We start from the raw sequence: 144,179 nt of genomic DNA on the forward strand, positions 1-144,179 counted from the left end.
AACTTGGTCTTTTACCAAATAGGGCTATTTTCTCTATACCACCCCTATCTTGTCACAACACAACTGATTGGCTCAAATGCATTAAGAAGGGAAGAAATTCCACAAATTAACTCTTAACAAGGCACACCTGTTAATTGAAATGCATTCCAGGTGACTACCTCATGAAGCTGGTTGAGAGAATGCTAAGAGTGGTGCACAAAGAGAAAGCAACTGCATCATTTCTCGTCACCCTTTTATGAACCATTGAGCTTTTTTTACAACTACATGCACTTTGTGGAAGACTATTTCACCGAGTTTGGACCCTCTTACTTATCGGTGTTAGGCTAAAATCTCTTTAAAGTGATCAGTTCAAGAACACCTTCAAATGTCAGGCCGTGGCTGCCTCGCTCTTGTGAAACACCGCTCTTCTGTGTGGTGCTAAAGTTAAATGATTTCAGAGCCGAAGTATAGGGACTGCGCACAGCGGGGAAATGAGATGGTTTTCTATACTGACATATAGGCGTTTTCAGCACTGGACAGCGCTCGCGAGTGTTGTCGAGTTTATCATTGCGCATCCCCCACCATGCTCACTCATCAGCGAGGAAAGCGGCTGTGCGGATTAAATTATCTATTTGGTTCTCTGATTAGTGGATAAACCACCTGACATTGCGTTCTCTATCAGGCCCGTAGGTCATCGGGCTCGATGGCAATTTTATATAGTTACCCCTGATGTTTCTCTTTTCCCCTTTTGAAGCCATTGGAATAGGGGAGAACAGACCCTAATGTAGGACCGTGTCTTCTGGACCTGTCTGGCCATATAGTTTCGGACATTATTCATTCTCAAGTGACTGAACGTCTTGAGTGAGGATGATTAAAGGGGGCTCTCGGTCGACCACCTCGCTTCCACCGGAGCCGGTGGAAATAATCCGGAGCAAGGCGCACTACCGTCGGGTTAGACTCAATGTTGGGGGTCTCCTCCACGAAGTTCTATGGAGAACGCTGGACAGGTTGCCGCGAACAAGGCTGGGCAAACTACGAGACTGTAACACCCACGAGTCTCTCATGGAGATATGCGACGACTACAGTTTGGATGATAATGAGTACTTTTTTGACAGACACCCCGGGGCTTTCACGTCCATTCTGAATTTCTACCGCACGGGAAAACTGCACATGATGGAGGAGATGTGTGCCCTGTCGTTTAGTCAGGAGCTGGACTTCTGGGGTATAGATGAGATCTACCTGGAGTCCTGCTGTCAGGCCAGGTACCACCAGAAGAAGGAACAAATGAACGAGGAGCTCAAAAGAGAGGCCGAAACTATGAGGGGCAGGGAAGGCGAGGATTTTGATACCACATGTTGTTCTGAGAAACAAAAGAAACTGTGGGATCTCCTGGAGAAGCCGAGTTCATCGTTAGCTGCTAAGGTAAGCAAAGTCAGGTATACCTCTTCAAGTTTGTCTGAACTTTTCCCTGCATGGTCTTACTGCTCTGTCATGGGATTGCATGTCATCTTGCTGTAAGTGGATCGCCAGTTAATGTAACTTCACCTAGGTCCTCCTAGATAAACATTATTGGGGGCTTACCGCCACTTTGAATAGTTCAATTTAGTCATTTGCATTATACTCAACAAATAATAAAAAGGTGTTACATTTTCTTTATGACATTTGTTTATGACACGTCATTTGCTGAAATTGTTCATATTTAAACAATAACATGGCCTGTCCTTGAAAGTGGGAGTTGTTCTAAAGAGGTAAGTCATCACTAAATATAAGCATAACTTTAAGTTTATAGACTTGTAAGTGCTATGACTCACAGTTTGAGTGTGTTTGTGAGGAAGCATGTCATTGTAGGTTGACTTCACTGAAGTTGACATAAACCATCATGTGGCCTCTGATGCCTGGCTGGCTCCCTTTATCTCGGATCCAGTGCTTTTAATCTGCCATGTTCAATGGCTCTGGAGAGCTCCTGGAAAGCACTATTCCACTTCTCCTGTACCAATGAATGAATGTAGCCTGTCACTGAGAGGTCGCCTGTCAATACCAATAGAGAGGTGAAGGTGTCAACAGAGCATTAGCTACATCGTGACAGACTGATCTGATACTATGCAATGCAGCTGATTTTGCCCTCATATTGAATACTTAGAAAACTGAGTTTTGTCTGGAGACAAGTGGGCAATACTGGGAAGTGGGAAGGCACAGGTACAAAGACCAGTTCGTGATCAGTGTGTGATTGAACACATGCATTTTGTAATTATCTTGTCCCTCTCTGTCATTTTCAAACTCCAACAGTCTCTTTGATGTTAAACCCAGTGTGATTCCTATAAAGGAAACGACCTATAAAGGTCTCTTGAACACGTCGGTTGTTCATATTTGTATAGGTAAATCGAGAGAGGAAGGAGAGAGAGCAATATCTCTTACTGGAGGTATGCATCTCAGAGCACTGGAGAAAATAGATGCAAGAATCAAAACCACTTCATAAATGTAACTCTTCAACTATTTATAGTGAGTTTATAGTGAGTTTATCAAGTATTTAAACTGATTCTGGTCCCACCCTCTTGTCTTTGGATTTCATAATGAGTGTCTGTTGTTGGCAAATTATTCCTGATGACATTTTCAGTGTTTGGTTCCACCCACCCACCCACCCACCCACCCACTCCCCTCTCTCTCTCTCTCTCTCTCTCTCTCTCTCTCTCTCTCTCTCTCTCTCTCTCTCTCTCTCTCTCAATCTCTCTCTCTCTCTCTCTCTCTCTCTCTCAATCTCTCTCTCTCTCTCTCTCTCAATCTCTCTCTCTCTCAATCTCTCTCTCTCTCTCTCTCTCTCTCAATCTCTCTCTCTCTCTCTCTCTCTCTCTCTCTCTCTCTCTCTCTCTCTCTCTCTCTCTCTCTCTCTCTCTCGCTCTGCCTCATTTCCAGCTTTGCATTTTCTCTCATCATTTCTCTCATTTATGAGCTCATTGATCACGCTGCTGCAATAAGGCCTTTTCACTAGGCTGGATCAATGTCATATTCAGTCACGTTAACAGCATTTTAAGTGAAGTGTTTCCACTACTGTTTGACTATGGCAATAATTAATTAGCATGATTAATAACAGGCCAATAACATGTTCTGAATGCTACATCTGTAAATAGATTGAGTAATAATTGGGAGAGTGGGGGTCAATATTACACAGGTATCATGATATAGCTGGCTTGGTAAATGTGAGTGTTGTGTTGTTTTCTTGTTGTTGACCTTTTTCTGCTTACTTGTAACCAAGACAGCATTACGTTTTTATGAAGATGTTGTAGGGTTCATGGATCATGCCCACTCTGATTTCTACCTTCAGTATTTTTCACCTGCTCTGCCTACTATTATATAATACAGTGAAGTCCAAGAGTATTTTGGCAGTGGTACATGTTGTGTTGTTTTGGCTCTGTACTCCATTACTTAATATTTGATAAATGAATAAATGATACACTGACTATGATACACACAATGAGACACAATTATACACTGTCCCCCCATTTTAGGTAACCAAAAGTATTTGAACAAATTCAGTTGTATGTGTGTTAAAGTAGTCAAACCTTTAGTATTTCCCATATTCCTAACACACAATGACTTCATCAAGCTTGTGACTCTATTAACTTGTTGGCTGCATTTGCAGTTTGTTTTGGTTGTGTTTCAGTTTATTTTGTGTCCAATAGAAAGGAATAGTAAATAATCTATTGTGTCATTTTGAAGTAACTTTTATTGAAAATAAGAATAGAATATGTTTCTAAACATTAAATATTGTGGATGCTACCATGATTATGAATAACCCTGAATGAATCATGAATAATGATGAGCGAGAAAGTTAGAGGCACTAAAGATCATACGCCCAAGACATGCTAACCTCTCGCCATTACCAATAACAGGGGAGGTTAGCATTTTGGGGTGGTGTGATATTTATACGTATGAAGGTAGTAGTACAGAGTTACTATGTTTTTCTTGTCTAGTCAACAGGATTCAGATTCATCTCAGTGCATTTGGCTCATGCTGCACAGCAGGATTAGTGCTGTCTGAGGACATGGATATCTCTAAGGGGCTCAGAAACTTCTTAATGGAGGGGTGGGGGCAGGAGGGGGATGCGGAGATGAGGCAGCGGGAGTAATTGGTTCACTTGACAAATAGGGCCTGTGTCCCATGTTTTCCCTCCGTAACAGGGGAGAGGGGATAACAGTGTCATGCTGAGGTCTAATGGCAGGTGACTGATGCAGCCTTGTTTTCCCTCCGTAACGGGGGAGAGGGGGATAACAGTGTCATGCTGAGGTCTAATGGCAGGTGATGGACGCAGCCTTGTTTTCCCCCCGTAACGGGGGAGAGGGGGATAACAGTGTCATGCTGAGGTCTAATGGCAGGTGATGGACGCAGCCTTGTTTTCCCTCCGTAACGGGGGAGAGGGGGATAACAGTGTCATGCTGAGGTCTAATGGCAGGTGATGGACGCAGCCTTGTTTTCCCTCCGTAACGGGGGAGAGGGGGATAACAGTGTCATGCTGAGGTCTAATGGCAGGTGATGGACGCAGCCTTGTTTTCCCTCCGTAACGGGGGAGAGGGGGATAACAGTGTCATGCTGAGGTCTAATGGCAGGTGATGGACGCAGCCTTGTTTTCCCTCCGTAACGGGGGAGAGGGGGATAACAGTGTCATGCTGAGATCTAATGGCAGGTGACTGATGCAGCCTTGTTTTCCCTCCGTAACGGGGGAGAGGGGGATAACAGTGTCATGCTGAGGTCTAATGGCAGGTGACTGATGCAGCCTTGTTTTCCCTCCGTAACGGGGGAGAGGGGGATAACAGTGTCATGCTGAGGTCTAATGGCAGGTGACGGATGCAGCATTGTTTTCCCTCCGTAATGGGGGAGAGGGGGATAACAGTGTCATGCTGAGGTCTAATGGCAGGTGACTGATGCAGCCTTGTTTTCCCTCCGTAACGGGGGAGAGGGGGATAACAGTGTCATGCTGAGGTCTAATGGCAGGTGACAGATGCAGCCTTGTTTTCCCTCCGTAACGGGGGAGAGGGGGATAACAGTGTCATGCTGAGGTCTAATGGCAGGTGACTGATGCAGCCTTGTTTTCCCTCCGTAACGGGGGAGAGGGGGATAACAGTGTCATGCTGAGGTCTAATGGCAGGTGACTGATGCAGCATTGTTTTCCCTCCGTAACGGGGGAGAGGGGGATAACAGTGTCATGCTGAGGTCTAATGGCAGGTGACAGATGCAGCCTTGTTTTCCCTCCGTAACGGGGGAGAGGGGGATAACAGTGTCATGCTGAGGTCTAATGGCAGGTGACTGATGCAGCCTTGTTTTCCCTCCGTAACGGGGGAGAGGGGGATAACAGTGTCATGCTGAGGTTTAATGGCAGGTGACTGATGCAGCCTTGTTTTCCCTCCGTAACGGGGGAGAGGGGGATAACAGTGTCATGCTGAGGTCTAATGGCAGGTGACGGATGCAGCCTTGTTTTCCCATGCTTAATTGAAGGGTGGCATCGTTAAAATAAGTTGTTCCTAAACACAGATTCCACGTAATTTATTTTTCAGTGCAGATACATTTTAAATTGCACATGAATTACTCTTGACTTTGTGTCAGGTGATGGGTTAAGGGAAGGTGCGATTCTCAGTATCTATAACTAAAGACGTCACCCTGGCTGTGCCTGGTCCTTTGGCGTTTTAACCTCCACAAAATACACATATGAACATGGGCTCTGAGACAAGACATTCCTCATAGTCAGACCTGCTGTACAATGAAGGACACTGTGTATGCACAAGCCTCCCCACTGGTCACAGACGTCGATTCAACATCTATTCCATGTTGGTTCAATGTAACTTCATTGAAATGACGTGGGAAAAACATTGATTCAACTACTGTATTTTTGATACGCTCTCATGTGGTTGTAGACTCTCAGGGGTCTCCATGTCAACATATTTTGGGTTTTTCCTTCGGGATAATTCACCCAAAAAATATAGAATCTCTGGGAAACAAAACGTTTGAGATCATTAATTCATCCATTATAGATGAGTCTCCTTTCATACCTACAGTATGTCTGCAAAGCGTGTACTGTGTGTATTCACTGAGAGGAAATGGAAAGCAGCTTGTGAATGGAAGACCTGGCTGATGCTGCACTAAAGCCTGTCTCAGCATGTTTCTGCCTCATAGACCACAGTTCACTCTCAGTGCCCTCAGCACCATGGCCATACAATATGACAGGCTCACAGTGCATCAGAGGGTTGTAGCCTGTACACTTCCATCTTACCTTACATTGGAACACTGTTTAAAGAGAAGATCACACACAGACAGGATCAGATTACAAAGCTACTATCAATGATAGTACTAGTTTGATTCAATATTTCATTGATTGTCCTACGGCAACATTATTTTCCCTATACAACGTCAGGAGATGTCTGCGTGTGGGGTGATAAAAAATACCAGGGGCAAGCAGATTGTTGAGTCACCTGGTCGTGGCTATCGGTTGTGATTTGATGGTGATATTTCCATATGTCCACTCTGCCCTGTTCCACTGACATCCCTGATTCTCCATCTCCACATACAATCACAGCACTCTCCCCAGTCCAACCTCCAACCTCCCCATACCCTGAAAGTCAAGCAATGGAACCTAAAACTACTGCAGTTTGGACCCAGAATTGGACTTTAGCTATGCAAAAAGGATGCTAGTATGGTATTAAATAAATGGCTTGGAAAATCAGTCGTCAGACATTTTAATCAGAGTATATGCTGCACCCCCGTCCCCCCTCCCCCATCTGATGATCACGCAGGTGAAGAAGCCGGATATGCAGGTCCTGGGCTGGCGTGGTTACATGTGGTCTGCAGTTGTGTGGCTAGTTGGACGTACTGACAAATTCTCTAAAACTACATTGGAGGCGGCTTATGGTACAGAAATGAACGTTCACTTCTCTGGTAACACTCTGGTGGACATTCCTGCAGTCAGCATGCCAATTGCACCCTCCCTCAAAACTTCAGACATCTGTGGCATTATGTTGTGTAACAAAACTGTGGCCTTTTATTGTCCCCAGCACAAGGTGCACCTGTGTAATGATCCTGCTGTTTAATCAGATTCTTGATATGCCAAACCTGTCAGGTGGGTGGATTATCTTGGCAAAGGATATATTATGACTAACAGGGATATAAACAAATGTGTGTACAAAATTTGAGAGAAATATGTAACGGCTTTCTTTAGGTGAAGTAGAGGTGGACCAAAATGCAGCGTGGTGGTTATTCATGTTCTTTAATTTATAAAGACACTACACATGAGATAACTAACAAAAACAACAAACGTGAGAAAACCTCAAACACTCCTATCTGTTGCAAACACAAAGACAGGAACAATCACCCACAAACACACAGTGAAACCCAGGCTACCTAAATATGGTTCCCAATCAGAGACAATGACTAACACCTGCCTCTGATTGAGAACCATATCAGGCCAGACATAGAAATAGACAAACAAGACATCCAACATAGAATGCCCACTCAGATCACACCCTGACCAACCAAAACATAGAAACATACAAAGCAAACTATGGTCAGGGTGTGACAAAATAAGCTTTTTGTGCAAATGAAACATTTCTGGGATCTTTTATTTCAGCTCATGAAACATGGGCCAGTGCTTTACATGTTGTGTTTATATTTTTGTTCAGTATGAATGCTAATGTATAGATTTACTACCACAGTATATTTCTGTTGGACTTTCCTCATACAGGACTGAGCATCCCTGAACCCTGACCTTCACAGTAAACTCTTGGCTATACTCTTGAATGGGTTTGTGCTAGTTACAGTCACCCACTGCTATTTACGGTCACCTGCTCTAGGTTCAATCTCCTATTTTCCAGAAACATGTTTTTTACTCAACCCCCATCTCTGTCTCTGGTTGAGTGATGATGATTAGGCCTACATTATGGCCAGGTTGACAGGTCCTCTGTAAATAATGAATGAGGGACTCCAGCAGCCTACAGTACAGCGGCCCTGTTCACATCTCCTCACGTTTGACCTCTCACTTCTTAAATGTCACCATTGGAACTTATCTGCAGTAGTTGACTTTTCTACCCACAAAAGTTTTATTAATCGTATGTACAGGATACACATGGTTTACACCTTCCAAAGAAATGCTTACTTGCAGGTTCCTTCTCAACAAAGCAACAACAATAAGAAATAATAAAAGATAAGAATATGAACATACAGTAAACGGTTCAGTAGAATATAGTTTTAGGATAAGTATATTACAGGAATCTCAATTTCTAGTCCAATATTTACACGTCTTTTGGGGAAGGGGGATTGGGGGGCATCAGAGTCAGAATCAGAGCAGGCTGTCAGTCCGGTTTAAGTGTTCAGCAGTCTGATGGCTTGTAGATTGTGGCTTGTAGACCTAATGCTCTGATCTGCCCGATGGTAAGGGAGTGAACAGCTCGTGGCTAGGGTGTGTGGTCCTTGATGATGACGCAGGCCTTCCTCAGGCACTGTTTCGAGTAGATGTCGTGGATGGGTGGGAGGACGGTCCCAGTGATGTACTGGGCTGTCTCCACCACCTGCTGGAGGGCCTTGCGGTCGTGGACAGAGCAATTCCCGTACCAGGCTGTGAGGCAACTGGCCAGGATGCTCTCAGTATTTGGAGAGGACCCAGGGTGGCATGTCGAATTTTAGCCGTCTTAGGAAGTAGAGACGCTGTTGCACCCTCTTGACAAGAGTGGTGGTGTTGTTGGTCCATGACAAGTCCTCAGTGATGTGGACGCTGAGGAACTTTAAACTGCTGACTCTCTCTACTGCAATCCCTTTGATGTGGATCGGAGCATGTTTCCTCCTCTGCTTCCTGAAGTCAACAATCAGCTCCTTTGTTTTGCTGATGTTGAGGGAGAGGTTGTTGTCCTGGCATCACAATGCCAGTTCACTTACCTCCTCCCTATAGGCTGACTCGTCGTTGTTGGTTATCAGTCCTACAACCGTGGTGTCATCAGCACACTTGAGGAAGGAGTTGGGGTCGTGCAAAGTCACACAGTCGTAGGTAAACAGGGAGTACAGCAGAGGGCTGAGGACACGCTCCTGGGGTACACTGGCTGTGTGTGAGTAACGGCTTGGAGCTGCTACATACTGTAAGGTATTCAGGCGGTCTTAGAACACACTCTGCATTATAAGAGGGTTGGTCAGTGTGTGTGTGTGTTTGTGTGTAGTCGTGGTAGTAGTGTTACTCTGATACGGTAGGCTTAGTGGCTCCCTCCATTAGGCAATAAGCTTATGTAGATCACCTCTCTGGGTGGATACCCTCCAGTGCCAGTAGTACAGTGTTGCCTAGTTCCGCTCCAAACCAAGTCGGTCAAACTGACCTTGGCAGACTACTGTGGAAGCACAGAAAGCAGATGTCTCTGTCACTTACCCTATGGTCAAATGAGATTACCTTGTTAATTGGATGTTATTATTTATACCTGTCCAGACCTTACAATATTTAGCAAGCAGAGACTTATTAAGCTATTTTAAACCCATTACTTAATTTACTACATTCAGATGCCTATGGTGTATTACTGTAGCGGTACAAAAATATCCGTCCCATTGAGGATGGATCTGTTCCATTTATAGAGGATCAATCCAGCTATGATGACAGGTATCTACAGTCAGTCAGTTGTTGTCGGCTAATTTGGATGTCCTCATTAAAATGTGAAAGAAACCCCACATTTGTAAGGGAAGCCTTCCCAGTCCAAAGGTATTACAGAACATCAGCCTGTGTCTAGCCTATATCCTGCTGATACAAGGTAAACCCTTGCCTAACAGTCAATTAGTCCTTTTCTCTTCTGATCTCAGTTCCATATTAGGAAGGACTTTTGGCTCATTATCAGAAAGTGCATTTAGGAAAGTAATAACCTATATACGTAATTAACTTACAATATGCTATGATAGTGAGTGGTTATGTTAGCTTTTCCATAGAGATAAGATACATGTTATCATATTATCCTCTGCATGTTGTTTGTATTGTTCTCTATGTAAATGTTTGTCTGTTTCCACCAAGAACCGCATTATCCTTAGAACCTCTCCAATGCTTTCTCCAGATGGTGTTGCAAGGATTTAAAGTGAATCTTCTTTGAAATCCGAAGCAAAGACATTTACATATTTTGTCTGCTATCACACCTTACCAATATTCTTAGAGGAATGTGCAGCCTTGGTGAAAGTGCTTTGTGGTTCTTGTTGGTTACTCTCTCATTGTGTCAGTAATCCCCTATATGCCCCTAAAGCAGGGTACCCCAACTGGTGGCCCCGCGGGTGATTTGATTTGGCCACCAATGTTTTCTGAGCAACAAAAAAACAAGTATTTTTTTTGTTTGTTGCAATTTGTTATTGTTCAACAAAAAGACTGTAAAAAAGCTCCAAGTATTCCCGCGCATAATAGAGAGATATTTGTAATCGTATACGAATGTAAGCAAGGTCTGAAATGATTATGTTTCAGTCAAATATTATATCTATTTGGGCTTCTTGTGGTCAATTTGCAGTCTTCAAATGATTTGTATTTATGTTCCGGCACCCTGAAAAAAATATGGCTTGTGGCTGAATCTAGTTGATGATCCCTGCTCTCTTAACCTTTGAGAAAACAAAGGCATAGCTCAAAGAAATAAACAGACAATTAGACAACTTTTTTGATTTAGCCTGTTACTGACATATCTTTAAGCCTGGTCTATTTTTAGTTTAGATTTGAAATCCACGACCACAGAGAGACATCCAGCACACAGCCTTCAGAGATGCTCCTCTTCACATCTTGCTCACAAACCAGCATTTACATTATCGATTCTTCACGTCTTTGATATCATTTGATCAATGTGTGTCAGGACATGGCTGGAGAAGGAGAGGAGCCTGTAATCGATGGAGAAAATCTCCTCCATCAGTGTGCTGCTGAAAAGAGGATTACATTGTTTGTGTTGTTGCCAGTGTTTCCCATATGTGCCATATTTTCTAAGCCTGGTAGATTTTTTAAAGCCTTCAAAGACTGTCTCTTTGCAATCACAGTAAACTACTGAGGCAGCAAGAAACATATATTCATTATCAGATGCATTCAGTATGAGATATTATGAGATATTCCCTTATTAACTTGCCTCTGAAATCAACCTTGTGGCTATTTGGCAGAATAGGGTCCTGGAGAAACGTGTTGTTAATGTGTTGAAATTGAGGTCATACCTTTGGGCTACGGTTCCCTCTCCATAGAGATTATGAGTGGTGAAGAAGGTGGTTCCCTGGGACACTATTCAGGGTATGTGACCTATAAATAACTTCCTTCATTGATGGAGGTCATCTATTACCTGCATGGACAGCAGCTCCTGCCTGGCTCACTATGCTCCTCAGGGGCAGCCTTTGAGTTGACCTGAGCATGTGACTAACCATACAAAGCTGTTTTATTTGTTTTGGGATGTATTTTTTGATTGCTTGATGTTTTTTTTATTAATTCACTGATACTACGGCCCATACACTGTAAAACCACGTTTTTTCTATAACACTTTTCAAAGCTTCAAGGCATTTAGAATTTAAATGAAAACGCGTCACGGTGTTAAGATTGTAAACACCAGAACATGTTTATTCGCTGTAACACTTTAAACAGATGAACACGTTTATTCAGCATAAGGCATTTAGGTTTTAAACACTACTGCATGTATTTGCATATTTCCCAGCCTGCCTTCCAAGTGAATGTGAGAGATACCCACCCATGTCTGTGTTGTTAGTGACAGAGACATGGTTCTTGCATTCAGATCCAACATTCAAATCTAATGTTGCTGAAACCTTCAGCAAGTGACTGTGTAAGTGGATGTGTATCAATTAAAAGTTAACCATTTCTAATGGCATGTCATTCATTTCATAAAACGTTTGTTATAGGCTAGTTACTTTATACTCTGAAATTCGTGGCTCATGAGCCACATTAGACCTGTGAATTACAATTCTGTGGTTTGTGAAGTGATTAGTAATTCATATCATAATCCAGTCAGAAGGAGGATATCCAACAATTTGAATATTTGACCAACCCACAACCTGCACTCATAATGATTGCAATGATGAAAGACTTAATAAACAAGACTACCTAAAACATCTAAACTGGAATAACCATCTCAGTATCAGGTCCAATAAATCCAACCCCTTACAGATTAGATTAGTTTAGAAACATGTCAATTATTTATCTTTGTTTAGTATAAAATCAAGTAATCAATCAATGTGTATGAGGGCGACGGGTAGTCTAGCGGTTAAGAGCGTTGGGCCAGTAACTGAAAGGTCGCTGGTTTGAATCCCCAAGCCGATTGAGGGGGGGGAATCTGTCGGTGTGCTCTTGAGTATGGCAGAAGCATTTGCTAAATGACAAAAATTTTAATGTAGGAATCACGGATATAAAAAAAATAATCTACCTGCAATAAAGCATGCTGGGAAATATGATAATGTGGCACCTCCCATGTCTTGTTCACTCTGAGAGACAATGGGTTATAAATGTTTTTATAGTGTAAATCAATAATCAATGCACTTGATACACATGCATTGCAATGGTCTCAGGATCAACCACCACAAAGAAAGGTTAAATGCTAGTGTTGGTCAATATGAAAGATGCATCTCTCAGACCATATCTATACAGTATACCCAGGGGCAACAGGCTTGGCTGTGCGTGGGGTGCTGCAGGTGAATTAAACATCTGTACCCCATTTCTGGTCTGTTAGAGCACTGAGAGTGAGCAATAAGAAATTACATGAATAATTAAATGAAACAACAACATCGAACAGAGTAGAAATTATACCATGACATTCAAGAGGGCCTCTATTGGGTCCACACGCTTTTGAAACAAAAATATGGGCCTAATTGTAAAGATGTCATTTAACGTTAAAAATGTATTACTTATTAATGTGGCATGAACCTGTCGTGGTTGTGTTCATGCCTGCGCAACAGCAAACGCAAACCTGTAGTGTATTCAATGTTTCAAAAGGCTTCTAAAGTTGATAATTTTCACTTAAAATGTCCATTAATTATAATCCACATAATAATTCACATTTCCTGTTTATTTTCCGGATTATTTTCCTGCTGTGAGAAACTATTCAAATTAAGATAGCATACCTATACCTGCGCACGTTCACCCACTCCAAAATAATTCTAGCATCCCCGAACAGCACCCGCCATTTGATGAATGGAACACCAGAAAGTGTAGTGACATTCAGCTATTGTCATTAGGCCTGAATTAATTGATGCGTCTTTATGACAAATGAACCTTTTTTGTTAAAAAGAAAGTCGGGACAACTGAAAAGGGGTTGAAATACGGGATTGTCCCAGGATGACAAGTGCACCCACATGGAATATACATTTTAAAAAACATAACAGAGAGGTGGGGGTGTTTCTTCATTATTATGTAACACTGTAGCAGTTCAAAATTGCATTTGAAACAAATTGGAGAATGTTTAAATTAGCAATAAAGTATTTTGAGCCCCACCATAAATCCCACTAACATCGGAACAAAACAAACAAACTGACTGAGGAAGAAGACTTTCGTAATAGATCCAGTGTTATGGTGATTTTGCATGATTGCGCATGTTTGTATATTTACCTCATATCTATGAAATGGTTTGTATAAATTACTGCATTGTATTTCTTGTGTTATTTCATCTCAGTTGTCGGTGACATGTTATATCATTATCTCTGGTAATACGTGCTAAAATGCTGATTAAGTTATTTTCACCTAAGTAATCAGAGCAGAGAGAGGGAGAGAATGAGAAACAGGGAAGGAGAGAGAAAGACGAGAATGAATGATGTAGAGTAAGGGAGAGAGAAAGCTGAGATGGAGAGACGAGAGAGAGAGACGAGAGAGAGAGAGAGAGAGAGAGAGAGAGAGAGAGAGAGAGAGAGAGAGAGAGAGAGAGAGAGTGTGTGTGAGAGAGAGAGAGGGAGAGAGGTGATATGGAGAGACGAAAGAGAGAGCTGAGATAGAGAGAGAGAGAGAGAGAGAGAGAGAGAGAGAGAGAGAGAGAGGTGATATGGAGAAACGAGAGAGAGAGCTGAGATGGAGAGACGAGAGAGCGTGAGAGAGGGGAAGATAGCATGTGCGTCAGTGCTCTTTGTCTGTCACTGTGCATAGCGGTGTCAGGCCAGTGGGAGATATATGGCAATTGAATCAGCAAGGCAGCGGAGAGGCTGTGTGCCATGGATTTTATAGGCATTCAGAAAGTACCTCAGCCAGACACTGTCACCCAGCATCGACCCCTCAAAAACATCTCTTTCAACACAGATCATAGGACAGTCTCTCACACATCTTGTCAGCATACTCCACATCTCACACATGTTCACATGATCATTGGTACACACACACACACACACACACACACACACACACACACACACACACACACACACACACACACACACACACACACACACACACACACACACACACACACACACACACACACACACACACACACACACACACACACACACACACACACACACACACACACACATCCATTCCTAGTCTATTCTTATGTCCTAGTAGTCATAAAGCATCTGCGGTGTCAATAATTTATATAACACAAACCCCAGCATGCTAATGTACTGTAATTCTAGTGTGGCCATCCATCGTCAAGTCATGCTGAGCCAGTGGTCCAGCGGTCCATGCACGTTACTTTGCCTTTCAGCCTTTCTCTATCTCTCTGTCTGTCCAGGGTGTGTCCTGACTGTCCTCACCTGACCCAACTTGCCTTTCATCTTAATGCAATTGTCATCGATTTTCTCCGCAGAAACAATTTGCTTGTCAACCCATACTGGGTGAAAATATATGGGACCTGGCGGGAGCTGTAGAACTCTGTTGATGGCTTCACCTTGACAGAGCACATAAAACTGTCATCCTCAGCCCAGACGGATACCCAGTTAATCCTTAAGAGTCTAAGCCAGAGGGGAGGAACTGTTTGGAATTGTTTTAAGATGGGCATATCAAGGATCATTTAGCAATATGATTTGGAATGGAAACACTTTACTTGACTGACAGCACTATAACACGTTATGACACGGTCATAACCATGTCATAATAAGTCATAATAGCTGACATAACTTGTCATAAGCTTTTATAATATGGTCTAAACGCTGTCATGACACATATACTGTATTTAGACCTGTTGTGACATATATTGCATTATTTTATGGCTGGTTATGACACCTACATAACAGTGTCAAAACCCACAAAACCTACCACACAAGGCAAAACATACCATTACACCATAGCCTATGTGTTAACAGTATTTTTACGTCATATATACAGTACCAGTCGAAAGTTTGGACACACCTACTCATACATGCGTTTTTATTTATTTTTACTATTTTCTACATTGTAGAATGATAGTGAAGACATCGAAACTATTAAATAACACCAAAAAAGTGTTAAACAAATCTAAATCTATTTTATATTTGAGATTCTTCAAAGTAGCCACCCTTTGCCTTGACAGCTTTGCACACTCTTGGCATTCTCTCAACCAGCTTCACTTTGAATGCTTTACCAACAGTCTTAAAGGAATTCTCACATATGCTGAACACTTGTTGGCTGCTTTTCCTTCACTCTGTGGTCCAACTCATCCCAAACCATCTCAATTGGGTTGAGGTAGGGTTATTGTGGAGGCCACGTCATCTGATGCAGTACTCCATCACTCTCCTTCTTGGTCAAATAGCCCTTACACAGCTTGGAGGTGTTTTGGGTCATTGTCCTGTTGAAAAACAAATGACAGTCCCACTGAGCGCAAACCAGATGGGATGGCAAATCGCTGCAGAATACTGTGGTAGCCATGTTGGTTAAGTGTGCCTTGAATACTAAATAAATCACAGACAGTGTCACCAGCAAAGAACCCCCACCCATCACACCTCCTCCTCCATGCTTCACGGTGGGAACCACACATGCGCAGATCATCATTCACCTATTCTGCATCTCACAAAGACACGGTGGTTGGAACCAAAAATCTCCAATTTGGACTCATCAGACCAAAGGACAGATTTCCACCAGTCTAATGTTCATTGCTCATGTTTCTTGGCCCAAGCAAGTCTCTTCTTATTATTGGTGTCCTTTAGTAGTGGTTTCTTTGCAGGAATTTGACCATGAAGGCCTGATTCAAGCAGTCTTCTCTGAACAGTTGATGTTGAGATGTGTCTGTTACTTCAACTCTGTGAAGCATTTATTTGGGCTGCAATTTCTGAGGCTGGTAACTCTAATGAACTTATCCTCTGCAGCAGAGGTAACTCTGGGTCTTCCTTTCCTGTGGCAGTTCTCATGAGAGACAGTTTTATAGCGCTTGATAGTTTTTGCGACTGCACATGAAGAAACTTTCTTCAAATGTTTCATATTGACTGACATTCATGCCTTAATGTCACGATGGATTTATTTGAGCTGTTCTTGCCATAATATGGACCAAATAGGCTATCTTCTGTATACCACCCGTACCTTGTCACAACACAGCTGATTGGCTCAAAAGCATTAAGAAGGAAAAAAATCCACAAATGAACTTTTAACAATTAATTAATTGTTAATTGAAATGCATTCCAGGTGACTACCTCATGAAGCTGGTTGAGAGAATGCCACGACTGTCATCAAGGCAAAGAGTGGCTATTTGAAGAATCTCAAATATAAAATATATTTTGATTTGTTTAACACTTTTTTGGTTACATGATTCCATATGTGTTGTTTAATAGTTGTGATGTCTTCACTATTATTCTACAATGTAGAAAATAGTAAAAACAAAGGAAAAACCCTGGAATGACTAGGTGTGTCCAAATGTTTGACTGGTACTGTATATTGTTTAAATTGACCATATTAAATTATCCTTGTAATTGCGCACCGTTTGATGTCAGACATGCACCTACCCCAATGCTCTGCTGTTGATGACTGGGACGAATGCAGGAGCAGATTTCAGGAGCAGGACAAGACACCATCTTTTTGACTGATGAATGATATAAGGGCATGCACGTGATAGGCCTATCTGGTTTACAGTTTATGATTATGATGATCGTAATGCTTCTTGACAGTATCATAAAGTATATTTTCTTAGTCCAAGCAAAGTGACACATGGAGGGTCATAATGCAGTATGCCATTGGAAGGGAGGACAGTAGCAGGTGACCGAACTGTTGTTTTTAGCCATTTCAATTTCAGTATTTGTGTTTATTATGGATACCCACTATCTGCTGCCAAGGCAGTTGCTACTCTTCCTGGGGTCCAGCAAAATTAAGTCAGTTTACACAATTTTTAAACATTACAATACATTCACAGATTTCACAACACACTGTGTTCCATCAGGCCTCTACTCCACCACTATCACATATCTACAGTACTAAATCCATGTGTATTTAAGTGTATAGTGTCATTCTGTTACATATTTTTGGTTAATTCTGTTACAGATAAGAGTGTATTTACAAGTTATTTAAAATATGATTTAAAAAAATCATGACTGTGAAGATTTCATTACAATAACAACAAAGGATTTAAGAAACAAACTTTCAAACGAAAGGAATTTCAGATGACCGTCCTACCCATGTTAGATTACGGATACATAATTTATAGTTTGGCAGGTAAGGGTGCTCTCGATCGGCTAGATGTTCTTTACCATTCGGCCATCAGATTTGCCACCAATGCTCCTTATAGGACACATCACTGCACTCTATACTCCTCTGTAAACTGGTCATCTCTGCATACCCGTCGCAAGACTCACTGGTTGATGCTTATTTATAAAACCCTCTTAGGACTTACTTCCCCCTATCTGAGATACCGACTGCAGCCATCATCTTCCACATACAACACTCGTTCTGCCAGTCACATTCTGTTAAAGGTCCCCAAAGCACACACATCCCTGGGTTACTCCTCTTTTCAGACTGGAACCAGCTGCAAAAAACACTAAACCTGAACAGTTTTATCTCCATCTCCTCATTCAAAGACTTAATCGTGGACATTCTTACTGACACTTATGGCTGCTTCACGTGGTGTATTGTTGCCTCTACCTTCTTGCCCTTTGTGCTGTTGTCTGTGCCAATAATGTTTGTACCTTGCTGTGCTTCTACCTTGTTGTGTTGCTACTGTGTTGATGTCATGTGTTGCTGCCATGCTTTGTTGTTGACTTAGGTCTCTCTTTATGTAGTGTTGTGGTGTATCTCTTGTTGTGATGTGTATTGTCAAATATTTGTATTTTTTTATCCCAGCCCCGATCCCCGCAGGAGGCCTTTTGCCTTTTGGTTGAATAATGTAAATAAGAATTTGTTCTTAACGGACTTGCCTAGTTATGTCACGTTTGTTGAAAGGATCGGACCAAGGCGCAGAGTGGTATGCGTACATTCACTTTATTAAAAGAATGAACACCAAACAAACAAAATAACAAAAGACCATAGAAACACTATACACTATAGTCAAGATCCCACACTAGAAAGTGGGAAAAAGGCCTGCCTAAATATGATCCCCAATCAGAGACAACGATAAACAGCTGTCTCTGATTGGGAACCATATCAGGCCAACATAGATATACAAAAACCCTAGACATACAAAAACTAGAGTACCCACCCTAGTCACACCCTGACCTAACCAAAATATATAGAAAACAGAGATATCTAAGGTCAGTGCGTGGCAAGTTAAATAAAGGTGAAATAAAAAAATGAAAAAATATGACCGTGTAATGTAACTGGGTGTCAAGTACCAAAAACCAAAAACAGATAGTCAAAAATAAATCAAAAGGAAGGTTGTTTTAAAGTATCTGTCCTATATCTGTGCCAATTGAACTGATATGTTGCAGTAGTGCTCTAACAATTGAATGAGTATAGTGGACTGATTAGAGTGGTTGAAGACTTAAACCTTTACTGCAGTATTTCCCAAACCAGTCCTGAGCACACCAAGGGGTGGACAAGGATATCCCTGCCGGCCAAACCCTCCCTAACCCGGACGACGCTGGGACAATTGTGTGCCGCCCCATGGGCCTCCCAGTAGTGGCGGGCTGCAACAGAGCCTGGGCTCTAACAGAATCTCTGGTGGCACAGCTAGCACTGCGCAGTGCCTTAGACCACTGTGCCATCCGGGAGGCCCAGAGTGGCCTTTTATTGTCCCCAGCACAAGGTTCCCCTGTGTAATGATCATGCTGTTTAATCAGCTTCTTGATATGCTACACCTTTTAGGTGGATGGATTATCTTGGCAAAAGAGAAATGCTCCCTAGCAGGAATGTATACATATTTGTGTACAACATTTTAGAGAAATATGCTTTTTGTGCATATGAAACATGGGACCAACATTGTGCATGTTGCGTTTGTATTTTTGTGCAGTGTAAATACATGTAACAGAATTACTGCCCATCGTTGGCACTAGCTGCCAGCACTGTAAATCTGCAACAGTTTACTAACCACTGTGCTTCCACTAATGGACGGTACATTCTAGAAAAACAGCATGTTGCTGTAGTCAGGTTTTACAGTAATAGGCTGTAAATGTAAGTTTCAGTAAAGGTCTTGTAAATCTGCAGTGATTTACTGGCTTCTGTGCTGCCAATATTTTACTGTAAATTGACAGTAACCTACTGTGCTGCCAGTAATTGACTGTAAAAATTACAGGAAGTTGTTTTGACAGTGTACAGTAAGTGAATGGAATACATGTCATTTAACCTAATTGTTATCAGCCTGTGATAGTAGAACAAAGGGATGGCTGAATAATTTTTATTTGCTCACAACAACTACACACCAGACTTGGGACAATCATAGTTTTAAATATGTTTTGTGGAAAGTAACACTTTTTTTGTCGGAACAAATAGTTATGTTGGCGGTGACAACAACTATTTGAATACAGATCTGAAAAAATGTCTACTTTTCAAAAATATTTCAATACAGATCTCAGAAAGGGACTACTTAAAAAAAAAATTGAATATAGATCTAATAAAGCAACTACTTTAAAAAAAAACATGTGAATACCAATCTCAGGAAGTGATTACTTTTCAAAAACTATTGGATTTCCTGCCTTCAACTAAAAGGCTCTGCATGACCAATCTGCCGTCTACAGTGGCTGTACAGCATTTACAGCGATGCGGCCACCGCAGAAGGCAGAGCATTCATACTTATGCGCTTCGCAGAGCACAGCTGTAGTGAAGGAAGATGTCAAGGAAGTGAGTTGATGTTTATACAGGACCTCCCGCACCCACCTACTGTCAACCAATCATGTCAATGTGGAGCTTTACGGAGCCTTACGGAGCTATATACGGAGCCCTCTGTATTCTTACCAATTTATGTGGTGAATGGTGATGGGGTGCGGAGCTCAATTTGGCCTCTGCAAGCCTCCGGAGGCTCCGGCTTGCATCGAATTGCATCGTCCGGAATCGCATTCACAGAGCAAGCATGAATTGGCTTTCTATCTGCATGTTGCAGATAGAAATATTATGAATAGAGCACACACAATGTCCTATAATATTTCAATCTATCTGACAATAGATCATATTTGATTTACATAATAGGGTGAATCTAGGCCCTCAAAAAATACCTTATGAAATATGTATAGTACATTTGGGAAATGTTTGAAAAAGGTTTTACACTAAGCAGTGTGTTAATTTAACCAGTGTCTACATGGGTCCACAGACTGCACACTTTCGTTGTTGATTCAACACTCTCAGTGTTGATTCGTATTAATAATAATAATTGTATGCTCGCTTCAAAATACCTTTACACAGGTCAACATTCAGAAAGCCGTGGGGCCAGACGGATTACCAGGACGTGTACTTAAAGTATGTGTGGACCAACTGGCAAGTGTCTTCACTGACATTTTCAACCTTTCCCTGACTGAGTCTGTAATACCTGCATGTTTCAAACAGACCACCATAGTCCCTGTGCCCAAGAAAGTGAAGGTAACCTGCCTAAATGATTACCGCCCCATAGCACTCACGTCAGTAGCCATGAAGTGCATTGAAAGGCTGGTCATGGCTTACATCAACACCATCATGCCAGAAACCCTAGACCCACTTCAATTCGCATACAGATCCACCGATTACACAATCTCAATCACACTCCACACTGCCCTTTCCCACCAGGACAAAAGGAACACCTATGTGACATTGCTATTCATTGACTACAGCTCAGCGCTCAACACCATAGAGCCCACAAAGCTCATCACTAATCTAAGGACCCTGGGACTAAACAGCTCCCTCTGCAATTGGATCCTGGACTTCCTGACTGGCCACCCCCAGGTGGTAAGGCCAGGCAACAACACATCTGCCACGCTGATCCTCAACACTGAGGCCACTCAGGGCTCCGTGCTTAGTCCCCTCCTGTACACAAATCAAATCAAATCAAATGTATTTATATAGCCCTTCGTACATCCGCTGATATCTCAAAGTGCTATACACCCACGACTGTGTGGCCAAGCACTACTCCAACACCATCATTAAGTTTGCTGACGACACAACAGTAGTAGGCCTGATCATCGACAACTATGAGACAGCCTATAGGGAGGAGGTCAGAGACCTGGCAGTGTGGTGCCAGGACAACAACCTCTGTCTTAGTGTGAGCAAGACAAAGGAGCTGATTGTGGACTACAGGAAAAGAAGACCGAACAGGCCCCCATTAACATTGATGGGGCTGTAGTGGAACAGGTCCAGAGCTTCAAGTTTCTTGATGTCCACTTCACCAACAAACTATTGTGGTCCAAACACACCAAAACAGTTGTGAAGAGGGCATGACAGCACCTATTCCCCCTCAGGAGACTGAAAAGATTTGGCATGGGTCCTCAGATCCTCAAAAGGTTCTACAGCTGCACCATCGAGAGTATTGGTTGCATCACTGCCTGGTACGGCAACTGCCCGGCCTCCGACTGCAAGGCACTACAGAGAGTAGTGTAAACGGCCCAGTGCATCACTGGCTCAGTACCATACCAGGCTATGATCAACCCAGTACATCACTAACGGCCCAGTACATCACTCTACAGGCCCTGCCATCCAGGACCTATATACTAGGCATTGTCAGAGGAAGGCCCAAAAAGTGTCAAAGACTCCAGCTATAGACTGTTCTCTCTTCTACTGCACAGCAAGTGGTACCGGAGGCCAAGTCTAGGTCCGAAAGGCTCCTTAACAGCTTTTACCACCAACCACAAGACTGCTGAACAATTCATTAAATGGCCACCTGGACTATTTACATTGACCCCCCCTCTTTGCTTTTCACTGCTGCTACTCGCTGTTTATTATCTAAGCATAGTCACTTTACAAATTACCTTGACTAGCCTGTACCCCGCACATTGACTCGGTAACGGTTCCCCCTGTATATAGCCTCGTTATTGTTATGTCATTTTTGTGTGTTACTTTTCATATCGATTTTTTTACTTTACTCGTTGAGTGAGGTCTTAGTGCCAGCATCGGTTTGTGTTGGTAAATAGATGGCTACGAATAGTATAGATGAAAACTCTCTTGGTAGATAGTGTGGTCTACAGCTTATCATGAAGAACAATACCTCAGGCGAGCAATACCACAGACGCCTTTAATATTAGACATTGCGCACCAGCTGTTCTTGACAAATAGTCAAACACCCTCACCCCTCGTCTTAATAGACGTAGTTGTTGTGTCCTGCCGATGCATGGAAAACCCAGCCAGCTCTGTGTCATCGTTCAGCCATGACTCTGTGAAACATTCGATTTTACAGTTTTGAGTCTCCCGTTGGTAGGATAATCTCCAACGGAGATCATCCAGTTTATATTCCAGTGGTTGCATGTTGGCCAATAGAACAGAGGCGGGTTACCCACTCGCTGCCAAATTCTCAGAAGTCCCCCGCCCCCTGTATTTCTGTCTTTTCTCTACGCGAATGATGGGGATTTGGGCCTAGTCTTGGGAAAGCAGTATATCCTTCACGTCGGAAGGATATAAAAAAGAAAAAATCTTTGTCCAGTTAGAGGTGAGTAATCGCTGTTCTGATATCTAGAAGCTCTTTTCGGTCATAAGAGACGGGAGCAGCAAAATGATGTACAAAATAAGTTACAAACAATCCGAAAAAACAAACAAAATAGCACAGTTTGTTAGGAGCCCGTAAAACGGCAGCCATCCCCTCCGGCGCCATTATTATCAAGGACAGATACTGTGCTCCAGTGGATGACCACTGAGCAGAATGTTATTTTAGAATAACAGTACTCTGCCTCTTTCTGTTCTGTTCTGTTCTGTGCTGCGGATGGGGAAGATCACATGGTGTGTTGTGGCAGACAAGGCTGAATGGATGCATATTGAAATCACACAATATTTCTCCCCTTGCTTTTCCCTTTTTACCCCTCTTCTGTCCTGCTGTTCCTCCCTGCTTTCACCCAGAGAGGTGTGGCAGCCATATTGGGGATAGTGTTGCAGTGCTTGCCAGCCTGGCAGCTGTAATTACATGAAACTGATAACAACCCAACACCGGTAATCTCCATGGAGGAGTAATAAACAAAAATGTTAAATTAACACAAGATCGTGGTTGTTACCACATCGACAAAGTCAAAATTGGATATATTGTTACAATTCATAAAAACAAAAATGTGCTTTTTGGTCTTAATTGAAGATTGGGGTTAGGCATATGGTTTTCAGTGTGGTTAAGGTTAGGGTCAATGTTAGGGTTAGGTTTAAAATCATATTTTAAGTAGATAAATTGTAGAAATAGGCACGGGTTAGCCATTTGTGACTGTGGTAACTAGCGACGAACCAAGATAGTAGACTTAGCATAAAGCTGCAGGGAGTCATGTTTCTGGTGCAGACACTTTAGATTAAATAAAGCTTTATTGTGGACTGATTTTTGTATCATCCATTGTGCTGTTAGACTCCAGTTGCTTTTAGACTATAACAACTGACTATAGCAATTCTCTCATACTTTCAGTAATTTCTCATACTCTCCTAGCTATGTATAGGCACAATATAAATATAAATTCGCCAGTTTTCATTTACGTTCTGTCAAATTCAGTTGGCAGCAATATACAGTAGATTTTTGTTGTTGATGCTTTTTCCCTTTCACTAAGCAGTGTTCCTAAAGTGCAAATGGAAAGCCAACCAGAGTTAGGTAGAGCAGAACAGCATTTACAGCCGCACCTGACTGAGTCAGTGAGTGAGTGAGAGAACAAAGCAGGCGTAAAGACAGATGGGTGAGAGGGAAACCTCCTGCTATCCAGATGGGTCTCTCTCTATGGCCTCTGCTCTTAGACATTTTGAACACATGCAGAAGACAGAACAGTCAGTGGGTTCAGGTATATCCCTCATTCCCAAACGAATGGAAAAGATAAGCACATAATGAAACCATGGAGTTATATCAAACTTATCTTTCCATTTAGTATTGAGGCATGTGTACAAAACATTAGGAACACCTGCTCTTTCCATGACATAGACAGACCAGGTGAATCCAGGTGAAAGCTATGATCCAAAAGATGTAAGTGCCTTTGAACAGGTTATGGTAGTATGTGCCAGGCTCACCAGTTTGAGTGTGTCAAGAACTGCAATGCTGCTGGGTTTTTATTGCTCAAACAGTTTCCGTGTGTATCAAGAATCCATCGAACTTGACAAAACTGTGGGAAGCATTGAAGTCAACATGGGCCAGCAAACCCATGGCATGGTTTCGACACCTTGTAGAGTTCATGCCCCAACGAATTGAGTCTGTTCTGAGGGCATAGGGGAGTGCAACTCAATATTAGGAAGGTGTTCCTAATGCTTTGTACACTAAGTGTATATGGAACTACAAGCAAATGGCCTGGGATATGGACTTATGATAAGACACATTTTTGTGTTAAAAAAATTACTAATAATAATAATAATTAACACTGAGAGTGTTAAACCAATACTCAAAGTGTGGAGTCTGGACCCAAATAGACACCGGAAAAGTTTTAAATGAACACACTGCTTAGTGTAAAACCTCATTCAAATATATCTCAGAGTGCCTTCTGGGAAACTGTAAAGTTACCACCCATGACTGTATTTAAGATACTTTTCAAAATGCATTTGGTGAACTAACCCACTCACTTGACTTGTATTGATTATCATTTTTATGATAAAAAAATATAAATAATAGCTACTAGCTCTGACTTTAATGATAACTACTTTATTGTGTGAAGAAGTACTTACTATGACTGTGATATGTGGTTGTCCCACCTAGCTATCTTAAGATGAATGCACAAACTGTAAGTTACTCTGGATAAGAGCGTCTGCTAAATGTAAAACATGTAAAATGTCATACATTTTTACATTTCGCCAATTGAATTTGTATTTATTTGTATTTATTACGGATCCACATTAGCTGCCGCCAAAGGCAGCAGCTACTCTTCCTGGGGTTCAGCTGAAGTAAGGCAGTTATACCATTTAAAAAACATTACAATACATTCACAGATTTCACAACACACTGTGTGCACTCAGGCCACCCCTACTACATATTTACAATATAAAATCCATGTGTACGTGTGTATAGTGCGTATGTTATCGTGTATGTGCATGCATGTGTCTGTGCCTATGTTTGTGTTGCTTCACAGTCCCTGCTGTTCCATAGTGGTTATATTTATCTGTATTTTTTTATCTAATTGTACTGCTGGCATCAGTTACTTGATGTGGAATAGAGTTCCATGTAGTCATGGCTCTATGTAGTACTGTACGCCTCCCATAGTCTGTTCAGCACTTGGGGACTGTGAAGAGACCTCTTGTGCTATGTCTTGTGGGTTATGCATGGGTGTCCGAGCTGTGTGCCAGTAGTTTAGACAGACAGCTCGGTGCATTCAACATGTCAATACCTCTCACAAATACAAGTAGTGATGAAGTCAATCTCTCCTCCACTTTGAGCCAGGAGATGTTGGCAGGCATATTATTAATGTTAGCTCTCTGTGCACATAGAAGGTCCTTTTTTTATGGCACTTGACCACACGACTGAACAGTAGTCCAGGTGCGACAAAAGTAGGGCCTGTAGGACCAGCCTTGTTGATATTGTTGTTATGAAGGTAGAGCAGCGCTTTATGATGGACAGACTTCTCCCCATCTTAGCTACTGTTGTATCAATATGTTTTGACCATGACAGTTTACAATCCAGGGTTACTCCAAGCAGTTTAGTCACCTCAACTTCCACATGATTTATTACAAGATTTAGTTGAGGTTTAGGGTTTAGTGAATGATTTGTCCCAAATACAATGCTTTTGGATTTAGAAAAGTTTAGGACTAACTTATTCCTTGCCACCCACTCTGTAACTAATTGCAGCTCTTTGAGGGCTAGGCCCCTTTTTTTCTCAATTTCCGCCTGAATGACGTGCCCAAAGTAAACTACCTGTTGCTCAGGCCCTGAAGCCAGGATATGCATATAATTGTTACCATTGGAAAGGAACCACTTTGAAGTTTGTAGAAATGTTAAAATAATGTAAGAGAATATAACACAATAGATATGGTAGGAGAAAATCCAAAGATAAACCAACTTTTTTGAGAGAGAGACCATGCTCTTACAATGGCAAGTAGAAGGGTGTTCTCAATTCTAACGCCCAGGATGCAATTCCTATGGTCAGCAGTCTATGTTCAAGGTTTCAGGCGTGTAACTTCCAAAACGAATAAGAAAGATCTGTTTTAGTACAGGGAAACTTGGAAATTACTGTTTGCAAACGCCACGAAGAAAGAACCTGCTAAAATCGGTTTCCTATTGAACATACTTCTTTCCGTAAGAAATATTATGAGTTTGATTACATTTTAGGGTATCTGATGAGTAAATAGAAACGTATTTTGACTTGTTGAAACAAAGTTTAGTGGTAGATTTTTGGATTCCTTTCTCTGCATGTTGAACGAGTGGATTACTCAAATCGATGACGCCAACTAAACAGACTTTTTGGGATATAAAGAAGGATTTTATCTAACAAAATGGCAATACATGTTAAAGTTTGGACCCTTTGGATGACAAATCAGAGGAAGATTTTCAAAAACGAAGTGAATATTTAATCACTATTTGTGAATATATTGTAATGGACACCTATGATGTGTGTAAAATACTTTTTTGAAGGTTGATTATAATGAGCTAAGCTATTTGCCATCTATGTGTGGCGCCATGTTTGTTGACATAATACAGTGCATTCTGGGTGTCACATAATCTGCCAGACCAAAGATGTTATAATGAGGAGAAGGAATGGTTCACTCATTTTTTGGTTAAACTTTCAGAAATAAATGAAGGGAAGTGGATGATCATATACGACACACACCCTTCAACATGCATACTATAAACTCATCTAGTCTCCTCTTATTATCTTTGGTTGATGCGGAAAAAAACAAGCATGGCGGCGCGCATTATTACTCAATTATTTCGATCAATGGTGAGCTCACCCGTGATGTGATTCATTATAAATAATAATTGTCATTAGCTAATTCATATTGTAGTTTCTATCGTCCTCAGTCATTTTCCATCCATGTTAGCAGACCCCGGGTGCTTGTCATTGTTGATAGACAACAATAATTTTTTCACCTCTTCCACACTTACTTTACGGAATTAAAAATTACAATGCTTGTCTTTCATGATTTGGTCAGATATACTTGGATATGTAGTGCCGGCATTTGTTGCTGGCATGTCATGCCTAAATTTGCTCATCTTTCCGATGAAAAAATCATTAAAGTAGTTGGCAATATCAGTCAGTTTTGTGATGAATGAGCCATCTGATTCAATGAACGATGGAGCTGAGATTGCTTTTTTTCCCCAAAATGTAATTTAATGTGCTCCAAAGCTTTTTTACTATCATTCTTTATGTCATTTATCTTTGTTTCATAGTTTATTTTCTTTTTTTAAATTCAGTTTAGTCACATGATTTCTCAATTTGCAATACGTTTGCCAATCGTTTGCCAGCCAGACTTATTTGCCATTCACTCATTTTGCCTCATTCCTCTCAACCATACAATTTTTATCCACAGGGATTTATCAGTTCTACAGTAATTTTCTTAATAGGTGGATGCTTATTAGTAACTGGAATAAGCAATTTCATAATGTGTCAAGTGCAGCATCTGTTTGCTCCTCATTGCACACCACGGACCATCAAATATTCTTTACATCAACAACAAATTAGTCACTACAAAACGTATTGTAAGACCTCTAGGCCCAGCCTTTGGTTACTATATTGTGATCACTACATCCAATGGATCTGGATACTGATGTCAAGCAAATTTCTGCAGCATTAGTAAAGATGTGATCAATGCATGTTGATGATTTCATTCCTGTGCAATTCTTTACTACCCTGGTAGGTTGACTGATAACCTGAACCAGGTTGCAGGCACTGGTTACAGTTTGAAGCTTTTTCTTGAGTGGGCAGCTTGATCAAAGCCAGTCAATATTAAAATCACCCAGAAAATATACCTCTGTTGATATCACACACATTATCAAGCATTTCACACGTGTTATCCAGATACTGACTGTTAGCACTTGGTGGTCTATAGCAGCTTCCTAAAAGAATGGGCTTTAGGTGAGGCAGATGAACCTGTAGCCATATTACTTCAACAGTATTTAACATGAGATCCTGTCTAAGCTTTACAGAATATGATTGTCATCTGTTACTAGAAAATGATTGATTTCAGGAACCTTGTTTCTTAAGCTACATATGTTAACGTGGGCTATTTTGAGTACTTTTCTGGGATGCTTACTTGTTTTCATTGCTTTACTGCAAAGCTTAGCAGAAGTAGATATGCTCATGTTATTTATGTTAGTGCAGAGTGAGCTGCACACAGTGGACTTCCTGCTAGGGCACACTGCCTCAGTGCTAACAGTATACATCTGGTTCATAGGCACATGATTGCTGCATACAGTAGCTGTAGGATCAGCAGAGGCATTCAGGGCAGTTAGAGGGACATAAATAGGTTACTTACATTATGTCTACCAACACCCTTCGTATAATGTACATTTGCTGAAGGATTATGACAATTTAGCGTCACAATGGTAGGGATTAACTGAGCTGGGCTTGGGTCATTGATAAGTCATTGTCTCAACGAAGCCTTATAATGCTGTGAAAGGATCCAGGAACCCAAATGAATATGTTATCAAAAAAGTATCATTTTTAATACAATACCATACATATTTCATAAGGCATTATTTTGAGGGCCTAGTTTTACCCTAATAGAGGGCCCTGAAATGTATACACATCACTTGAACCAAAATCACACATGTTTTTTAATTGTTTGTTTATCTCTGTTTGTGCATGTACATTTATTGATTGATTAATCTTATGCTACGCAAAGATAAATAACATACATTTTTCTAAACTAATACAATCAGTTAGTTAGATTTTCTTTGCATCCGTTACTGAAATGTTTGTTCCAGTTTACATGGCTTAGGTAGTCTCCTCACAATGTTATAAACCCTGACACTTGTTCCGAATGCAGGTTAATAAAATTCCAACTGTTGGCTAGTCTGGCTGGATTCCAATAGGAATTACACATCACTTTGCAAGCCAGCATAATGTGACTTGCAGATAGGGTTACAAAACTGCAAAAATTCCAAAATTCTTCAACCAGGATTTTATGACCATACTTGCAGGCCAATGATGCACATAATACTAAAGGTACAAATGATAACCTTATTGGGTATTTGTACCCCTTTACAAACAAATCTAAAACTTTTTTTCTTAGAGTCGAAAACAATGTCCTGGATCTCACAAATTATAGGCCACAAAAGGCCTGCAAGTCATATTGTGCTGGCTTGCAAAGTGAGGTCTAATTCCTATTGGAATCCAGACAGTTTTTTGGAATTTCTAATCACCCACCACCTGTATTCAGAACGCCCGCCAGGGTTTGGTAGATGAAGCTATGATACTAGCTAAATCATATAAACTGGGCCAACCATTTTAGTAACGGTTGCAATAAGTCCAAGTAACATCTTGAATTAGTTTAGAAACTGTTTGTAATTTATATTTGAATAGCATAAGAGTAATTAATTCATCAATCAATGTACATGCACAAACATAGATATTGATGGGAAATATGATAACGATGGGCGTGGTTTTGGTTCAAAGTGCTGTGTATGACTTTCAGGTCCCTCCATAGAGTACCGCAGTTTGAGTCATAACACTCATCAAATCTAGCGGTCAAACAAGGAAATGATTCTGATTGTTTTCCCACCAGTCATTTTTCCCATAGGGGATTTTAGAAACACTTAAAATAAGGACTGTGTTTCGTATAGGCCTACCCTGGCGTGACGTTTTGATAACCATGGAAAAGGTGACTTTTATTAATATATTTGCCTGTATTTACCCCTCAAAAATGAAATGCTCATTAGCTGTTAATGTGGCTATCATAAAGAACTGCAAATGTCTGGATGAGACTGTCAAATTGAGGCAAAGGTAAAAATCTCTGGATTAACTATCTAATATTAGCTAAATGTAGTAATGAATAAATTGGCTACATTTCTTAAAATTGACAATTATGTGAACTGTCTTATGCAAGTTTTAAATACCTGTTAGCAAAGGTGTCAGATAGAGATGACGTAGTTTTGCATGATGTCTACTTTGACGCTAATTAGCATTTTCGAATCTGAGACTATACTGACCAAAAATATAATGCAACATGCAACAATTTTAATGATTTTACTGAGTTACAGTTCATATAAGGAAATCAGTCAATTGAAATAAATTCATTAGGCCCTAATATATGGATTTGACATGACTGGGGCAGCGGCGCAGACATTGGCCTGGTTCCCAGATGGGTGGTCCTATGCCCTCCCAGGCCCACCAAGGTCTGCTCCGCTGCAGAATGAGTTTTTCCCCACAAAAGGGCGTTACTAAAGACAGAACTACTCCTCAGTTTCATTCGCTGTCTGGGTGACGGGTCTCAGACGATCCCGCAGGTGAAGAAGCCGGAAGTGGATGTCCTGGGCTGGAGTTGTTACACGTGGTCTGCAGTTGTGAGGCTGTAAATTCTCTAAAATAATGTTGGAGGCAATTAACATTCAATCCTCTGCCAAGAGCTCTAGTGGACATTCCTGCAGTCAGCATGCCAATTGCACACTTCCTCAAAACTTGAGACATCAGTGGCATTGTGTTGTTTGACCAAATATTACACTTTAGAGTGGCCTTGTATTGTCCCCAGCACAAGGTGAACTTGTGTAATGATCATGCTGTTTACCCAGCTTGGATGGATGGATTACCTTGGCAAAGGAGAAATGCTCACTACAGGGATGTTAACATATTTGTGCACAACATTTGAGAGAAATAAGCTTTTTGTGCAGATGGACATTTCTGGGATATTTTATTTCAGCTCATGAAACATGGGACAAACACCTTTAGCGTTTATATTTTTGTTCAGTATAAATAGAATCATATATATTTATAAGTCATGTATTGATAAGTCACCTTGTCCGAGAGAGATTTACACGGTTATCAAGACGTCACGCCAGGATGATCCTACACAAAATCCAGTCCTTATTTAAGTGTTTCTAAAATGGCCAGTGGGAAAAATAAATAGTGTAAAAACAATTGGAACCATTTCCCTGTCTGACCGCTAGGTTTTATGGGTATTATGATACCTCCACTGTGGGGCTCCATGTGGGATAAACGAGGCCCTTAAAATTAGGCCTTATGAAATATGTATGGTGTTTTGTTAAATAAATAATAAGGCTTTACACTTAGCAGTGTGTTAATTTAACACTATTCCAGTGTCTATATGGGTCCACAGAATCAACATTGTCAGTGTTCATTTGTTTGTTTTATAGTGTCACAACTTGTTTATACTTATCTGTACACAATATCATTGGTTGATTGGTTTGACTTGATTATATAAACATGTTCAGGAGAATGGACATTTACAGAAATGTATTTTGTAGATCAAATATGATCTATTGTCAGATAGATTTAAATATTATAGGACATTGTGTTTCTATCGGACATCAAATTTCTTTCTGCAACATGCAGTTCCAGATGCAGCCCTGCCATTAATTGAAGGCAGAGATCTGTATTCAAATATAGTTTTTAAAGTAGTTGCTTTCTCAGATCTGTATTCAAATAGTTTGAAAAAGTAGTTACTGGGATCTGTATTGAAATAGTTATAGTCACCTCTAATGTAAATATTTCTTCTGCCCAAAAAACTGTTACTTTCCACAAAGCATCTAACTATAGTTATCCCAGGTCTGTCACACAGTCAAATCTGATTTGGAGAGAAATATTTTCATTGCTTCCAGAAATATATTTCATGGTGCTTGGACATATAATTATTCCTTTATCCCCTGCAAAGTGAAAACAGTGAATTAATGACAAGATTAATGGAGCTGTTGATAACTTGTTGCTAGATGCAGGCTTTAGTGGGATAATGGTGGTCTTCATGTTGGTTGTGTGTGAAGGGGAGTGAGGTCAGGGGACCGCCAAGGACTATAGATCAGCTCTGATCTAGATAAGGCCAGTATGGGTGATAAGGGAATCCAGGGGTGCCTGTGTGTAGACCTCTATTGATCTACTGACTTTTCATTCTCCTACACGGATGGGGGACGAACAGTGGTTGCCATAGAGATTGGCTTATGTATCCAAGGCGATGCTCGGCCGGCTGGTGAGAGGGAACCCGTAAGAGGGAGTTCAACTGGATTTCTCAATCAATGTTTCCTCCTTTAACCCCTCTTAAATTCTTCAGGGGAATGACCTATTCAAACAATGACAGTCAATAACGATGGATAGAAAACAAAATGAAAAATCAGAAAGAGAGAGAGAGAACAGGAACAAAATCTGCCTGTGTTTGCATGTCTGATGGCTTCTGTATTGACAGATCACATTCCAGATAGTGCACTCAGGAAACTCTGACCTGGAGGACCTGGGAAGTATCAGTGTGGTGAGCCTAGTTCCTATTCCCTGGGGGATCTGGCCCAGTACATAATGTGATGTGTGTTTTAGGGAGATTTAGAAGGACCATGCCGGAGAGGAGAGCCCTGGTACTGTAAATATTATACCGTGTGCTTCTCTTTCTAGTTAGACTGGGATTCTGTAAGGTGTGTGTGTGTGTGTGTGTGTGTGTGTGTGTAACACACTCTCTCTCATGGCTTCTATAAATATATAGCCGTAGACAGGAACACACACGTGGAGATCTATCTAATGTATTCCCCCACATATACACACGTACACAGAAGGTAAGCACACACACAAACAGACACGCAAATCAAAATAAATCAAATGTTATATTCGTTACATGATTCGTAAAACAACAGATGAAGAGTAACAGTGAAACTTATAGGCCCTTCCTAACAATGCAAAGAGAAAGAAAATAGAGAAATAAAATTAAAATAATAATACGTAATAATGAAAGTAATAATAAATACACAATGAGTAACATTAAATTGGCTGTTTACACAGGGTACCAGTACCAAGTTGATGTGCAGGGGTATGAGGTAATTGAGGTAGATAACTCTTAGATACCTGTTTCTACAACTTGATTGGAGTCCACCTGTGGTAAATTCAATTGATTGGACATGATTTGGAAAGGCACACACCTGTCTATACAAACCCCTACAGTTGACAGTGCATGCCAGAGCAAAAACCAAGCCATGAGGTTGAAATGGGGAAGGGTACCAAAACATTTCTGCAGCACCGAAGGTACCCAAGAACACAGGGGCCTCCATCATTCTTAAATGGAAGAAGTTTGGAACCACCAAGACTCTTCCTAGAGCTGCCTGCCTGGCTAACTGAGCAATCGGGGGAGAAGGCCCATGGTCAGGGAGGTGACCAAGAACCCAATGTTCACTATGACAGAGCTCCAGAGTTCCTCTGTGGAGATGGGAGAACCTTTCAGATGGACAACCATCTCTGTAGCACTCCACCAATCAGGCCTTTACGGTATCATGGCCAGACGGAAGCCACTCCTCAGTAAAAGACATGACAGCCACTTGGAATTTGCCAACAGGCACCTAAATGACTCTGAGAATCAAGATTATCTGGTCTGATGAAACTAAAATTTAACACTCTGGCCTGAATGCCAAGCGTCACATGTGGAGGAAACCTGGCACCATCCCTATGGTGAAGCATGGTGGTGGCAGCATCATGCTGTGGGGATGTTTTTCAGCAGCAAGGACTGGGAGAGAGAGAGAGATCCTTGATGAAAACCTGCTCCAGAGTGCTCAGGGCCTCAGACTGGGGCGAAGGTTCACCTTCCAATAGGATAACAACCCATAGCACACAGCCAAGACAATGCAGAAGTGGCTTCGGGACAAGCCTCTGAATATCCTTGAGTGGCCCAGACAGAGCCCGAACCTGACCTGAGAATAGCTGTGCAGCAACACTCCCCATCCAACCAGACAGAGCTCAATAAAATTTGCAGAGACAAATGGGAGAAACTCCCCAAATACAGGTGTGCCAAGCCCAAGAAGACTCTGCATACTTATGTAAATGTAATATTTTTTAAAGATATTTTTTTATCATTTTGCAAAAATGTACAATCAACCCTTCACTACAGAGTAGGGATATCCAACATCACACTGCACTGGCTGGCACACGTTGGCCAAAATTCTAAGTGTATCACTGACAATTAACAGAAGAACTTCACAGCAGGCATTAGTGTAAAACCAGGCCATCGAAATAAGGCCTTATGAAATACATATTCTATCGTTTTAAAGAATGTAATTGTATTGATAACATATTCGCTTAGGATCTCACAATGCATGGCTCAGAGGATGAAGGATGGAGGGTGTGTGTGTGTTTGTGCCTGTGTGTGGTGTGTGTACCTATGTGTGAAAGAGAGGGGGGAGAGAGAATGAGATCGAGACTTTTCTAGGTCAGCACAGGGAAGCGTTGTATCTGGTTCCATTTCTATTTAAAACTGAGCATACTGTGTGAGGGCACACATTTATTTTGTTTTGAATTGGTTCTGTGGCAGGATGAGTTCGCAATGCAAAAGCCCTCATATTGGTATTTTGTAATTCAGAGTAAAATTTTGGGCTTGAGAAAATAAGAACAGAGGTCATTCAGCCAACAGTAAGCTAACATTCCCAAGGAGCAATGTTCATTTAACAGATATAGTATGTGTGTTCTAGAGTTGTGTGTGTTCTGTACATTTTCTTCACTGTGCTAGAACTGCTTTGGAGCAGATAGAGAAATACCTGGAGAAATACATTACAAAAGTGCCAGGGCCATATGTGAGCATGATTTGTGAGGAGTGAGGAGCATAGGTTGTGTCCCTGGGGTTATTCTATGCTAATATCTGTGGTACTTCTGAATTCCGTGACATTTTGTTTAACAAGGACCCTCTGCCTCTTACAGTACCGGCTACATGTGAGCTAAAGCCTATGGTACTAATGGTGGTGACCTGAATAGTGTCATATCACTTAAGTAGTGTAAGTGGACTGTGTGAGGCTCATTCATCCCCACTCAATTAAAGCTGTTGGAGTCTATTCCATTCTCATGACATTACTAGGGCAATCTCCAGGGAGGAGTATCCTGTAGTTACAATGCAGTAGGCTAATACCAACCTGAAGCCCTATGACAACTCTGCACAGGGAATGATTGACATCTGAGGGCGTTTCTCATTAAAGGATGTTCTCTAATTATCTAACTGATTGAGTCCTGCTCTTCTAACCAAGCAAAGTGGCTGCCTATTCGAAACAGTGGGAAAGGTGTTGTTGCTGTATGTGAGAGTCAGTGCTGTGTGTCGGTGTGACTCTATTACAGTGTAGTGTGGGTGGGCTGACTGTGTGAGTCTCAATCACAATCCCATTTCTCTGCAGGCAGGCAGGAGTCCCAGTCGTCCCCTTTCTTCCCTTCCCAAGCAGACGGCTGGGAAGCCTCCATCTCACTCAGGCTCTGCTCTACCCCACCATCCCCAGCCTCCGCCACCCCCTCTCCCCAAGTCACTATGGAACAGCCGGGACACAGGAATATTTCTGCTTGTTTCCTTGACTGTGTCTAGGAGGAGAGCTAAGTGGGCCATGCCAGCTCCCGCCACTGTGCTATATACAGCCCAAAAAGGATCAGGAGCTGAGTCGAGAAAGAAAGAAAGGATAGACAGTGAAGGGGAAACGGGGAAGGACAATGAAAGACAAAGGGAGGGAGAAAGGAAAGATGAAAGACAAAGTGTAGGAAGTCAAAGAAAAAAGAGGAGAGAAAGAGAGGAAAATGTGGTATAAGAGTGGGTGAGAAGAGAGAGAAGGGGCAAGCAGGTGAAGGTTGGGGATGAGGGAAGGAGATTGGGCGCAGAGCGAGAGAGAGGGGGGTGGTTAAAGGAGAAGAGAGGAGGAGATGCAACTGAGCAGGTCAGAGACACTTGACCAACCACAGATCCTGAACTGTGGGCACACTCCTAACACTATCCTCCTCTCCTTCTTTTTTCCTTCACCTCTCTATTTTCTCTCCCTCCTTCCCCTGGTTTTTCCTCACATCCTCATGTGCTCTGTACATTCCTCCTTAATCTTTTTGTTCTCCCAACCATTTCTCGCTGTCATTGTCCTGTCTCTTATGCTCCTTCTTTATGTTTCTTTGTCTTTCCCCTGTGTCTCCCCTTCCTCTTTCTACCCCCCAGCCTCCCTAATCCTTTTTACATCTCTCTTTCCTCTGCTTTTCCCTCCCAGCCCATCCTAAACCTTGACAGTTATGTAATGAAGATTACACAGCCACATTGCTGACTCAGAACATGCACTGAATATCGTTGCTCTGCAGCTCTCTCACATGGCATGTGTTTACAGATACTGATTTGGTGTTATTATTATTTGCCCTCATAAATTACCAGAAGTTATTATCTGGCAGTCGGATGTGGGTGGAGCTTGTGTGTTTTTGTACTGATCGTAACTTTTTTGGTACATAATGTTTCCACCATCGTTTCCTGTGACCGAAAAGAATATCGGAACAGCGATCACTAACCTCGTTTTGCATGAACATTTCTACTTCAACGAGTCGGTGGTGCTACAGCTCAAAGCGGACCAGGCCCTAATCCCTGAGACTTGGAAAAGGAAGAGACGAAATAGAGAGAGGCTGATGTGCTGGAACCCCGATGAAATTAAGTTGGCGAGTAAATAAACCGCCTCTACCCTTCTTTCTATTGACGAACATACAATCACTGTTTTTATTTATTTACTTTTCTGCTCTTTTGCACACCAATATCTCTACCTGTACATGACGATCTGATCATTTATCACTCCAGTGTTAATCTGCAAAATTGTAATCATTCGCCTACCTCCTCATGCCTTTTGCACACAATGTATATAGACTCCCCTTTTTTTCTACTGTGTTATTGACTTGTTAATTGTTTACTCCATGTGTAACTCTGTGTTGTCTGTTCACACTGCTATGCTTTATCTTGGCCAGGTCGCAGTTGTAAATGACAACTTGTTCTCAACTAGCCTACCTGGTTAAATAAAGGTGAAATTAAAAATAAAAAATAAAAAATTGGAGAACAAACTGGATGAGCTCCGTTCAAGGTGCATCCTGTTTCCATTGATCATTGTTGAGATGTTTCCACAACTTGATTGTAGTCCACCTGTAGTAAATTCAATTGATTGGACATGATTTGGAATGGAAACACACCTGTCTAGATAATGTCCCACAGCTGACAGTGCATGTCAGAGCAAAAACTAAGCCATGAGGTTGAAGGAATTGTCCGTAGAGCTGCGATACAGGATTGTTTCAAGGCACAGATCTGGGGAAGGGTATCAAAACATTTCTGCAGCATTGAAGGTCTCCAAGAACACAGTGGCCTCCATCATTCTTAAATGGAAGAAGTTTGGAACCACCAAGACTCTTCTGGCCGCCTGGCAAAATTTAGCAATCAGGGGAGAAGGGCCTTGATTGGGGAGGTGACAAAGAACCTGATGATCACTTGGACAGAGCTCCAGAGTTCCTCTGTGGAGATGGGAGAACCTTCCAGAAAGACAACCATCTCTGCAGCACTCCATCATTCAGGCCTTTATAGTAGAGTTGCCAGACAGAAGCCACTACTCAGTAAAAGGCACATGACAGCCAGATTGGGGGTTGGCAAAAGGCCCCTAAAGGATTCTCAGACCATGAGAAACAAGATTCTCTGGTCTGATGAAACCAAGATTGAACTCTTTGGCTTGAATGCGAAGAGTCACATTTGGAGGAAACCATCATGCTGTGGGGATGTTTTTCAGTGGCGGGGCCTTTGAGACTAGTCAGGATCGATGGAAAGATGAACAAAGCAAAGTACAGAGAGATCCTTGATGAAAACCTGTTCCAGAGCACTCGGGACCTCAGGCTAGGGTGAAGGTTCACCTTCCAACAGGACGACAACCCTAAGCACACAGCCAAGACAACGCAGGAGTGGCTTGGGGACAAGTCTCTGAATGCCCTTGAGTGGCCAAGCCAGAGCCTGGACTCGAATCCGATCATACATCTCTGGAGAGACTTGAAAATAGCTGAAAATGGCAGCCTCGGGTAAGCTCAAGGGGGGAAGTGTCTCAAGGTTACGCTTGCCTGAGTTAGAATACCTCATGATCAGCTGTAGACTGTACTATATACCAAGATAGTTTTCATCTATATTTTTTGTAGCTGTCTATTTACCACCACAATCTGATGCTGGCACTAAGACCACACTCAACGAGCTGTATAATGCCATAAGCAAACAAGAAAATGCTTATCCAGGGAATTGCTCCTTGTGGCCGGTGATTCTAATGCAGGGGGTGACAAGGTGACAGTGGAATGTCCTCTCACAATCATGGCCTTTATTAAGAGGTACCTCTCCAGTCTCCATGTGGTTACTATGGGCTCTGTCTATTGACGACTATGTGGTGTCCTGATAAAACTACAGATAGTATGGGCCAATATGCAGAGACATTAAGTAGCAGCAAACAATGAGCAGGCATTCACAAAATATTGTGTTGTTCCTGGAGGCTGTTGCAGTAGTGATAACCAAAATATACCTGTGTTCTGGGATCTTTATGTATGTATGTGACTATTTAACGACAGATAAATCATCATCAGATAAATCATAAAATAAGTTCAACACCATAGTGCCTTCCAAACTAATCACTAAGCTAAAGACCCTGGGACTGAACACCTCCATCTGCAACTGGATCCTGGACTTCCTCACGGGGCACCCCCAACTGGTGAGGGTAGGCAACAACACATACACTCTGCTGACCCTCAACACAGGGGCCCCTCCAGGGTGTGTGCTTAGTCCCCTCCTGTACTCCCTTTCACCGATGACTGTGTGCCCGTGCATGACTCCAACACCATCATTAAGTTTGCTGATTACACATTGGTGGTAGGCCTATAGGGAGGAGGTCAGAGACCTGGCAGTGTGGTGCCAGGACAACAACCTCTCCTACAACGTCAACAAGACAAAGGAGCTGACCATGGGCTACAGGAAATGGAGGAGCCAAGCACACCCTCATTCACATCGACAGGGCAATAGTGGAGCGGGTCTAGAGCTGAAAGATCCTCGGTGTCCACATCATTAAGGATCTATCATGGTCCATACCACGTGTCCAACTCATTCCATGGAGGGCCGTGTGTCTGCGGGTTTTCACTCCTCCCTTGTATTTGATTAATACATTAAGATCACTAATTAGTAAGCAACTCCCCACACCTGGTTGTCTAGGGCTTAATTGAAAGGAACAAACTAAAACATGCAGACACTAGGCCCTCTATGGAATGACTTTGACACCCCTGGTCCACACACACCAACACAGTCGTAAGGAGGGCACGACAACGCCTCTTCCCCCTCAGGAGGCTGAAAATATTTGGCATGGGCCCTCAGATCCTCAAAAAGTTCTACAGCTGCACCATTGAGAGTATCTTGAGTAGCTGCATCACCGATTGATATGGCTTGGAATCTGACCATGAATCACTACAAAGGGTAGTGCGTATGGCCAAGTATATCACTGAGGCCGAGCTCACTGCCATCCAGGACCTCTATACCAGGCAGTGTCATGAAGGCCCTAAAAATTGTCATAGTCTCCAGCCACTCAAGTCATAGACTGTTCTCTATGCTACTGCACGGCAAGCGATACTGATGCATCGGAACCAACAGCACCCTCAACAGCTTCTACCCCCAAGCCATAAGACTGCTAAATAGTTTGTTAAATATAACTATCTGACTATCTGCATTGACCCTTTTTGCACAAACGTTTTTGACTCATCACATACGCTGCTGCTACCGTTTATCTATCCTGTTGCCTAGTCACTTTATTCCTACTTATATGTAATATCACTTTATTCCTAGTTATATGTACTACTACATGTGTTATATGTATCTATCTCAATTACCTCGTTCCCCTCCACATCGACTTGGTACTGCTACCCCGTGTATATAGCCAAGTTATTGTTACTCATTGTGCACTTAATATTACTTTTCTATTATTTCTCCATTTTCTTTCTCTCTGCATTGTTGGAAAGGGCCCGTAAATAAGCATTTCACTGTTAGTCTGCACCTGTTGTTTATGAAGCATGTGTCGAATAAAATTGTATTTTATTTTATTTGTATTGTAGCCCAGGAGAATGAGGGCTCAGGGGCGGATGGGCCTTAGCTAAACTGAGCAGTGTGATTTCAATTGAACGGGTTAGTGATCTGTGGGAAACTTGACTCCCTCACCAACCATTACATAAGCACACTTGTGGTTCCTGAGGCAGCCCAGAGAGCAAGCAATCTGGTTAGATGGAGAGCTGAGGGACCGCTCAACTACGGCAGAATTGACAAATTACATTTCTCAGTATTTGATGATTTATCTGATGATGATTTATCTGTCATTAAATAGTCACATACATACATAAAGATCCCAGAACACAGGTATCTTTTGGTTATCACTACTGCAACAGCCTCCAGGAACAACACAATATGTTGTGAATGCCTGCTCATTGTTTGCTGCTACTTAATGTCTCTGCGTATTGGCCCATACTAATCAAATCAAATCAAAATCAAATCAAATTTATTTATATAGCCCTTCGTACATCAGCTGATATCTCAAAGTGCTGTACAGAAACCCAGCCTAAAACCCCAAACAGCAAGCAATGCAGGTGGAGAAGCACAGTGGCTAGGAAAAACTCCCTAGAAAGGCCAATACCTAGGAAGAAACCTAGAGAGGAACCAGGCTATGTGGGGTGGCCAGTCCTCTTCTGGCTGTGCCGGGTGGAGATTATAACAGAACATGGTCAAGATGTTCAATGTTCATAAATGACCAGCATGGTCGAATAATAATAAGGCAGAACAGTTGAAACTAGAGCAGCAGCACAGTCAGGTGGAAGTTGAAACTGGAGCAGCAGCATGGCCAGGTAGACTGGGGACAGCAAGGAGTCATCATGTCAGGTAGTCCTGGGGCATGGTCCTAGGGCTCAGGTCAGTTGAAACTGGAACAGCAGCATGGCCAGGTGGACTGGGGACAGCAAGGAGTCATCATGTCAGGTAGTCCTGGGGCATGGTCCTAGGGCTCAGGTCCTCCGAGAGAGAGAAAGAAAGAGAGAAGGAGAGAATTAGAGAACGCACACTTAGATTCACACAGGACACCGAATAGGACAGGAGAAGTACTCCAGATATAACAAACTGACCCCAGCCCCCCGACACATAAACTACTGCAGCATAAATACTGGAGGCTGAGACAGGAGGGGTCAGGAGACACTGTGGCCCCATCCGAGGACACCCCCGGACAGGGCCAAACAGGAAGGATATAACCCCACCCACTTTGCCAAAGCACAGCCCCCACACCACTATCTGTAGTTTTATCAGGACACCACATAGTCGTCCATAGACAGAGCCCATAGTAACCACATGGAGACTGGAGAGGAACCTCTTAATAAAGGCCATGATTGTGAGAGGACATTCCACTGTAACCTTGTCACCCCCAAAAGGACAAAAAGACAGCAAACTTTCATGTCAATCTCCCTCTTCTTCTCTCTTTTACTCTTCCTCAAGACTGAATAGTCACTTCAAAGTGAAGGTTTACTTGAGACTGAGGACTTTAACTGAGGACATTGCTTGATAATGTTATTGTGTAATGCTGTACACTCTGCCCACTGGCACAGAGTTTCCAGTAGGACAGGACAGGGGTCTGAGGAAATGAGGAGGCTGGTGATTAGATAGTGAGTGTTTATCACCCCTCAGCCCAGATCACACTCAGTATTAACAGGGAAATCCCCCGGGTCTATTCCATGGGAACCTTGGGTGCATGGCCACAGAGTTACAAAATCTCCCAGGATTTGCTTTCTAATCTTAGTCTGATCCTGGATTCTCTGAGTCTAATGGTAAAAAGTGATTAGATAAATGCATGCAATGGCTCCTGTTTCCCCCTTAATAAATCCCCCTCCTGAATCCAAGTGTTTGCGATTGGGGAGGAAACCAGTACCTTTATTATCAAACTTCAGCAATGTAGAAGAAAAAGTCATTTTTCCTACCTTGGTCATCATAATTTCATCTGGTTTCATCCAAATATCATCCAATTTCATGAAATACATGATTTCAACCATTGAAGATTTGAGACTTGCTGCCACTCTGATCTGTCCCATATATAATATTTTTCATGGAACCACTACCACATATCACTTTAATTGGTACAGTACTCTCTGTAGGCGTAACAAATATAGCCTCATACAAGACACACCTCCAAAATTGTTAATGAATGTAAAATGACAATATTATGCCGTTTCAGTGCACAGTTTATAGAATTGCTAAACAGTATATTACCATATTCTGTGTACAGCAATTTCACTCACGAGTGCAACAAATATAGCCTCTTACACGGAACGCCTTAAAATATGTTAAAATATTTTTCCATGCCGACAACATTTTCCCACAATGCACCATAGTTAACACCGTAAAACACATTGCCGGTATTTTACTGTGCATTTTAGTGTTTCACTGTTGAAATTATAGAAAGGTCTTAGAGTGTGCTGTAAAGCAATTGTACGGTATTTTACTGTGGATTCTCTGGTAATCTACTGTATTCTGTTTATAAAGTATCATACTGTTGTTTAATACTAAAATTACAAAACAACTGCTAACAGTGTACAGACAGATCCAATACCAAACAGACACAGTTACAGACATATTATCAGACATACTATCAGACATACAGACAGGGTAGGAGTGTGTTGGGAAGGGGTGGGGGAGGAGAGGCGGATAACAGCCGCAAATTAAAAGTCTCAGCATGGCTCCATGATTGATTCACTTCATAAAGTGAACGGTTGTGGTCTCGGCTGCTTGGGGCTGTGATTGCGTCCTCATTAGAGAGAGGCAGTAATGTACTTTTACTGAAAGGGGGGGGGGGGGGGGGGGGTGAGAAGGAGAAGGAAAAGGAAGAGGGGGAAGCTGGTGAGGGAGTGTTACGGCTCCATGTATGGCAGGGGCTGTCTGGGCCAGCGTGCCAGAGTGACGGGCTGTTTACTTGCTGCTGGATGGATGTAAGCAGTGTGCTGTGTGTCACCCCCAGTCTGACGTCTGTTTAGCCTTCCCTCTGCCGGAGTGTGTCGAACCCACTTCACTAACCATGCCTGGGAGACTGGAGAGCTACAGCTAGGGCTGGAGAACTGGGAAGATATTTTCTCTATGTTTGGCTTCCTCTCTCTCCTTGCCTTTCTATACCCCTCTGTCTTGTATCCCTATTTTATAGATGCCCATAGTTGTTCAGGGACATGTATCTCTCTTTTAAACAGAGACTCCCCCCTCTCTCTTTTGCTCTCTCTCTTTTTTCTCCTCCTTCCCATCCTCTATCTCAGCAGCTCCAGGATCCTTGGGATGACAACTGCATTACACACATCCTGTTGTGATTTAAGGTTTCATTCCCCTTGCAAATCACCCTGCCTGTCACTCTCTCTTTATACAAGTGGGATGCGCTGGCCGTTCAGACTGGAGACGGGCAGCCAGCCACAGTCTCCGCTGGCCCCCTGCCAGCACGGGGCCGCTACGGACACTTATCACTCTCACAACAATATGACACAGCCAGAATGGGATTGGCAACGGAGAGTAGACAACTTAGATGTTTATACCTCCATATGTGTGTGTGTGTGTGTGTGTTTCCCTTTCCTTCACAGCAGAAGCTTCAGGTTTTTCCTTATTAATTATTCAACTGAGGGCAGTACTTGAGTGGAGAAATCCAATCCCTCCCTCATTTTATTTTTTTCTTCGTCTCTGCAGCCTGAGAGATTGAAAGGAGGTTTGGGAGAGGTGATCAAGAAGTCACTCTGACACACAGTCTCTTCAGGGTGTTCTGGGCCACTTAGGTCCAACTGATGTTACCGGTAGTGATAGACTTACTCACTAGCTCCCATTCATCAGAGCGCTATACTAGCTCCCTGAAGCCAGAGTTCCCAGTAATCACTCCTCCACTAAAAAGAGAGTTTCTTTCCACTCCTTTTAGCCCATATTGCTTTTCTGTAGAGTCTTTCTGTAGAGTCTTTCTGTAGAGTCTTTCTGTAGAGTCTTTCTGTAGTCTCTCTCTCTCTCTCTCTCTCTCTCTCTCTTTTATATATAGTTGGGATGTCATTCCTCCAGGCCATCCTCCTCCCTCTGTGTTTTGTCCTGTTTTTGTGAATGCCTTGTGTCTCTGCTATGCAAAAAAAAAAAAAAATAGCCTCATGTCACCATGGAAACTATTACTTTAGTTATAGCCAAGATACTGCAGTCTCTCTCCAAATTGGAGCATGTGGTAAGTGCATATGCTTGTGTTTAGTTTTCCCATCATTCAAAAAATAGCCTTCGCTTAGATCCTACCATTTTATCAATGATCTTCAGAGGGCAAACACCCTACTGGGCACTGACTGTCAATACAACATCTATTCCATATTGGTTCAACATAATTCAGTTGAAATGACATCGAAACAACGTTGATTCAACCACCATTTGCCCAGTGGAACCACTTGACCACAAACCCATGCCATGATGTCCCCATGCCCATCCTATCAGGTGGCTGGGCATTGTTTTAGAAATGCCATAAGGACTGTGACAGCCAGCTGGCCATGCTCCCCAGTCCTATTACAGCCCTGTCCAGACTGATCACAGTGTGACCAAGACCCACTGGACTGGCTGTCCTGCTCTGCTACAGCAGGAGAGTTCCCCTCCACAGTAAAACACACAGACAGACAGAGAGTCAGCAGGGACTTCCATTACAGAATGCACACGTCCATTACAGAATGCACAGAATGCACAAACCTTAGCTGGAGAGAGTCTTAATAGGTGAAAAAAGGGTGTGAACTACAGCAGAAAGGGAGATAATCGGAATGCACCCCTAGAACCTATGGGAGAGGTCCTGTGCAGGTCATAGGAGGGGAAAACATTGACATCCATTCATCATGTCCTTACTTTATATGTTGAAAACACATCACCTTGACATTAAACTGGAGCAACACAGTGTAAATATGGTGTATAAGAGCTGATTGTGTATGTTCTGTGTCCCATATGCTTTACTGGCTGAACAGTCACTGGCTGTGTGGAATAAGTACATCTTAGTGTTATTTGTAATGAATGGCTACATTTATGTGTCTCGAGCTCTCTAAGCCAAGAATGACTGTTCATGTTTAAAGGTTATATCGGTCATGACTTGACTTTAACATTAATCTGATGACTGTTATTTATCTAATCAACTATGTTTAATTGTTACCCGATTAAATTAATCATGTAACAATAATTGTTAACTCAGTTGGGTCTGGGGCACCACGAGAGCAGTTTTTAAAGAGTTACCATCTCCCGAATGAAACTAAAATGTCTTTACCTATCACATTTATAAACAGTCAACGTATTAATAACCTCGTATCACATCATCATTCTAAACAGTCGTAACCTCCTTGCATATGCAAAAACCTGAGCCTTACTTATGATTATGTACTACACAAATGTGTTTAATTGTTTATTTACTAGCTAATTAAATGGTAACACAGGATAAACATATACACTTAATACGTTAAAAACAGGTCCCTAGCGGAATAACAACAATATAGCTGCTTGTTACAAAAGAGATGGAGAGGGCGAGAGAGGGACATGAGAAATCATGAATGTATTTACATGAAATGCCTAGGGTCGCAGGGTCTCTCTCTTGGAAACGGGCCGCCTTGGAAAGGGGGCTGGGCCTTTTCGCGGCACACTTGTAAGGCTCTGATTGTCCAAAAGGGTTCCAACAACTCTTCTACTGTTGTTCTCCTCTGTAGTTGTCTTTTACTTATTTTACCTTTATTTAACCAGGTAGGCCAGTTGAGAACAAGTTCTCATTTACAACTGCGACCTGACCAAGATAAAGCAAAGCAGTGCGACAAAAACAACACAGAGTTAGACATAAATAAACGTACAGTCAATAACACAATAGAAAAATCTATGTACAGTGTGTGCAAATGTAGAAGAGTAGGGAGGTAAGGCAATAAATAGTAGGGAGGTAAGGCAATGTCTAGTAGCCGGTGACTTGTCGTGTTGTCCTGAACAGAACTACAGACTTCATTTTCCTTCCAATCGCTCTCGAAGATGCGTCTTTGATAAGCTAGCCAGCTGTGTCGATGGTTCCCAGTGGGGTGAGGAGAGTAGAGTAAAATTATGGTTTGAACAGAGTAGTAGAATGATCCTACTTTCCTTAGGACAGGTAGTCAGCTGTACCAGTGATTGTCCGGGAGGTGAGTTTATCATCTCTACCTCGTGTTGATATTCAAAGTTCAAACCATTTTTAAATGTAAAGCTGCAGCTCTACGTTTCTCTGGTCTGGTATGTTAATTCTTAACCCATAATTTTATACAGTTTGTTCAAAGGTTGTTTTTGTTTGCCTCCTGCCTGAGGAGAGATCTCCACAGAGGACTACATTATCACATGCACAGTACAGTGCATTCGGAAAGTATTCAGACCCCTTGACCTTTTCCACGTTTTGTTACGTTACAGCCTTATTCTAAAATTAATTAAATATTTTTTCCCTCATAATGACAAAGCAAAAACAGGTTTTTAGAAATATTTGAGGAAAAAATACCTTATTTACATATTCAGAACCTTTGCTATAAGACATGAATTTGAGCTCAGGTGAATCCTGCTTCCATTGATCATCCTTGAGATGTTTCTACAACTTGATTGGAGTCCAGCTGTGGTAAGTTCAATAGATTGGACATGATTTGGAAAGGCACACACCTGCTTATGTAAGGTCCCACAGTTGTGTGCCATGAGGGTGAAGTAATTGTCTGTAAATCAAATCAAATGTTATTTGTCACATACACATGTTTAACAGATGTTATTGCAGGTGTAGCGAAATGCTTGTGTTTCTATCTCCAGCAGTGCAGTAATATCTAACAATACGCACAACCTAAAAGTAAAAGAATGTATAAATATTAGGATGAGCAATGTCGGAGTGGTATAGACTAAATACAGTAGAATGAAATACAGTATATACAAATGAGATGAGTAGAGCAAAAATATATAAACATTAGTAAAGTGACTCGTGTTCCGTTATTAAAGTGGCCAGTGATTTCAAGTCTATGTATTTGGGGCAGCAGCCTCTAAGGGTGCATAGTTACGTAACTGGGTGGAAGCCGCCTGGTGATGGCTATTTAACAGTCTGATGGCCTTGAGATAGAAGCTGTTTTTCAATCTCTCGGTCCCAGCTTTGATGCACCTGTACTGACCTTGTCTTCCGGATGATAGAGGGGTTAACAGGCAGTGGCTCGGATGGTTGTTGTCCTTGATAATCTTTATGGCATTCCTGTGAAATCGGGTGCTGTAGGTGTCCTGGAGGGCAGGTAGTGTGGCCCCGATGATGTGTTTGGCCCCACCCTCTGGAGAGACCTGCGGTTGCAAGATGGCACCGACAGATAGGGCAGTTCTGCTTCTAGCTCCTGTAGAGCTCCGAGCCAGGATTGTGTTGAGGTACAGATCTGGGGAAGGGTACCAAAACATTTCTGCATCATTGAAGGTACCCAATAACACAGTGGCCTCCATCATTCTTAAATGGAAGAAGTTTGGAACCACCAAGACTCCTTCTTGAGCTGACCCCACAGACAAACTGAGCAATCGGTGGAGAAGGGCCTTGGTCAGGGAGGTGACCAAGAACCAGATGTTCACTCTGACAGAGCTCCAGAGAACCTCTTTGGAGATGGGAGAACCTTCCAGAAGGACAACCATCTTTGCAGCACTCTACCAATCAGGCCTTTATGGTAGAGTGACCAGACGGAAGCCACTCCTCAGTAAAAGGCACAAGACAGCCCTCTTGGAGTTTGCCAACAGGCACCTAAAGGACTCTGTGTCACGGGCTTCGTAAGAAGCGCACCAAGGTGCAGCTTGGTGAGTGTGCATATTCCTTTTTTATGGAATGTTGCCAACAAAAACAATAAACAATACAAAATGACCTTGACGCTTAACAGGGCTATAATGCCTCTAACAAAGTTAACTACCCACACTGAAGGAGGGAAAAAGTGCTACCTAAGTATGATTCCCAATCAGAGACAATAATAGACAGCTGTCCCTGATTGAGAACCATAAACGGCCAAAACATAGAAATAAAGAAACATAGAATGCCCACCCCACATCACACCCTGACCTAACAAAAGAGAGAAATAAAACAGCTCTAAGGTCAGGGCGTGACACTCTGATCATGAGAAACAAGAATATCTGGTCTAAGGAAACCAAGATTGAACTCTTTGGCCTGAATGCCAAGCGTCATGGTCTGGAGGAAACCTGGCACCATCCCTACTGTGAAGCATGGTGGTGGCAGCATAATTTTGTGGGGAAGTTTTTCAATGGCAGGGACTGGGAGATTAGTAAGGATTGGGGGAAAGATGAACGGAGCAAAGTATAGAGCGATCCTTGATGAAAACCTGCTCCAGAACGCTCCGGACCCCAGACTGGCCAAAGATTCACCTTCCAACAGGACAACGACCCTAAGCACACAGCCAAGACAATGCAGGAGTGGCTTCGGGACAAGTCTTTGAATGTCCTTGAGTGGCCCAGCCAAAGCCCGGACTTGAACCCGATCAAACATTGCTGGAGAGACCTGAAAATAGCTCTGCAGAGACGCTCCCCATCCAACCTGACAGAGCTTGAGAGGATCTTCAGAGAAGAATGGGAGAAACTCCCCAAATACAGGTGTGCCAAGCTTGTAAAATTGAATAAAATCACATTTTATTTGTCACATACACGTGGTTAGCAGGTGTTAATGAGAGTGTAGCGAAATGCTTGTGCTTCTAGTTCCGACAGTGCAGTAATATCTAACAAGTAATCTAACAATTCCCTAACTACCTAATACACACAAATCTAAAGGGGTGAATGAGAATATGTACATGTAGGTATATGGGTGAGCAATGGCCGAGCGTCACAGGCTGTAAGGCGTGCGTACCGGTGGCAGAGAAGTCAGGCGCAGGCAAGACTGTGTTACAACAGTTTAATGATAAAAATCACCGTGAACATAAACCATATAAACAATGGGACAAAAAGAGGGTTAAATACACATGTAATTGATTGAATTGAAACCAGGTGTGTGGGAAGGTGTGCGGGAAGACAAGACAAGACAAACGGAAAATGAAAGGTGGATCAGTGATGGCTAGAAGACCGGTGACGTCGACTGCCGAACGACGCCCGAACAAGGAGAGGGAACGACCTCGGAGGAAGTCGTGACAGTACCCCCCCTTGACGTATGGCTCCAGCAGTGCGTCGACACCGGCCTCGGGGACGACGCGCAGGGCGATCTGGACGAAGACGGTGGAACTCCTGCAGCATTAAATGGTCCAACACGTCCTCGACCGGAATTTCCTCCGGACCATACCCCTCCCACTCCACGAGATACTGACGGCCCCTCGCCCGACACCTCGAATCCAGTATGGGGCGAATGGAGTACGCCGGGGCCCCCTCGATGTCCAAAGGGGGCGGAGGAACCTCCCGCACCGCAGACTCCTGGAGCGGACCAGCCACCACCGGCCTGAGGAAAGACACCTGGAACGAGGGGTTAATACGGTAATCGGGGGGAAGCTGTAACCTATAACAAACATCGTTCACTCTCCTCAGGACTTTAAATGGCCCCACAAACCACGGACCCAGCTTCCAGCAGGGCAGGCGGAGGGGCAGGTTTCGGGTCGAGAGCCAGACCTGGTCCCCCGGTGTCAACACCGGGGCCTCACTGCGGTGGTGGTCTGCATTCTACATTTGGCACAGAACGGCACGCTGAAGGTGAACACGGACAGCTTCCCATGTCTCCTGCGTGCCTGAACCAGTCGTCCACCACAGGAGCCTCGGTCTGACTCTGATGCCAAGGTGCCAGAACCGGCTGGTACCCCAGTACGCACTGGAAGGGAGAGAGGTTAGTGGAGGAGTGGCGAAGCGAGTTCTGTGCCATCTCGGCCCAGGGCACGAACGCCGCCCACTTCCCCAGCAGGTCCTGGCAATAGGACCGCAGAAACCTACCCACATCCTGGTTTACTCTCTCCACCTACCCATTACTCTTGGGGTGAAACCCTGAAGTAAGGCTGATCGAGACCCCCAGACGTTCCATGAACGCCTCCCAGACCCTAGACGTGTATTGGGGACCTCGATCAGACACTATCCTCAGGCATCTTTTTGTGCCGGAATCTTTGTAGGGCATCAGGCATCTTTGTAGGGCCATAGGGGGAGGAGACGACAGGACTTCAAGAACCGATCCACAACGACCAAGATCGCGGTGTTACCCTGTGAGGGGGTAGATCGATTGAAAAATCCACTGACAGGTGCGGCAAAGGCCGTTGTTGAACGGGTAAGGGGTGTAGCTTCCCTCTGGGCAGGTGCCTAGGAGCCAAACACTGGGCGCACACCGAGCAGGAGAAAACATAAACTCTCACGTCCTTAGCTAAGGTAGGCCTCCCACTCAAACAGCGCACTGTCCGACCGATACCAGGATGACCAGAGGAGGGTGATGTGAACAGCAGACGGGACGTACAGACGTCCAGTGGGACACTGGACAGGAGCGGGCTCTGCACGTAACGCCTGCTCAATGTCCGCGTCCAGCTCCCACACTACCGGTGCAACTAGGCAGGAGGCGGGGAGTATGGGAGTGGGATCCATGGGCCGCTCCTCTGTGTCATACAGCCGGGACAATGCGTCTGCCTTCACGTTCTGGGAGCCTGGTCTGTAGGAAAGGGTAAACACAAAATGGGTGAAAAACATGGCCCACCTTGCCTGGCGAGGGTTCAATCTCCTCGCTGCCCGGATGTACTACAGATTGCGGTGGTCAGTCCAGATGAGGAAAGGGTGGTTAGCCCCCTCAAGCCAATGTCTCCACGCCTTCAAAACCTTGACAAAAGCCAACAGCTCCCGGTCCCCCACATCATAGTTTCGCTCCGCCGAGATGAGCTTCTTCGAGAAGAAGGCGGAGCTTCGGTGGCATACCTGAGCGCTGAGAGAGCACAGCTCCTATCCCAGCCTCGGATGCGTCCACTTCCACTATGAACGCAGAGTCCTCAGGTGACCAAAAGCCCTGTCGGCCACAGCCGACCAGTGCAAACGCATTGGCCCCCCCTTCAGCAGTGAGGTAATGGGAGCTGCTACCTGACCAAAACCCCAGATAAACCTCCAGTAGTAGTTGGAAACCCCTAAGAACCGCTGCACCTCCTTTACCGTGGTGGGAGTCGGCCAATTACGCACGGCTGAAATACACCACTACACCCTGCCCGTGCAGGTCCCTGAAAATCTCATCTACAAAAGGCTGGAAGACTGAATGCGCATTCATCAACCCGTATGGCATGATGAGGTACTCATAGTGCCCTGAGGTGGTACTGAAAGCTGTCTTCCCGGATATGCTCCAGGTTGTAAGCACTCCTGAGATCTAGTTTGGTGAAGAAGCGTGCCCCGTGCATTGACTCAATCAGTGTGGCTATGAACGGTAGCGGGTAACTATACCTCACAGTGATCTGGTTCAGACCACGATAGTCAATACACCGGCGCAGACCCCCCTCCTTCTTCACAAAAAAGACATTTGAGGAGGCGGATGTGGATGACTGAATGTACCCCTGATGAATGTACCCCCTTGCCTCAGTCTCCACCTGTGAGAGGGGATACACGTGACTCCTGGGAAGTGCAGCATCTACCAGGAGATTTATCGAGCAATCGCCCTGTCGATGGGGTGGTAATTGAGTCACCTTCTTTTTGGAGAAGGTGAGAGCCAAATCGGCATATTCAGGGGAATGCGCACGGTGGAGACCTGGTCTGACTTTCCACCGTAGTAGCACCAACGGAAAACCCTAAATACCTCCCAGAGCACTCTCGCAACCACCCCGTGAGAGCCCTCTGTGGCCAAGAAACAGTGGGGTCATGACAAACTAACCAGGGTAGGCCTAACACCACGGGAAACGCAGGAGAGTCATTAAGGAAGAGACTAATTCTCTCCTTGTGAACCCCTGCGTCACCATGCCCAGAGGAGCAGTGGCCTCCCTGATCAACCCTGACCCTAATGGTCGACTATCTAAGGCGTGAACGGGGAAGGGCACAGCCACGGGAACAATGGCTATCCCTAAACTATGGGCAAACGATCTATCTATAAAATTCCCAGCTGCACCTGAATCGACGAGCGCCTTATGCTGGGAATGCGGGGAAAACTCAGTGACATACACAATCATATGTGCGACAGAGGGCTCTCGGTGAGAATGGTGCCGGCTCACCTGGGGTGACGCCAGAGCGCCCTGCCTGCTGCCTCAATACCCAGAGGAACCAACCCGGCACCGACCAGCAGTGTGACCTCTGCGGCCACATATGGTGCATGAGCTGGAACCCCCTCTGGTCTCCCTGCGCACCGCCCCTCTCAGCTCCATAGGTATCGGAGAGGGGGTGCGAGGGGATGAAACCAACAGACCCTGATCTGAACATCCGCGGATAGCCAGCAGGTTATCCAACCGGATGGACAGGTCCACCAGCTGGTCGAACGTGAGTGTGGTGTCTCTGCAGGCCAACTCCCGACGGACGTCCTCGCACAGACTGCAACAGTAATAGCCGATCAGGGCCCTGTCGTTCCATCCCGCACCGGCAGCCAGGGTCCGAAACTCCATGGCGAACTCCTGGGCGCTCCTCATCCCCTGCCTCAGATGGAAGAGGCGCTCACCGGCCGCTCTACCCTCGGGAGGGTGGTCAAAGACTGCCCGGAAACAGCGGGTGAACTCCTCAAACTGGTCCAACGCCGCATCTCCCTCTCTCCAAACGCCGTTGGCCCACTCCAGGGCTTTCCCGGTGAGGCACGAGACGAGGGCGGACACCCTCTCACGGCCCGAAGGAGCCGGGTGGACGGTGGCCAGGTATAGGTCCAGCTGTAATAGGAACCCCTGGCAGTTCGCAGCCTTCCCATCATATTCCTGGGGAAGGGAGAGACGAATCCCACTGGGACCAGGAGAATGAGGGGCGCGTAGTGGTGACCCCGGTTGTGCTGGTGGAGGCGCTCCGTCTCTCCCAATGGCCATTGTCTGGACAACGCGGTCCATGGTGGTGCCAAGATGATGGAGCATTGCTGCGTGCCATCGGAAGCGCTCCTCCACCCCTACACCCGGTGTACCTACTCCTGCTGACTCCATAAGTTTGGTCCGGTATTCTGTAAGGCGTGCGTACTGACGGTAGAGAAGTCAGGCGCAGGAGAGCAAAGACTGTGTTACAATGGCGCAGTTTAATGATAAAAATCACTGTGGACAAATACCATATAAACAATGGGACAAAAACCCCAGACATAAAGTGCACAAGCACTTACAATAAACAATACCGGACAAGGACATGTGGGGAACATAGGGTTAAATACACAACATGTAATTGATGGAATTGAATCCAGGTGTGTGGGAAGACAAGACAAACGGAAAATGTAAGGTGGATAGGTGATGGCTAGAAGACCGGTGACGTCGACCGCCGAAAGTCACCCGAACAAGGAGAGGGACGTGGGAAGTCGTGACACAGGCAAGGTGCAATAGATGGTATAAAATACAGTATATACATGTGATGTGAGTAATGTAAGATATGTAAACATTATTAAAGTGGCATGATTTAGAGTGCATTGTATAAAGTGACTAGTGATCCATTTATTAAAGTGGCCAGTGAATGGGTCTCAATGTGGGCAGCAACCTCTCTGAGTTAGTGATTGCTGTTTAGCAGTCTGATGGACTTCAGATAGAAGCTGTTTTTCAGTCTCTCGGTCCCTGCTTTGATGCACCTGTACTGACCTTGCCTTCTGGATGGTAGCGGTGTGAACAGGCAGTGGCTCGGGTGGTTGATGTCCTTGATGATCTTTTTGGCTTTCCTGTGACATCGTGTGCTGTAGGTGTCATGGAGGGCAGGTAATTTGCCCCCTGTGATGCGTTGTACAGACCGCACCACCTTCTGGAGAGCCTTGCGGTTGAGAGCGGTGCAGTTGCGGTACCAGCCCGACAGAATGCTCTTGATTGTGCATCTGTAAAAGTTTGTCAGGGTTTTGGGTGACTACAGCTGTTTCCTGAAGTCCACAGTCATCTCCTTTGTTTTGTTGATGTTGAGTGAGAGGTTGTTTTCCTATTGTCTGCATCTAGCTGATTGATCTAGGGTGTAATCATTAGTCCAACAGTACAACAAGAGTTTCTATTGGACAAATTCTGGTATGTTTATCCCTGTTTCATTCTGTTGCTTCCATTGAAGAAAAGTTTTTCTACAGAATCGGCGCAATGAATACATCACTGATCACACGCAAACACTTTCATACCAGACACATGCAAACAGCTCGTTGAATATTTATTTTCGCATCTATCATTGCGCTTTCTTCCTCTCACCTTTCCCCTTCACTTGAGAACTTCAGTGCACAACACATCAGCTGTCTGTGACCAAGCAAAAAAAACCTTTCCCAGCCAAACCTTCATATCATGACCGCTAACCACTACGCACAGCTTACATCGTTGTCTCATCATAGTCAACATAGCTACTAGAATTAATGCATTAGTAAACCCACTGTAATCATGCAGTAATCAGTTACGCCAGCCGGCCCCAGTGGCAATAAATTAATAAAACCAAAAGCTTACCTTGACTTCTCTGTTTGAGCTGGGTCCTTGAGTAGGCTAAAGAAACTAGCTGCATTTGACACTAGCTAAGTGAAAGTGAAAAAAATATATACTACAAAATATAGATAGCTTTCGCGCTCTTACTTCTCCTTCATTTTTGAATAAATTCATTTGTGAAAAACTCTGGCTACACCATGGTGCTACCCTACAGGGTGCTGTTGATGCTACTGTCGACCTTCATTGCAAAACAGTGTGTTTTAATCAATTATTTGGTGACGTGGATATATTTAGTATAGTTTTATCTAAAATGATAACTTTTTAAATGTTTCACTATTTTTATGAAATTTACTGAATGGTCCTCCCCTTCCTCCTCTGAGGAGCCTCCACTGATGTACACATGCACACAGAGACACACACAAATGGCAATGTCCTCACTGCAGTCCTTGTCGTTCTTATTAACGTAAAGTTGATAAAGAGGCTGTAGCCACCAAGTGTGCACTTCTAACTGCAGGATTCTAACTACATATTAACTAGAGAGCAGCTGAGCTCTTCTCTAGCTGGTGGAACTGAATGCAAATGAGACAGTGATCTCAGACTGACCCATGAGAGAGACATCCCCTTTCTATTTATGACCATTTGCTAGGACAGGAGGGTTCAAATATAGATCCAGTTATCCTCTCCTCAGTCCTTACCCACTGAATTATTCAACCACAGACTGACTGCTGCACGGAAGAAGTGTGTCCCCTCTCGACAATGTAATATTCAAGTTTTGTGTGTTCTGCTAACTTGTGTGTGTGTGTGTGTGTGTTACGAATCCCTTTTGGCCCGACAGTCTAGGGGGGGGATGGTAATGAGACCCGTAACATAACTCATGCAAATTATAATTGTGACAAAGTGAGAACGAAATAACTACGACAACTGATATCTACCGTCAAACTCAGGGTTTATTAATAAACACACGGTAATGGGGGGAGCAGGAAAAGGGGCTGAGCTGGACCCAAGGAAAGAAACAATAAGTATTCAAAAACACCCCTAAGCTAGACTAGCCTACTTTAACAACAGCTAACTAACTAACCAAAAATACAGTGGGTGGTCCGCCCAGTTCTAACTAGTGTATTTAACAAAGTCTACCTATGGGTAGTGTATGCCCATGGGCGACTTGTCTTGGTTTCCCCTTTTCTCACAAGCAAACAAACACCATAACCAAAACAATACTCACAGGTGATGACAAAGTGCTATGGAGGTGCTCAAACAAAAGAGAGGTTAATACACAAAGAGAGAGTGAAACACAGCGACCTACAGACATGGCATTTACAGAGAGATTGAGCCCTAGAGCAAACTACTGACAGGTTTTTTAAACCAAGGGAAAGGAACTGTGATAGGGTAGGAAACAGGAGGAGGTGTGTCTTCTGATTGATGATTGGATTGGTGACTGATTGGGGAGTGATGATTTTCACCTGTGAGGGGAGAAGGAGAGAAAAGAACACAGGATACACACACACACACACAGACACAGGATACCTGTATCCGTAACAGTGTGTGTGTGTGTGTGTGTGTGTGTGTGTGTGTGTGTGTGTGTGTGTGTGTGTGTGTGTGTGTGTGTGTGTGTGTGTGTCCTTATACTTCATTTCCCAATACTTTTCCCATATTTCCTGTGTGTGTGTGTGTGTGTGTGTGTGTGTGTGTGTGTGTGTGTGTGTGTGTGTGTGTGTGTGTGTGTGTGTGTGTGTGTGTGTGTGTGTGTGTGTGTGTGTGTGTGTACGTGTGTGTGTACACCACCGGTCAAAAGTTTTAGAAAACCTCCTCATTTAGTGGTTTTCTTTCTTTTTACTATTTTCTACATTGAAGAATACTAGTAAAGACATCAAAACTATGAAACAACACATATGAAATCATGTAGTAACCAAAAAAAGTGTGAAACAAATTTAGATTCTTCAGAGTAGCCACCCTTTGCCTTGATGACAGCTTTGCATACTCTTGGCACTTATCTCTTATCTCAACCAGCTTCACCTGGAATGCTTTTCCAACAGCCTTGAAGGAGTTCCCACATATGCTGAGCACTTGTTGTCTGCTTTTCCTTCACTCTGCGTTCAGACTCATTTGTGGTCCCAAATGCAAGAGGCAATGTACTCAGAATATTTCAGAGGTTAGGCGAAAGGAAATATGGGAAAAGTATTGGGAAATGAAGTATAAGGAGAAGAGGACATGGATCTTCCACATGGTGGTACAGCAATCTAAGAAAAATGTCACTATTGGTGCGGAGAGTCAACACAGCAGGTCGTTTCTGTACCATCTTCCAAACCAGAGCGATTCTGCACAACAGGTGTGCAAAGTGTTTTTTCTGACAACATTGGGCTACCACCTCAAAAATGACAGGTTGATTGTCACAATGATGGGCAAGTCGATCACCACCAAACTGATTCCACCAAAGGATCAGAAGGGAAAGAAAGCTTTTGCGAGCAAATTGAACATGAATCCTGCAACACATTAAATCCTTCCATCCACATATCATCCACTACAGATAAGAGCATGCCCCACATTGTCTCTACCTCCCTAGCGACGTCAATATTCGGTTCATGCATAATGACTACAAGGAGAAGAACAAAGATGCCAGCTGCGGTTATGAAACCTATCGCAAGGCGGTAAAGGGAAGGAACATCAGCTTTGTGAAGCTTGGAGAGGAGGAGTGCGAGCTCTGTTTGGTGCAGGGTCATCATCTGAAGATGGAGCACAGGGAGAATGAGGCCATGAAAACCCAAGCCTGCCAAGACAACAGCGATGCAGCACCTGAATTCACCATCACCAACCCCGACTGCATGCAATGTAGAAAATATGAGGAACATAACAAGTCTGCAGGGCAGAGCAGAAGCCATTACCATGCTGATGCACAGAAAGATTGGCCTGAGGACTGGTCTGTGAGGAGCGTTGATATGCAAAATGTCATCATGCTCCCTCGCATGCCAGGTGTGAAAACTGCATTGTTCACGAAGAATCGTTGCCTATCATGAGACATTCGCCACCATTGGAAAAGAGTCTCAAAAGAAGAAGAAAACAATCTCAGTGATATGGCATGAAGGAACAGCTGGTCGGAAGGCAGAGGAGATTACTTAATCTTACGTAACAGCACTGGAGAGGGAGAGAGATGTCAAGCATGCAGTGTATTGGGTGGATAACTGCACTTCTCAAAACAAAAACTGGTGCCTCCTAACCTAACTGGTGAGTGTTGTCAATGCTGACTCAACTTTGATGGAGGACATCACCCTCAAGTTCCTCGAGCCAGGACACACCTTCATGAGTGCAGACAGTTTCCACCATGGCGTGGAACAGGAAATGAAAGCTCGACCTGGAGGTGTGGTGTACGACTTTGGGGACTTCCTCTATGTGGTCGCTACTTCCAATGCAGGCAAGGTGGAGGTGGTCGAAATGAAAAAGGAAAACATCCTGGCATGGAAAGCTGGCCATTCCATCGTCAAGCTGAAGAAGGCAGCAGCACCAAAGCAGTCAGAGATGGCTGAGATCCAGTTGAGGTGTGGATCCAGGACCCTCTTCTACAAAGTCTCCTATGAAGAAAAGGACTCGGTTCATGCATAATGACTACAAGGAGAAGAACAAAGATGCCAGCTGCGGTTATGAAACCTATCGCAAGGCGGTAAAGGGAAGGAACATCAGCTTTGTGAAGCTTGGAGAGGAGGAGTTGGAGCTGGACTTCATCAGGAAGAAAGTCACTTTAGAGACACTCTCGACACTACATACACAGGATAGAGGGATAGAAGAGTCCAAGAAGATGGACATCATCACCAAGCTGTGTCCTCTGATGCCTGCAAATTGAAGGCAGTTCTGGAATGACTTGGCTGTGAACAGCATTGCTGAGGATGAGGATTGATATGGAAGAGCACTGAAGAAGTTTTACTTAAAAATGAAATGTTACTTAAAAATGAAATGCAACTATTCAGCATTGTATCAATTGTAGCTAAATGTCATTTGGGTCCTCTTGTGAATATGAACATGTAAATATGTTTAAAATGTATTCTTAAAGCTGTTATTTATTCATTCAAAAGTGTCATTTGAAATAATACAAATAAAATGTTTTTATTAGCAATCTCATGGTCATTTTTTATAATTTGTATTACCCTACATCATACATAAATCATGTTCCATCATTATATATTACAAGACAGGTAATCATTTCATGTGATTCAAACAATTTCAGTGCTGCTTTTCACATTTATTCTTATAACAAGACATGGGCTACTTGTCAAACACAGTATGTAATGTGACTGATGCAGAACCTACATCTCTACGTAAATACAACTGGTATCTTAATGGAAGACACACAAAGGATGCAGTTTGAACTCTGTTACACTGTCAGCAATTACACTGCTCTTGTATTAATAGCATAAATGAGAAGTATAGTAAACTAACAAATGAAAATGGCAAATACTGCTCTTTGCTTTGGTATTACCCTGCAATTTATAACATATCATGCCAAGGAAAGAAGGCAACTGCTGGCAGTTGTGGACAGATCATTTTATATTAATATGCAGTGTGAATTAAAGGGAAAGATTTAGTATGGCAAAAAGACATGTGAGACTGGGTGAGAGACATATGGAATCATTTATCTGCATGTAACAGGAGATTTTAGTCGTATGATGAAATGTGTCTTTAGTTCAGAATAAGTATTACCAGAGGTAGTGAAGTCTTCTGCTGTCGGGTGAATATATAATACTCCAAGGGAGAAGTTTGTCAGTGCTGTTAGATGTCAGAAACAGACTGCAGGCAATTTGTATGTCTGCTCGTTTTTCTTTCACATCACAAATGTTATAAATGGCTGCCAAAGTGACAGTTAGAGGTAAGTGCCGCCATGGCTTCAATATCAACCATAACAGGTCATGGTTTTGAAAAGGAACGTTTATCTGAGACAGAACAGACAAAAACATGCGATCAGGATAGGAAGGCGAGAAAAGTGGTGAGAAAAAGAAAGATGGAAAGAGCAGAGTGATTTGTCAAACTGGTAATGGTCCAGGAACTCTCTATAATCACCACCTGGTGAGCTCCGAGTCGGTTGTCAAGACCACAATGAGCGATGGGCCGGGTGGCAACAACAGTATGATTATTTTCTGGTGATGTGTCCACAAGTGACAGACCACTGTGGGAGCTCTACACCTGTGCTTCCCAAAGAGTGGGTCACAGCTGGACCCTAAGGCGACTATAGAGACACTGTCTCTGGTGAATTGACGGGTCAAGAAAGCTCTAAAGGCTTTATGTGGGTCAACTTCTACTGTTCTAAATACGCCCTCTACAGGCTACAGCTTGCTGGACAGGAGAACACTTCTCCACCTCTCATCAGGGCCGTTGTTTGTCAGAGGTCTAGAGGAAAATATAGTGGACCTGCCGACAGCAGGACCCACTGATCTGAGTGCACAAAGCCTTCTCCTGTTTCAGGAAAAAAAACCTGTGGGACCATCCCACCTACGTTTTGCTGTGACAACCTGCTGTTGCGTCAAGTGACACCTCTAACAGGACTGAACAGGTCGCTAGGGTCACTGGAGCGGGATATATTAGTGACTGTTAATTAGTGGTCAACTGACCAGCGTAGGCATCTTATCGCTTCCTGTTGTACCCAGCTTTCAGCAGTGGCTGATATTGAGCTTCAGGTTGTGGTCGATAACATTGGAGATGACCAATCAAACAACAGGGTTTAACAGGAAATCTTGAGATTTACATCGATGCAGAACAGCAAAGATCTAGCTGTCACTAAGCTTCTGTATTGTATCTCATGTGACGTTGAGCACACCAACGTTTCCGGCTCACCTCAGTCTAACTAATGCGAACATGGGTCATGACCCTTGCCCTTAGCCCTGTGTAGTTTAATCTCTGATTTGTACAGTATGTTCTCTCTGATCCTAATCATTGTTTGCAATCAACCTCTTATTGTCCTGTGGCCATCTCTAGCTCAATAGTTGTTTTATAGCCCTCCTGTCACTCCAGACGTTTCAACATGCCTCAGTTACTTTAATCGTGATCAAATCCTCATATTGCCCATCAGCTAATCCCCATGTTAAACACTCGGCCCGCCAACTAAAGACAGATGGCCCACACTGGGTGTTGTTTAAATATGTTTACTGGGTGGCAATCTCAAATCTCATAGATATGCTAGTCCTCACTTAGTTCACTAGAGAAATCCTGGCAATAGACACTACTGCCAGCCCTGGTGTACCGTACGTGTGTCAAAACCATAACAAGACAAGAGAGCTGGACTTTATGCATGAAATAAGAAAAAAGAACAGTCTTTAAGTACTTGTCATGTCAGCGGTGTGAGATATCTTTATCAGTAGGAAGAGTGTGAGTGCTGTGAGCCTCCTGGTGTTGTGTGTTCCTGGCCCACTCAGACACATGCCCACCACACGTAGATCAGGATCACAGCCACACTACTTCTTCCATTAGAGGGAGCCTCACAATCTGTCTGTTTTTCCACTGCCCTGAGGAAAGCCTCACTGGCAGTCTACTGAGGGTTCCCACTGCAAACACAGCCAAACAGGAACTCAGAGAAAACGAGAGGTGCCTCCTCCATACCAAGATACAGCATAAAGAGAGGGAGAAGGAGAGAGAGGGGGGATAGAAGGGGGTGAGAAATAATGAGAGGGGCGAGGGAGAAAGAAAGAAAGAGGCAAAGAGAAAGAAAGCAAGAGAAAGATACCATTTAACCACTCAACAGTCAAAACTTATAGAAAACATCCTCAAAGCTAATAGAAAACCAGAGCATGTGGGCTGAAATAGCTTCTTAATAAACCATGAGTCATATGTAACATGTCTCCCGCCATGACTATCTGTATTTATCATGATGATGTCATTTGTTGTCTTAGGAGCACATGAATTCATCCCTGTCTTATCCCTGTGTCGGAGTCGTTCATTTGTGACTCCAGACCCTCAGTATAAGTGGGCACCATGGTCAGCTAAGTGCTCGGGGCCATCAATCTACACACCTGCTGACCCCACTCCACAACCTTGACCTGGTTCCATTGTAAGAGTACTGCAGTTCGTCATTGGTAGAAGGTGAAAAAGGAGCATACTATCACACCACATAACATACACATAAAGAAGCCTCTGGAATCGTGACCCACACCGATGAGCTAAACATGTACAGTGCCTTCAGAAAGTATTCTGACACATTTTTCTGTGTTACAAAGTGGGATAAAAATGGATTTAATTCTTAATTATTTTTTTGTCAGGAAATCTACGTACTCAATATACTCTTATGTCAAAGGGGGGAACGAATTGTAGACAATTGTAGAAAACATAGGAAAAATAATACACTAATATACTGTATCTTGATTACATTAGTATTCAACCCCCTGAGTCAAAACATTATAGAATCCTCTTTGGCAGTGATTACAGCTGTGAGTCTTTCTGGGTAAGTCTCAAAGAGCTTTCAACAGCTGAATTGTGCAAAATTTGCCCATTTTCCTTTTCAAAACCATTTTCAGGTTTGCCATAGATTTTCAAGCAGGTTTAAGTCAAAACTGTAACTTGGACACTCATATTCACTGTCTTCTTTGGTGAATTCATCTCCCAGTGTCTGGTGGAAAGCAGAATGAACCAGGTTTTCCTCTAGGATTTTGTCTGTGCTTCGCTCTATTGCTTTTTTTCCCTGAAAGTTTCAAAGTTCTTAACGGTTACAAGCATGCCCATAACATGATGCAGCCACAACTATGCTTGAAAATGTGGAGAGTGGTACTCAGTAATGTGTTGTATTACTTTAGTGCCTTGTTGCATAAAGGATTCATGTTTTGTCATTTTTATTCTGTACAGGCTTCCTTTTTTTCCCTCTGTTGATTAGGTTAGTATTGTGGAGTAACTACAATGCTGTTGATCCATCCATTTCTCCTATCACAACCATTACACTCTGTATCTGTATCACCATTTGGTCTCATGGTGAAATTCCTGATCGGTTTTCTTCCTCTCAGGCAACTGAGTTATAAAGAAAGCTGTATCATGGGTGCACCTCAGCCACGCTCAAGGTCCTAAACAATATCTTAACCATCAACGATAAGAAACAATACTGTGCAGCCGTATTCATTGACCTGGCCAAGGCTTTGGACTCTGTCAATCACCACTTCCTCATCGGCAGACTCAACAGCCTTGGTTTCTCAAATGATTGCCTCGCCTGGTTCACCAATTACTTCTCTGATAGAGTTCAGTGTGTGAAATCGGAGGGTCTGTTGTCCGGGCCTCTGGCAGTCTCTATGGGGGTGCCACAGGGTTCAATTCTTGGACCGGCTCTCTTCTCTGTATACATCAATGATGTCGCTCTTGCTGCTGGTGAGTCTCTGATCCACCTCTACGCAGACGACACCATTCTGTATATATTCTGGCCCTTCCTTGGACACTGTGCTAATAACCCTCCAGGCGAGCTTCAATGCCATACAACTCTCCTTCCGTGGCCTCCAATTGCTCTTAAATACAAGTAAAACTAAATGCTTACTCTTCAACCGATCGCTGCCTGCACCTGCCCGCCTGTCCAACATCACTACTCTGGACGGCTCTGACTTAGAATATGTGGACAACTACAAATACCCAGGTATCTGGTTAGACTGTAAACTCTCCTTCCAGACTCACATCAAACATCTCCAATCCAAAGTTAAATCTAGAATTGGCTTCCTATTTCGCAACAAAGCCTCCCTATCATAGTGCCATCCGTTTTGTCACCAAAGCCCCATATACTACCCACCACTGCGACCTATACGCTCTCGTTGGCTAGCCCTCGCTTCATACTCGTCGCCAAACCCACTGGCTCCGGGTTATCTACAAGACCCTGCTAGGTAAAGTACCCCTTATATCAGCTCACTGGTCACCATAGCAGCAGCCACCTGTAGCACGCGCTCCAGCAGGTATATCTCTCTGGTCATCCCCAAAACTAATTCTTCCTTTGGCCGCATCTCCTTCCAGTTCTCTGCTGCCAATGACTGGAACGAACTACAAAAATCTCTGGAAACACTTGTCTCCCTCACTAGCTCACATTGTTTATAGACTTATTTTTCTACTGTATTATTGACTGTATGTTTGTTTTACTCCATGTGTAACTCTGTGTTGTTGTATGTGTCGAACTGCTTTGCTTTATCTTGTAAATGAGAACTTGCTCTCAACTTGCCTACCTGGTTAAATAAAGGTGAAATGAAAATAAATAAATACATCTTTGTACTGAATGGCTGTATTCATACACCATCCAAAGTGTAATTAATAAGTTCACCATGCTCAAGGGAATACTTTTATTTTTACCCTTCTTTGCGAGGCATTGGAAAACCTCCCTGGTCTTTGGTTGAATCTGTGTTTGAAATTCACTGCTTGACTGAGGGACCTTACAGATAATTGCTTGTGTGGGGTACAGAGATGGGGTAGTGATTCAAAAATCATGTTAAACACTATTATTGCACACAGAGTAAGTCCATGCAATTTATTATGTGATTTGTTAAGAAAATGTTTACTCCTAAACTTTTTCTGCTTGCCATAACAAAAGGGTTGAATTCTTATTGACTCAAGTGTCACGCCCTGACCTTAGATAGCTCTGTTTTCTATATATTTTGGTTAGGTCAGGGTGTGACTAGGGTGGGTACTCTAGTTTTTGTATGTCTAGGGTTTTTGTATTTCTAGGGTTTTTGTAGGTCTAGGGGTTTTTGTATATCTATGTTGGCCTGATATGGTTCCCAATCAGAGACAGCTGTTTATCGTTGTCCTGATTGGGGATCATATTTAGGCAGGCCTTTTTCCCACTTTCTAGTGTGGGATCTTGTCTATGTTTAGTTGCCTGTCAGCACTAGTTTGTATAGCTTCACGGTTCGTTTGTTTTGTTGTTGTTGTTTTTGTTTGTTCGTTCATTCATTAAAAAGAGAATGTACGCATACAACGCTGGGCCTTGGTCTTATCCTTATGACGAACGTGATATCAAGACCTTTCAGCTTTTCATGTTTAATTCCTTTGTACAAATTTTGAAAAACAGAATTCCACTTCGACGTTATGGGGTGTTGTGTATAGGCCAGAGACAAAAAAAATTACATTCAGGCTGTAACACAACAAATTGTGGATACTTTCTGGAGGCACTGTAATTCTTTCTCTGGCTGTAAACCATTCTAAAATTCCTTCCCCACATAGCAACCCATGTGTAAGTAAAAGTTGTGACACCCATTAGAGAATGTCCACCCTGCTCCAGTAGATGCTCCTGATGCTTGCAGAAGAGAGAGTATTTCCTGCCAGATGTCCTTCGAGAAAGGCCGGTGTTAAACAGCTGTTCTAGTGTAGGCCAGTGACACCCAGGGAGCCATTTCCCCTCTTGTACCCGCCCACCCACAAGGGGCCATGCTTATGCATTCACACAGTCAGACACACTCTCTCTCTCTCTCTCTTACCTGTCTAAACCAGCTAGTGTGCTTTAGCACAGCTGAGAGGCAGAGGCATAAGCTCAGAGTTACACCCACCCACCTAAACCTACACACACACACACCTGTTTCCCGGTGACAGCGCCACCTTCACAGCTTCAGAGGACACAGCCCACTGCTTGGGAGCCCAGCCATCCATCTCTCTGTCTCACACTCTGCACCCCATTTATCAGGACAGGCCCAGAGGGGAAGGTTGGGGAAGGTGGGTAACATTTGCTGTCATCTCCCCATGATTGCATAATCACAGTCAGCTCTTCAATGTGACAAAGGAGAGAGGACGTGAGAGGCGAGAGGAGGTTTGAGGAGAGGAGAGAGGAGGTTTGAGGAGAGGAAACTGTCTCGCTGTACTGTTTGTTTGGCATCCAAGCCTCTCTCTCTCTTACTACTCCATCTCTCCTCTCTATCTGTCCTTCCTCTCTCTGTGCCTCTCTTTGTCTCTTTAACACTCCACTCCCCACCTGCCTCATATAAGGCTGTTTGTTAGTGGTTCTGGGAGGGTGATAAAGGAGTAGGTGAGGAGGGGAGACAAGTTTGGGGGAGTTTGAGGGTAGACTTGCAAACACCTGGGTCACTCCCAACATGGAACTTTCTGACCAGTCTGTTCCCTATTGGTGTAGGTGTTTTTGTCTACACTGTTCTCTACCCCATACTATTCTCACGTCGGGCCTGAGGAAGACTCAGTGTTTATTGGCAGTGGCTGGGTAATTCCATCCATCCTTTCCATTACATTGTCATTAATAGAAACAAAAACAAGTGACACTGAATCCTCCAGCCGTGGCCTGTACGACCTAGTAATAAGCGGGCAGTGAAGGAGGTCAAGCATACAGTACATAGATCATAGCACCGCTACACATAACAGGATCAGAAACACCCTATGTGTGCCAATTTCACCCAGAGAGAGAAATAAATAGAGAGAGAGAGAGCGTTTCCTCTACAGACAAGATCAGGTGGTGAACTGGGCGAGCAGAGCCATGATTAAGTGCAGTGGAACTGAATCCATACTGTGTGGCCCAGGAGAGAGGGATAGAAAACTTCCCATCTTATAGCAGGCTTTCTAGAGCAATACAATCCTATTACATTTATCCTTCTCTGTCCTCTCTGCTCCAGGTGGCAGACATGTTTCTTGTATCCTCTTTTCCATCCCTCCCCCTCTCTCACATCTCCCCCTGGCCCTGGGCTGGCCTCAGCTCCCATCAGACTGGTGGTAAAACTAGATGTGATGCCCAGGGGGGTGCAGACAGTACATGATAGCACAGATCTCCATACAACCCCACAGCAGAGCTCCTACACTAGCTGCTCTGGTGGGGAGTGGAGTTCTCTCTCCCTCTTCCTCCCTCTTTTCATCCTTCAACCCTCATGAAGCTTGATGAAGCTGATTGAACTGCTACCTCTTTGCGCACCCCACTAAGCACCCACTCACACATACCTTGTTCAGGACAGGAGGATCGCTCTGCTCGCACTTCAGGACATATTAAATATTCACAATGCCTCCAAGGAGACGGAGGAGGGGCCGCTAGCGCTTTGGTCTAATTACTGAAACAGGAGTATATGTGGGCAGGGTGGGGAGGATTGCATGTGTGTGTCTGTATGCTACTGAATTTATAGACATGTACTGTGTGTGTGGTATGCACACAAGTGAACAGGAGTGAATGTGTCTACATCTCACCTGAATTAATGTTTGTCCTGTCTTGTATGTGAATATCTGCCAGATGTAGCATTAGTGAACGGCAGTGGATCCACATGCTCCTTTACCTCATCATTTACTCCTAATGACAGGCAGTGCGGTCATGGGGACATATCGTCCCGTTTCCTGTTTGCGTAACACTCAGACACCAGAGACACATCCAACCCTGCTGGTCCTTCACCCCTGCCCTGCCTTGCCGCCTTACAGACACATCCAATCCTGCTGGTCCTTCACCCCTTCCCTGCCTGGCCACCTTACAGACACATCCAACCCTGCTGTTCCTTTATCGCTTCCCTGCCTGGCCTCCTTACAGATACATCCAACCCTGCTGTTCCTTCACCGCTGCCCTGCCTGGCCTCCTTACAGATACATTCCAACCCTGCTGTTCCTTCACCGCTGCCCTGCCTGGCCTCCTTACAGACACATCCAACCCTGCTGTTCCTTCACCGCTGCCCTGCCTGGCCTCCTTACAGACACATCCAACCCTGCTGTTCCTTCATCCCTGCCCTGCCTGGCCTCCTTACAGACACATCCAACCCTGCTGTTCCTTCACCGCTGCCCTGCCTGGCCACCTTACAGACACATCCAACCCTGCTGTTCCTTCACCGCTGCCCTGCCTGGCCTCCTTACAGACACATCCAACCCTGCTGTTCCTTCACCGCTGCCCTGCCTGGCACCTTACAGACACACACGCTATGATTCAGTCCCCTCGAGAATACCTCCCACTCCCACTTACCACAAATCAACCCTACTCCTCTCACATCACTGATCCGGCCTCTGCCTGGCTCCCACACCCACACGAATCGCCATCTTGTGGGACCCTGATGCCATCTCCACACACACACACCTCACACTTCCTCCTCCAGGAAACTCACAAGTTTCTGCCACACTGCCTGATTCCCTGCTTCAGTCAGTCACTCTAGTCTAACCCATCCACCTCTGTAGAGTGTTGTCTTTGCGATCAGTGGCCTAGGTATACTTCTCTCTGAGTGAATCCATGTCACTGTGATCTCTTCTCTGCCTGGCTGGCTGGGACTGGCACTGCGCCCAGACTGGAGTGGGAAGATGCATTATGGGAGAGAGATTGAGGGGGAGGGGGGGCTGTCATGCTTCGGCTGCTCTTCTATAGTTAGCACACACACACACCTGGAGTCAGTTTCAAGGCTGCCGTTTGTATTTAGTACGAGTCATTAGGCACTCTGCAGCCCTGTCTGCTCGTCAGGCCACATTAGCCATGATCTGATCAGTGTGAGTTCCCCTCAAAGGCCCGTTTTAGAACCAGGCCTCAGGAGCCAAGAGCTCCGTGTTCCCTTGTATGCTACTTTACCCACTCTAGCCAGAGAGATGTGCATACAGTTCCCATTCACACCACACGGTGCTGCTTGGATTGTAGTTGATATACACTGAACTAAAATATAAATGCAAAATGTAATGTGTTGGTCCCGTTTCATGAGCTGAAATAAAAGATCCCAGAAAGTTTCCATACGCACAAAATGATTTATCTAAATTTTTATGCACAAATTTGTTTACATCCATGTTAGCGAGCCATTCTCCTTTGCTAAGATAATACATCTCTACCTGACAAGTGTGGCATATGAAGAAGCTGATTAAACAGCATGATAATTACACAGGTGCACCTTGTGCTGGGGACAATAAAAGGCCACTCTAAAATGTTCAGTTATGTCACACAACACAATGCCACATACGTCTCAAGTTTTGAGGGAGTGTGCAATTGGCCTGCTGACTGCAGCAATGTCCACCAGAGCTGTTGCCAGAGAATGTAATGTTAATTTCTCTACCATAAGCCGTGTCCAACGACATTTTTGAGAATATGGCAGCATGTCCAACCAGCCTCACAACCGCAGACCACATGTAACCACGCCAGCCCAGGACCTCCACATCCGGCTTCTTCACCTAAAGGATCGTCTGAGACCAGCCACCCGAATAGCTGATGAAACTGTGGGTTTGTACAACTGAAGAATGTCTTTACAAACTGTCAGAAACTGTCTCAGGGAAGCTCATCTGCTCGTCATCCTCACTAGGGTCTTGACCTGACTGCAGTTCGGGGACGTAACCGATTTGAGTGGACAAATACTCACCTTCGATGGCCACTAGCACGCTGGAGAAGTGTGCTCTTCATGGATGAATCCCGGTTTCAATTGTACCGGGCAGATGGCAGACCGCCTGTATGGAGTTGTGTGAGAAAACGGTATGCTGATGTCAACATTGTGAACAAAGTGCCCCATGGTGGCGGTGTGGTTATGGTATGGGCAGACATACGCTACGAACAACAAACACAATTGCATACTATCAATGGAAATTTTAAGATGCCGTGGTGCCGTGACGAAATCCTGAGGTCCATTGTCGTGCCATTTATCCACTGCCATCCCCCCATGTTTCAGCATGATGATGCATGGCCCCATGTCGCAAGGATCTGTACACCATTCCTGGAGCTGAAAATGTCCCAGTTCTTCCATGGCCTGCATACTCACCAGACACTGTCACCAGTGGTGGAAAAAGTACCCAATAGTCATACTTTAGAAAAAGTAAAAGTCACCCAGTAGAATCTAAAAGTCTAAAAGTATTTGGTTTTAAATATACTTAAGTATCAAAAGTACATGTAATTGCTAAAATATACTTAAGTACCAAAAGTAAAGGTAAAAGTACAACAAATTTCAAATTCCAAATATTAAGCAAACCACACGGCACCATTTAATTTTTTATTTACAGATATCCAGGGGCACACTCTAACACTCAGACATCATTTACAAACAAAACATGTGTTTAGTGAGTCTGCCAGATCAGCCGCTGTAGGGATGACCAGGAATGTTTTCCTGATAAGTGTGTGAATTTTCCTGTCCCGCTAAGCATTCAAAATGCAAAGAGTACTTTTGGGTGTGAGGGACGAATGGAGTTAAAAGTTCATACTTTTTTAAAGAATGTAGTGAGGGAAAAGTTAAAGTGCCTTCAGAAAGTATTCAGACCTCTTGACTTTTTCCACACTTTGTAACATTACAGCCTTATTCTAAAATTAATTTAATTATTTTTTTTACTCATCAATCTACACACAATACCCCATAATGACAAAGCAAAAACAGGTATTTTGACATTTTTGCTAATTATAAAAAAAAGAAAACTGAAATATCACATTTACATAAGTATTCAGACCATTTACTCAGTACTTTGTTGAAGCAGCTTTGGCAACAATTACAGCATGAAGTCTTTTTGGGTATGATGCTACAAGCTTCACACACCTGTATTTGGGAGTTTCTCCCATTCTTCTCTGCAGATCCTTTCAAGCTCTGTCAGGTTGGATGGGGAGCGTCGCTGCACAGCTATTTTTAAGTCAAGGTGTCTTAATACTTTCCCGAAGGCACTGTAGTAAAGTAAAGTACAGATACCCCAAAAAACGACTTAAGTAGTACTTTCAATTATTTTTACTTAAGTACTTTACATCAGTGCATGTCACCCATTGAGCATGTTTGGGATGCTCTGGATCGACGTGTACCATCAGAGAGTTCCAGTTCCCGCCAATATCCAGCAACTTCGCACAGCCATTGAAGAGGACAACATTCCACAGGCTACAATCAACAGCCTAGTCAACTCTATGCGAAGGAGATGTATGGGGTCAATCTCACGCCATATGTATTGAATTCAAAATAAAATAAATCGTGAACATGAATGACCTGTTGCACAACGCAACGCAGGTGTTGGTGACTGGTTCGCCATACACCTGCGCCGAACGTTGTGAAACAGGTCATTCATATGTCTACCTAAGTAGTTAGATGGTTTGTCATTAAATGTATTAGATAGACATGCTTCTAATATCCATACATTATTGACACGTGACTGACAATTTTGAAGTACGTTAGCTAAAACACTAAAACAAGGTGACGTCAGAACGTCTACTTAAGTAGGCAATAGAAAAAAAGCCTGTCTATCATGTTCATTGATGGGTTAAGATGAACCGTCACTCAAAAACTAGCAGACCAATAGAGACTCATTGTCTACGCCTCCCTCTAAACCCCGCCCTTCATGGAAAAATGATGCCAAAACTCGAAATCGAAAAGACTGGCAGTGAAAGCAAAGAAACAGAAATTTAAAGCAAAGATACGAGCAGTGTAACCAAAAGGTTGTACATGCAGGCAAGAGCATAGGCAACATCTATTCAATAGGATTGGTTGCTGGGAAGGTTTAACAGAAAATTATTTTTCAATTTATTTTATTTTGAATTCAATACATATGGCGTGAAATTGACCCCATGGAGATGTGCGCGCTGCATGAGGTGGTCATTCCAGATACTGAATGGTTTTCTGATCCACGCCCCTACCTTTTTTTTAAAGGTATCTGTGACCAACAGATGCATATCAGTATTCCCAGTCATGTGAAATCCATAGATTAGGGCCTAATACATTTATTTCAAATGACTGATTTCCTTATATAAACTGTAACTCTGTAATTGTTGCATGTTGCGTTTATATTTTTGTACAGTGTAATTGACCTGGATTCTCAGTGCGTGGAGCTGGCTCTATGGCTTTACATGGTCCACGTTCTAACACTTAAGCTCTCCCCATCCCGGCGTTGTAACCCAACACTGAGTGTGAGAGTGTGAGAGATAAACATCTTCATGTAGACTAGACACAGAGAGCAGGTTGGATGAATCTTTCAGTAGGGCAAGCGGATACCTCTGCTTTATTTAATGCTATAACATAATACATTTAAAGGTGTGATAATGTTCACGTGATATGGTGTGTTATGTCTTGAAGTGTGTGGAATGTTGTGGAACGTCATTTGTGTTTGGTCCACAGGCAGAGTTACAGTATTGCATGTCTGGATGTCAGGCGTAATGTGCACACGTAATGTGTCATGCATGAGGTACAGTATACCTAACGACCACATCAGCCAATGTGTGTCAGTTTAAGTGTGTCAGTGAAATACTCAAGAATCACAAACACTACACAGTATTAGAGGTCGACCGATTATGATTTTTCAATGCCGATACCGATACCGATTATTGTAGGACCTCAAAAAAAAGAAGATACCGATTAATCGGCCAATTTTCTTTTTTATGCATTTGTAATAATAACAATTACAACAATACTGAATGAACACTTATTTTAACTTAATATAATACATCAATAAAATCAATTTAGCCTCAAATAAATAATGAAACATGTTCAATTTGGTTTAAATAATGCAAAAACAAAGTGTTGGAGAAGAAGGTAAAAGTGCAATATGTGCCATGTAAAAAATATAACGTTTAAGTTCCTTGCTCAGAACATGAGAACATATGAAAGCTGGTGGTTCCTTTTAACATGAGTCTTTAATATTCCCAGGTAAGAAGTTTTAGGTTGTAGTTGTTATAGGAATTATAGGACTATTTCTCTCTATCCCATGTGTATTTCATATACCTTTGACTATTGGATGTTCTTATAGGCACTTTAATATTGCCAGTGTAACAGTATAGCTTCCGTCCCTCTCCTCACCCCTATCTGGGCTCGAACCAGGAACACATCGACAACAGCCACCCTCGAAGCAGCGTTACCCATGCAGAGCAAGGGGAACAACCACTCCAAGTCTCAGAGCGAGTGACGTTTGAAACGCTATTAGCGCGCACCCCGCTAACTAGCTAGCCATCGGTTACACCAGCCTAATCTCGGAAGTTGATAGGCTTGAAGTCATAAACAGCTCAATGCTTGAAGCACAGCGAAGAGCTGCTGGCAAAACTCACGAAAGTGCTGTTTGAATGAATGCTTACGAGCCTGCTGGTGCCTACCACCGCTCAGTCAGACTGCTCTATCAAATCCTAGACTTAATTATAACATAACAAGACACAGAAATACGAGCCTTAGGTCATTAATATGGTCGAATCCGGAAACTATCATCTCGAAAACAAGACGTTTATTCTTTCAGTGAAATACAGAACCGTTCCGTATTTTATCTAACGGGTGGCATCCCTAAGTCTAAATATTCCTGTTACATTGCACAACCTTCAATGTTATGTCATAATTACGTAAAATTCTGGCAAATTAGGCGGTCCAAACTGTTGCATGTACACTGACTCTGCGTGCAATGAATGTAAGAGAAGTGACAATTTCACCTGGTTAATATTGCCTGCTAACCTCGATTTCTTTTAGCTAAATATGCAGGTTTAAAAATATATATTTCTGTGTATTGATTTTAAGAAATGCATTGATGTTTATGGTTAGGTACAGTTGTGCAACGATTGTGCTTTTTTCGCAAATGCGCTTTTGTTAAATCATCCCCCGTTTGGCAAAGTTGGATGTCTTTGTTAGGAAGAAATAGTCTTCACAGTTCGCAACGAGTCATGTTAGCAGGCAATATTAACAAAATATGCAGGTTTAAAAATATATACTTGTGTATTGATTTTAAGAAAGGCATGGATGTTTATGGTTAGGTACACGTTGGAGCAACAACAGTCCTTTTTCGTGAATATGCACCGCATCGATTATATGCAACGCAGGACACACTAGATAAACTAGTAATATCATCAACCATGTGTAGTTAACTAGTGATTATGATTGATATATTGTTTTTTTATAAGATAAGTTTAATGCTAGCTAGCAACTTACATTTGCTTCTTACTGCATTCGCGTAACAGGCAGTCTCCTCGTGGAGTGCAATGTAATCAGGTGGTTAGAGCGCTGGACTAGTTAACTGTAAGGTTGCAAGATTGAATCCCCGAGCTGACAAGGTAAAAATCTGTAATTCTGCCCCTGAACAAGGCAGTTAACCCACCGTTCCTAGGCCGTCATTGAAAATAAGAATGTGTTCTTAACTGACTTGCCTAGTTAAATAAAGGATAAATAAAGGTGTAAAAAAATAAAAAATAAATCGGTGTCCAAAAACACCGATTTCCAATCATTATGAAAACTTGAAATCGGCCCTAATTAATCGGTCATTCCGATTAATCGATCGACCTCTACACAGTATCCTTATAAACACATTGGAAATATAAGGAGACATACAATGACAATATTCAATGGTCAGATAGACTTCGTCCTTGTCAATAGGTAAAGTGCAGTTTACACTTGAAATGGTGTGAACTTGAGTCATTAACGGTGATTGGTTGAGAGAATCGTTAATGGGAGCAAATCCCCTTTGGATCTAATGTGTTTGTAGATTTTTATACATCACTTTGGTCCCTCAGGATCCTGACAAGATGAAGAACATGTTAGGTGTGGCTCTGATTGAGTTTGAACTGTCTGGCCTTTAATTCACTCTCTTTTAGCTGGGGCATTGAGCTGATGCTGGAACACTATAGCCCAGACTGCCTCTACCTCTTTGTCTCTTTCTATCTCTCTTTCTCTCTCGCTCAGCCTCTCCCTAAAGGCCAGGGTGGGTTTGCAGGCACCTCACCTGCCAGGATTAATTAAAGCTAATGAATGCTGAGCGGTGCCAGGGAATAATCCTGCATTCCACTGACCTGGGACAGGGACAGGGACCTCCACTGTGACCTTGTGTCGAGATGACACACACACTAGCTGGGAGAGGACTAAAAGGTGTGCCACACCCAGCGTACATGGCCCTGATCTGAATGCGCTCTGTTAATCCACAACACCTCGTCCAGATCCTGATGTACTCAGCATGTAGTACTCATCATCCTGTCCCCTGTAACTTCCACACAGGTTCAAATGCTCTTATCATGCAGGGGAGTCACAGGCTGTTCTATGAATCTAGGTCTCTAGTAGTCTGCTAGTAGGACAGACTCACTTTGCAAGGTGCTTTGTAGAAGAACTAGGACAATAAGTCTGAGGAAGTCAGTCTGAAGGTGAGAGGCAGATGGGAGGGACTGAGAGGATAGGCAGAAAGAAGGAGAGGAACAAAGTCACAGATTTGACAGGGATATGACACCACAATTTACAGCTGCACAGCAAATTTGAAATAAGAAACGTAACACCCACAGTGTTAAATGTAAGAATCTCTTAGTGTGTACTGAATATGTGACCATCAGAAATAGTGTTAAACTAACACTTTTAAAGTGTTGATGAACTAACACCCTAAGAATGTTTAGTCCCTAAAACCATGGGCAACATCCGATTTTAAATTAAAATTTTATTAGAGCTGATGCTGTTACACTTTCTCAGTGTCAGGGAATTAACACCTATGGTGTTACAGTAACTTGCTTTGGGGTGTTGTTTTAACACTGTAGGGCAGGGATGGGAAACTTTGATGGGGTGGAGGCCACAAAAAATATATATATGGTTTGCGTACCCACATCCAAAGCTTCCACATTGCAAGCAAAACATTGTAGTGGCCCCACTCTAGACAGAGAGAAAACATTTTTGCATGACTCAATAGGCACGCTGCAGTCCTGTTTAGAGTTAATTTTGTGCAATTCTACACATTTTGCAATGGTGTGTAGAGAAAATGTTACAATTTTAAAGCAAGTTTGCTGCATTCTACACATCTTGCCATGGGCCAGAGAGAAGATTTAGCAATTTTATAACACATTTCATGCAATTCTATTCATTTTGCCATGTGGTGTAGAGCAAATGTTACAGTTTTAAAGCACATTTCATGATTTCTACACATTTTGCCATGGGGCGGAGAGTAGATTTTGCAATTTTATAAGACGTTTCATGCAGTTCTACTCATTTCGCCATGTGGCGGGGTGAAATGTTTGCAATTGTTAATATGAGTGAGACTGACTGATACAAATCAGGGGGGGGGGGTTGTTTAGATAGATGGCTGCTAACTTAATTTAGCTAAAAATTAAAAAATCTAAAAATTGTTAGCTGACATGGACTAATTCACTGACTATTGGTGAGTAACATAACAAGAGGAAAACTGCTGATGCACAACCAAATTTAGAAATGGCATCTTGTGTAGCCTACTATTTTAACTCGCAACAGTAAGTTGAGACCCCAGCCCAAAATAATAATGGGGGGGGAGATTGATCCAAGGGCCTTCAAAGGCACCCTGGGAAATATTTATTTATTTCCCAGGGTGCCTTTCGAGTGCATTTTAAATGGCACCAGTGCCACCCATGATTGTGTTTGCTAGTGACATCCTGTAGCCTTCAATTAGTGAGTGCCTAAGCTCATATTTTCTCCAAAAAACTACATTATAACAAGGCTTTGCTTTTTTGACAATACCATACTTTGACAGCCTAGTTTTACCCTAACACAGTTGTTTGAAACTACTGGTTTGCAAGTCATATCACTAGCTTGCGAAGTGTTACATAATTCCAATCGGAATTCAGCCAGTTAGGATATCCAACAATTGTAACTTTTAATCACCCGTAATTTGCAGTTAGAATGAGTGTCAAGGTAAGGAAGATTGAAAAATTAGACTTCCGGGCCTCCCGAGTGCACTGCATCGCAGCGCTTGAGGCATCACTACAGACCCGGCTTCGACCGGGAGTCCCATAGGACAGGGCACAATTGTACGGGTTAGGGCAGGTTTTGGCCGCTCTAACGACTCCTTGTGGTGGGCCGGGCGCCTGCAGGCTGACTGTGGTCGTCAGTTGAACGGTGTTTCCTCATATTGGTGCAGCTGGCTTCCAGGTTAAGCGGGCAGGTGTTAAGAAGCGTGGTTTGGTGAGTCATGTTTCGGAGGACCTTTGCCTCTCCCAAGCCCGTTGGGGAGTTGTAGTGATGAGACAAGGATATCACGAAAAAGGGGGTAAAAAAATATGTACAGTACCGGTCAAATGTTTTAGAACACCTATTCATTCCAGGGTTTTTCTTTATTTTTACTATTTTCTACATTGGAGAATAATAGTGAAGACATCAAAACTATGAAATAACACATATGGAATCATGTAGTAATCAAAAAAGTGTTAAACAAATCTAAATATATTTTATGTTTTAGATTCTTCGAAGACAGCTTTGCACACTCTTGGCATTCTCTCAACCAGCTTCATGAGGTAGTCACCTGGAATGCATTTCAATTAACAGGTGTGCCTTGTTAAAGGTTAATGTGTTGAATTTCTTTCCTTCTTAATGCATTTGAGCCAATCAGTTGTGTTGTGACAAGGTAGGGGGGTATACAGAAAATTGCCCTATTTGGTAAAAGACCAAGTCCATATTAGGTCAAAGGTTTTAGAACACCTACTCATTCAAAGGTTTTTCTTTAGTTTTACTATTTTCTACATTGTAGAATAATAGTGAAGACATCAAAACTATGAAATAACACATATGGGATCATGTAGTAACCAAAAAAGTGTTAAACAAATCAAATATATATGCCTTGACAACAAAATGTATTTACTTCTTAATGTGATAGGGCTTTTGATTCAAATAACGCTCCATTGTGTACTTGGCGTCAATTTCAATCCCACCGGTATTTTTAAAACGTTATTTAACTAGGCAAGTCAGTTATGAACAAACTGTTATTTACAATGACGGCCTACACCAGCCAAACCCGGACAACACTGGGACAATTGTGCAGTCTGTAATACAGTCTGGAATCAAACCAGACGCCTCTAGCACTGAGATGCAGTGCCTTAGACCGCTGCGCCACTAACCCCACTAGCATCAACACTCAATGATGGTAGATAGCCTAGCGGTTAAGTAACCAAAAGGCTGCTGGTTGAAATCTCTGAACCGACTAGGTGAAAAATTGGTCGATGTGCTCTTGAGCAAGGCACTTAAACCTAATTGCTCTTGAAGGTCACTCTGGATAAGAGCGTCTGCTAAATGACTCAAATGTAAACAACACTTTTTACCTCAACACCAAGAGTTTAACACCCGCAAATTTGCTCAGATAGGGAACGCTGGTAATACACACACCATCTTTGGATCAATGTGCACCCTCATCTCATGTGTGTTCTGTCAATCCCAAGCCACATAAAATACATTTTTAATCTAAGACTACCGTACAAAGGCGGGAGGCAGGGGCGCTCCAGTACAGTAGGTGGCTAGCTAGGATACCGGTAAACAGTGACCTTCGCCCCGCCTTTCGGGCACTGCTTTCCTGCAGTTCTGATAATGAGGCCAGGTGCTTAGCAGGCGGGAGCGAAGGACACTGTCTGCTAGCTAACACTGTGGTACACATCAGGTGGGAGGCGGGGGTGATACCGGTGTCTAGCTTGCTAGGTCACCAGTAGACAGTGGCATTTGCCATCGAAAAACTCAGATAATACCAATATTTTAATCGCATATCAGGGGAAATCCAGAACATCAAAGTGTCACACAAGCATGAGGATGACATGCTAAAGGGGGGGCATTCATGCATGAACAAATGGGGTGCTCGAGGGAGGAGGGGGGGTCAGACCAGGCAATCTAAATCATATTTCTCTTTGACCTTTTTTTCTCTTAAAGAGCTGGTAGTCCTGATATGACAGTAACCTTTTCATAATGTTCAGGAGGAATCAGTCAGAGAGCTAAATGGGTCATGAATGAATCATATTCTTCAGGTGTCAGCCTCACAAAATGACTGTTATTATTTGCCGCAGCCATACTCAAGAAGTTTAAAGCGTCGTTGAAAAGTAATTTTGTCCCACAGTTGGATTCAGACAAAAAAGCGTTGAAATGATTTGGCATTAATGTTCTACATGTCAATGCACTGACGTTTGCATGTTGTCTTGGTTGTGTTTCAACAGGTCCTGGCCATCATCTCCATCCTCTTTATCGTGCTGTCAACCATTGCCTTGTCTCTGAACACCCTCCCGGAGCTGCAGGACATAGACGAGTTTGGCCAGGTGACAGACAACCCTCAGCTAGCTCACGTGGAAGCGGTGTGCATCGCCTGGTTCACCATGGAGTACCTGCTCCGCTTCATCTCCTCGCCCAGCAAGTGGAAGTTCTTCAAGGGTCCACTAAACATAATAGACCTGCTGGCCATCCTACCCTACTACGTCACCATCTTCCTGACTGAATCCAATAAGAGCGTTTTACAGTTCCAGAACGTCCGGAGGGTGGTGCAGATCTTCAGGATCATGCGTATCCTCCGTATTCTGAAGCTGGCCAGGCATTCCACAGGGCTTCAGTCTCTGGGCTTCACCCTGAGGAGGAGCTACAATGAGCTGGGCCTGCTCATCCTATTCCTGGCCATGGGCATTATGATCTTCTCCAGCCTTGTCTTCTTCGCCGAGAAGGACGAGGAGGACACCAAGTTCAAAAGCATCCCGGCCTCCTTCTGGTGGGCTACCATTACTATGACTACGGTGGGGTATGGGGACATCTACCCAAAGACTTTACTGGGTAAGATAATTGGGGGTCTATGCTGCATAGCTGGAGTGTTGGTGATAGCCTTGCCCATCCCCATCATCGTCAACAACTTCTCAGAGTTCTACAAGGAGCAGAAGAGGCAGGAGAAGGCCATCAAACGGCGGGAGGCCCTGGAGAGGGCCAAGAGGAACGGCAGCATCATCTCCATGAACATGAAGGAGGCGTTTGCACGCAGTGTCGAGCTCATAGACATAGTGGTAGAAAATAATGGAGAGAACATGGGGAAGGTGCAGGACAACCACCTGTCTGTTAGCCACAGGAAAGAGACTCCCAAGAGGACCACCTCAGAGATGGGCTTCACTCAGTCATTAGAGCCCAGCTCACCAGACAAAGCCCATCCCGCCAGCCCTCAGCAACTCAACGCTCAGAAACTGGAGGAGATGTACAACAAGATGGCTAAGACCCAGTCTCAGCCTAACCTGAACAGTAAGGACAAGGGGCATTTGTCTAAAGCGCCCAAGAAGAGAGACGAGATAGAGATGGGTATCATCCCCACAGAGCCTGCCCCAACCACAGACATGAGGAGCATGTCCAGTATTGACAGCTTCATGAGTTGTGCTGCTGACTTCAATGAAAGTGCTCGCTTCTCCCACAGCCCCAGCACCATTGTTCCAGGGAGGGTTAGCACCAACCCCGTGCTCGAGACTACCCTGGAGCACGAGGCCATGGTGTCCCCCCACAGCGCCACCAAGGTCCCCGGAGGACGAGGCTCCAAGCACGGCCTGTTCTCTGACAGCCCCCGGGGCCTACGCTTCAGCAACCCGCTAAAGAACCGCTCCCTCAAGGTCAACTTCAAAGGCGGGGACGCAGACCCTTCCTCCTCCTCCTTACCACAGGGGCCAGGGGGCGGGGCCCTCTCAGATAGCTCTGCCCTCTCTGCCCACTCCCTCATGAGTCCTGAGGTGTCTGTCTACACCACTGCCAGCAGCAAGACTCCACCCCCTGAGACCCTGATCCCGACAGTCTTCACATTCCATGACGCGTCCATCAGTAAGTTCATTGATGCTGACACGGACGAGGAGGAACACCTCCATGATAGCTCGGGTACAAACGCCTCCCAGAGGCTTCTGGGAAAAGCCAGCCCCAAGCTCAGCTCCTACAGCAGCCACCACCGCGTGGCCAACCACCTGGAGGGCTCCCAGAGAATGCTGGGTAACAGTGTGTTCCCCTTGGAGGCCCAGTCAGGTGGGGGACAGGGGAATCATGTGCTCTCCCGGGGAGAGAGGAGTCGTTCAAACACCCATAATGAGAGCAAGTGAGGTAGGGGAGGGAATAGATAGTACAGACAGGACCCAAACAGGAGGACATTGTGCATAACTCTGCAGATCTGGTCACACACTGTAGATTTAGGCATTACTGAATCAGCATTGTGCTAAAATAAATGTTGTTAATTTCCTTGTGTTTTCTTCCTCAAAACTGGCCTTAGTTATATGTGACTATGTGTATGCATAGCGTGCACGTGTGTTTGTATGTCTGTAGGTGTATGTGTATGCAGGATGACAGGCAGATAAACATACACACACAGTTATGCAGTATTTTATGTATATTGTTTTCCTTTTTTTATAATATAAATAGTATATTTTCTTTGGTCTGTTATTTTATGACTCTATCTGAGAGGTGAACTTTCATCCTTGTTTATCAACAGTTTGGTTCAGCCATTAGAAAGGTAACGGCCACTTTGATTTCCTGTCTGTTTCCTCATTCCCATCACGCCTCTGCCTCCCACCTCCCGCCTCCCGGGTAGCACTAACCGCATTAACCGAATGTTTTCAATTCTGTACAGGGTATTCTTTGTTGTTTTGTTTGTTTACTTATTTTTTTGTTTTTTATTGTGTGTGTTTTATCCAGACAGGTTAGGGTTAGGTTTAACCCACTCTCCTTTATATTTTAATACTCTCTCAGATGTGTGGTTGTGGATGATTGTCATACTTCATATCCAATCACCATTGATACTGGGGAGGGGATAATAGCATCCATTTAGGCTGGATTGAAAGTACTGAAAACACTCAGATTTTCCTTTTTAAAGTTCCACATTTGTACAATTGATAATACTGTAATAGCATATAACTCAACAAGAACATGAAAAAAGAACACACTCATTGGGCAAAAAGTTATATTTTTAAAATATATTTTTAGTATGGTATATTAGAAGAATGAATTATGCTAAACTCATAGATTTGCATTTCAATACATTGTTTTATTTTAGAGAGAATATTACAAGATAATGAATTTGTATTTTTTGCTAGTAGTTAGGGTAAATGTTTGTCCTTCTATCCTTCGTACAATGTGAATAACTTTGTATAACACTCTGTTAAACCCAGGGCATCTTTAATCATATCATGGCCCCACAAAATGTTATTAATTCATTATAACAATAGTTTCAAAACAGCAGAATGTCCAAAATATTTCATGAAGCCAGGACAAACTCAAACACAGCGGAGATGAAGGGAGAAGGGAGGAGTGGAAGGGGGAGATGGTAAGATGGCACACAGGAAGTGAGGACAGGAAGAAAGAATAGGGAAGAGCACTTTATCATGGTCTCATTGGATGACTTCCACACTATGGATGGTAGAGCTGGGGACCAGCTGCCAGAATTCACAACAAGCATCATATGGCTACATACACAGACACTGACAAACACAGAGCCACTCACATGCTCATACACATGCAGTCAACACATGCTCATACACATGCAGTCAACACATGCTCATACACATGCAGTCAACACATGCTCATACACATGCAGTCAACACATGCTCATACACATGCAGTCAACACATGCTCACAGGCATGTTTTATGTGGGTTCAATCTAAACTTAACCTATCCCAGTACATCTCATAGGTAGTATCTGATACAGACCACATTTCCAGCTCAATATATTCACTACCCTCGTACACTTTACAATGTTAAAGATACAATTTTAATTTAGCCTTTAAAACACCCGGCTAAACACTCAATATAGAGTGAGAAAAAAGTGTATTGTCGACTTACATTGTCCTATTTTTCTATTGTCAGACTACATGCAAAGAGATAGGTATTTCTGTGCCTCTGCCAGTAAAAAACTTGCTTCCCTCCCCCATCTCCACTCTGAAAAGTCTGTCACTATAGCCTCAGTTTAATAGAGCTCACATGACAATTCAATAAAGTGTAAAGCAAATAAACACAGAGAACTGGGTCACCATGCTGTCAGGGTGTGGTATTAAAGCACACAAACACCCAGACACGCAATACACACAACACACACACACACTGGTAGCACACAGGGACACACACAGCAATAGTGTGCTGCCCCATAGACTTAAATAAATAAATACACACATAATTTTGAATAACCAAAGCCAAACACAATCACACATGAGGGCATGGCCTACTAAAGAAATATACTATCAAAAATTAAAAGAGATCCCTAGGGGGAGGGGGGGGGGGGGTGGTAGGCTGGTGTGACCAACCATTTAGTTAGTTACAGTCAGATGATGAGAGAACAGTTGGGCAGAGAGCTGTCTGTTTCTCCTGATGTCTGTAGCTATTCATGTGGACCTCAGGCCCTAGTCCAGCCCCACTTTATATCCATAGCCAGTCCACTATTAGATTATTTTATCCCTAACAATGGAATATTGGGCCATTTAGTCTGTATTGGAATTAATTTAATAAGCATTACAGAGCATTGTAGGACACTTGACCTCTTAACACACACCCGGTAGAAAGACCATTACCCCCTGACATACCAGAGCAGCATTACTTCCTTTAAGACACATATTAAATATAGATCACTTTATCATCTATGTTCATGCTTTCCTTTTCAAAGGGAAGATGGCTATTAAATCAATAGGACTACTGTACCGAGTCAAGGAATAAAGCCTGTCTGTTTGGTGACTCAAACACTGAGGGATATTTTGAGTGTGTTCCATTCTCCTGTTTAACACAAAACACAAGAGTGTTTGTGATCATTTTTGTGTATTTCCTACTGAAAGGGTTGCACTCTTGAGCATGTTTGTGTATAATGAGGCAGGTTTTTGGAGTTGAATCCATTTCTCTGGTTCCATAAATACCAGTCTGGGCAGGGCAGTGGAAAGATCAGGCCACCAACAAAGTGGCTTAGGTACACCTGTGCCTTTGGCAGTTCAAGTCACAGAGTTCTTTGAAAGTAAACGTTTTAAAGAGTAAAGTGTCAGGGATAGGTGAATTGGCATTTACAAGAAAATAACAGGCCAGGTAAAGTTGTGAGAGGGTTCCGTTGTGGGAACTGCATATCCATGGATAAGTTGCATTTTAGAGACAAGAGGGTAGGCCTACATTGTTCTCTTATTGCAAGGTGTATTATTATTCTCATAAAATGATATTATTATATACCTGCTTCATCTGTCTCAGAATACTTTGTCAACTGTCCCGTTCTCTATAGCTGAAAGTCCTCGGAGGCATCTAACCTTGAAGTCGGGTTCAGTTCTCAAGCCCCCACAATTCACCTTCAAAACATTTGGTAATTGCTACAGTGAGTGGGCCCCTAAGTAACTACTGATTATGTGCATAACATCAAGGCCCAACACCCCCTGTATTAAATCCAATACAAACTGAATTCAGACAAATGATTAATTCAAAAATGTATTTGGATCTTTCCTGTATTAGTAGTCTTCTAGGTCTAGGATATTGATGTATAACAATCAATACATTGTAACAAAGTCGGAGATGGGGAAATGGGAGGATATATGCATAGATCATACGAAAGTCAGGGTCTCCTTCCACATAAAATACTACAGCAGAGCTCATTCACACATGGTAAAGTCAAATTTAACAATCAATCAATCAAATGTATTTATAAGCCCTTCATTTATTTAAAAAAAAAACGTCACAAAGTGCTATACAGAAATCCAGCCTAAAACCCCAAACAGCAAGCAATACAGATGTAGAAGCATGGTGGCTAGGAAAAACTCCAGAGAAAGGCAGGAACCTAGGAAGAAACCAAGAGAGGAACCAGGCTCTGAGGGGTGGCCAGTCCTCTTCTGTGCCGGATGGAGACTATAAGAGTACATGGCCATTTAAGGCCAGATTGTTCTCCAAGATGTTCAAACATTCATAGATGACCAGCAGGGTCAAATAATACAGATTTCAAACCAGCATAATGGTGATCATGATTCCTGTTTCTCTTTTACACTCTGGTGTTGGATGAACTTCTATGATTTTAATGTGGCTTTTATTTGTTTTTGTTTCCCATTTTCTTTTGTTATAAATAAATGCGCTCTATTGGACCCTGAGCTATCTCTTTGAAACGGGCCTCCTACTTGGCCAAACCAAACACACGGACTCCAGACAGACTCATTAATAACATTCTTACTACATGGTTGTAAATATGATGTCCCCAAAAGCACAATTGATTATTTATTTGATTCATCATTTTATTTCATCATCACCAACTACCAAACAAACAGATGCAGCCAACTGCTAATGCTCCACAAACTGAACCGAATTATCCCCCCTTTTCCAGAGAATGTATCCTCCCCTCCGCTCTCTCACGCAGCCCTCTATGCTGTCGTTTTTAAGTTTCATGCTTCGTTTGTACCAGTTTACTTTCTAGGCTCTTGTCTATGTTGTGTTCTGTTGTTTGACGCATGTAGCGCTACCAAGTTATGACACAGAAACTGTAAATTTCTTGTACATAGCAAAAGCAAAATGTCTATGATCTTTTTGAATCAATGTTCTCCCTTTACTGACTGAAAACGAAATACAAGTCCAGAATGAAATATCAGTCTCTGTCTGTTCTTGTTGGTATGTATTTATAAATACATCAACGCATTTCAAACAGTGTCCAGTTCCACTAAAAACTGTGAGGAACTGAATGATATTTGCCTTAGATGTCAAATGTATACAGTATCTGCTATCTAATAGCGCCCTCCAGTGTCCGAGGTCTATATTGTCAAAGCATACACTCAACGAGTGAAATATTTCTCTCTCTCGGTTGGTCTCTCTCTCCGTATCGCTCTCGGGCGGTCGGTCTAATCAATAATGCAAAGAGGGAATTCCAGACCTCATTATTTTTTCATTAACATTTTATGAAGCAAAGCCCTGCCCTGGAATCACTGCATTTCAGCCATGCCACTAACTACGTTTCCATATATAGTTTTTATGTAAATTCATACCATATTTAAAACAAATCACGACAGCTGTGATAGAAACAGGAAGTTGTGGTACAATTTCACAAATGCCGACAGATAATTTGTTCGTTCGACATGGTATGATCTTTTTGTGTGGGTAAACTTAGTTACACCTTTATGCGCAAATATTGATATTAATAACCATCATATCTAAGTAAACTTGGAGTCACACGGTGACATGGTGTGTGGTCCTCCCACTACAAATTGGGAAAACATGCAGTTTATTAGGCTACAGATTAAATCAATTATGATGAACTTGAGGGTGGCGAAAGTGCACGGTATGAACTTGATGATCCAAATCAAATCAAATTTTATTTGTCGCATACACATGGTTAGCAGATGTTAATGCGAGTGTAGCGAAATGCTTGTGCTTCTAGTTCCGACAATGCAGTAATAACGAACAAGTAATCTAACTAACAATTCCAAAAACTACTGTCTTATACACAGTGTAAGGGGATAAAGAATATGTACATAAGGATATATGAATGAGTGATGGTACAGAGCAGCATAGGCACGATACAGTAGATGATATCGAGTACAGTATATACATATGAGATGAGTATGTAAACAAAGTGGCATAGTTAAAGTGGCTAGTGATACATGTATTACATAAGGATGCAGTCGATGATATAGAGTACAGTATATACGTATGCATATGAGATGAATAATGTAGGGTAAGTAACATTATATAAGGTAGCATTGTTTAAAGTGGCTAGTGATATATTTACATCATTTCCCATCAATTCCCATTATTAAAGTGGCTGGAGTTGAGTCCTTTCCAATAAATGTCGAGGGTCTTATTATGGTGACATGATGATCGATGCTTGACTGCCGTTTGACAAATACAAATATTGTCACTCTTATCCAAGGGTGAAAGTAGAATTAATTTGGCCTCCTTTGTGTGCACGCGCGTGGTACAAAAAAATGCAGCTGAGCGGCCCTGTACGTTCTGCCGCCGTAGGCGAGACAAAACATTGCCACCCCCATTCTATCCCTGGTAAACTATAATAGTGTACAGCAGCCGCAAGCAATAGATTTGGCCTTCGGCCATTCTTTTCTAGGGCTAATAGTAGGCGGAACAGAACATAATAGCAGCCCACTTCATATGCATATGCTCCAAATTAAACATAATTTTAACACATCTGGTTAGTAGGCTATACAATGTCAATAACATATCCTACTATTTTCAATCTGATTACAGTGATAAAATCCCCAATTTCTCTATTAAATACGTTTCTTTGTACATTGGTTGGGAAAAACAGCTTGCTATAAAGAGTAAATGTCGCTCTGAAAAAGTCTCAGAAGAAAGCAGAATAATGAAAATAAAAGATTCGGGGAGGAATGGACAGAGAAATAGGCATTCTTACCATATTTCTCCAATGCCAAACCATAATGTCTCGTTTGCTATGAAGCGGTTGCTGTTTTCATATCGTTAAATATTAGACATCCTTACAAATCTAAGCATGGTACTTTCAAAAGTTACTTTTCCACCCAGAGGCTCTAACGACGCAGACAAATTTAAGCTTCAACTGCTGTCTACTGGTCTGTTGCTTAACCCAACAACAGAAGGGCTTCCCTAAAAGCTGCCTGGGTTTAAGCATCTTCTCTTTTCAGAAAGTGAAAAGCTCAATTAATAGGGACAGAATAGCAAAGTAAATTTTTTGTCTTCTCGAATATCGAAGGCTGCAGCTCAGTCAGCTTCAGAATGTCAGAGACGAATCAATAAATCTCCATATTCACCAGTCACGTCTTTTGTGGGCATTAAAGCTTGTTTCCAGCCTGAGGCATCACGGAATTAAGCATTGTAGAACGCTTTATATTACCTGGATCCTTTTTTAAATTTTATTTTTTACATATATATCTTTTTTAATTTAAAGATAACAATAGATGTTATTTTTTTCCCTTTTCTTTAAGAAAGGTTATGGCATACCCTCACTCAGTTTGAGCCCTGGTTTTAACCAAACACACCAAGCCCCTCTCAGACTTTACGGAGTGCATGGTGACAGTATTGGAGGATGTGTCTATACTGACAAATCTGTGGATAGCATAATTGCATCTGTAATAGGCTCAAACAAAGCCTTCTTGTGGTTAGTGAAGTCGAATTCAAGTTTAGACAATTGTTTAAAAGTATTACTTTCAGCACCTTTTGCTGTCCATCGCTGTTTTATTATGCCGCATCCGCTCCAAAACTGATGTCTGCCCGTTTGCCTTTTTAGGTGACTTTCTCCTGCACTCTCTCCTTATTATTAATGAGTTAATGATTTAAAAAGTATGTCTCATGACATTGTAATACATTTGGTATCCAGTGTATGGGCTGCAGAAAAACCTCATAGGGTACTACTACTCTTTCTACCCTAGGCTACATCATTAATGTTAAATTAATTTCAACTCAAATCAAATTGTATTTGTCACATGCGCAGAATGCAACAGGCATTCTTACCTTACCGTGAAATGCTTACTTACAAGATCTTAATCAACAATACAGTTCAATACAATAGAGTTAAGAAAATATTTACTAAAAAAACTAAAGTGAAAAATAAATTTGAAAAGGTAACACAAGAAAATGACATAACAATAACGTGGCTATATACAGACTGTTACTGGTACCCAGTCAATGTGTGGGGGGGGTACAGGTTAGTCGAGGTCATTTGTAAAGTGACTATGCATAGATAATAAACAGCAAGTAGCAGCAGTGTAAAAACAATGTAAATAGTCTGGGTGGCCATTTGATGAATTGTTCAGCAGTCTTATAACAGGCGGTGATGCAACTGGTCAGGATGCTCTCGATGGTGTAGCTGTAGAACATTTTTGAGCTGTAGAACTCTGGAGCTCTGACAGAGTGACCATCGGGTTCACCTCCCTGACCAAGACCCTTCTCCCCCGATTGCTCAGTTTGGCACTGTCAACTGTGGAACCTTATATAGACAGGTGTGTGCCTTTCCAAATCATGTCCGATCAATTGAATTTACCACAAGTGGACCAATCAAGTTGTAGAAACAGCTCAAGGATTATCAATGGAAACAGGATGCACCTGAGCTAAATTTCGAGTCTCATAGCCAAGGGTCTGAATACTTACGTAAATAAGGTATTTCAGTTTTTTATTTTTTATAAATTTGCAAAAATTTCTAAAAACTTGTTTTCGCTTTGTCATTATGGGGTATTGTGTGTAGATTTATGAGGAACATTTTTATTTAATCCATTTTAGAATAAGGCTGTAACTTAACAAAATGTGGAAAAAGGAAAGGGGTCTGAATACTTTCCGAATTCACTGTATACCATTTAGTCATTATATAGGCCATTTGGGCATGGTTCACAGATTTCTGGGTTTGGAACCTGACTTCCTATGATCATATGTAGCAAATGGACATAACACCCCGATTTGGTACTTTAATACTTACATGTACCATTTGAATGTTATATATGCCATTTGGACATGGTTCTCTGACTTTTGGTTTTGGAACCTGACTTCCTATGATCATATGATCCAAACTGACATTTTTCCCATTTGGAGAATTTAATGTGACAAGAGGAAATTTTGCCCATTTGAAGTATTATATGCCTGACATGGACATAACATAGGCCTTATGGACAAAATCACATAAAATAAGACACAACTATAACCATACTGCTCTTTAGTAATGGATCATTGACAAAGAACAAAGAAAATGTGAAAACGGTGCAAAACTTAATTTCAAATATGCTTTTGAAATTTGTAATTTTACCCTTGAGATGTTACTTGCTGTCCATTTGCGTTATTGTTTCTGACGGTAGAGCGCACACGCCATCTATAGGATTTTTGGTTTATTGCATGGTCCATTAGGCATATGCCATTTGCAATACGTTTTGGACGATCTGCCGTCCAAATCGTTGGTATTTGCTTTTGTGTATATGGTTTGTCCAATGGCAATAAGTTGCCATTCATTTTTGCTCATAAAGCATATGGTTTCCCATACCATAGCACGGAAAAGCAACAAATAAAGCTTGACTTGTACTGGGTCAGTTGTTCGCTCTGGAGTTTGCCAAAGAGGGTTTTGAGCTAGAGCTCTGGGACTGCAACACCGCAGCCAACGAGCAGAATGCCAAGCTTGCCCGGGAACTGGGGGCCCAGGCGCACACCTACAGGGTCGAGCTTTCCCGCTGGTTGAATATTAGAGACCACTGAGCAGGTGCGGCGCGAGGTCGGCGATGTCACCATGTTGGTGAACAACATCGGGGTGGTAGGATGAAAGCTGCTGGAGTGTCCTGATGAGCTGCTGGAGAGGAAGCTCCTCGTCAACTGCCATGCGCTCTTCTAGGTGAAACTACAGAAATTACCTGCACCACATTAATTTCACATTAAATGCTCAGATAAAATGCCTGTGTTAGAAATAAAATCAGAGAGCATCAAAAAGCATCTCTTTGAATGACATAACTCGACCATTATACTTGTGCACTGTGTGCAATTGTGCAGACAATGTTTGCACACTGAAATGTGAAAAGTGGAGTATGTAACGTCAGTTGATGACATGAATGCCTCTTGAATTCATTGAAATGTTCTTTCATAACATCAGTGACTTTTCTTTTTGACTTCTTCAGTCACAGACCATTATACTTGTGCACTGTGTGCAATTGTGCAGACAGTGTTTGCTCACTGAAATGTGAAAAGTGGAGTATGTAACGTCAGTTGATGACATGAATGCCTCTTGAATTCATTGAAATGTTCTTTCATAACATCAGTGACTTTTCTTTTTGACTTCTTCAGTCACAGACCATTATACTTGTGCACTGTGTGCAATTGTGCAGACAGTGTTTGCTCACTGAAATGTGAAAAGTGGAGTATGTAACGTCAGTTGATGACATGAATGCCTCTTGAATTCAAGGCATGCATGTCACCTCAGACTTATTCACTTACCCCACTTACCCCACTTACCCCTGCAATCCAAAATGGCACACCACCAATTATGATGGAATGTGAATCTTCTTAGTCCCGTGCTCAAAAAATGGATAAGCTCCAGAAAAACAAATGCCTATTCATCCCATTACATGCTCCTTTCTTTCATGTGTGACACCGCACCTCAGAATGACATGTATTAAACAGTGGCCCAGGGTTACTGCAAGGGTTTGGGGATAACTGGTTTTACCCCTCCATTCAACAGACGACAAAGGATTTTTCTGTCTCAGATGAAAGCTAAGAACCATGGCCACAGTTGTCCAACTGAATGTATTCAGTCTTCCACATTTACCCCAACACATCTAAATCAGAGGTGGGGGGGGGGGGGGGGGGCTGCCATAATCAACACATTCTTACATTGTCAGCTCAAGGATTTGATTCAGCAACCTTCTGGTTACTGGCCCAATGCTCTAACCACTAGCCTACCTGCTGCCCCAATTCGAAGTGCCCTGGGGAAGTGCCCTTCAGCACTGCCTGTGTAGAGGTGAGACTGGAGCACTGGACATTACTTGGTTTCCTCTTCATGCTTAAATGTACTTTAAATGTCTGTTGGGTTGTTGTAAACCATATCAGATAAGATGAATGATCACACAATTTGTCATGCATCTATTGAAAGAAACTCCCTTCTGTTCGGTTGGTGCCTAGCCAAACTCGGCTAGACAAACTGAACGAGTGTGCTCGCTCGCATACATTCAACCTTCGCTTGAAAAGACCTTTGCTTGACAAATGAGAAAAAAGTGCCAATAGTACTGTTTGTCCATATTGAAATACAGTAGCCAGTATACACTTCCTCAAAATATAATTAATCTAAGATAACTCAAGAACTTTATTAATTTTGGCCTTTTTTTCCAGAGGATATCTTAGTTGCACAATTTTAAATCTAACTAGGATGTTTGGTGCAGTATTTCTGAAGTGAAAAATGTGCATGAAAATGAGTTGTCTATCATTAAATGACAACACTTCAAAGAATCCCTCCTGTTGACCAATCACCGACGAAGGGGCATAGACTTCGGCTTCCAAACTTTGGCTTGCCTTGAGAAATGTTTTTGTGTGCACGAACAGCCAAAATAAAAAACTTTACGAAGTCCAAAATGTCACAAATATCATAATATATTCACAAACTGTTCTGAATGAGAATGCCTTCATCGAGATTTGGTTGGGCCTTCCTGGCTAGACTAACTTGTTAGATCATTTTTTAGATTGATAAGGCTTATTGAGTGACTGTCAGTGACTGACAAAACAAAAACTGCTGATCCACAACCAAACTTGAAACTTGCGCCTTGTATATTCTACTATTCTAACTCTCAACAGTCCCTCCCAATTTGTAAAAACTAATTTGGGTTCAGGGGCCCTCTAGCATCCCTAATGTCGCTTATGCCTGGAGCCGACCCTACTCGGCTACTCCACACCATAGAGGAACAAGCAAGAGTTATTTTGCAAACCCTATCAGTAATGTTTATAGGCCAACATATGTAGCACTCTCTCCTTTTCACCCCTCAGGGCTACCGTGCAAGTAAATTTGGGGAGGTGGGGTTTAATTAACCCATGGTTTTCTGGCAGAAGAGGGCCTGTAATGCATCAAAACCACACAGGTCTGTCCTTACATTGTCGACACTGGCATGTTCACTGGCTGCGAGATGAGGTAAGACACCCTTGTTGGCCATCTAGTTCCACAATGATGCCATGACCTGTGCCATTGAACCTACTGCATTTCTTTTTGCTCTCTGGCACGCTCAACAGGAAGGAGCTGCAGGGTTTAATTCCCCCCTGGACACAGTGCAGACAGCCTTGGCTGCCATCCTTGGGGACAAGCACATGATCGTCATACTATGCTTTATGTACATGCAGTACCCTGAATTTAAAAAAATTTACTCACGCGATATGTTTCCTTGACCAAAAAGTAGTGAGAAAAAAAGATGTTGAACAATAGACTGCTTCCTTGAGAGGCCAACGTTGCAAAGTACCACTTCGTGTGAGGTGACAAGTGCATGCTGCCCTTCATCAAGGCAATGGAGCAGAAGGCTGCCACTACCAACAGCCATGCTAAATCCTCATAGGAACAATCCTTCCTGCCCAAATGGGTTTTGTCACCAAATACCAACACCATCTGCACACCAAAGGGTCAGTTGAGACAATCTTACTACACCCTGACAGGATATCTGAAGGGTGAGAAAGTGCATTATAGCAGCTGTTACCACTTTGATAAACTTGTAAAATCTTCATAACAGGTTGTCAGGGTAACAATCTGCTGCATCAAATGCCATTCATGTGAATAAAATAAATAGAAGTGTATTAAGTGTGATTTTCTTTTATTTGAGTGCCACAGCTAATGAAGAGGCTATACACTGACTTTCACTGAAAGTGCAAAACCACTCAGGTTTTATACAAGATCCTCTTTACTCACATTTATAGACAGTTTCTGCACCAAGACCAGACGTAACAAAGACAATGCTAGGCGCAACAGAGAAACATTTTAAGTCCTATATTTTGAGGTCATGACCACCAGTCCTCCATAAGAGTAAAAACAATGGAAATCCAACTATTGAAAAAAATGGACAAAGAAAAAAAATACTTCATTTGATTCTGCAAAGAGTCATGAAGTCCAATTCAGCCAGTTAACTCCAGAGTGCTGTCGATGTTGGTCGGGGTTGTCAATGTATGTTCAATGACAGGTCGTTATTATGACAAACAAGCAGATATATTGGTCATATCAAAGCATAACATTCACAAAGTTGAGTGTTGGTGAAGCCAGCCTTCCACAACTTTCCATAACTGCACAGCATGCCAATAAAGGACAAAGACAACTCCACCCCCCCACAAAAAAACTATTGCTCTTCCTCTTCTTTTAACACCATTTAAAAACCCTTAAAAATCCCAATTCGTAGATGAACATGTTGACCCATTGTCCAAGTATCCACCATGAGTAGTCAATTGATCAGTCTTTGGGACTGACTCATCAGGATTGAATGGACAAAACAGTGTGGCCCATGGGCGACAGTGCCCAGTTATTGTGCAGTGTGGTGTCTTGTGCGTCAGTGAGGAAGCTTCTGTGTCCATCTTCACACCAGCTGTACAGAGGCAGCCTGGAGGTAACCCTGCAGGTACTGGAGGGCCTCAGCGTTCAGGCTGGTGCTCAGCATAGAGGGGAACTGCCATGGGAGGAAAACAGGAGAGATTCACTCAGTTGACATTACTACTGAAAGCATATATAGTACTCAAAGAAAATAATTCAGGGAGGCATTAGCAATCTAGAAGCCAAAATGTTGTACACTACACCCCGCTCTGCTATTCCTGGGGCCTCACACAGTCTATGCTGGGCTAGAGCACCTTCAACGCTCGGTTGGGTGACTGGCTCAGTCAGCTGGGGCTTCACTTTTATAAGTAAGCCTTGTCCGAGACAGAATGCACCATAGGACAGGAACCAATCTTCAGTGTCTGTAGTATGAGGCAGCTTGTTGTACAAGTACACCCCTTTGAAAGAACACTAGTCTGTCGCAAGGTCGTACCCCCTATTCAACTCATTAATTCTGAGTGCCAAACAGAGACATTAGGAGCCATTTTAAAGTCTTTGGTTGGACTCGGCCGGCTATCAGGCCAACCATCCAATCTCAGAACGGACACTTAACCAAAGACAGAGTTGGTACTTAACTTTCATACCATGTCGTTTTGCTTAAAATGACCGACTAAATCATATGAGAGTAGAAGATTGGAACACAAGGTGGATGTGAAAATAAAGAATTTGCTAGCTAGCATTAGCTATCTCTTGGAGTCTTGCTGTGTAGTTGTTCCTGCTATAAGGGAGTGATTTAGTCAAGAGGCCCACTGCCTCTAATATAGCCTAGTGTTAGTGCATTTCAATAAATCAACTTACCCTTCCGGGACATGCAGTAGAGAGCTTGTGGAGAGACTGAGCTAGCAGGATCTTGGGGTTGCTGACCACCTCTCCGATGGGGTCGTGCTCCTTCTTCCCAGCAAAGGCCAGCTGGGAGAAAGCAGTCTGGTAACCGGGTGTGTCTTCTATGTCAATGAAGTGCTCGTCATCAGGGATGCTATCATCCTCTGGTAGCTCAAATAGCCCAATGAGGGCCTGAAGCAGGGGGGTCCTAAAGAACAAACAATTTAGCAGGCTATTAATTTAGTAAAAACACTGCAAAGTGTAATAATATTCCAGGACAGTTTCTCACCAGAGTTTGGTGTACTCAGTATCTATCATGGCAGGGCACTCAGTGAGGATCTTGATGATGCCCACAGCACAGATCTTCTTCTCCACTGGTCCAGACACTTTCTGCACCTCTGGAATGACTATCTTCTCCAGCACCATGCCAAACATCCTACAAGAGAAATTAGACTCCGCACTGAGAATACCTCTCCACGTGGTTCTTATCTTTTATCATTCATGAAGGCCTATAATATGGAATATGATAAAACATTCCAAGCTCAGCCTAACATGCCATGCAAGTGTGTGTAATGCAGTAAGAGGACATGGTTGGCCTTTAAAAGCCAAAAGGGACAACTGACTGGCATGTATGCAGATCAATGTAAATGAGTCATCTGCACACTCCGGCTACACTAATGGACATAAACTGAATCAAACGTGTCAAAGGTCAGTCTCATTGAATCTGACAAGAGATACTTACTTTGGCTGTATGCTGTCAAAAATCTCCTGCAGAGCAATGGCTCCGTACTTGACACCATAAAGATTGATAAACACCATGAAGCCTGTGGAAAATAGGAGGGCCTGTAAAAATGTGCAGCATTGAGAGATCACACAGAGCTCATTCTAAAACTAGGTTAATATAACCCTACACACTCCTGTTGTGCTAGCATAACAAAGAGGATGTGGGTGCAGTTTCAATTATACTTCTTAACCTGTCTGGGAACACAGCCAATGAAATTGTAGGGCACCAAATACAAATCAACAGAAATCTCAAACACACAAGTATTAGGCACCATTTTAAAGATAAAAAATTCTCATTAAACCAGCCACAGTGTCTAATTTCGCTGTAAAGCAAAAGATTATGTTAGGTCACCACCAAGTCACAGAAAAACCCAGCCATTTTTCCAGCCAAAGAGGAGTCACAAAAAGCACAAAGAGATAAAAATTAATCACTAACCTTTGATGGTCTTCATCAGATGACACTCATAGGACTTCATGTTACACAATACATGTATGTTTTGTTCGATAAAGTGCACATTGGCGTGTTATGGTCAGTAGTTCCAAAACATGGTGATTTTGCAGAGAGCCACATCAATTCACAGAAATACTCATTATAAAATGTTGATGAAAATTCAAGTGTTATGCATGGAACTTTAGATAAACTTCCTTAATGCAACCGCTGTGTCAGATTTCAAAAAAGGTTTACGGATAAAGCATAATCTGATTACGGCGCTCAGAGCCCAAAAATGAAATGTCCACCATGTTGCGCAGTCAATAGTCAGAAATGGCATTATAAATATTCACTTACCTTTGATGATCATCAGAATGCACTCCCAGGAATCCCAGTTCCACAATATATGTTTGATTTGTTCGATAAAGTTCATAATTTATGTCCATATACCTCCTTTTGTTAGGGCGTTTGGTAAACAAATCGAAACGTGCGTTCAAGTCCAGCGGAATGCTCGGACGAAAATTTCAAAAAAGTTATATTACGGTCTGTAGAAACATATCAAACTATGTATAGAATCAATCTTTAGGATGTTATCATAAATGTTCAATAATGTTCCAACCGGAGAATTACATTGTCTGTAGAAAAGCAATGGAACGAGAGCTGCCTCGTGAATGCACGTGACTGAGATAGAGGCTGCTGGCAGACCTTGGACTCATTCCCCTCTCATTCAGCCCCCCTTCATAGTAGAAGCCTCAAACAAGTTTCTAAAGACAGTTGACATCTAGTGGAAGCCTTAGGTAGTGCAACATAACCAATAGCCCACTAACTTCAATAGGGGCGGAGTTTAAAAACGACAAACCTCAGATTTCCCACTTGGTTTGGATTTCTTTCTCAGGTTTTTGCCTGCCATATGAGTTCTGTTATACTCACAGACATCCTTCAAACTGTTTTAGAAACGTCAGAGTGTTTTCTATCCAATACTACTATTAATATGCATATATTAGCATCTGGGACTGAATAGAAGGCAGTTTACTCTGGGCATGCTTTTCATCCAAAATGCTGCCCCCTATCCAAAGAAGTTAAATAAACATGCCAACATTTGTTTTAAGCTATACTCACTCTTGATGAACTTGGTGGTTTTGGAGCTCTGCAGTCTCTGGAAGAGCAGGATGAAGATCTGTTTCCTGTACTGAACAATGGACTCCCTGAGAGGGAGTGAACAAAATAACTCATGATACAGCCCCCATGTCAACTACACACAAAGTTCACCGTTAGAAGACAGAGGTGGAGGCTGTTGACTCACGTCGGCATGTGCTCTATGATACTGTTCATCAGGTAGAAACCTTGGTGGTCATTGGCCTTGGAGGCTATGAGCTTCTGGAAGACTCCTAGAAGGCCAGGCTGTATAGGGAGAGCACTTTAACATCAGATTATCACAACTAATTGCAGGCATCAACAGGTAGATTAAGACAAGAGGTTACAGAAAAGTACAGTAAGACTCCTCTTATTACAGTAAGAGTCATCTTACCATTGACATACTACCCCCCAGCTGTAACTCACTATTTTGTCAGCAGCAGAGCTGGCTATGGTGGCTCCCCCCTTCTCCAGATATGCTTGAAGCAGGCGCACCAGAGGGGGAATGTTGCCAGTGCGTTCCCACAGCACAGGCTGCAGCAGGTGGGGGAAAAGGGCCATGTAGGAGTTGGGGATGGAGCTGGTGTGGATCTCCAGAAGCAGGGACATCACCTGGAACACGTACGGCACAAACTCTGCAACAGGAAGCGGGACATTTGATGTAAGAAGGGCAATGTGTTGCCAACAACACGGCATCCATGCGATTCAGAGGATGGCTTTTCAACCCCTTCATCCACCTACTCAGTTTCCTAGGCATGTTCTAGTCAGACAGGCATCTTACGCTTAACATGAACTTCTATAGCCTGCTTCTTTCTAGGGTACAGCCACATACCCTGTACATCATTCTGTAGGATCTCAGTGAAGACTGGGAAGAGGGCCTCCTCGAAGCTGCCCACAGTGGTTGTGTTGGCCTTGCAGGTGATCCGGATGGACAGGCACAGGGACTCAAACAGGTAGTGGTTAAAGTGAGGCTTGCTGGGGTTCTGGAAGAAACATGATACAGGTAAATACCAGGGCTGGAACTTGCCATGGACCTCACGATACGATATCACAGCACTTACGTGCCAATACGATATTTATTGCGATTATATAGCGATTCAATGTTCCAAACATAATGCTCTTCATATGTCTGCTGCAGAGGGACGAGACAGTCACAGAAATATAAAGTGCTGAAAACAAAATTGGCCCCCTATTTAAAAAGGAGAACAAGCTATGAAGGAAAAATACTTGTGTTCTTGTACTTGGTACATCCAAGTAGCGCAAAAATTGTATGGCGATATTTTCAAATACGATACTAATAATATCCTGATTTGTAACTATCGATGGTGCCAGATTTCCTCCAGACGTGACTCTTGGCATTCAGGCCAGAGTTCAATCTTGGTTTCATCAGACCAGAGAATCTGGTTACTCATGGTCTGAGTCTTTAGGTGCCTTTTTGGCAAACTCCAAGTGGGCTTTCATGTGCCTTAGGACTAGCTTCTGTCTGGTCACTCTTCCATAAAGGCCTGATTGGTGGAGTGCTGCAGAGATGGTTGTCCTTCTGGAAGGTTCTCCCATCTCCACAGAGGAACTTTAGAGCTCTGTCAGAGTGACCATCGGGTTCTTGGTCACCTCCTTGACCAAGGCCCTTCTCCCCCGATTGCTCAATTTGGCCAGGCAGCCAGTTCTAGGAAGAGTCTTGGTGGTTCCAAACTTCTTACATTTAAGAATGATGGAGGCCACTGTTCTTGGGGACCTTCAATGCTCCAGAAATGTTTTGGTACCCTTCCCCAGATCAGAGCTCTACGGACAATTCCTTCGACCTCATAGCTTGGTTTTTGGTCTGTGGGGCTTTGTATAGACATGCGTGTGCCTTTCCAAATCATGTTCAATTAATTCACCACAGGTGGACTACAATCAAGTTGTAGAAACATCTCAAGGACGATCAATGGAAACAGGATGCACCCGAGCTCAATTTCAAGTCTTATAGCAAAGGGTCTGAATACTTCTGTAAATAAGGAATGTGCCAAAACTTCTAAAACATGTTTTCGCTTTGTTGTCATGGGGTATTGTGTGTAGATTGCTGAGGATTTATATTGATTTAATCCATTTTAGAATAAGGCTTTAACGTAACAAAATGTGGAAAAAGTCAAGGGGTCTGAATATTTTCCGAAGGCACTGTATGTTATGGCGAAATTGTGACGTTTTGGTGTTCGGCAATTTATTCCCAGCTGTTTATCTTGAGGCAAGTCTAAGTTCGGTAGTCCACGCCCCTTCATCTGTGATTGGCAACAGTAGAGATTTGTTAATGAAGTGTTTGTCATTCAACGAGAGACGACTATTTTGCATGCATTTTTTTCACTTGAGAAATACTGCACTAAACAGCATAGTTAGATGTAAATTTGCACGACTAAGACGTCCTCGACAAGTGTCAATTTATTACAGATTTCTTGAGTTGTTAATCTTAGATACATTTAGAGATGATTTTTTTGGAAGTGTACTAGCGTCTCAAGCGGGACAAACCGTAATATTGCCAATTTTTTTTCTTGTTTTGAAGTGAAGGTATTTTAAAAGGAACATGCGAGAACAGACATGAATTACGCCTAGCCAAGTTCTGCAAGGAGCAAACCGAACCTGTGTTTCCGGATGCCGTTAGACAATGCAAGTCAGCTCATATGTACATGCATCCACAGCAATGCAGACAAGAGATGAGTGTGTGACCTACCTTGCTGACCAGCAGGAGCTTGTGAGTGAGCTGGCCAATCAGAGTGGGGATGTAAGAAACAATGGCCTCCTGCAGGAGGGAGAAGCTGCGCATGATGGCTGGAAGAGAATAAAGGAGAAGTCTGGGTGGAGGACAAGGATCCGTACACACTGAAAAACGTTAGGTCCTCCGTGACGACATTAAGCAAAAGGACGGATAGTTAAAAATATAATGAAAGCCATAGAAGTTATAAGGAGAGCATTTAACACTCAAACTAAAGTACCTTTCATGATATATTCATTCTCTGAGGAGCCAGGCAGAGCCAGAGCCTTGAACAGGTTGTTTAGCAGCTGTTCTGTGAAGGGGGCCATCTCTGCAGGAGTGATACTGAAACATACGATGACAGATGATTAATCACTACTGACATGAGGCACCAAAAGTTACAAACTAAGGTTATTGGTAATGACCAAAGTTTTATTAACAAACAACCTACTATGGAGGTGGTGTATAGTTGATTATATTTGTGTAGTGTGGTGTTGGAAAAGACCAAGTCTTTATTTAATTATCTAAGTATAGATGGTTACTACTCACAGAGTAGAGTTGTTGGGGCCCCTCATGGTGAAGAGTCTCTCCAGTGCATGGGCAGCGTAGGTGTGCTCTACCGTGCTCTCTGCCTGCAGGTGGGCCACCAGCAGAGGGACAGCCTGCAGCAGCTGCTCTTTGGGCAGCTGGAAGACAAGAGGGGACCGAGGACTGGTTATTCACGGGCCCCTGCAAGTGTTGATGTCAACCCTTAGTAAATGGGCTGAACTTGTGAGAATGAATTTTCAGAGGGTAGAGAAAACAAAATCATACCTGACTCCTGAAGATCATGACATATTTGATGGCATCAGCCTTCAACACTGGGAACTCATTGACTATAATAGAACAGAGTAAACATGTTCCATAAAAGTGCAGCTATAAAGCAATCCACAGCTGTGATGGTTAATTCATTGTTTGTTTCCAAGAATAACTTTATATTTACCGTTCTGGGATTTGAGGTCTGTGAGAATGTGGTTCACAAAGAATTCTGTAAGGTTCACCAACTCATTAGCTTGCGTGATACCATGCTGAAAAAGAAACATTTTGTCTGTGTAATTTGCTCAATGTCTCTACTGCAATAATATTTACACTTGAAGACAGAAGTTTATACACTCGTTTTTCAACCACTGCAAATTTCTTGTTAAACTATAGTTTTGGCAAGTCAGTTAGGACATCTACTTTGTGCATGACAAGTAATCTTTCCAACAATTGTTTACAGAACGATTATTTCACTGTATCACAATTCCAGTGGATCAGAAGTTTACATACACTAAGTTGACAGTGCCTTTAAACAGCTTGGAAAATTCCAGTAAATGTCATGGCTTTAGACGCTTCTGATAGGCTAATTGACATCATTTGAGTCAATTGGAGGTGTACCTGTGGATGCATTTCAAGGCCTACCTTCAAACTCAGTGCCTATTTGCTTGACATCATGGGAAATTCAAAAGAAAATCAGCCAAGACAGCGGGGAAAAAAATGGTAGACATCCACAAGTCTGGTTCATTCTTGGGAGCAATTTCCAAACGCCTGAAGGTACCATGTTCATCTGTACAAACAATAGTACGCATGTATAAACACCTTGGGACCACGCAGCCATCATACCGCTCTGTCTCATAGAGATGAACGTACTTGGGTGCGAAAAGTGAAAATCAATCCCACAACAGCAGCAAAGGACCTTGTGGAAACGGGTACAAAAGTATTTATATCTACAGTAAAACGAGTCCTATATCGACATAACCTGAAAGGCCGCTCAGCAAGGAAGAAGCCACTGCTCCAAAACAACCATAGAAAAGCCAGACTACGGTTTGCAACTGCACACGGGAATAAAGATCGTACTTTTTGGGAAAATGTCCCCTGGTCTGATGAAACAAAAATAGAACTGTTTGGCCATAATGACCATCGTTATGTTTGGAGGAAAAGGGGATGCTTGCAAGCCGAAGAACACCATCCCAACCGTGTAGCACAGGGGTGGCAGCATCATGTTGTGGAGGTACTTTGCTGCAGGAATGACTGGTGCACTTAAAATAGATGGCATCATGAGGGAGGGAAATTATGTGGATATATTGAAGCAACATCTCAAGACATCAGTCAGGAAGTTAAAGCTTGGTCGCAATTGGGTCTTCCAAATGGACAATGACCCCAAGCATACTTCCAAAGTTGTGGCAAAATGGCTTAAGGACAACAAAGTCAAGGTATTGGAGTGGCCATCACAAAGCCCTGACCTCAATCCTATAGAACATTTGTGGGCAGAACTGAAAAAGCTTGTGCGCGCAAGGTGGCCTACAAACCTGACTCAGTTACACCAGCTCTGTCAGGAGGAATGGACCAAAATTCACCCAACTTATTGTGGGAAGCTCGTGGAAGGCTACCCAAATTGTTTGACCCAATTCTGACCCACTGGGAATGCAATGAAAGAAATAAAAGCTGAAATAATTAATTCACTCTACTATTATTCTGACATTTCACATTCTTAAAATAAAGTGGTGATCCTAACTGACCTTAGACAGGGAATTTGTACTAGGATTAAATGTCAGGAATTTTTAAAAACTGAGTTTAAATGTATTTGGCTAAGGTGTATGTAAACTTGGGACTTCAACTGTATAACCCATCAGATGTCACAAACACACCCAAATACAATAGGCATAATGACCTAATCATACCTTCGCTGTCTGGGCTTTTGAGGCCAGAGATGTGACCAGGTAGATGGCAGCGTCTTTGTGCTTCCAGTTCACCCCTGGGTTCTTGGCATACTCCCCAAGCATGGAGTTGACATAGCCAGAAAAGATGGCTGTGACCGGGCCCTCAAAGAACTTACACAGGCCTCTCACCAAGTCACAAGCAGCCCTGCGCCGAGTGTCTATGTCTGCAGGAAGGAGACAGAACCGAGTGGTGAATCAGTGTGCCTTGAATACCTAAACTTCAACAATCCTCCAGTTCAATTTTGGTCTTGAGTTTAAAAAAAGGTTTTTACCTGATCCTTCAAGATCTCTTCGGATATATTCCTCAGAGTTATCCTCAAAGGCCTCCTCATCAGCACCTGGAGACAGAAATCTATGTATCAGTATCAAAGACCATTATTCAAATCGCTGCCATATATGTACAATGGCAAGAGCAGAAACAGTCATGTAGCCATTCATCCCCAAGATACTGTTTCAGTCTAAACTCACTTCTGAACTCCATGTTGGGCACAATGACCTTCTCACAGATGCTGGTGAGTATGTTCTGGTCCTCAAACAGATGCTTGTAGTGGGGCCTTTCACACACAGATGCCAGGAACTGAATAGCATTGCTCACAAGCTACGTCACAAATATAAAAGGAGCAAACATTTATTTATTTAACTAGGCAAGTCGGTTAAGAACAAATTCCTATTTTCAATGACGGCATAGGAACAGTGGATTAACTGCCTTGTTCAGGGGCAGAATGACAGATTTTTTACCTTGTCAGCTCGGGGATTCGATCATGCAACCTTTCAGTTACTAGTCTAACGCTCTAACGACTAGTCTACCTGCCGCCCCAAGCAAACATATTAGCAGGTGGTCAACATGATCTATCGATAAGCTACATGAATGTATCAGCAGTCTCACCAGGTCGTACTTGACCTCCTGGCCAGTGGAGACCAGCAGGTTCCAGATAGCGGTGACAAACCGAGGAAGGTAAGGCTGGAATTCTTCATCGTACTTCTGGGCGTACAGAGCAGCGTTGTCACAGATCTGAGACTTGAGCAGCTCCAGAAGACCTGCCTCCTCTTCATCCTGTTGGGAGGAAAAGACAAGACCGTATCACAAGTTTAATCAACTGATTCATTAATAGCCACTTGAACATCTTACAGTGAAAGTGCTGTTAATCACCAGGTCCACGCACATCTGTTTGTAGTAGCTTGTTATCCAAGGTCAACAAGTTATGGAAATTAGACATCCAGGTCTCCATGTTGTCCTCAAAGAACTCTGGAAGGTCCTGTGAAGGCAGATACAAAGATGGAAGAATGAGATAACTCCAGTAAAAAAGCATCACATTTAAATACAGTAAGTCCTTGTGGGCATAAAGCAGGTAAGAGGCAGGGGGGACGCACCTGAAAGTTGAGACTGTAGAAAAGCTTTGAGATCAGAGTAAGGGACGAGAAGAGGATCTTCAAAGCATTGATGTCTGTCGCATGGGTCTGACACAGCTCAATGGTGGCCTGAAAAAAACAGACATTAATAGCAGACAATGTCTTCCCATGTCTGAATAATTAAGATACTACAAAGTAGAAGCAAGGGACGGCAAGCAACAATTTCCAGACATGTTGTTTTTACTTGAAATACACTTCAATTGTTCAAGTTGATTAACTCTGAAACCAATCCACCACTAACCTTGAAGAGTTCAGTCAGTGGATTCGCAAATGTGTCCAACACCAGTTTAATCTCCAGCCATAGCTCATTTGACTTAAACTCATGTCGATACCTGGGAAAACAGATGATCAGTGTTAATATCTTTCAAAATTAACCACAAAGACATGATTTATATGACACCTATCATTAGAGGGCCACGTGTCATGCTCATGGTGGTTTACCTCTTGAAAAGTGAGTGTGCGGTCCGGAGCACTCCGTTAATGATGTGGAAGTCTCCGCTCTGGAAGCGGGTCACCATCTCTGTCAGGAGGTCCGGCCATTTCAGAGGGAAGTCCTCTCTACCGATGATGCTGATGGCATCACTCAACTGTAGAAGAACAGTAAATACAGAAAAACTGAACCATCTCTACAAATCTACCTTTTGATTGTATACATGTATTATTCTAAAGGATTGGGAAACCATGGATTCCAAGAAACTCATATGAAACTCAAAACAAGCACCAGCCCACTGACTTTGATTTAGAGTAGATGAACAGGTAACAGGTCTTGACTCATGTGACGACATACCTGTTTCTGAATCTGTTCAGGGCTGCTCAGCATCAAATTTACAATGTTGGCCTTGATCGTGGTCCGGTCCGGATCTGAGATTTTGTTGGGTTCATCTTCAATCTGAAAGAGACATAATACAAAGTAACACTTGTCATGCCAACATTGGGACAACAATACTTGCACAACCTATAACATTTGTTCCAATATAACTTACTATGCGCCAGTTCCTCTTGATGTAATTTTTGAAGGTGACAGCTGCACACACCCGGATCACATTGTCTTGGGATTTCTCCAACAATGTAAGCAGCAATATTGGGTAATTCTGGTTCCCTTCAACTGACTCAAGAAACTTTTCAGCTGGAAGAGGGAAATAAGAACATTCCAGTCAAGCACTTGTACATAAATGCCCAAGTATATATCATTGTATATGTTTATTGCTACCATGGCTGATCAGGGCATGAGTATTTTAAAATTAACAAGCATTCTACTCTGAGTTCCCATACCTGGACGTCTTACGGATGGATCTGGGTCCAGAGTTTTGCGCATAAATTCTGTGAGGGTCTGAAGGTTTCCATCATTTAGCTCCATGGTGCCCTGTAAATATGGTCAAAATCAATTCGTTAGGCATAGTAACGGTAGTGATGGTCTGAACTGACTAGTACCATTGACTGATTGTCTTCGCTACAAACTCATGAAAAGTTATATTGACAAAAAAACGCAATTGTTATATTCACCCGATCAATATATGATTGAGTAAGTCATACTAGCTCGCTATACATCACTAAAACACCAGGTACTGACAAATACTTTGGCCTAAAGCTAGCAAATGTTAGCCCATCTTTGCAGTCCGACACATGTTTGGAATACATTTTAAAATGACAACCTTTGTGCTCCAATGAAATTCGTTATTTTCCTCTACGTCAGACACTTTACCCACTCACAGTAAATCTAGGGAAGGACTTTGGGGGGGGATGCCGTTTGCAACTAGCTAGCTAAATTAGCATGGTACTCTGGCATGGTGATGCTGATTCAAAATACTTCCGTTTCAATACTTTGTCAACTGTAGGGCAGGTTGCTTACATCTCAAATATCCAACACTTGTTTCGAGGATATAAAACGTAGCTACGGAGTAAGTAAATCACAGCAAGTTGACTTAATGACTGCGCAAGTTAGCTAGATAGTTTGGTAGCCAACTAGCCATAGCGGTCTGGTAGGCTAACTTTGAACGTCTTCTCACGACTTGTACGTTAGTAGCTAGCGAGATGATTTGTGTTACACTTGGTTAGGCCAGATAGCCCTTTCTGCAATTCATTTTCTGTTTAGGGAACACAGCTAGCTAGATAACTAAACGTGAATAGCTAGCAAGTATCGCACTGACATTGTTCTACTAGTAAATGTTCGCTAGTTTGCTGATGCTAAATTATCCACGATAGGCAAATTAGAAACGGCTACCGCAGTTCTCCGTCTTTCTACAAGCAAGCCAGTAATGTACATTAAACTGTATAATTTGATACAGCGGTGAGATGTTATACCTTCTCTTGTTTTGAGTTGCCTCTCAGTCGGTATGTGCTGTTGTACGATTCGCTGCTGCCTGACTAACGTTAGCTTGTTTAAAGAAATCTCAAGCCACTGACTGCGCGGTATGTGTACGGGGCATGCGCAAAATAAGTTTGGAAAACCACGCTAGACACGCCTCTGTGCACTTGAAAGGGAGTGAATGGCGTTGGCAAGTGTTCAGAACAGATGCTATGTTATTGATTCATGTATCACTGTTATTGATTGATGAAGTGTGTTCACCTAGTTATAACCTCGTATTCATGTCATGGAAGACCATTAGATGTTGGTTCCTCTTTTCTTGTCTGGTGCCTTTGAGTCAGGACATGGCTGCCCACTAGAATGTTCCATATTGCAGTACAGATACTAAATTAGCCTTCAAGAACAAGTCAATTCTTCATTTTTTATGAAAACTTTTATCCATCACAGAGAAACATTTAATACAATAATAATGCACTTGTTAGAACAATTAAGATGTCAATACAAAACAGCTTGAACAGAGTAAGCAAGCTCATTTAACCATTCTACAAACGAATGACAACTTTAACATGACAACAACATAAACACTTTTTTAAATGAGCCTAACCCCGCTTTCCTGTCTGACAGTGTAAGGAGCAGTGGCTCAGACATTCTACAGGTTGTACGTCTGGCGGATGTTCATTGTGTCACGCAGCATCAAGTCTCGCAGACGCCACAATGCGTCCGCCATGGTGGAATGGGCGCCCTTGCTCTTCAGCCAATGGGACGGCAGCCGGCTCTCCTGCTCTTTGGTCAGCCGCACATCTTTCTTTCGAGCTGCTCAAACATGTCCACATACAGAAGACATACACAAGGTCATCACACTCACATACTTCTGCTCTGATCTTAATGCAAAAATGTATCAAGGGAAATTATACATGCATTCACGATACACAATGCAGGTGAATCGATAAATTACAATACTGTCTGTATATACATTTCTGTTATTCAATAAGGCAATTTACTGATAAATCAATCTCTGACATATTATATAAGTGATTTGTAGATTTGTTGAGGTGTGAATCACTTTCTTTCAGTGAGGAGAACTCACCTGAGAGAGTTTGGTCCCACTTGCTGATGGTGGAGGACTCTGCATTGAGTCCCTCAATGTACTTCAGGTACGCCTCCGAATGGAGCAGGCGCTGGGGCTTGGGTGGCGGGGCTACAAATATGGGTGTTGAGGGCTGCTGGAGGGCAGGCTGGCCCTGTCCTGGATAGGGTGGCGGGGCCTGCTGCCCAAGACCAATCATCTAAAAAGCATCAAAGGCCTCTTTACTTCTCATACTCATACAGATGTGAGTAATGATGTGACTAATAAACATTTACAGTCTATATGCTTTTCTTAAATACAATTATATAGAAGTGTAGATTACCTGGGTTCCATAGGCTCCAGGGGCACCCCCGTTGACACCTGTAAGGAAGGCATCAACAATCACAGAGTGCTCCAGACCACAGCTGTCAGCAGCTGGCCATCTTGGATTGTGTTGTGTACTACTGACTTTACTACTGCTCTTTTAAGAAAAAGACCAATTTGGGCCATTACAGCCTCTCAGCAACAATCTGCATTCAAGGTAAGGGTACTTCAGAGAATACATGACCCTGTTGATGAATCACTCAATGACTGAGTATCACTACAGGACCTCAGCCTACGTTACAGGTAGCCCCTCCAGTGAGTTAGAGTGGCATACAGGAAACATCTGCAGTGGCGTGGCAGGTAGGGTGGCTGTGAAAGTGCTCTTACCCGGGTATGGCATGCCAGGGAACCCAGGGATGCCTGGCATTAGGTGATGATGGGGCAAGAGAGGCAACCTCATGTGATGTGGTGGCATGCCAGTCATACTAAACATGCCGTCAACTAGGTCCTGCAGCATCATGTGTGGCATATATGAACCCATCATGCCTTTGGGGAGGAGGGTATAGCAACAGATGCATGCATCAGTGCGACATGCAACTGCAACTAGCTAGCAGAGATCATGCACTAGCTAAATGACTAAACATTCATCTAGATTTAGGATATTTGATCATCCATAATCAGACATTCATACACATGTAATTCATTCACAAATCACAAGCACTACTTGAATCAGACTGATGGTAGAATGATGCAGTGAAACTGGTAAGCTTCTAAATAAATGTTGAAGCAGTGTATCATTGAAAAGAGGGGAAAGTACAGTACTAGAATAAAGATTAGTAATGAAGAAATGAAAAAGGTACAGCTTCTTATTGCAGCTCCAAGTGTCCCCAGGGGGGTGCATCCCCCTCTGTTATGGGATACCTGACACATGTCATGCTGGGATAAAGCAACACCATTGGGGTCGGGGGAGGAACCACCCTCATCAGAGCCCTACTGGGGTACCTGCTCTAGGGAAAGCCAGCTGCTGGGCAGCCCTCTCCCTCTCCTGCTGCTCGGCCACTTTAGCTGCTCGCTCTGCAAACACACACACATACTAATACAACTTTTTGCAAGGGAATTTGCAGAGATACTACTGCAAGGGGCATTGAACAAACTACCACAGTCTAAGTACATTTGTAAGATCTTTTACCCTCATACTCAGCTTTCTTGGGAGACTCCAGGTTCCTCCACTCGGTGCCCACCAGACGGCTGAGTTCCCCGAAGGAGAAGTCTGGGTGTTGGGCCTTGATGACCGCTCGCATCTCACTGCTGAACAGGATGTAGCCACTCATGTTGATCTTCCTCTTGGAGCCCTCCTTCTTGGACATCCCCTTCATGGACTTGGGAGTGGACTGCAGTCAAGTAAGGGAGAGTGTGTCATGCCATCTCTCTACTGTCATTGCTATACACACCTCCAACTGGATGGCTAAGAGGCCTTTTTCTTGAATCTCACCTTGAACATGCAAATCATTTGAGACATGTTTTGTTTCAATCAGGATGCATGCAATTCAGTTGACACGTCTTTATCAGGGTGCGACGATCTTACCAATAACTTTTGAGACAAATGTAAAAGAGCTTTACCTTCACAACATGACCACACATTTGCCCAGTGTATGTTGCTGCTCTGACCTGTGGAGGGGTGTAAGGCATATCCATGTCGCTGCCTGCCATGGGGCTCTGGAGCTGGGGTATGGAGGTGTCTCCCAGCTCCCCATCATCCTCCCCCAGGTCCTCCAACTCCTCATCTGTCATGTCGGCAAACTTGGCCTCCAGCACTGCGATCTTCCTGTCCAGCAGAGGGGATGGCTCCTTCTGGGGCACGATCAGCTTCCTGTACGGGACACGTGGAATAGACTGCAGTTACACCTGGGTGTTGAGTTCTGTTCTACCTTAACTAAAAGGAGTGTTTTTGACTGACTCCGAACTCCCCCTTTCAGGGTCACTCAATTCTGCTTTACTACGTTGTGGAATGGTTTTTAACTATTGCTGATTATGCGACAGTATCTTGAGGCACGTAAAAAGTCAAGCCACTCACCTGAAGTAATAGATCTCGTCCTCCACCACCTTCCCAGAGAGGGAGAAGCGCTTCAGACCCTTGAACTTCTTCATCTGTTTGTCACTCTCGATGTAGCGACTCTCACAAAGCAGAACGTCATCCTCAGGCACTTCCGTGGGCCGGCACGAAAGGTACTCCTTGAAGGAGGACACCGCACACTTCCCTGAGGAACAAGTCAACAGAGAGGGATATAAGCATGGCAAATGCCCGGTGAAATACAATCAACCCATGCACTTAAACTGGTTTTTCTTCTCAACATTTGAAAATAACATGGCATATCATCAACCCAATAATAGGGTCTGTTATCAGGGCAGAGAGAATACCTATGATACAGGTCATGGGGCAAGACTCCTCCAGGTTGCTAAGGAACACTTCCTTCTTGTAGAACATCCTGGTGGGCTCGTGTTCTGTCTCCTCTGGGTGGATGAAAATAGGCCCAAAGAAGTAGGCCGCTCCGTCCCGCATCCACATCTTCTCAATCCTGGCAGATAAAAATAAAACCCACTTTATTCAACTAAATAAATAATCACTATATATCAAGCAACATCCCATTTTGGAAATTGTGTCTGTAGAGTTGTATTTACCCTACCTGCCTACTCGGTGGCGCACTAGTCCATGTGAGCGAATATAGATGCAGTCTCCCACTTTCAGCCAGGTGTCATTGTAGCAGAGCTGCTCATAGTATTGGCAGCCTGGCTCCCCATTGGTCATGTCCAGGATTACATCCTCCCTCTCCTACACATACACACGCAGTATGGTTGTCTTTGTTTGCACTCTGTTGGATCACATATTAATCCAATTTAATCTCATTCCAATTGCCCAATATTTTCTAACCACTCACCTTATCCATAGTGTCCAAGGCTTTGCCCTCTTCTTGTATCTCTGCAGGCTTCTCTTCTTCTTGTTTAGGGGCAAACATGGATGCAACCCGGACTACAGGCAACGGTACGCCCCGAGGGACAAACCTAACGGAGCTCAGGGGCATGGTCCACATCTTGATCTTCTTGAAGGACTTGGTCTTGGCTGAGTAGCGAGACTCACAGACATACACATCGTCTGCCCTGAAGCCCTCTGGGTGAAGCTTAAAGTAGTCCTGGGATCAGTTACAAAAAAAAAGCCAAGGCCAATGATTCACTTGAAACGTTTTATGCTTCAACCATATTAGAAAGTGCTGGAACATGAAAATGGAAATAGAAAAGAGCTTAGTACCTTAACAAACATGACAACACATTTGCCCAGTATCTTGCTGACAGGAATCTTGTTGAAGTAGTCGCTCTTGAAGACCTCCTTCTCCAGGAACTTGCGTGTAGCGAGATGGAAGGTTTCATTCGGCCTGTAGAACCAGCAGCCATACAGCCACTTCTCACCTGGAATGGGGAGGGAAGTACACAGAGCAATACTATTACAAAAGGACAGCACAATTGATACAGCAAAAGGAATGATTGAATGTGACCAGTCATTTCCACAACAAAATGTAAATAGAATACAGAATCACTACAAATGCTTTTCAGTAGTGGTTGTGCAAAGCCACCAACCTGCATCATCCTGCCACAGGCGCTCAATGCAGACGATATGCGGCTGCAGGTTGGGCTCAGCAGGCTCCACGTACACATAGTCTCCTACGTGGTACATGCTGTCTTTGAAGCTGCAGTCCTGGCTGTAGGTACGCTGGAGACCAGACTGCCACGCCCCTCCAGCAGGGTCCTCACTCTTCTCAGCTTCTGTGGGTTCACAACTCAACTCAGTTAATCAGTCAGTCAATAAATACTGTTTCATAGGGGCATAATGATGACTAAAGCCCTATAACTGATGCCACTGGGTAACTGTTGTTGGACACTGCTTTGATTGGTGGAATAGGTATATCTATCTGCCTTGCTACAAGTTGCTAGGGTCAGAGTGTCAGTGAGAGCATACCTTTTTTCTCCTCCTCCCTCTTGAGCTTGTCCTCCTCTATCTCCTTGGGCAGCTTCTCCTTCTTCTCCTTCTCCACGTCACTGTGCAGGTGTTTGGAGGTGTAGCTGAGGGCGGGGGTGAGCAGGATCTCTCCATTCTTACACAGCTCATCTCGGATCCGGATGAAGAACTGCTGCAGCTCCACCGCATCCTCAAAGATCTCAGAGTCCGTCCTGGAGTGACAATCATATGTACTTCAAATATCTCATAGGATGTTCTAACTGTTAAATGCACAGAAATTAGCTCTATGGTTGATATTACCCAAATATTGCAGAGAGAAAATAAAAGAGAAAATGGCAAACACTGTTTCCTAATTGTGCCCCACCCACCTGTGCATGCGCCTGGCCTTCTCCAGCACCTCAAACATGTGATCCTGGAACACGTCCAGTCTCTTGTAGCGTCCCCGGTCCACGTTTGCTCTGATGATCTCAAAGTTGAGCGGCGGTCTGTCGGGGCTGCTGGGGTCAGTAGCGGGGATCTCAGCCAGCGAGTCGCTGTAGCAACGCCCCTCGTCATCCTGGTGACCAAGCACGGAGACGAAGAGGCTACGGATGAGCTCCTGGATGAGGCGGGCCACGTCGGGCACATGGGCGTCCTCGCCTCCCTCCAGGTCCCTGCGAGTCTCCAGCAGAACACGGTGCAGCACAAGAGCGTCGCGGTAGATCAGAGACTCTGGCTCGTTGTAGGTGCAGGCGTTGTTGAACATCAGCACCAGGTCCTCCACCAGTGCGTCTACATCCTGGTACTTGTTGGCCAGCATGTGGCTCCTGACCTTTTCCATGTCCACGGGCTTCTTGATGGCGATGTAGTAGTTGGGCAGTTCGGCGCGCGATGGAAGCCGCAGGAAGATGGTGCTGAGGCGGCGTCCACGCTTGTCTGTGAAGTTCTTCACCGCCTCATACAGCTCGTTCAGCTTCTGCTGCAGGGGGGTCAGGTACTTGGACTTCTTAGGCGTGATGCCACTCTTCCCTGGAATTACAGAGGGGGTGTGTGCATTATTATTTTGGGGATGAAGTGATAATGCGAAATTACTAGACTAAAATGACATCCATGTACTGTATCTGAATGATTTAAGCCAAAATGTCAGCAACGTACTTATTTTCAACTTTGGTGACATGTCATCATCGTCAGGCGTTGGGCCAAGATCCCTCCGTTTGTCTTTTATGACTTTCTCCAGGACGTTGGCATCGTTATAGACCTGGAACAACGCCAAGTGTTCAGTGGCAAAATTGAGGGGCATTTAGAGCCAAAGACATAGTTGCTACACTGCATACTGCTGACATTATGGAAATTTAGTTTCTATCTTGGAAATCATGATTCATGATTAAAGGTAAGACACTAGTACGTTACTGCTAAATAATCTAGTAAGCACATTTCGTTGCCCTGAGTCTGACCCCTGTTGGCCCATCACCTGTGAGCCCTCCTCATTGTAGTGGCGTGCGTTGCGGAACATGAGCTTCATGTCCTCCAGCAGAGCGTCCTCAGTCATGTACTTCTCAGAGCGGATGTTGTGGTCGATGATCCTCAGGTCCACGGGCTCCAGGATGATCTTGTAGTAGTCCGGGTAGTCCTTCTTGGAAGGCTTGACCATGAAGAGCTCACAGAGCCTCCGGCCTGTGCCCATCTCCCGGGCCTCCGTCACTGCGGAGTACAGGGCCTTCATCCGGTTCTTCTTGGTGTTTTTCTTATGGCTGGTGGTCACAGGGATGTGGGTTAGTTAAAAGAAGGACACATTGCCTTGAAGGATCAATAAAAAACAATGCAATGATATTGTGGCCAAAACAATAATTTTATAAACCAAAAGTACAGGGACTTTTTTTTGCAGGAGCCTGGCATTTACTATTACCTCTGCTGAGAAGGTTAAATAAGTAGTGCGTACCTCTTCCTCTTAGTGCTGCCAGTATCAGACATGGTAGAAGAGAGCATGCTGTCCCCATCCATGCTGTCGTCCTCCCTCCTCAATAGCTCTGTTCTCTTTAGCTAGGAAAACCACACACACACACACAATATCAACCAGCTGCTCTTCCTCCCACACGTTCATGAATATAAACTACCACCTCTAACTCTCCCCATCTCTCTCTAACATATCTCCACTTACACAAAAGTAGTGCACTCACAGACATAAAAGCCATCATGGTTTGGCAGGTCCACTATTTCACTAGTACAACATGCAACTATCCACCAAATAAATGATTGCAACCAAGTACAGTACATAGAGAACACTGCCCAAGACACTATTGCATAGTAACACAGGTGTGAGTCAGACCTAATCAATGTTTAAAGGTCCCGTACAGACAGAGACAGTGTGTCAGACCTAATCCATGTTTAAAGGTCCCGTACAGACAGAGACAGTGTGTCAGACCTAATCCATGTTTAAAGGTCCCGTACAGACAGAGACAGTGAGTCAGACCTAATCCATGTTTAAAGGTCCCATACAGACAGAGACAGTGAGTCAGACCTAATCCATGTTTAAAGGTCTCGTACAGACAGAGACAGTGAGTAAGACCTAATCTATGTTTAAAGGTCTCGTACAGTCATCCTATTTCCCCAAGTAAAAATAGTCTTTGAATGACCAAAACATCACCCATAATATTTTTACACTATTAAAAAGCTCAGATTTGAAGAAATTGTACCTTCTCTCAACTATCAGGAAGCCTGAAAGAACAGGCTGAGTGGGCGAGGAGCTTATATTCATGAGCTCGCCTTGACTGACAGTTCTTACAAGGTAAATAATGGGCCATGTCATTGATGACAAGATAAACAATGGGTCACATGTCATCCCGAGCCTAAATAGTATCCCACTGGGCACACACTGGTTGAATCAACGTTGTTTCCATGTCATTTCAATGGAATATTCGTTGAATTGACATCGGTGCCCAGTGGGATGCCATTTTCCCTGCAAAATGCTCTCATGGTCAACAGAGCTGATCATGGACTGTTGGATATCCGACAAACAGCAGCAATACACAATTGCATTTCTATTGTTTTGTAAATAATTACAGAATAAAGTTCACTGATACGCTTCTTCACAATAATTAGTAATTACATGAAAACAGCATACAATAAGTGTACTGGACAATTTATTGGTGCCTCTGCATTAGCATTATAAATGACAATATGTTCAGAATTGTACGCATTGATCAGACATTTATTTATTTACAATAGGCCAGCATTGCCTAAATATTGATCAACATGAACACTCATGAGAAATAAAGGCGAGAAATAATGGTGAGACATCATTTGACATAACATAAAGTATTAGAGCCATAAGCCTAATTTAGTCACCCGGCCGCCCTACAGTGTGTAGGACCCAGTGATTCGTGCAATTTGTAACACTCCCGACCGAATGCTTGAAAAAAACATATGTACAAGTGAATTACTTAGGCTTTAGGAAATACAACCAACTACAGAGATTGATAGGAAGCGTGAGAGGACGGGGACCCATGTACCACGCTTCAATTAAGCAGGCTTAAGTCACCCACAAGATTGAAGTGGGAGACAAATTCAACCATGGCCTCCTTGTCAGGCCTCTCACACTGGGCAGACAGGGGTCCTGGGATGGACAGCTCACACAGCTTCCCCACATACAGCGCTGGTTCAAGGATGACCTCGTTGAAGAGGAGATCCAGGAGCCTGTCTACGTAGCCTGTATTGTTTTTGAAAAAAGACATTTTTGTTAAATGGGTAGTGAATTTAAATGTCCTTTAATTTACTGTTCTGATTTATAATGCTATAAATTCATTGATGAAGTGATCTACTCATTCTACAATGTGTTTTTTGGTGTTTTTGAAGTACTGAATTTGATATATGCAATATTTGGCCGTGCACCTTTTTTGAAACTTTTCTATGCCTGAAATGCTCAATTGATTTTAAATGAATAACTATGACTTACAGTATGTTGGGTCTGTCTTCACAGGCTTCACAGCATACCCCCCTTCTTTGCCTTGGGAAAGCTGATTTTGTATTACAGCATTCCTGATGCAGTGGTTGCCTGGAAAGCTGTGCAGAGGGAGTGGATGTTGAATTTTCAAAAATGTCTATCATGACAGCTTGATGATAGTGGAAAGACAAATGGAGAGGGAATTAGCCTGTAAGACAACAACCCACACAATGGAATGGCAAAATTTGATTTTCAGGGGTAAATTACAAAATACTATACACACCGTAACTCCTTAGTGGACAACCTTCCTTCGTGCCAGCTGTGCGCTGGCAGTTCTAAGACTCAATGTTGGACGCTTAGGGATGGAAAAACCAAAACCATATAGTGACTATTAGGTGTGTTATGGAAAATAGATAATTCACAAGTCAAAGCAGCCACAGCCGAATGATCTAACGTTAGACCCGCGATCCCCCCCGAAATGTTGGCTACTGTGTCAGACTCATCAAACTCTAATACTCACATCATGGTCAGCGCTTGCAAGATCCACTGTCAATGATGGTACAGAATCCGTCTTCAGGATTAGCTTCCTGGCAAGACCTATCGAATGTTCTCCCCAACTGATAAAGTAACTTCGCACTAAATGTGCACTGCACACGCGTGACATGATCATCATTTTCGGTGCAGCCTGTCCACCCGAAATGAAAAGCAGCCATTGCTGTCAGATGTCTTCATAAAAATAGTGTAAGTTTAATTTTACACTATGGAATCCAGTCACAACACAGTGTGCTTTTGACAGCATGCTGGTAAGTAGATTGCTAGCTAACAGTCACACCACAGAATAAAGGTTACCAGTATCTTTGGTTGTATGTTCTGCGTAGGCGCACATGTGATGCCGGTTTTAAGGCGGTACATATTTAAATGAGTTAAGACGCTACCTTTATATGACGTTGCATAAAGCCGGAAGTAAATCCTTGGTAATGCCTGCCTCCTGAATCCAAGTGTTTGGCACATAGGGAGGGGACCAGTAACTTTATGATCAAACTTGATCAATGTACCAGCTACAGTCAGTTTTCATACAACTTTGAACTGGTTCCATTCAAATATCATCCAATTTGATGAAAAACATGATATTCAATGTCTGGGACCTATAACACCAGAGAGGCCTGAGAGACCAGATTGCCTAAGCAGCAGTACCATCTCATCGTTAGTTAATACTCCAGCAATGTTACACCCAATAATCACCATAGGATACTTTACAGCCCACTAAAAACCATACAGATGCTGATACACAACTACAGCAGAGCTTGGGTTTGAACTTGAGTTTCAGCATTGGCAGCTCATACACCCACTGACCTGCTGAATGTGCTGGAGTTTCAACACACGCTTATAGATAGAGGAATGAGGCACATTGTAGCGCTTGGCGTTCTCAAACATCAGAGTGAGGTCGGCGTCTAGCTGATCAACACTCTCATACTCGTTGTTCTTCATCTTGTTCCTGTGTGTGGGGAATTAAGGGCTCTCACATTTGGAAAAGGATAGGGTAGAAATACACTGTACAGCTCATGCCATGTCATGCCACACAAAACATAGAGCAACTGATTTGAGAAAATTATGAAGCATGAATAAAATGTTCAAGACATTTTAGAACACCTACTCAGTTTTAGAACACCTACTCATTCAAGGGTTTTTCTTTATTTTTACTATTTTCTACATTTTAGAATGATAGTGAAGACATCAAAACTATAAAATAACACATATGGAATCATGTAGTAACCAAAAAAAGTGTTAAACAAATCAACATTTATTTTTTATATTTGAGATTCTTAAAATAGCCACCCTTTCCCTTGATGACAGCTTTGCACACTCTTGGCATTCTGTCAACCAGCTTCACGAGGTAGTAACCTGGAATGCATTTCAATTAACAGGTGTGCCTTGTTAAAAGACAACTTGTGGAATTTCTTTCCTTTTTAATGTGTTTGAACCAATCACTTGTGTTGTGACAAGAAGATATCCCTATTTGGTAAAAGACCAAGTCCATATTATGGCACGAACAGCTCAAATAAGCAAAGAGAAATGACAGTCCATCATTACTTTAAGATATGAATGTCAGTCAATACGGAACATTTCAAGAACTTTGAAAATTTCTTCAAGTGAAGTCGCAAAAATCATCAACCGCTATGATAAAACTGGCTTTCATGAGGACCGCCACCGCGAATGAAAGACCCAGAGTTACCTCTGCTGTAGAGGATAAGTTCATTAGAGTTACCAGCCTCAGAAATTGCAGCCCAAATAAATGCGTCACAGAGTTCAAGTAACAGACATCTCAACATCAACTGTTCAGAGTAGACTGTGTGAATTAGGACTTCATGGTCAACTTTCTACAAGGTCAAAGAAACCACTACTAAAGGACACCAATAAGAAGAAGAGACTTGCTTGGGCCAAGAAAAACAAGCAATTGACATTAGACCGTTGGAAATGTGTCCTTTGGTCTGGAGTCCAAATGGGAGATTTTTGGTTCCAACTGTCAGTTCACCCACACCGCCGGTGTGGGTGAACGGATGATCTCCGCATGTGTATTTCCCACCGTAAAGCATGGAGGAGGAGGTGTTATGGTGTGGGGGTGCTTTGCATTTGACAGTGTATGTGATTTATTTTGAATTCAAGGCACACTTAACCAGTATGACTACCACAGCATTCTGCAGCGATACGACATCCCATCTGGTTTGGGCTTGGTGGGACTATCATTTGTTGTCAATGACCCAACACACCTCCAGGCTGTGTAAGGACTGTTTTACCAAGGAGAGTGATGGAGTGCTGCATCAGATTACCTGACCTCCACAATCCCCCGACCTCAACCAAATTGAGATGGTTTGGAATGAGTTCACCACCGAGTGAAGAAAAAGCAGCTAACAAGTGCTCAGCATATGTGGGAACTCCTTCAAGACTGTTGGAAAAGCATTTCAGGTGAAGCTGGTTGAGAGAATGCCATGAGTGTGCAAAGCTGTCATCAAGGCAAAGGGTGGCAACTTTGAAGAATCTCAAATATATTTCGATTTGTTTAACACTTATTTGGTTACTACATGATTCCATATTTGTTATTTCATAGTTTTGATGTCTTCACTATTATTATACAATGTAGAAAATAGTAAAAAATAAAGAAAAACCCTTGAATGAGTAGGTGTTCTAAAACTTTTGACCGGTAGTGTACATCTTGAAGGCCAGATTACGTAAATCACACTTGCATGAATTTGTTTCAAATAACCTATTTTGTGGAACAGCACAATCTGTCATTTATTTAGCAGAAGTCCTTCCAATGGCTGGCCTACCTAATCTGGTGCAGGGAGATGGGCTGGCTGATCTGCTGGAAGTAGTCTGGGTAGTCTTTCCTGGAGGGCAGCTGGAGGAAGGGCTCGGAGATGAGTTGGCCCTGGCTGTTCCTGCCGCCACGCACAGCCTCGTACAGCTGGAAGATGGGGTTACTCATGTCCATGCTGTGGTGCATGCTCTCTGCCTCTGACTCCCCCTCGTCATAGTGGACAGACCCTGGGCAATGAGAGAGACAACTGATTCAGACAGATGAAGTATTCTGACAAACCCTCATACACCAGTTTACTTTGCACTGCAATGTCCCCTCTGTTCTTATATGTTCCTCCAAAACAGCTAAATTAGTGAAGTGAAGACCAGTGAGACGTACCAGCCAGAATGCCATCGTCATCACTATCATACTGAAGAGCCATGGTAATAGCTGAGAGCCGGTCTCCCTGGGCTGACCTTCTGTTCCTGACACACACACAGCTGTTTAATTCATGGAAAAATGCTTCTAAATGTTGCATGTTTTTTGTTTGACTCGTAAAGTCTACTTTCTACCATGTCTATGGTGTTACTTGCCTGATGCGAATACTGGACTTGATTGGCTCAGCATGCTCAATTTCTGTCTTTCTCTGTGCAAAGACCTTTTTGATGGTGTTGGCATCCTTAAATGAATAAGAATGAGAGAGTTATAACAAACAAAACTGACATAGAATTCTGACTCAATTCTGAATGTAAGGACAGCATACCTTAAAAACTTGTGACCCAGGCTCATTGTACATTTTGGCATTCTTAGCCAGAAGATCTATGTCTTTTGCCATGGCACCAACACTTCTGTAGTGGCTCATCTAAAAAAATGAATAGACCAGTGATATACTGTACGCACACCGTAGTGTTACTTTAACCCCTTACAGTACATTCAGTCAGATGGTTGGGTGGCATACCTGTATCTTCTGGGCAATGATTTTCAGATCTATTGGGTCCTTTATTATGGCATAATAGTCTGGGTATTGCTGAGGGGAAATAAATCAAACTGTATAATATATAAATATTAAATTACAAAAATATGCAAAGGCCACAGTTTCGGAGATAATTGTTCTATTACCACTTTAGAGGGCAGTTTCTGGAATAGATCACTGACGAGATGCCCCGAGGGCTCGGAGAATGTCACCACAGCATCCAGCAGCTGCTCAAGGACCTCCTTCAGGCAATTAGGTGCATTCTGTCATTCAAAGTAAAACACAGTCATAAGTAACACTTACAGTTCAACAGCGTGAACAGATATCTTCCATTTATTTGCCATGTTGTGCTATGTTTTGAGGGTTTACATGTACTACATGTGTGACAGGTTAGTCATCGTGCAATAAAATAATTGTCATGCTACATCGGAAGTACTGGTGTTACCTCATCCTCATTTGACCCTCCAGGATTATTTTGTGCATCGTCCCCGTCCTCATCATCGTCATCATAATCCCCCCGCTGAACAAACTCATTCTTAGTACGCAGGTAGAGGTCCCACAGCTTACAGGCTGCTCTGTACTCTGGAGAATCCGACTACAGACATGCAACACATTCCCTTTCATTTGGTTAATTCCAGGATTTAGGCCCGAGACAGGGCATTTATTCTGAAAACTCCTTCATACAAAACATGTCTTGTAAACATGATTTGTCTCACCTAAAGAATCCAGTAAATGTGTTTGTTATTACAGGGAGAGATACATTACCTTGTAGTATGCCTTTGCATTGTTGAATAAGAGCTGAAAGTCAGCCGTTATCTGCTCCACATCATCGTACTCCTCCATCTTCAGCTTCTGCTGGATCTTCATCATGTCAATAGGCTGAGTCACAACGTCATAGTAATCCGATTGATTCCTTCAACACAGAAAACACAATAGATAAGTTAATTTAATGAGGCTTATGTTCGTAGTAATGGAAACTTTTTTTTTTTTTTTACCCATTCTATGTTAACCATCCTCTTTACCGTCTCTTGGGTGCTCTTATGAACAGCTCACATAACATTCTTCCCTGGTCATCCTTATAATCTCTGATTGTGTTGTACAATTCATGGCATACTGCAATCTGGAGGCAAAACATAGTGGATGAATACAAAACAATACAGGAAACAACAATGTTTATGAACACTCAAAAACTACACATGGGTTTGACTTGTGACTGTGGATTTAGAGTTCACAATATTCAATCATTATTTTTGGGGGGGGGGGGAAGACATTAAAACCGAAAGGCATTACCAGAGAAGTTGAGTACACACAATATATTTGAATCGGAATGCAACGTTTCCACACACAAAAAAAGCTGTTAACTGAACTTACTGGATCAACAGTGGGAATATTTGAGGTTCTTCTCCTTTTCCGACCTACCGAAGATGCTGAGGATGAAGGCTGTCCATCGTCAAAGTCCCCCCCACTGACACTACTAGAGGGGGACGTAGCCCTTCTCCTTTTTGAGCCCATGAGTCTAATACCTGTAAAGAATAAAAAGGAAAAATAACTAAAGCATTTTATGTCAATTTACCTCAAATGTGACAAATATTGTATTAACATTATCATCAAAAGGGCGCTAACCCTGCTTCAACGCCATTACCTAGAATATAATAAAGGCCCTGATCAGTGTTTACTGGTCCTCATTCGACGACTCTTCACTGTCAGATGTGGAGAGCAGTTGGGTGCTGATTTGACAGATGTCTGGGATAAAGCAGCTGTAGCCTAATGTGGTCATTTTATTCCAAATTTGCTGTGTCACCATTAACACTACTGGCAGATGAAAACATTCTTGTTTCTCTTTTGCTGCGAGATGACAGAGCCGTTGTGGCAATAATGACTTTACAGACAACAATGGTAAATCTTGCTTGCTAGCTGGCTAACAGTAACGTTACCTGGCTGGCCTCCTCAGCATCAATTACGGCAAGCTAGCTAACGTTAGCTAGCTAACGCTACCCATCATCTCCAGACACACAAAGACAATGCTGTGAATAAGTAACTAAATACTTAACCACACTGATCGGTGAATAGTCATCGTTCAAAACTGCAAGATATTACCTTTAGTCTCGTACAAACCTTAATCTGTAGAAGAGAATGCAAACCATTCGCGAAAGCTGACAAATTTGAGAGAAAAAATTGGTGTGGACCTAGCAGCAGTGAAGACACAGCCGATCACTTCCGTTATAAACTTCAAAATAAAATCTCTGACTCGAATTTTACTTTAATGATTTGATCTATTCTAATCATTGTAGGCTGCGTTTACAGAGTAAGCCAAACGTTGATATTTTGCACAATTAGATCTGAAAAAGTTCTGATATGAAACGACCTGATGTGATTGGTCAAGTGACCAATTAGTGGGAAAAAATATCAGAATTGGGCTGCCTATGTAAACACAGCCAAAGACAACAATCTGCCTAGCTTTTATTTGGACTATTGAAGTAATTTTAGACCAAATCAAAGTTTATTGGTTGCGTGCACACATTTCCCAATGTTATTGTAGTTGCAGCGAAATTGCTTGTGTTTCTAGCGACAACAGTAATACTTAGAAATACATTTAAAAAAATAAGGTATATAGGATGAGCCATGACTAGAATACAGTATATACATATAAAGTGGGTGAAACAGTATGCAAACATTATTAAAGTGACCAGTGTTCAATGACTATGTCCATGTACGTAGGGCAACAGTCTCTAAGGTGCAAGGTAAAGTACAGTGTGGTGGCCGGCTCCAACAGTGACTAAGGATCAGGGCAGGGTACTGGGACCAGAATCTGTCTAGCTTTTATTTAGACTATTTGAACCCTTATAGACCACAGTGGATAAAATTACATTGACAAGGGAACCTGATACAGTCATAATTAGATCAGCACTCCAACTCTGAGAGACATCCCATGTGCTCAAAACAGGGACACTCAAATCAAGAGGTTTTTTGGGGGGCTTTTATTTTGACAGTGAATTCCAAAAGTCACTTTTTAATTGTTGCTAGCTGTTGCTTATTGTTGCCAGTATACAACACAACAGCCACAATTACATATTGCATAAATGAAAAATGTTCTAGAAATAAAATAAAAGTTTTTCTTTCATCAGTGCAATCTAATGTGAATGGAAACTAGGGTGCACAAGCTGACTTAATCAGACTTTTTTTGTATTTGTATGGTCCAAAATCACTTACTGGAAAATGCATGAGAGGAAACTATGTTTTAGGCCCCAAACATTCCATTCTCCCATCAGTGATCCTCTGCTACTATGCTGCTTTTTATATATAGAGGATTCCCAACACATTTGTCTCCTACCTCGGGTCTTCAGATGTTTGAAGAATGTCACAGAGAATATGATACCTGTTTGGCTGTTCAACATCTAGACAGCAGTGTAGTATTGTTGTTATAAAACCATATGCACAGATTTATTTAGTTTATGTCACTCCTAAACCTCAGGTACAAACCTGAGGTTTGTACTAAGCCTTTGCCCTAGGTCAAAAATGCTGTATATTTTATCTTCAACCTTTGCCTCACCTCGAACAACCGCTAGCGCGCGCAGTTGTTATTGTTCCCGAAAAATTCAGCCCTGTTTACATTAATGGAGTGGCTACTGATAGAGTTTCTGTATCCCAATTAGCACATCCTGAAACTATGGATATTTCTGCGTTTGTGCAGGATTTTTCTCTACATAGCTGAGTGCTGCCTATGTAGCTGTTGTGCTGAGTGCTCTGTTGCCACTACACTCCCCCCTCCTAGATCGGCTTTGTCTGTTCATTAGTGTAGCCTAAAAACTTAATGTTGTACACAAAACTGTTCGAACTATTGCCTTCCATGCCTCAGTAAGCATAAGCGTGATTTCATTTCCTTTTTTTCAGGAGGGGAGTAAGCTACATGCCAGTGGAGGCTGGTGGGAGGAGCAATAGGAGGACAGGCTCATTAATGGCTGGAATGGAATAAATGAAGCAAAGTCAAACATGTGGTTTTCATACGGTATGTTGGATGTGTTTGATACCATTCCATTAATTCCATTCCAGCCATTACAATGAGCCCGTTCCCCTATAGCTCCTCCCACCAGCCTCCACTGCTACATGCAGCTATTTAAGGGAAAGAAAGGGTAAGACCAAATCAGTTGTACAACTGAATGCCGTCAACTGAAATGTGTCTTCCGCATTTAACCCAACCCCTGTGAATGAGAGAGGTGCAGGGGGCTGCCTTAATTGACATCCATGTCTTCGGCACTGTTTGTTTATATGTTTTACAATAAATACCTTATTGGCATGTTCGTACAAACTTTGTTGTTGCGAGATCAGCAGCAGGACGAGTATGCAGGTCGGCAGGCTAGCCAGCAATCTGAAGCTACGGGAGCTGCAGGCCGCAAGAAATGGCGGGAGAAGAAGAATATTGGGACAGGGACACAAAGGTCAATTTCTGAGGAGGAATGGAGGGGAAAAAATAGGAAGAAGTGGTTGAAGAGAATGAAGAAAGCAGAGGTTGGAATTGAATTTGAGGCAGATGGCAATAAAAATGGAGATGGGGTATCGAGGAAAATTGGTGTCAAACAAGTTCTTTGGGTGAAATGGAAGTGAACAAGGGCGAGTTAAGTGAGGTGGAAGGTGTGGTGAAGAGCTTGGAGCGCAAGCCAGTCATCGATGGACATGATAAAGAAGAATCTAGTCCAGTTGGAGGGACATTTTTGGAGAAAGTCCTCACCCAGTAGTGAGAGTGGTGATGAGTCATTGTCAGTCCTTGAGTTTTGAGTCTGAGTTTTTACCTGACAAAGTTATGCTAGGATGTAACAGTTACCCTGTTAGAGCTTTTGTGCCGAATTCGTTATGATGTTTCAGGTGCAACAGTTATGCTCATGTCACAGCAGTGTGTATGTAGGAGGGAGATTCCAAGATGTGGGAAGTGTGCAGGAGGGCATTGGACAGAGGAATGTGTAGTTTTGGTGGATAAAGTTGTTTGTGTCTACAGTAGGGGTGCCAATGTTGCTGGGATTCAGAAGTGTCCGGTGCCAGAAGGCCAGAGTCAGAGTAGTGCATAAGTTGTCGTAGGCTGAGGCAGTGAAGTAAGTAGAGGAGCATGGGTCAAGGGTGAGGTCCAGAGAGGATATTTGTGAGTAGTGGACCTTATGCCAGCACAGAGGGATAAGCCAACAAGTGATATATGCTTCAGCAACTGTACCTCAGAAATGGAATGTAAATCACATTGAACTTGCCCATTGTCAGAACTTGCCCCTTGTCTGACTCTTTTTACCGGTCTGGATACATGCTTGGCTGCCTAAAACATTCAACTGCCCAGAGGTGGAACGCAGCAAGACACAGGGTGCGTTTGAGTGGTAAGACAAAAGCAACAGATTGTAGATGAAAGTCGGGGGAGGTGCATCTGTGACAGACGACAGTCGGACACTAATGTGGTTTTCCAGCAGCAAGGCTCAAATCAACATGGCAGTGTTGCCATTGTTTATAAAAGCTTTTCTTTATAATGTCGAAATAAAAATGTCTCCAACCCCCATATCAGTATAACACACACACAAACTGAAGTCATATGTTTAGGCCCACATTATACAATCAGTTAGTGACAGAGAGACTCAAATATTACATTCATAGCCACTGTATACATGTGTCGTGACAAGGTTGGTTCCTGTTTCAGTCATGTCTTTGGTCACTTTCGCGTAATCAAACAAAAACACCCTAATGATTGGTTAACAATAGATCCTCCCACATGCAGGTGATGGCTGCAGAATGAAGTTGGTAAAGAGCAAGTTCACAAACTTGCAGTCAAAACTTAGTGACCTTTGTTTGATCACATGATTTTTGTAAAGTTCATGCTGTCGACATTTAGACCAAAGACAGAACAGAATGAAGATATGCAAAAACTGCATCTCCAATAGAAATCCCCGATAACGCTTGTAGGCGATGTCATGGCGATGTTAGGCTAGTTAAGCTCATGCACAGAAACACTAACAGTCATCTCGTGCTGAGCTGCGCATGTGCAGGCCGTCAAATCAAAAGGCACTCCTGCAATATAAATTAAAACATGTCAGTTGGTCACTTTCACGAGGTTGGAGTAATAACATGTTCAACTACTTAAGACATTGGCTTGAATCTAGGTTGTGCCTTTAGATTTAAGAAAAATTACAACTAAGGAAGTATTTTCCACTTCTCTCATTGACCCCTCAAACCACAAACCCCAGCTTGCTTGGTCTGTTTCACATATATTCCCGGAAGTCTCACGATGTTGCGCCTTTGGGTTTAGAAACTCTGTGTGTAGGTGCAAGTTGGACAAATTTTAAACCCATAATGCAACAATGGTCACCGACTTGACAAAAGTGATCCACTCGAACGCCCCCACAGACAGGCAGTTTAATTAGCAATTTAATGTTGTTTTTTCATCATTGTAAACATTGGCTAAACTGTGCAGGAAGCAGACAGGGAGTCAAGTAGTGTTTTTTTTTTCAGGAACTACGATATGGCAGCAACTATAAAGATTAGCCTACGTCATCACACAAAATGTGTCCAAAGTGTAGGGACTGTGCCCTGCTTGTGCAACTGCAATATCCGTTACAACAGACAGACAGGAGAAGCCTGTAGCATTCATAATATGTTTTGGAATGTTCCTTCAAATCTCAGCAGAGTTTTTATTTCAGCTGTTCAGATATACTGTATGAGGCGGAGACACTGGGCACGTTTGAGTGGTAAGGTGAAAGTAGCCGACTGTAGACAGAAGTCGACTTTGGGGACTGTAGACAGAAGTAGACTTTGGGGAGGTTCAGACAGTATGCACCGACAGCAAGTCGGACATCTTCTGCTGTTTCTATGAAAAGAGACAATGGAAGATATGGTATTCACCTTTGTTACTGCTGATGAAGCCGATATGGAATAAAAATATATGTTGACATATATTTTAACAACATGTATGTAAATGTATTTACGTACATGTAAATTACAGATATCTAAATGTATGTGTAAGCCTTATACAGTGAACAAAAATATAAACGCAACATGCAACAAATACATTTGTTTTACTGAGTGACAGTTCACATAAGGAAATCAGTCAATTTAAATGAATTAAATAGGCCCTAAATCTATGGATTTCATATGACTGGGAATACAGACATGCATCTGTTGTTTGCACATACCTTAAAAAAAGTTATGGGCATGGATCAGAAAATCAGTCAGTATCTTGAGTGACCACCATTTGCCTCATGCAGCGCGACACATCACCTTCGAATAGAGTACATCAGGCTGTTGATTGTGGCCTGTGGAATGTTGTCCCCCTCCTCTTCAATGGCTGTGCGTATTTGCTGGATATTGGCGGCAACTGGAAGATGCTGTCGTACACATCGATCCAGAGCATTACAAACATGCTCAATGGGTGACTTGTCTATTGAGTATGCAGGCCATGGAAGAACTGGGATATATCCCAGCTTCCAGGAATTATGTACAGATCCTAGTGACATGGGGCCGTGCCTTATCATGCTCACACAAGAGGTGATGGCGGCAGATGAATAGCACAACAATGGGCCTCAGGATCTCATAACGGTATCTCTGTGCATTCAAATTGCCATCGATAAAATGCAATTGTGTTCAATGTCCATAGTTTATGCCTGCCCATAGCATAACCCCACCACCACCGTGGGGCACTCTGTTCACAACGTTGACATCAGAAAACCGCTAGCCGACACAATGCCATAAACGCTGTCTGCCATCTGCACGGTACACTTGAAACTGGGATTAATCCATGAACAGCACACTTCTCCAGTGTGCCAGTGGCCATCGAAGATGAGCGAGGACGACGAGCACGCAGATGAGCTTCCCTGAGACATGTCCCTGAGACATGTCCCTGAGACATTCTAACAGTTTGTGCAGAAATTCATTGGTTGGGAAAATCCACAGTTTCATCAGAAGTCCAGGTGGCTTCGTCTCAGACGATCCTGCAGGTGAAGAAGCCGGATGTGGAGATCCTGGAGTCAGCATGTCAATTGCACACTCCCTCAAAACTTGAGACATCTGTGGCATTGTGTTGTGTGACAAAACTGCACATTTTAGAGTGGCCTTTTATTGTCCCCAGCACAAGGTGCACCTGTGTAATGATCATGCTGTTTAATCAGCGCCTTGATATGCCACACTTGTCAGGTGGATGGATTATCTTGGCAAATGAGAAATGCTCACGAATAAAAATGTAAACAAATGTGTGCACAAAATGAGAGAAATAAGGTTTTTGTGGGGGTATGGAACATTTCTGGGATATTTTATTTCAGCTCAGGAAACATGGGACCAACAATTTACATGTTGTGTTTATTTTTTCGTTCAGTATATGTACATACACTGAGTGTACAAAACATTAAAGACACCTTCCTAATATTGAGTTGTACCACCCCCACCCATCTTTTTTTGCCCTCAAAAGAGCCTCAATTCTTGGACTCTACAAGGTGTCAAAAGCGTTCCACAGGAATGATGGCCCATGTTGACTCCAATGTTTTCCACAGTTGTGTCAAGCTTGCTGGATGTCCTTTGGGTGGTGAACCATTGTTGAAACACACAGGAAACTGTTGAGCATGAAAAACCCAGCAGTGTTGCAATTCTTGACACAATCTGATGTTCCTGGCATCTACTACCATTCACCATTCAAAGGCACTTATATATTTTGCCTTGCCCATTCACCCTCTGAATGGCACACATACACAGTCCATGTCTCAATAGTCTCAAGGCATAGAAATACATCTTTAAACCTGTGTCCTCCCCTTCATCTACACTGATTGAAGTGGATTTAACAAATGACATCCATAGAGCTCTATAGTGGAGGGGTCGTAATACCAATAAAACTTGGCTCCTGAGTGGCGCAGCGGTCTAAGGCACTGCATCTCAGTGCAAGAGGTGTCACTACAGTCCTTAGTTCAAATCCAGGCTGTATCACATCTGGACGTGATTGGGAGTCCCATAGCGTGGAGCACAATCGGCCCAGCAGCATCATCTGGGGTAGGCCGTCATTCTAAATAAGAGTTTGTTCTTAACTAACTTGCCTGGTTAAATATATATATTTTTTAAATAGCGGTCAAACAGGGAAATGGTTCCAATAGTTTTTTCACCATTCATTTTTCTCAGGAGATTTTAGAAACATTTAAAATAAGGGCTGTGTTTCATGTAGGCTTACCCTGGTGTGACGTTTTGATAAACATTTAAATCTCTCTCGGACAAGGTGACTTTCATCAGTATATTCAGCTCTATTTACAGTACTCTCAGATTCAAAGTAGACATCATGTAAAACTTTCAATCCCTGCAAGCTCCTGCATGTCATCTCTAGCCGACACCTTTGCTAACAGGTATTGTATCAATTTAAAACTTGCACAGGAAAGTTAACAGAATTGTCCATTCAAATAAATTTTGCCAATTTCTTAATTACTACATGTAACTAAAATTAGATAGCTATTCCAGAGATTCTTACTTTTGCCTTGATTCGGCAGTCTCGTCCAGATCATCATGGCATTTGTAGTTTTTAGCATTAGCAGTTAATTAGCATTTCATTTTTGAGGGGTAAATACAGCCGACTGACTATATGAATAAAAGTCACCTTGTCCTAGAGAGGTTTACACGGTTATCAAAACGTCACATCAGGGTAAGAGCAGGTGTCCTTAATATTTAGTACACTCAGTGCATATTTAAGTATATTACAAAATTTTCATATATTTCTACAGACTGTGTATGTTTATATAAACATGCACTCCGTAACAACGCTATATATACAAAAGTATGTGGACACCCCTTCAAATGAGTGGATTTGGCTGTTTCAGCCACACCCATTGCTGACAGGTGTATAAAATCGAGCACACAGCCATGCAATCTCCATAGACAAACATTGCCAGTAGAATGGCCCATACTGAAGAGTTCTGTGACTTTTAATGTAGGATGGCACCTTTGCAACAAGTCCGTTTCTCAAATTTCTTCCTTGCTAGAGCTGTACGTGCTGTTATTGTGAAGTGGCCACACAAGCTCACAGAATGGGACAGCCAAGTGCTGAAGCGTTCAGCAGGTAAAAATCGCCTGTCCTCGGTTGCAAAATTCACTACCGAGTTCCAAACTGCCTCTGGAAGCAACGTCAGCATAAGAAATGTTCGTCGGGAGCTTCATCAAAATTGGTTTCCATGGCGGGGGGCAGCCGCACACAAGCCTAAGATCAACATTCGCAATGCCAACCGTCCGCTGGAGTGGTGTTAAGCTCGCTGCCATTGGACTCTGGAGAATTGAAAACTCATTCTCTGGAGTGATGAATCACACTTCAGCATCCGTCAATCCGATGGACATATCTGAGTTTGGCGGATGCCAGGTGAACCCTACCTGCCCGAATGCATAATGCAAACTGTAAAGTTTGGTGGATGAGAAAAAATGGTCTGGGGCTGTTTTTCATGGTTCATCAGTTCCAGTGAAGGGAAATCTTAACGCTACAACTTACAATGATATTCTCAAAAATTCTGTGCTTCCAACTTTGTGGAAACAGTTTGGGTAAGGCCCTTTCCTGTTTCAGCATTACAATGCCCCTGTACACAAAGCGAGGTCCATACTGAAATGGTTTGTCGAGATCGGTGTGGAAGATCTTGACTGGCCTGCTCAGAGTCCTGACCTCAACCCCTTAGAATACCTTTGGGATGAGCTGCGATCCAGGCTTAATGGCCAAAAATCTGTGCCCGACCTCACTAACGCTCTTGTGGCCCTCTACTCTTTTCTATTTTTACCAATGACCTGCTACTGTCATTAAACAAAGCTTGTGTCCATGTATGCTGATGATTCAACCATGTACGCATCAGCTAAGGAAGTCACTGAAACCCTTAACAAGGAGTTGCAGTCAGTTTTGGAATGTGTGGCCTCCTGAGTGGCACTGTGGTCTTAGGCACATTAGAGGTCCTGGTTCGAGTCCAGGCTCTGTCGCAGCCGGCTGCGACCAGGACACCTGTCGACAGGTGTGCGGTATTTCCTCTGACACATTGGTGTGGCTGGCTTCCGAGTTAAACAGGCATTGTGTCAAGAAGCAGTGCGGCTTCTCGACCTTCTCCTCTCCTGAATCCGTACGGGAGTTGCAGCGATGAGACAAGACTGTAACTACCAATTGGATACGATGAAAAAGGGAACATCTCTAAAACTAAGAGCATTGTACTTGGTATAAATCTTTCCCTAAGTTCTAGACCTCAGCTGAATCTGGTAATGAATGGTGTGGTTGTTGAACAAGTTGGGGAGACTAAATGACTTGGTCTTACCTTAGATTGTAAACTGTCATGGTCAAAACATATAGATTCAATGGTTGTAAAGATGGGGAGAGGTCTGTCCGTAATAAAGAGATTATCTGCTTTCTTGACACCACATTCCACAAAGCAACTCCTGCAGACTCTAGTTTTATCTTATCTTGAATATTGTCCAGTCATATGGTCAAGTGCTGTAAAGAAAGACCTAGTTAAGGTGCAGCGGTCCCAGAACAGAGCTGCACATCTTGCTCTTCATTGTAATCAGAGGGGTGATATTAATACCATGCATGTCAGTCTCTCTTGGCTAAGAGTTGAAGAAAGACTGTTTTTATAAGAAACATTAATGTGCTGGAAATTCCAAATGTTTTACAAACTTAACTTACACACAACACTGACACCCACACTTACCCCACCAGACATCCCACCGGGGGTCTTTTCATTGTCCCCAGGTCCAGAAAAAAATAAAGGAAACGTACAGTATTATATAGAGCAATTATTGCATGGAACTCCCTTCCATCTTATATAGCGCAAGTGAACAGCAAACCTGGTTTCAAAAAACAAATAAACACCTCATGGCACAATGCCTCTCCGCCATGTGACCTACTGGTTGTGTGTATGTACTGACATGTACAGTGCATTCAGAATCTATTCAGACCCCTTGACTTTTTCCACGTTTTGTTACATTACAGCCTTATTCAAAATTTGATTCAATGTTTTTTTTCCACCTTAAATCTACACACAATACCCTATAATGACAAAGTGAAAACTGGTTAAAAATAAACAATAGAAATACCTTATGTGCATAACTATTCAGACCATTTGCTAAGAGACTCGAAATTGAGCTTAGGTGCATCCTGATTCCATTGTTCATCCTTGAGATGTTTCTACAACTTGATTGGAGTCTACTTGTGATAAATTCAATTGATTGGACATGATTTGGAAAGACACACACTTGTTTATGTATGGTCCCACAGTTGACAGTGCATGTCAGAGCAAAAACCAAGCCATGAGGTTGAAGGAATTGTCCTTAGAGCTCCGAGACAGGATTGTGTCGGGGCACAGATCTGGGGAAGGGTACCAAAACATTTCTGCAGCATTGAAGGCCCCAAACAGCACAGTGGCCTCCATCATTCTAAAGTGGAAGAAATTTGGAACCACCAAAACTCTTCTTAGAGCTGGCCACCTGGCCAAACTGAGCAATCAGGGGAGAAGGACCTTGGTCATGGAGGTGACCAAGATCCTGATGGTCACTCCGACAGAGCTCTAGAGTTCCTCTGTGGAGATGGGAGAACCTTCCAGAAGGACAACCATCTATGCAGCATTCCACCAATCAGGCCTTTATGGTAGAGTGGCCAGACGGAAGCCACTCCACAGTAAAAGGCACACGAGAGCCCACTTGGAGTTTGCCAAAAGGCACCTAAAGCACTCTCAGACCATGACAAACAAGATTCTCGGGTCTGATGAAACCAAGATTGAACTCTTTGGCCTGAATGCAAAGCGTCACGTCTGGAGGAAACCTGCCACCATCCCTACGGTGAAGCATCGTGGTGGCAGCATCATGCTGTGGGAATGTTTTTCAGCAGCAGGGACTGGGAGACTAGTCAGGATTGAGGGAAAGATGAACAGAGCAAAGTAATGAGAGATCCTTGATGAACCTGCTCCAGAGAACTCGGGACCTCAGACTGGGGTGAAGGTTCACCTTCTAACAGGACACTGACCCTAAGCACACAGCCAAGACAATGCAGGAGTGGCTTCAGGACAAGTCTCTGAATGTCCTTGAGTGGCCCAGCTAGATCCTGGACTTGAACCAGATCAAACATCTCTGGAGAGACCTGCAAATAGCTGTGCAGTGACAATCCCCATCCAACCTGACAGAGCTTGAGAGGATCTGCAGAGAAGAATGGGAGAAACTCCAAATACAGGTGTGCCAAGCTTGTAGCGTCATACCCAAGGACAGCAAAACAGCAAAAAAAATAGGCTGTAATCGCAAAGGTGCACAAAGGTGCTTCAACAAAGTACTGAGTAAAGGGTCTGAATAGTTATGTAAATGTGATATTTCCAGGGTTTCTTTTCATTATGTGTAGATTGATGAGAAAAACATTTAATTTAATACATTTTAGAATAAGGCTGTAACGTAACAATGTGGAAAAGGTCAAGGGGTCTGAATACTTTCCATATACCTTGTATGTAAGTATTTTGTCTGTAATGTCTTTTCGTTATGTGTCGGACCCCAGTAAGGCTAGCTGTCACCATAGGGGTCCTGAAAAATCAAAAGTCTAATGTGAAATCATGTGAAAATATGTGTGTTTGGAATACTTCACATGTAACATTTCACATTTTTTACTTGTTTTTTGAACACTTCAAATGTGAAATTTCGCATTTCGCATGTGAAATCAGATGAAAATGTGTTTTTGGAATGTGACATTTCATATGCGACATTTCACATGTGGAAACGTGTTTTTGGAACACTTCACATGTGATTTATTATTATTTTTTTTTACTTCATGTGATCACAAACTACAGAAGGACATAAACAGCAATAACATACAAAAAAACCACAAAGAAAAGCAAAGAAAAAGCATGAGGCCCATCCCTATTGACGTGTTATTTGGTCCCACTTATCAATCTTTCGAGTGTATAATAGTGTTTAACAGTTATTTTGAAATAATCCAATACTAACATAATTGTTTTCTGAGTTTTAAAAATGAAAGCCTTCCCCAGCAGAATAAAGAGATTATATATAGTTTTGAATCTGTCACTTAAGTCTCCCAAAATAACTGTTTGTGTAGTGATTACAAAGTCTTTCTTTGCTGCACCTGACCATATTACTGGACAGTAATCAAGATGGGACAAGATCAGAGCCTGAACAACTGGTACAGTTGATCTTTTATTATTTTTTACTTAACCTTTATTTAACTAGGCAAGTCAATTAAGAACAAATTCGTATTTACAATGACGGCCTACCAAAAGTCAAAGGCCTCCTGCGGTGACCGGGGCTGGGATTAAAAAAAATAAAAATAGGACAAAACACATCACGACAAGAGAGACACCACAACACTACATAAAGAGAGACCTAAGACAACAACACAGCATGGTAGCAACACCACATGGCAGCGGCACAACATGCTTGCAGCACGAAATATGGTACAAACATCATTGGGCACAGACAACAGCACAAAGGCAAGAAGGTAGAGACAACAATCCATCACGAGAAGCAGTCACAGCTCAGTAAGAGTGTCCATAATTGAGTCTTTGAATGAAGAGATGGAGATAAAACTGTGCAGTTTGAGTGTTTTTTGCAGCTCGTTCCAGCAACAGTCAACAAAGAGCTATTTGAAAGTTTAATGCTTAAAACCAGCAAATCAAATTGTTTGACTTTGTGGAGACAACTGAGCACTGAAGGTGTTCCTTGGTAAAGATTACCACTCCACCTCCTTTGGAAGATCGGTCTTGCCGAAAAAGGTCGCAACCAGAAAAGTTAACATCAGTTTTCAAAGCACTCTTTCTTAACCACATCTCAGTAATGACCAACACATCTGGATTGGAGCTATGAACCCACACTTTCAAATGATTAATTTGAGGTAATAAGCTTCTACTGATATTGTACAGGAAACCAAGACTTTTACGAGCGCAGAACTCAATGAAACAGTTATCAGAGCACAAGTCTGAAATGGGGCTAGAAACAGTAGATGGGCCAGGGTGTACATGCACATTTCCAGATATCATTAGCAGCAATACAATCATGACATTTGAATGTGTATCAGATGGCCACAAGATCATATTGTACGGCAATTTCATCAGGTATCATGAATACAAAGCTGGTGAGAGGTGGTTAGAATAGGAGGCCAATAGAGTTTTTTAATTTTTTATTTACCCTTTATTTAACTAGGCAAATTAGTTAAGAACAAATTCTTATTTACAATCACGGCCGGTGATTGGGAGCCTGGATTCAAACTAGGGTGTCTGTAGTGACACCACTAGCACTGAGATGCAGTGCCTTAGACCGCTGCTCCACTCAGAAGCTCAAGATCCAGATTCAGAGTCTGAGATTCAGTCTGTCCCACGGTTGGGTTAACAAATCAAATCAAATCAAATTTATTTATATAGCCCTTTGTACATCAGCTGATATCTCAAAGTGCTGTACAGAAACCCAGCCTAAAACCCCAAACAGCAAGCAATGCAGGTGTAGAAGTACGGTGGCTAGGAAAAACTCCCTAGAAAGGCCAATACCTAGGAAGAAACCTAGAGAGGAACCAGGCTATGTGGGGTGGCCAGTCCTCTTCTGGCTGTGCCGGGTGGAGATTATAACAGAACATGGCCAAGATGTTCAAATGTTCATAAATGACCAGCATGGTCGAATAATAATAAGGCAGAACAGTTGAAACTGGAGCAGCAGCACAGTCAGGTGGAAGTTGAAACTGGAGCAGCAGCATGGCCAGGTGGACTGGGGACAGCAAGGAGTCATCATGTCAGGTAGTCCTGGGGCATGGTCCTAGGGCTCAGGTCAGTTGAAACTGGAACAGCAGCATGGCCAGGTGGACTGGGGACAGCAAGGAGTCATCATGTCAGGTAGTCCTGGGGCATGGTCCTAGGGCTCAGGTCCTCCGAGAGAGAGAAAGAAAGAGAGAAGGAGAGAATTAGAGAACGCACACTTAGATTCACACAGGACACCGAATAGGACAGGAGAAGTACTCCAGATATAACAAACTGACCCCAGCCCCCCGACACATAAACTACTGCAGCATAAATACTGGAGGCTGAGACAGGAGGGGTCAGGAGACACTGTGGCCCCATCCGAGGACACCCCCGGACAGGGCCAAACAGGAAGGATATAACCCCACCCACTTTGCCAAAGCACAGCCCCCACACCACTAGAGGGATATCTTCAACCACCAACTTACCATCCTGAGACAAGGCTGAGTATAGCCCACAAAGATCTCCGCCACGGCACAACCCAAGGGGGTTGTGCCGTGGCCCCAAGGGGGGGGGGGCGCCAACCCAGACAGGATGACCACAACAGTGAATCAACCCACTCAGGTGACGCACCCCCTCCAGGGACGGCATGAGAGAGCCCCAGCAAGCCAGTGACTCAGCCCCTGAAATTACAGCATCTTTTGTTTTCTGAACAAAAATATAAATGCAACATGTAACAATTTTAAAGATTTTAATGAGTTACAGTTCATATAAGGAAATAAGTCAATTGAAATGAATTCATTAGGCCCTAATCTATGAATTTCACATGACTGGGAATGTAGATATGCATTGGTTGGTCACAGATACCTTAAATAAAATGGGCCTCTCAATGGGCCTCAGGATCTCATCAAGGTATTTCTGTGCACTCAATTTGCCATCCATAAAATACATTTGTGTTCGTTGTCTGTAGCTTATAACTGCCCATACCATAACCCCAGCGCCACCATGGGACACTTTGTTTACAACGTTGACATCAGCAAACCGCTCGCCCACACGACGCCATACACGTGGTCTGTGGTTGTGAGGCTGGTTGGATGTACTGCCAAATTCTCTAAAAAGACGGTAGAGAAATTAACATTGAACTCTCTGGCAACAGCTCTAGTAGACATTTCTGCCGTCAGCATGCCAATTGCACTCTCCCTCAACTTCAGACATCTGTGGCATTGTGTTGTGTGACAAAACTGAGTGGACTTGTATTGTCCACAGCACAAAGTGCACCTATGTAATGATAGTTTTGATATGCCACACCTGTCAGGCAGATGGATTACCTTGGCAATGGATAAATGCTCACTAACAGGGATGTACACATATTTGTTCACAAAATATGAAAGAAATAAGCTTCAATCAGCTTGGAAAATTCCAGAAAATTATGCCATGACTTTAGAAGCTTCTGATAGGCTAATTGACATCATTTGAGTCAATTGGAGGTGTACCTGTGGATGTATTTCAAGACCTACCTATTTCAAGACCAAACTCAGTGCCTCTTTGCTTGACACCATGGGGAAAATCAAAAGCAATCAGCCAACACCTCAGAAATTTTTTTGTAGACCTCCACAAGACTGGTTCATCCTTGGGAGCAATTTCCAAATGCCCGAAGGTACCACGTTCATCTGTACAAACAATAGTATGAAAGTATAAACACCATGGGATCACGCAGTCGTCATACCGCTCAGGAAGGAGACCCGTTCTGTCTCCTAGAGATGAACGTATTTTGGTGCAAAAAGGGCTAATCAATCCCAGAACAACAGGAAAGGACCTTGTGAAGATGCTGGAGGAAACAGGTACAAAGGGTTTGCAACTGCACATGGGGACAAAGATCGTACTTATTGGAGAAATGTCCTCTGGTCTGATGAAACAAAAATAGAACTGTTTGGCCATAATGACTATCTTTATGTTTGGAGGAAAAAGGGGGATGCTTGCAAGCCGAAGAACACCATCCCAACCATGATGCATGGGGGTGGCAGCATTACGTTGTGGGGGTGCTTTGCTGCAGGAGGGACTGGTGCACTTCACAAAATAGATGGTATCATGAGGAAGGGAAATGATGTGGATATGTTGAAGCAACATCTCAAGACATCAGCCAGGAAGTTAAAGCTTGGTCGCAAACGGTTCTTCCAAATGGACAATGACCCCAAGCATACTTCCAAAGTTGTGGCAAAATGGCTTAAGGACAACAAAGTCAAGGTATTGGTGTGGCCATCACAAAGCCTTGACCTCAATCCTATAGAACATTTGTGGGCAGAACTGGAAAACTGTGTGCGAGCTCATTCATCACAAAACCCACTGATATTGGCAACTATTTTGATATTTTTTTCATTGGCAAGATTAGCAAATTTAGGCATGACATTCCAGCAACAAACACTGACACTACACATCCAAGATTACCTGACGAAATTATGAAAGACAAGCATTGTACTTTTGAGTGTAGCAGAGGTGAAAAAAGGATTTTGTCTTTCAACAATGACAAGCCACCGTGGTCTGACAACCTAGATGGACAATTATTGAGGATAATACCGGACGATATTGCCACTCCTATTTGCCAAATCTTCAATTTAACCCTTCTAGAAAGTGTGTGCCCTCAGGCCTGGAGGGAAGCAAAAGTCATTCCGCTACCCAAGAATAGTCAATCTCCCTTTACTGGCTCAAATAGCCGACCAATCAGCCTATTACCAACCCTTAGTAAACTTTTTGAAAAAATGGTGTTTGACCAGATACAATGCTATTTTACAGTTAACAAATTGACAACAGACTTCCAGTAATCTTATAGGGAAGGACATTCAACAAGCACGATTGATGATAAAGAAGATTGTGGGGGTTGTTTTGTTAGACTTCAGTGTGGCTTTTGACATTATCGATCATAGTCTACTGCTGGAAAAAAATCATGTGTTATGGCTTTACACCCCCTGCTATTTTGTGGATAAAGAGTTACCTGTCTAACAGAACACAGAGGGTATTCTTTAATGAAAGCCTCTCCAACTTAATCCAGGTAGATTCAGGAATTCCCCAGGGTAGTTGTTTAGGCCCATTACTTTTTTCAATCTTTACTAATTACATGTCACTGGCTTTGAGTAAAGTCAATGTGTCTATGTATGCGGATGACTCAACAGTGTACACGTCAGCTACTACATCAACTGAAATGACTGCAGCACCTAACAAAGAGCTGCAGTTAGTTTCAGAATAAGTAGCAAGATATATGTTCATCCTAAATATTTCAAAAACTAAAAACATTGTATTTGGGACAAATCATTCACTAAATCTTGTTATGAAAATATGGAAATCTAGCAAGTTGAGGTGACTAAACTGCTTGGAGTAACCCTGGATTGCAAACTGTCATGGTCAAAGCATATTGATACAACAGTAGCTAAGATGGGGAGAAGTATATCCATAATAAATCCCTGCTCTGCCTTCTATACCACACTATTAACAAGGCAGACCCTAGTTTTGTCACACCTGGACTATTGTTCAGTAGTGTGGTCAGGTGCCACAAAGAGGGACTTAGGAAAATTACAATTGGCTCAGAACAGGGCAGCACGGCTGGCCCTTAAAAGTATATGGGGAGCTAACATTAATGATATGCATGTCAATCTTTCATGGCTCAAAGTGGAAGAGAGATTAACTTCATCACTACTTGTTTTTGTAAGAAGTGTTGACAAGCTGAATATGTCGAGCTGTCTGTTTAAACTAACTAGTACACAGCTCGGACACCCATGCATATCCCACAAGACATGCCACCAGTCCAGAACAAAATATGGGAGGTTGCACAGTACTACATAGAGCCATGGAACTCTATTCCACATCAGGTAACTGATGCAAGTGTAACAGGGTTATATTGGTGATTCCCCTTGCCACTTTATTGTTAAGCCAATGGGTTTTTGGTTTGAGTTTGTCTTGCCTTCACCTACTCAACATGGCATCTTATTGGCTGGTTTGCGTAGCTTGCTTACGAGGGAGATTGTTCCAGTTAGAATCGTCCCAGTGAACAAGCACCAAACCAGCGGAACGTTGTTGGTTGCAAAGCACTGTACATCAAAAGTGATTTTTATACTCTCAAGTGATGATTTAAATGTACAATTTATATCAAATTGTTTGTAAATGTTATTCGAACATCACACATAAGATGCAGTGGTTTTTGGAGAATAATTGTTGTGCATTTTGTTGTAGAGAATTCCCGCCAGTACTAGCTAGCAACTTACCGTGTCTGGTGGGGGGGTTTCATATATTTTGTACAGTGCGTGAGTGCAGAGTTGGATGGTGAGACGTGCAATGCATGACGTGCAATTTTGTGTCGTTCTTATCAGGTACATTGTTAACAATATTATATTGTAATTGTATTATTTTGGTAACTGCCCAGTGAACAAGCACCAAACCAGCGTGCGTGAGTGCAGAGTTGGATGGTGAGACGTGCATTGCATGACGTGCAATTTTGTGTCGTTCTTATCAGAATAAAGCTACATGACTGGTGCTACATGTTGGAGTTCCGTGTCAATGACTGATTGTACACAACGCAAGACGAGTACTGTTACACAAGCAGTAGAATCAAAAAAAATTATCTGGTAAAAATACACAAATGTACAGTACCAGTCAAATGCACACACCTACTCATTCGGGGTTTTTTCTTAAATGTTACTATTTTCTACAGTGTATAATAACAGTGAACATATCAACACTATGAAATAACACACATGGAATCATGTAGAAACCAAAAAAGTATTAAACAAATCCAAATATATTTTATATTTGAGATTCTTCAAAGTAGCCACCCTTTGCCTTGAGGACAGCTTTGCACACTCTCGGCCTTCTGTCAACCAGCTTCATTAGGTAGTCACCTGGAATGCATTTCAATGAACAGTTGTGCCTTGTTAAAAGTGAATTTGTGGAATGAGTGTGACATTATATCCTAATTTGACTTTGGTGCAGGTCATGTTCTTCACATTGCCGTCTCTGGTCAACACATACTATATCAAATCAAATCAAAGTTTATCTGTCACATGCAGAGGATACAGAAGGTTTAGTGAAATGGTTACTTGCATAGTGTAGTCTTTTGTTTAGCAATGTAGCTAGCTAGCTAAACAATGAACCATAATCCCAACTCATAACCTTACTATCCTGCATGAATCTGCAGGTAGCTCACCAAACAGGTTCAATGTTAGCTAGCTATTCTTCTCTATTTTTACAAATGATTTGCCACGTGTTTTACAAGAAGCCAAAATTACTAAGAATGCAGATGATTGCACACTACACATCAGCACCTACAGCCTGTGAGCTCACTGAGACTCTTAGCAAGGAGTTACAGTCAGTGTCAGAGTGGGTAATTAATAATACAAGTATTCTCTTAGACCTAAATCTCCACTGGAGTTGTGCATAAAGGGTGACCATTGAACAAGATGAAGAAGATGAACTCCTAGGCAGAATATTGGATGGTCAGTTATCATGGCCAAGTCATATTGACAAAGATGGTGAGAGGTATGTCTGTCATAAGATGTTCTGCGTATTTCACACAATGAGCTTTATGCTATTTGCCTCACGACTCCTACGTGCTTTGTTGACTATGAAGTGGCTTGTTAGTTGGTGGTTGAAGATATCCCTCTAGTGGTGTGGGGGCTGTGCTTTGGCAAAGTGGGTGGGGTTATATCCTTCCTGTTTGGCCCTGTCCGGGGGTGTCCTCGGATGGGGCCACAGTGTCTCCTGACCCCTCCTGTCTCAGCCTCCAGTATTTATGCTGCAGTAGTTTATGTGTCGGGGGGCTGGGGTCAGTTTGTTATATCTGGAGTACTTCTCCTGTCCTATTCGGTGTCCTGTGTGAATCTAAGTGTGCGTTCTCTAATTCTCTCCTTCTCTCTTTCTTTCTCTCTCTCGGAGGACCTGAGCCCTAGGACCATGCCCCAGGACTACCTGACATGATGACTCCTTGCTGTCCCCAGTCCACCTGGCCATGCTGCTGTTCCAGTTTCAACTGACCTGAGCCCTAGGACCATGCCCCAGGACTACCTGACATGATGACTCCTTGCTGTCCCCAGTCCACCTGGCCATGCTGCTGCTCCAGTTTCAACTTCCACCTGACTGTGCTGCTGCTCCAGTTTCAACTGTTCTGCCTTATTATTATTCGACCATGCTGGTCATTTATGAACATTTGAACATCTTGGCCATGTTCTGTTATAATCTCCACCCGGCACAGCCAGAAGAGGACTGGCCACCCCACATAGCCTGGTTCCTCTCTAGGTTTCTTCCTAGGTATTGGCCTTTCTAGGGAGTTTTTCCTAGCCACCGTGCTTCTACACCTGCATTGCTTGCTGTTTGGGGTTTTAGGCTGGGTTTCTGTACAGCACTTTGAGATATCAGCTGATGTACGAAGGGCTATATAAATAAATTTGATTTGATTTGATTTGATTTGATTTAAAACAGCCAAACTCCATTCACAACAGTATTCAGTTGGTAAGACACAGACATTCAGTCAATACTAGGATTTGATTGTCCACAATCTATGTGTTATCCCAGCAGAAAAGAGAAATAAGCAAAATAACATTTAGATTCAGAGTAATAAAGAAATGTAATAATTTATCTAAGCAAACCAAAAACTTTCAATATACAAATGCAAACAATACTTTAGAACCATTTAAATATAATACATTGGAAGGTTGCGCAGGACTATAGTAGATGAAAGTATCATTCTATCTTTACAGACTGCTAAGAGTATTTATCTTGTCGATATGTCAGTGTATTATGTCTGTTGTTTGTAACAGCGTGTTATATGTGAAAATGTGATTGTATTATAAATTATATTTGAATGTTTAAGGACTTTTGGAAGATTAGGCCAAAAAGAGATCATTATAAAATAAAATCACCTCAGCACCATCACAGACTGGTCTTCCCTGGTTGCCTGACCCTGCTGAGACTCCTGTAACCATCTGATCCTGCTCAGATGAGCCACGACAAATAATTATCTTGTCATACATTTACAAATGATATTATCCGAGAATATAATCAATAGTTAAATCATTGAAATTACCATTATTCCCAGATCCCACACTGTTGCCTACCCATAAAATCAAGATGGAGCATTATATCCATTCACTGATTGTTATAAGATAATGCAAAATTCACCTGAGCTCTGTAGACTGGTCTTCTCTGGCTGTTTGACCCTGCTGGGACACCTGTCACCATCTGATCCTGCTAAGACATGATGAGCATAGTGTTGTGTAATGACTGTGCACCATGACAGTGAAGCCTGTAGAGTTGTTTATACCTTATACCGTGTCAGTGTGAAAAGTATGGAATTAGCTAGAAAAACTGACAGATCAATAACATTACATTGCTATACTAACTAACAGAAACTCCAATTGCGCTGTCAAAAAACATCAGAATATTGGTCTTCAATCGTTTGGCCGCTGGTTTCATTGTTTGATTCAGGTCTAGTGTGATCGAGGGAAAAATAATAGCTAACGTTAACCAACTGTTGGATAGCGCTAATGGTACATCAACTGGCGAAAATGAGCCAAGTTAATTTACTTCTGTTGAAACGAGACAAAACAAACGCTACAAAACATTTCAATATATACAATAGCTGTTAGATACTCCTACCTGACAGATAGCTAGAGCTGAACTGGCTGTGGTAGAACTGGCTTCTGACAGAACTTCAGTCGAGAGGGGAGGAAACATTAGGTAACGTTACATGACAGTTACTACTAGCTCTGCACTGGGAATAAATACATTTTTTTCTGTTAAGTCAAACAGCAGTTACCTTGCCAGATACATCAGTCAAATAGCGTAGCCAGTTTATGCTCTCCTTGCTTTTACAATTCTGAGAAAAGCAAAACACACAGAGACAACAGCTGCCTCTGTTCGCTGTTGTTGGCGCGGGCCACACAATGCCTCTTTTTATATCACAGTGCAATGATAAAACTAGGGGGGGACAAAAATGCAATTTCAGAATTTCCTCAGTGAATGTTGTGTCCCTGGGCTTGATGTAGTTTACACTTGAAGTTACCTGCTGCAGTATATCTCAGAGTTCTAAAAGGACACTTACGTAAGCTGTTCCTCAATGTCAAGTTTCAAGTTTTAATGTCACATGTACAAGTACAGTGAAATGCCTTTTTTTCTAACTCACCGGTAACGCTTGCCATGTGGAGGCAGAGATACTAGTCTATGGTCTGGGTGGTTGGAGTCTTTAACAATTTTACGGGACTTCCTTCAACACTGCCTGCTATAGATGTCCTACCTAATATAATGTATCTACTGTATCTTGCCTATGCCGCTCTGTACCATCACTCATTCATATATCTTTATGTACATATTCTTTATCCCCTTACACTTGTGTGTATAAGACAGTAGTTTTGGAATTGTTAGTTAGATTACTTGTTGGTTATTACTGCATTGTCAGAACTAGAAGCACAAGCATTTCGCTACACTCGCATTAACATCTGCTAACCATGTGTATGTGACAAATAAAATTTGATTTGATTTGATTTGCCATGCGATCGAAGGCGCTGGTATTGCCATACCAGGCAGTGATGCAGGCAGTACACCTGTATCACCTTTTGAGGATTTGAGGGCCCATGCCAAACTATTTTGACCTCCTGAGGGGGAAGCCTTCTTCACGACTGTGCGTGTGTGATTAGATGGTTTTAAGGGATTTGGACATTGAGGAACTTGAAGCTATCAACCTGCTCTACTCCAGCCCCGTCGATGTGGATGGGTGCGTGCTCGCCCCCTGTTTCCTGTATTCCACGATCAGCTCTTTGGTCTTACTGACGTTGAGTGAGAGGTTGTTGCTCTGGCACCACACTGCCAGGTCACTGACCTCCTCCCTGTAGACTGACCACTGTTGTGTTGTCAGCAAACTTGATGATGGTGTTAGAGTCATACGTGGCCACTCAGTTGTGGGTGAACAGGGAGTACAGAATTGGACTAAGCACACACCTCTGAGGGGCCCCAGTGTTGAGGGTCAGGTTGGCGGAGGTGATGTTGCCTACCCTCACCACCTGGGGTCGGCCGTCAGGAAGTCCAGGATCCAGTTGCAGAGGGAGGTGTTCAGACCCAGAGTTCTAAGTTTGGTGACAAGCTTAGAGGTGTTGAACGCTGAGCTGTAGTCAATGAACAGTACTCTCACATAGGTATTCCTCTTATCTAGGTGGGTGAGGGTATTTACATGATATATTTTATATTAATAGTTAACAAATATATAATATATAATAGTTAACAAATAGTAAGACATTTCTGTTCTACTAATGCTGTGTTTTTATAGTCTCTACTCTAGCTCCCTGCAGCTAATCTGGGTGTATGGTCACGAGAGATAGCTTGAGCTGACAGTTGACTTGGTGATAAAACCTAAAGACTGCATTCCATATAC

At 42.9% G+C, this 144,179-nt stretch overlaps 3 protein-coding genes across 3 annotated transcripts; 1 reads left to right on the plus strand and 2 right to left on the minus strand.

Annotated features, from left to right (window-relative positions):
* Positions 1–630: 630 nt before the first annotated feature.
* LOC109872912 (potassium voltage-gated channel subfamily B member 1-like) lies at positions 631–84,755 on the plus strand. The gene is made up of 2 exons (XM_020464371.2): positions 631–1,401; positions 78,398–84,755. The coding sequence occupies exons 1-2, from the start codon at positions 847–849 to the stop codon at positions 80,282–80,284; spliced, it is 2,442 nt and encodes an 813-aa protein (XP_020319960.1). The 5' UTR covers positions 631–846; the 3' UTR covers positions 80,285–84,755.
* A 7,639-nt stretch (positions 84,756–92,394) lies between these two features.
* Positions 92,395–105,649, minus strand: LOC109895357 (exportin-2). The gene is made up of 25 exons (XM_020488991.2): positions 105,519–105,649; positions 104,490–104,580; positions 104,201–104,343; positions 104,005–104,106; positions 103,659–103,804; positions 103,459–103,549; positions 103,179–103,286; positions 102,971–103,063; positions 102,694–102,861; positions 102,276–102,405; positions 102,080–102,145; positions 101,769–101,971; positions 100,052–100,136; positions 99,883–99,944; positions 99,619–99,755; positions 99,311–99,414; positions 99,049–99,146; positions 97,177–97,327; positions 96,771–96,979; positions 96,514–96,611; positions 96,330–96,415; positions 94,740–94,821; positions 94,287–94,433; positions 93,974–94,205; positions 92,395–93,251 (listed from the first exon to the last, which is right to left on the minus strand). The coding sequence occupies exons 2-25, from the start codon at positions 104,572–104,574 to the stop codon at positions 93,162–93,164; spliced, it is 2,916 nt and encodes a 971-aa protein (XP_020344580.1). The 5' UTR covers positions 104,575–104,580; positions 105,519–105,649; the 3' UTR covers positions 92,395–93,161.
* A 291-nt stretch (positions 105,650–105,940) lies between these two features.
* On the minus strand, positions 105,941–121,305 carry LOC109895348 (protein polybromo-1). Its single transcript, XM_020488980.2, has 30 exons — positions 121,224–121,305; positions 120,480–120,631; positions 120,131–120,228; positions 119,874–120,021; positions 119,554–119,703; positions 119,255–119,371; positions 119,094–119,162; positions 118,899–118,997; positions 118,729–118,814; positions 118,535–118,620; positions 118,167–118,383; positions 116,194–116,335; positions 112,840–112,940; positions 112,372–112,651; positions 112,056–112,158; positions 111,290–111,929; positions 110,922–111,133; positions 110,543–110,728; positions 110,217–110,374; positions 109,849–110,100; positions 109,597–109,742; positions 109,331–109,488; positions 108,987–109,170; positions 108,581–108,782; positions 108,102–108,303; positions 107,915–107,986; positions 107,300–107,458; positions 106,932–106,969; positions 106,610–106,808; positions 105,941–106,335 (listed from the first exon to the last, which is right to left on the minus strand). Exons 2-30 carry the CDS (start codon positions 120,618–120,620, stop codon positions 106,172–106,174), a joined length of 4,809 nt encoding a protein of 1,602 aa, XP_020344569.2. The 5' UTR covers positions 120,621–120,631; positions 121,224–121,305; the 3' UTR covers positions 105,941–106,171.
* Between the last annotated feature and the right edge of the window lie 22,874 nt (positions 121,306–144,179).

The sequence above is a fragment of the Oncorhynchus kisutch genome, linkage group LG1 (genome assembly GCF_002021735.2).
Source record: "Oncorhynchus kisutch isolate 150728-3 linkage group LG1, Okis_V2, whole genome shotgun sequence".
Taxonomy (NCBI): Eukaryota; Metazoa; Chordata; class Actinopteri; order Salmoniformes; family Salmonidae; genus Oncorhynchus; species Oncorhynchus kisutch.

Coding starts and splice junctions, on each gene's coding strand:
- LOC109872912 (XM_020464371.2), top strand. CDS start 847: ATGATTAAAGGGGGCTCTCGGTCGACCACCTCGCTTCCACCGGAGCCG. Junction 1,402..78,397: donor GTTCATCGTTAGCTGCTAAG/GTAAGCAAAGTC, acceptor GTGTTTCAACAG/GTCCTGGCCATCATCTCCAT.
- LOC109895357 (XM_020488991.2), bottom strand. CDS start 104,574: ATGGAGCTAAATGATGGAAACCTTCAGACCCTCACAGAATTTATGCGC. Junction 102,406..102,693: donor AGGAGGTCAAGTACGACCTG/GTGAGACTGCTG, acceptor TTTGTGACGTAG/CTTGTGAGCAATGCTATTCA. Junction 94,434..94,739: donor TTTGACAGCATACAGCCAAA/GTAAGTATCTCT, acceptor TTTCTCTTGTAG/GATGTTTGGCATGGTGCTGG.
- LOC109895348 (XM_020488980.2), bottom strand. CDS start 120,620: ATGGGCTCAAAAAGGAGAAGGGCTACGTCCCCCTCTAGTAGTGTCAGT. Junction 109,743..109,848: donor CCTTGGACACTATGGATAAG/GTGAGTGGTTAG, acceptor GTGTATGTGTAG/GAGAGGGAGGATGTAATCCT. Junction 109,489..109,596: donor GTGCGCCACCGAGTAGGCAG/GTAGGGTAAATA, acceptor TTTATCTGCCAG/GATTGAGAAGATGTGGATGC.